This window comes from Maylandia zebra, linkage group LG10, assembly GCF_041146795.1.
Source record: "Maylandia zebra isolate NMK-2024a linkage group LG10, Mzebra_GT3a, whole genome shotgun sequence".
Taxonomy (NCBI): domain Eukaryota; kingdom Metazoa; phylum Chordata; class Actinopteri; order Cichliformes; family Cichlidae; genus Maylandia; species Maylandia zebra.
Window position 1 is genome coordinate 16,985,868 of NC_135176.1, and position 124,759 is coordinate 17,110,626.

The following is a 124,759-nucleotide window of genomic DNA, read 5'->3' on the forward strand; positions in this document are numbered from 1 at the left end:
TCTCAGTGGAATAGAGCTGTTTATTAGGCAGGGGTGCGGCCATGCGTTTTGTGTGCAATTCATAAACACGAATCTGTTAAAGAAAAGCCGGTACAGGCTGTTCGGTTGGAGTGCTGGGCCATACACGTTCTACTGCAGCCTGGGGGAGTAACAGTAAGAGCCCTCCTCCAGAAATGTGAACACACTGGTTCTCCTCTGTGGCGTTTCAAAGCACAAAGCTGGATGCCTATTTAAAAAATACAAAAAGACAAAATCACAAGTACAGTACACTCACTCATACAGACACTTAGGCATGCCAGTAAAGTGTCTGTCCCTCTGCTTAGCTTGCATAACTTAGTTAAAAAGAACTAACTGTGAGTCATCCCTATGTGAACACCAGAGGGAAGGCTTTACTATCACAAGTATGACTATGTAGATGTGGGTGTGTGGTATCAGTTAATAGGCTGACATCTCTTCCTTTCTTTTCTCATATGATGCACACGCAGATACATTTGTCACTGCAACTACTTTAGAAACAAATATTCCTGTAAGACTGGTATTTTGGGGAAGAACATACAAAGCCTCTGAATTCTAAGCACTACCTTTCAGTGAATGTGCTGACAGCCATTTCTTTATTTGACACTAAAAGATTTCGAAGAATGAGAAGCCGTATAGTGTAAAGGTGACAGTGACAAAAATAAACAAATAAATGAATAAAAATAAATCTTCCAATATGATCTTCAATCAGCAGCTGGTTAGAGTCTCTGTTGTTTTTCCATAAAGTTCTGTGTAGTTTTGTTGGATTCTCCGGCTGCCATGGCCTCCCTACCTCAATGCCAGCTGCACTGGTAGTGTCTATTATTCATCACCTCCACTCCCAGGCTATTTATACCAACTTTTACAGCCAGCCTGTCTTTCTGTTCGACTGGCTGCATCCATCTACTTGAATAGAGCTATCTCAGCTTACAATTTTAGGCTGCCTCAGAGTTCTTGGCCAGATACAAAATCACTTCAAGTTTAAATGCTTTCCCATTTAAAAGAATATTGCAATCTTAAACCCTGCAAATTCAAGTTCTTTTCATAAAATACTTGGTGCTTTCATTTTTTTTTAACATTTCTAGTACCTGAATGTGTTCACTAGCAATATATTAACTGTTAAGTAGCAAGCACAGCAACATAAATTTTGTTTCATGTGCCTTGTTAGAGTATATGATTATTCTACTCCACATCTTCATGTGCAATTTAAATTGCACACGCTGCAGCTTGCCATTGGATTGCTCCCTGAGGCATGGACTTCACTGAAAGAGCCTCCAATCTCCCATTTACCCACAAGAAGAGTACGGTCATGTCAACTCACATGGGAGCAACTTACATTCAAATGAAAATGCAATTTAAGCAGCCACGCACTTGTTATCGGTAGGCAGAGGTGTGCATACTGTCTGAGATAGAAACACTGTTTGCGTCTGTATGTATGTGTGTGTGTGTGTGTGCGTGCGTGCGTGCGTGCGTGCGTGCGTGTGTGTGTGTGTGTGTGGGTGGATGCTGGTCAGCATGGGTCACAGCTGTTCAGTCAGGTTTCTGGATGAATGGATAGCCCAAGATTTTTTAATTTCAGCCCAGCTTCCAACGTGATATTTCAGCAGTTTGACACTCATCGCCTGTGTGACATGTACGCCAGAAGTTTATATTTACAGGAAATAGCAATTAATAATTTAAAGTAAGGATTTTTTCCCTTATGTAGGTCCTGATCAGCACTAACACACTAACTTGTGGATGTTCGCCTCCACTGATACATACGTATTCTTTTAGTTTCTTTAAGTAAAAATGCACAAACTGTGTGACAGGATTTTTAATCTTAATAAAAAAGACAAAAGCTGTTTGGATTAATTTGTGTTGGAGAACAAAACCAACAGCTAATTGTTACAACTGATTCGCGAAGAGTAAGTGCCCCCTCTAGAGGAAGATTGGGGTATTACACAGTGCAGAATTTATATTCATCAGTTTTATTGTTGTTACCACTTTGCAGGAATTCCCTGCAGCAAAATGAAATTTCATTTAGAGCAAGGAAATCACTGTGACTTTCATTTGCAGTAACTTTATTGTAAATTAGATTTACAGCAAGATTTTTCATTTAAATTTGCAAAAAAAAGTTACTGTAAAATTACAGTAACCTGTTCATAGTGTTGTAAATGTGAGGTTAATTAATTTACAAAATATTAAAATGTCTTTTTAAAGTTGCCTGATTTTTTGTTTTGTACTGTATTGTAGTGAAACATCTAAAGCCAATATTAAGCCAGCTTTTCCCAACCTTTAAATACTTCTCATTGCCTTTGAGATATTTGGAGATAAATCACCTGCACGGATCCTACATCATCTTTTATTTTCCAACAAGACAATGACCCCAAACACACCTCCAGGTTGTGTAAGGGCTATCTGACCAAGAAGGAGCGTGATGGAGTGCCAGATGGCCTGGCCTCCACAGTAACCTGACCAAAACCAAGTCGAGATGGTTTCAGGATGAGATGAACTGCAGAGTTAAGGCAAAAGGGCCAACAAGTGCTCAGGATGGGAACTTCAAGACTGTTGGAAAACCATTTCAGGTAACAGGGTTCATACACTTCACCTGTTGCCTACTGGTGGTGGTCAGGGGGCCTGGTGGCGCCAGTGTCTGGCAGCCTCGCCTCTGTCAGTGCGCCCCAGGGTGGCTGTGGCTACAATGTAGCTTGCCATCGTGAATGTGTGTGGGTGGATGACTGGATATGTAAAGCACTTTGGGGTCCTTAGGGACTAGTAAAGCGCTTGATAAATACAGGCCATTGCTGTTTGTATTAATGTTGAAGTCCTAAATTATCATCTTTAAATATTTAATCTTTCTCACTGCTTTTCTTGAACAAGCTAACATAAGAAAAACTGGAAGATTTCAGCCATAAAATAGTCATTGAAAATGTCAGTGAAATCTATGGGGCCCTTTTCCAGTAACTGACTGGTGTTTCATCCTTACATGTTTTAGAGGATCCAAACAGGTTAAAAAGGGGCCACCTTCAACTACAAGATCAATCACACACACAAAAAGAAACAACTTAGATGAACTATTTATTTTTTTTCCTTAAGTATACAATTGTTCATCACTTGTGCGTTACCAATTCTTTGGGATGCTCACATGGAAACATAACCCCATTCATACAATTGTCATGAGGAACAAACAGGACAAAGCATAGCTCATCTACTTCACTGGTGACTAAAAGTCACAGAGAACTGAAAAGGACAAACTGTCACATCAAGTAGCTCTATTGGTCTTGTTAAGTGCTCTATGAAAAACAAAACTAAACTCAGTGCTTCATGTTCTGTTAAGTTGATTACTGGGTAATTCCAATGACTCCACAGGCCAGACGTCCACCAGCATTACCGGTCTTCAGGCTCTCTTCATTTCCTCCTTTTCCCAGGTCATCAGCCTTCTCGTGGATCTAATACAAAGGGCAAAAAAGGTTTTCATAAACAGTTCTCAAAGCTAAGCCACATACAGTAACTTGAGGCTCGCAATCTGGAATATATCACTTTCACATATAATGAGAATAAAAGGGAAATGAAAATAAGCAGAAAGGAAATGAACAAAGTGACAAAGGACTGTCATTTTTCACTTACCACCATAGTTCTTCCAATGATGGAGTCACGACCTGTGAGGGAGATAATTTTGTCCGTGATGTCAATCTTGGCAACATTATCTGCTCCTGCAGTCACATTCCCCAGGTCTCCAACATGCCTGTTTACAAAGGAAAAACAAAACAACCTTGCTTTTATCCAGGGGTGTCAATATGGAAAATATGAAGGAGAAAATATGGAATAGTAACTGTTTTCATACTTTTTACAGCTTTTCCTATTGATGCAGGTTTTCCCCATGATCATTTGTACTACAGCAAAGTAATTAAGTACCAGTCAAAAGACAGATAGTTAAAAAGTAAAATAAGTAAATAAATAAAACGTAATAGTTCAAAGAGTTTTTTTGTTAGTTTTTTTTGTTTTTGTTTTGTTTGTTTGTACCACCTACACTACCGCTCTGAGCCACATGTGTATAAATAATAAATATTTCATGGATGGAATATAACCTACAAAAATCTTAAGATTTACAAACATCACCTTAAGATTGCTTAAGTCTCTTTTATTGTGGTGAATTTTGTTTTAATGATACAACACTGCAGAGTGTGACGATGGCATATGCTGGCCTTACAGTTAGGATTCATTCCACATAATCTATCCAGTTTGAAATCAGCTGAGCATATTGTTTGTACGTTCCCTTCTCTGACTTTCCTGCATCACTTTTAATTATCACAGGTTGCCTAAACTGGTGACATTTAACCTTTGTTCCACATACATGCAAATCAAAGCTACAGTCAAACCTAGTGTAACGTGAAAGTATTAAGCATCATCACCTAACACAGACTGCATGCAAAATTCTGCAAACTCACCTGGGCCATTTCTATATGAGAATCAATCTATTCAAGCAAACAATTTGCAACTTTGAGTTAACTGAATGATAAGTAATCCAAGGCTATTTTTGGTCTTCCTTAAAATGACACAGCCATATCACAACAGGGCCCCTCTTGACATGATCTGAAGCTTATTTTTAAAGCACCCTACTGAATCTTTCAGTCCTTTGTAACCATTTATATTACCTCTTATTGTAGCCACTGCTGAGAAGTAGTGATGGTGCAATGAAGCCCCGTGAATGTGTTGAATCTTTCTGGCCAATTGCTTCGCCAGAAGGCAAATCACAAGAAGCTCATTTGAAAGTACTGACATTTACTGGTCATTCAATGTACAGCAGCTCTGTTGTGATAATACATGTGTGCTACATACCAGTGAATATGTAAATGTAATATATACCTCAGAGATTGATTTGAAAAGATATGTTATTACTGGGAGGTATCATGTTAAAATCCTCCCTAACTGCTGATATTTTTTTTGGCCTTTTTGTTGATCCATAATGTGCATAAAATCTCCTTGTAACTTCGTGATGATCCTCAGAATGACCTCAGATCCAGTTCATGAAAAAAAATTAACTCCCACGTCTTTTTAACAGCTCGAATCACATAACAAGGCAGTCAGGCAAGTGGCCACGTGATATTCTAAAGAATACAGGCCTAGACAAAGGTTTCATTTGGACACACCCACTTTGCTTAACACGGGCCTTGGGACTTCAGTGTCAGACGTAACATTACTACTGATATGCAATATATTAACTTTTTATACTGATACTTTTTCTTCAGACTCGACTCACCTTTCCGCATCATTAGGTCCAGCATGATTCTTGCTGTAGGGATTGAAGTGTGGACCTGCACTAATGCACCCTGGGAAAGAAAATATATATTAAACATATTGAACTATTGCAAATTTAGTCTAGATTACCTAACCTAGGTGATGCAGTAACATTATCAAATTCTGAAAATTAAGAAATCCAAGTCTCTTTGGATTTGAATCTCTCACACACAGAAACTTACCGTTTGTGTTATCTCCAAAAACATGGACATGGAAACCATGCTCACCAGGGGTAAGGCCTTTGATTTCTCCTGTCAGCTTCACAGGGGCTGAGTCATTCTAGCAGATCAAAAACACAAATACAAAAGAAGCTCTCTAAGCCAGGTGGCTAGAAGGACAGGAATATTGAATGAAGATTACTTCCACTCATGCTGTTGAACGGAAGTAATCATTTCTTATAATCAGGTAAGGAGAGGAAAAACAAAACCGGGCTGTAGGATTTGGTGCCAAAAAATTAACAGACCTTTCAGATATACTACAAAAGGCATACTCTCAAATATAAACCTAAAAGATCTTATTAAATCGAACTACAACAACAGTAATGTTCAATAAGTTTGTTTTAAGGCATGGTACGGTTAGTTTAAACTGCACAATCATGCTTTCTGAAAGTTATTACTGGAGGGTGCAATGCATTTTCTATGGAAAAGGACAGGTGATCATTCATCACGTCTACACAGCAGGAAATCTCTTAGAAAACCTCCAAGCACCTTAAGGCAACTGTTGTGATTTGGTGATCTAAAAATTTTAAAATGCACTGAACTGAAATCAAATGATTGGTTACAAATATTACTTATACACTGTAATTTACACACAAAGTCTTCTTTGATGTGAATGAGTCCGTCTCTTTGAGAGTGGACCATGTGTCTTTGACGGTTGCACCGTGCACTTTACCCTTATCAAGAAGGCCAAATAAACGAAAGGCAACGAAAACAAGGACAGGCAATGACTCGGCAAAAAATAACGAGCAAATTCGCGTTTGCTCGTTTTGACGGATCACAATAATATCGAAGCATTTTGCCGGCTGTTTCGGAGTTACAGCAAAAGCATTACATGCAGAAGTGCTTGCCTGGTTAATGAAACCACATCTGGCCGTCTGTTTTATACTGGCCCTGCAAACGTTAAATTTACGCAACAAGCGTCTTTCTTATACAAACAGCCTGGGCGGCCCTTAAAAAACACACCTTTAACCATTACCACTGCACAGGCTTTAGTGGTCAAAGGTTACTGCTATAGTGACAAGCCAGTGATTTCATATATCCTGCTAAATGCGTGGTTTACACAAGCAACCTACTTTGAAGTGCAGAGTAAACTGAGGTTAATTAGCAACGGGGTGGCGTTGAATATGAGACCAGACTGCAAGAAAACCCACGCAATTGTGCACGAGCTGTCATTCACAAGCTAACGCGTACCTGGCTAGCAAGCCAACAGCAAACTAACCATTAGACAAGCTAAAGAGAGCAGAACTTGGCTAGCTTAGCCGTCAGCGATAACGGTAGCGTTTCGCTTTTAAACGGCTAAATGCGTAGTTTGTGGGATGTTTTTTTTTCTCTCAACTTCAAAGAAGAATAGCCCGTCTTACCTCCTGTTCAAAATAAACTGTCCCACTAGTGTCGCTAGTTCCCTTCAAAACGCAAACAGCTTTCAGCACCATCTTTGCAGAAGTTTCAGACACTACACCCAGCCGTGGTCTTGCTTTTGACAAGCGATTACGCGATACTACATAACTAATAGGCGGGTGTATGCTACATCAACCAATCAGAATCAAATAAAATTAAAAAGGGCACATTTTGATTGGTCACCGCTAAGACAGTGTCTTATCAGACAGACGGAACAAAATCTCTATAACGACTTTATAAAAATAATTAAATATATAAAATACACAGATAAGTGAGAAATATAATTTTTTTCGAGAGTAGATCTGAGAAAGTTCCCTGTACTTAAAAAATGTCATATGCATCCTTGTGAGTAGGGGTGGGTTTTAATAATCGATTCATCGATTAAAATCGATTCTGGCTTGGATAACGTGATATCGATTCATTAAAATCCTGAATCGATTTTTTATATAAATGTATTTTGCCCAAAATTCCAGAATCTCAGCTCACAAAATTTTGACAACCACCAAACATTTAAAACAGTAAATGAGAGCAGGTACACGGCTTCTGCACAAAGAGGTAAACACAAAGCGCAGACCGCGGATCAGAATCAGTGAGATGTCGCCTTTCTCACCCGACGGCACGGACACGGTCGGGGCTGAAAGCCGACAGGCTCGCTGATTCTGATGTTTTGGCGGGTCCGCGCTTTGTGTTTACGCCCCTTTTGCCCTGATTCTAAAGCTGTTAGTTTTATCTCTCTCCGAACAATATTGACCGAACCAGCAGCAAAAGAAGATCCAAACTAAGCTTCACATAAACATCGTCAAGGACTCGCTCTTACTTTTGCCGTTTTGCTTCCACCACAATAAAAAAATAAAAAAAATAAAAAAAATCACACTTCATGAGTATGTTTACTGCTGCCATAGGAGTTGAGAGTAAAAAAAATCATAATCAAGCTGCTAATCAAATTAAATTGATTAGTGTGAACACTGCTACAAAAGCAGAAATTTTGACAATTTGTAGAAAGATATCAGCAATGATCTTAGAGGAGCATCTGTTGCTGCCCATCAATCTGAGAAGGCGTATAGGCCATTTCCAAACAAAACCAAAGCCAGCATATCAGCACGAGCACTACACTAACTGCCAAGCACTGTGATGGAAGAGTGATGATCTGGCACCTTATCACTGCGGGCACCAAGCAGACCATGTGGTGGTACTCCTCCGTGTACCACAGTCAAATGTGAGGCCATCTATGTTACAGCTAAACCTTGAACAAAACTGAGTCATGCAGGAAAACAATGGTCCCAATCACAGCAACAAATCTACAACAGAATGGCTGAAAATGAAAAGATTCGAGGTGCCACAATGGCTCAAAGTACACACCTCAACCTGCCTCAAGTGCTGTGGCAGGATCATAAGTAAACATCATACATCATACTACATAAGAAAAAAAAATTGAACACAAAAATAATTTGGTACAAAAATAGTTTATTAAAAACAATATCCTATGGTTGAAATATTGAAGATTTAATGTCCATGTCTTCTGCTTTTTTTTAACAAATCATAGAAACATCTGTCAATTTTCAAACCACTAGGAGTTAAAAACGTTAAAGCAAAGGGCCTCTGTTGTTCCTTCCAAGTCGACGCGTTTCTCTCAGATAAAGAAATCACAGATTATTAACAGAAATTACTGCGAGTCTTTCAAAATCGTCAGTGATACAAGCATATTTACAGCAGTGTCCCAAGCAATGTTCTTCATCTCATCGCGTTAGATATACCCTCTTTGTCTCTGTTTGTGTGAAATTGTTCGGGAACAAGTATTATGCTTGCTGAATCTGGGCTTGTGATTTTAACAATATCAGATACAGTATGTCTACAGTGATACGGAGACCTAGTTAGTAAGCTGTGTTTTATCAAAGAGCATAAAAGCAAATAGCCACAGGATTCATTCTGTATTTCCATGTAGTCAAAACTAATTTATGACTGTGATGGATGGACGAGAAAGATGGGAAATGCTTCCAAAACACAACAGGACTCTTGTGTGTGATCCAAAAATGGACTTCTACTAAGAGACAAACAACCACGTACACAGAAACTTGTATCTATCCTTGTGAGAAGTGCAAGAAACCCGGGACCCTATGTTATTAGTATTTGGCTTACAAAAATTGTTCTCCCATGTCTCAGCAATTAGGGGACAAAAAAAAACAAAAACCCTAAACATTCTAGCTCACAAGAATCTAAAGCTATTTACATTTTTCCTCCCCCTGAAATTTGTTAGGTTATTTTCCAGCAAAACATAGTGTTAGGAGTTATGAGTTATTTCTGATCCTCACAGGGTTAATCAAAATGCTCAATATCCACCTAAGCTTGGGCCTGAATATTTGCACATTCTGCATAGTTAACAATAAAATAAGATTTTTATCTGCTGAATCTGAGGAAGTCTTTCTTTAGCTGAGGAAATAAAAAACAAAATGCACACACACACACGCACATTAGGTACGAATGTCTTAGACCGGAGGGGGGGGGGGGGGGGGGGGGGGGGGGGGGGATAATGTTTTCAGTGGCATTTTACTTGCACAACTTTATGCTGCAAACATTGTTTTCAAAATTTGGCAGGCAGTATAATTCTTAACTTTACCAGTAGCGTCTTCTTTGTTTCTACTTTTGATGATCTGTTATTCAAGGTGACACGTTGATTTGCTTGCAAAGGACTTTTATTTAAGCAAGACAATTTCTGAATGTTCAGATCACTCTGACTACCAAAACAAAGCCAACCTCGGGCTTTTATTGACCTCATGTCAATATCAAGCTTAATCTACTTTACAGATTTTATTATAGATTTATACTGCCTCTGTTATAGTTTAGGTTCTTGGTTATGACCAGTTATACAGGTTTGTATCATATAATCAAATCCAAACACAATAAAAGATTCTGAGAGCTAACACACTGGGATCAGCGATGTTGTGACGATACAGTTCGATAACAACAAGTTTTATGTTTGTTTTTTTAAAGAAATCCTGTACTAGCGTGTCTTTAGAAGTACCGGTAATATTTAAAAAAAACTGTTATGCTATGACTTTTTAAGGATACGGTATATTTCACAAAATCATCAGTTATTGCACTAAAGCTCTGTTTTTATTCTTACTGATGTGATTCAAAGGCAGAAAGTGGGGACATAACTGAAAGAAGGGCTGTGTTATTATTCCAACGTCTAACTCAAAGTGTATATTACCCAAACATCAAGGAGTTTGTATTTTCCATTTGTCTTCTTTTTTTCCTTTTCCTTATTTTTAAATTGCAAGCCCTGCAAGTAACTGAATTAGATTTTAAGGCCACAACAACTCCTTTCAAACCTGTGCCTTCCTGGATGTGAAAATGCAATGAGAATTTAGAACACAAAAAAGCAACGAGATAATTAAAAAACAAACAAACAAACAAAAAAGCCTAGGTATAATGGAGTTGCTTGAAAAGTTATTCAGTGTTTGACATGATGACAATTTGGCAAATTTAAAAACAATCTAAAACAATACCATTTACATCTTTGAAAACATCCTTTTTTCCAGTAAATTAGGGCCGTGAAGTAAAAGAAATGTGTCATACAAATCAGTCGTTTCCTTCGTTGGCAAACCAACTACAGCAAAAACAAATAGAGCTACATGAGCATGCAAACACTGTCCGTTCTTATAACCTGCAGGAAGGAGAAAAACTACGGCCATTTATCCAAAGTGATTTTCACTTGTTTTGAAACACAGGCCTAATTTTGACACGTGAAGCCTGACGACATCAATTTTCATAAGCTTAACAACATTTGTGGGAGATCTTTTCGACTTACTGCCCAGAAACTGTCAGTCAGTGACGAACAAACTGATTAGTTTGAATCAGTCTGCCAAGAACAGACTGACTATCATGGCAGAGACACGTTCCTATCCATCAGTGGTTCGCAGCAGTCTATGCAGCCTCCTCGTTTGCTTCTGTGGGTTCACTTTGAGCCGGCTCAGAGGGTGCCTCTTCTCCTGTAGAAGCAGTTCCCTCTGGAGGCGGAGCTATAAGTTCTGATTCTGGCTTCTTTTCAGAAGCTTCCACACCTGGCTCCTTACTGGTTTCCTTGGTAACCTCAGGGGTCACGCAAGGTTGCTCTGTACTGTTAGGGGTCCGAAATCTGTCCATGTTTTCCAGTTCGGCTAAACGGTCATCTTTGTCCCAGCGTGTGGCCCTCTCACGCCGTTCTGACCGCCTTGGCCTGTCTCCTTTTGCCTCGGCTCCTCTGCCTCTCTCACGACTTCCTCGTTCTGTTCCCTCCCCCCTCGCTCGCTCTCTATCTCCATCATCGCCCCTGGCACGTTCCCTGTCGCTATCGAGGCTGCTTCGCCTCTCCCTCCAGTCCCGCCTGTCTCTGTCCCGATCTCGTTCTCGATCCCGGTCGCGATCCCTGTCACGATCTCGGTCTCTGTCTCTCTCCCATCCTCCACCCCGGTGATCGCCTCCATCTTCCTGCCATCCTCCAAGCCTGTCCCTACCATCCATTTTATCACCACCTGCTCCTCTCCCTCCATCGCCAAATGGACGCCTGCCACCTCCAAAACCTCTTTCCCTATCTCGATCCCAGTCTCTGTCCCTCTCTAGCTCTCTGTCCCTGAAACCAGGCCTGTCTCCCCTGAATGGTCTGCTATCCATTTCTTCTGGCCCCTCTAGACTCCGAGGACCGCCTGGTCGGGTAAAAGGAGGTGGACCCTGAGGAGGGGGGCCATGCCCATGAGGGAAAGGAGCCCTTAAATTGTGCGGCGGGGGCATCCCAAAGGCTCCTTTAGGCGGAGGTGGCTCATGGTGCTGCATCATTTGAGGGTGTGGCCCCCTGGGCATCATCTGTGGGGGCATGGGGGGCATGCCGGGGTGAGGTGGCCTTGAGCCATGGGGTGGTGGGAAACGCTGCATGTGTGTTGGTGGGGGAACAGGAGGACGCTGGAGGGGAATCAAACCAGGCCGTGCCCCTAGAAGACCACCTGAGGGGGGTGGAATGCTGCCGGGATGGCCGCCCTGGGGCCCCACCAGAGGAGCACCTGGAGGTCCACCTGAAGGTCCACCTGGAGGAACACCTAGATGTCCGCCTGGAGGAGCACCCAGAGGTCCACCTGGAGGCAAGCCTACCTGGTTAACTAAAGACGAAAACCAAAGTATAGCATTAATATAACTACAATGTACTTATGATTACAAATAAACAATATATTTAAACAAACACTAACTACAAAATCTTTGGTACTATATTGCAAAACAACTAAGTGACTTCTAGCACTTTTCTATGTTTATTTAGCAAGAAAATAACACTTTAATGGTCAAACATAAGTCTCTTTAGAATGGATAGAGGAGAAGGGAAACATCACTTTCTGTGATAGGTAAGAAAGGCAGACTGACCCATAGATCCCATCTGATTATTAAAGATGTTGGGAGCCTCGAGGGCCTCGTCATTTTTCCGGTTTCCCAGACCTGCTGGGTCTAGAGGGGGGTCCTCAACTCCAGTTTTAGAAGGAGGAGGGGGACCAAGAGGCATAGCACCAGGGAGAGGAAAACCTGAAGAAGAGTAATAAAAGGAGTTAGGGTCCTGTTTGATTCAATTAAAAATGACTTGGACTAAGCTGGATGGGTAAAATCTGAAAAGGTGCACTTGTGCAGTTTGTTGAAGTAAAACAGCAAAATCAAACTGCCAAAATCTCATTCATAACATGCACGCAAGTTAGCAAATGAATAAATGTATTTCTGATAAACGTAAATGTGAAAAGAGAGAAATAACACTAGTCAACATCCACTATCCCCCATAAATATTAAAATACAAGAAACATGGATTTTGTTCTGTTTTACCCTTTAAATCTTTATCATTACGAACTTTTTGATCTCCTTCTGACAACATGATGGGAACACAAAAAAATCATGTCCTGCATGATTTGCTTTCAGTCACAATTCACTCATGAAAGCAAAACGATTAAGAGCTTTTTAATGACTCAATAAATGGGTTAACTGTCATCATTACATACCTCAGTCCCCAGCTGCCATCATTATTAAATAAAATGAATCACAAGTTAAAACTGACTCTTGTCCTTTTCTTATTTCTATTACTGGCAGTGTCCAGTGCTGCCCCTCAGCCTCCTAGTTGATGGTATCAATTTCAAACACTTATGTCGCTTTATTCTCAAGTTATCACATTCACCAGATTTTTGTCAAGGTCACTGAGATTCAAACTTGTCCCAGATTTTAAGTAGTAATTTGAAAATCGCCTTGTTTTCCAGTTATCGCATTCACAAACTTGGGTGTCCAACAACAATACTCTATCAGCCTTTTACGGCTGAGGGGTATATAAAAGAAGAAAACAAAAACACAAACCTGAGAGCAGACACTGTATAAAAAAGACCACAAACCAAAGTATGATTAAACAATAGAAATTGTTACCTGGAGGCATTTGCATGGGGTTGAAGCCAGGTCTGATGAAAGGAGGCAGCGGGACACCTGGAGGGAAGGAAGGTGGAGGCATGCCTATAGGCCCAGGAAAGACAGGAGGTTGGAGAGAACCCACACCAACCATTGGCTGCTGCATTGGAGGGACCTGAGAACATTTAGAAGTTACAGTTGATTTTAAATGAGAGAAGTGTGAGACAGTGTTTCATGTTGTGTTTCTATCCAGGTATGCCTTTACTGCACTGACAGTGCATTTGGGATCATTGCAATCCTGAAAAATGGAACTGCTGCCAATCAGACACTTTCCAGATGGTGGACAAAAATCTGACAGTACTTTTGCATGTTGATAATTCAGTCTATTAGGACAAGCTCTCTAACACCTCTGGCCAAAATGCAGCCCTGAATTATGGCAAAGCCTCTACGAGGTTTGACAGATGGCTGTAGACACACTGCTGGTACCCCTCTCCTGCCCTCCTCTGTACATACATGTTTGAAAATATTTTTTTCTTTTCATCAGTCCGTAAGACCTGTTGCCATTCGGTCCCGTTCTTGTATAAAATTTGGCATTGGTCAAAAACAGTAGCAAAATTTGTTCCCCATTTCTTTAGGACTTGACTTTCTGTCAATCTCCAGGCCTGCCACTCCCTCTGTTCTCCACTTGTCTAATATCCTCAAATGTTTCATGGACACATCACAAAGCATGCAGCTAGCAGCTCTTTGGGAATCACCCATTTTGTACAAAAATACTATTTCATGTTTCTGCAACAGGCTGCTAGTAATAAAGTGTGTAAAGATACAACTTAATTAGCCATGTAGCATTACATGTAGTTTTAGCTTAGCAAAAACGCATTTCTGGAAAAACATTATGGTACAAGGACCAGACTGAAATAAAACCATGTGTGTATACTGATTACCTTTTATGTTATTTTTCGAACACCAATTCTCCAATTTTCTCATCAACATAGTCCACTCAGCATTTACATACCCACAACAATAGCAGTCAAACACAGCTGACTCCGTCAAGATTCAGAATCTGCTTCTTTTAAATTAGCAATAAGCAACACCTCTCAAAGTCTAGGATATGACGATACTGGTAACAGTTTATATGGCTTTTTTTTAACCTGTGTAGGAGGAGCATTTGGGGCAGGTACAGGTACAGCTTGTGTCTCCTCAGGCTGCTGTTGCTCTGAACGGCCGTTGTGAGTGAGTTCCTCTGGGTGGTCGAGAGCCTTCCTCGTGCCACTCCACTCTAGAAAAGACAGCATTTTTTTTTTAAATTAAAACAATATCTCTGAGGAACAGCATGATTCCTTAACCCCTACAAAATCGTACTGTATGTGTATAATAACTTTCATGAGGATTGGTTCAGCTTATAGTGCTTTACAGTTGACAAGCCAATAATAAGGCAGAGCAAATGTAATAAAACTGGTAAAAGCAACATGAGGTACACAGAAGACAGAATAAAACATAAGAACACTAAAAGTAATTTGATCTTTTAATTAAATAACAAAAATGAATTAAACTAAATAATTCAAAATAAAGTGTCTTCATTTTTTCTTTTTTTACCTGGTGATAAAGTGTCCACATCGAGCATTCCTCCTTCTTTAAGCTCCTCTAACTGGTCCTCTCTGACTTTAGACCAAGGTATGTAGGTGACACCCAGCTCCACATCCCAGTACTGCTTATAGTCAGCCTTTATGCCCTTGTTCAAAGCCCAAGCAATCTGATAAGTAAAAGCAACTTATTAGTTTTGCCCTTTCCTAACAAAACTAATACATGACAAAGCAACAATCAGTGTTGCTCATTCACCTTAATGGCTTTCTGGTTAACTTTGAATGTTCCCCTGCTGAGCTTCTGTAGAGCCCTGAAGGCGTCTTGCCTATGTATCATAACAATATAAGCACAGCCACGTGGAGGGATCATCTTAAAGAGAGAAGACAACAAAAAAACGAGTGTTTAAAAACAAAAAACAAGTCATACTCATCCACTTTATTGAGCCTGTAATTAGTGGGTTTGTTTTTTTTAAACATGTAGAGCCTTTGGTGCAAATTTGATGTCAGCATTTACTCCATTTTCATCACACTTATTAACACAAACTGTATCAAATACAAATAACAAAGTTAAGGCTTTGAGCTGTCTGTGTAACAAGTTCTATAAAAATCAAGAAAGTATATAAAGTCAAATTTACTACAAGCTGACTGAAAGATTTAATCAACAAAGTGTCGGTTGCAGGATGACCTCACAGTTAGATAAACTGAAAGCTGATCTCTGTGAGAGAACTTACATTGATGGACTCTATCTGCCCAAACTCCTCGAGTAAACAGGCGACATCTTGCTGCTGTGTTCTCTTGTCCAGCTGGCCTACCCAGAGAGTAGTGCTGCAAACTAAACAGGAGAAGAGAGCAAAGAGTTAGGAACTAAAGAATGTAACTGAAAGTCTTACGATAATAAACAGATGATGACTTACTGCTGACTGTCTCGCTCTTAATTGGTGGAAGACCTTTCTGCCGTCTCTCTCTCTCCTTCTCTCTCTCTCTGCGCTCCTGCGAGCGTGAGCGAGGTGAGTGATGACGCCGATCCCTTGAGCGTGAGCGGGATCGCCTGTGCCTGGATCGACGTGTACGAGAATTGGACCGTGATCTCCTTCGCTTTGGAGATCTGGGGAGCGGGGGGAGAAGACATTTCAACTCAAAGCATTATATTTAAACAGTGTATACTAAGAAGATTATCTACATATGGCAAAATAAACAGGAAATAAGATATAACAGTGTGAACAAGGAAACCTAGTTTGAAAAATTACATCCTGTTTTAGACGTTTACCTGGAGCCTGAGTGTGATCTTCGGCCATGTCTGCCATCTCTCATGGATGAATGGTCCACATCCATTGGCAAATCCTGACACAGTATAGAGAAGATACATTATAAGTAAAATCTGTTACAGCGACAGAACTACATCTCTGTGCAAGTCAAAGTTACAGAAGACCAAAAAACAAAACAATTTCAAAACATCAGAATTTAATTTTCTGACATTTTTCTCAATTTGCTACAATTTTATGCCCAACTACAATTTATTGTGACATCTTTATGCTACTGTTTGCCTACCTGTTGTTGCTGGGCTGCATTCTGGTGATGGTAAACCCCAGGGAAGCCTGGAGGCCCAGAAGAACCAGAGAGGGACATCCCTGACAGCATGTGGCCCATAGGAGGCATCACAGCAGGAAAGCTCTGTCCTGGTGGTAAACCGTGGACCTGGAGCTGCCCATTAGGAGGAAGAGGAACCTGAGGGGAAGAAAAACATATAACACGATCCCTCAAATCAGTTTCTCAGTAACAAACTCAGTTCTCCGTTTTATTTCAGATAGAGAGCATATACTGTAAACAGTTGTATGTGCATTTATAATAAGCCGTAGTATTATGTAATCCTATTGTTAAATCAAGCTACAAAATGAGATGTTAAGATTTGTCAATAAAGAAGAAGCTCTTTTTCATTTAAAAGTCTTGTTCTTTTTACCTGCTGTGAGATGTCCTGTGGTATATTAATCTGTGGTTTAAAGTGATCCATGTGCTGTGGAAAGGCTGGAGGCTGCTGCATACTGCGATGATAAAAATACACTATCAGCTCCACAGCTTTTATTTTGTTAAAAAAATACATTTTCATCAAAGCTTTCTGCTTTCTGGTATCACAGACTGCAGCATATAAAATAAATTAAGAAGCTTACAAGGGGGGCTGAGAGGAGATTTCATCCTTCTTTGTTTCTTCTCCAACTTCTGGTTCATCATCATAATCAAAACGGTCCAGCAATTTCTGCGAGAGAAACACACAAATAATGATGTTTTCTTCATGTGGCAACGCTTCTTCAGCCTTACTTTTCCTTTACTGTGCTATACCGTGTGATACCCTTCAGCCTTCTAGCAGATGCACCTATGATATAAATTTGAAAAGGTTTTAGGTGGGCATCTTTACCTTCTTGCCTGACGGTAAAGAAAATTAAATAAAATAAAGAACATCATGCAAATACAAGAATGCATTGTCACCTTGTCAAAGGCCGTCTTCTGCTGGGCAGGCTGGGTTAGTTGGGCGGGCTGGGAGGGAAGGGGAGGTTGTGGCGCGACCATGCCCAGTCCAGCAGAAACATTTGGGGCCTGTGGCTGAATAATCTGCGGTGAAGGCTGGGTGTTGGTCTCTGGCTTCACTGGGTGCTGCTGAAAGTTCTGCAGGATCTGTTGGAGCTAGATGCCCAAAACAGAGTGAAAGAAGAGTCAGTAATAAAGATGTGAAAGATGCTTAAGAAGTAACAAAAATACAAGAAAGTGAATAAGGCAACAATCTAATGCCAGTCCGCATTAGTAAAAACATACCTGCTGACCCTGTGAGGACTGGAAGAGCTGTGCCACGGCAGCAAAGGCATCAGAGTTGTGCAGCTGAGCAGCAGGTATCATGGTGGAGTTTGCCGTTACCACTGTAACTGGCTCTTTGGCTGGAGGTGGAGGAGAACCTGCCAGAAGAGAGAACGTTTGTTTTCAAATGCCAACATCATACATCAACATATTAATATTATATTAATAAAGCAATGCACAACCTCAAAAATTACCTGGCTCATCTGCGCCTGTGTTGGGTGCAGCACCACTGCCAGAGCCAGCTGCCATGTCCAAGAGGGGCTGAATAACTTCAATCTTGAACACCCCATTCTTCTGCCACAGGTTCAACACCCGCACAATTTTACTCTATAAATGAAAATATTTAGCACAGGACATTTATCATTACAATGCAGCGCTACCTATGAACAGATTTAACTTGGGCAGGCAGGTAATCCAAATATACTTACAACCCCCCTTCCCCCCCACCACCACCAAACTATAACTGGCAACTCATTTTATTATTAACATCTTTAGTCTTTTATCCTGCCAAGAGAACAATCACATCTCAAGATCAGTTATAGATTGAAGAAAAAAAAAAAAAAAAAAGGGCTTTCTAAGTCACAACTGTGGTAGTTCCAGTCATCATGGATAGGAAGATATACAGCCCTTTTCCACTTTAAGTACTCAGAGTGGCTCTCTACTAGAAGCCACAATCATGCAGTGCTTTAAATGCTTTCTATCTATCACACACAATCACAGTCTGATGGATATGTTACAGGCAATTTGGGGTTCGGTATCTTGCCCAAGGATGCTTCGACATATGAAGTGAAGGAGCTGTGGGTCAAACCATCAACCCTGGGATTGACGATAGACTCACACCATCATCATTCACTTGCCTCCTGGGCAAACTCCAGCTCCTATATCTCTAGCTGGGGACAGGATTCCTTAAACCAGAACCTGCAGCAGGGGTAGAACTGGTTGATGTGCTGCAATGCCAAGCTCACTGGGACTACTGCACAGGAGTAGTGTATACTGAATAATTTGTTTGGGAAAGTGTGCATATGCTACCAGTTTTTTGCTCCTGCACACACGCGCCCATATGCCTGCACCACCCACCACAAGGAGAACGTAAATCTGTGGGAAACACTGAGACGCGGCAAATACTCGGGTTAATTTGCAGTGCAATTAAATTGTCACCAGGTCTCTTCTCTTACCCTGTCTTCCACGGGGCAAAGGCAGAGGTTCTCAAAAGTTCCTGTAATGTTTTTGGTGAACCTTGGTCCAAACACATCCTTATCAGGTCCAAACTGGTGTCTGGACTGCCTAACAATGGAATCCACCACATATAAGCCTGCTACCTTATACTCAGGCTTACACTGGAGGGAAAAGAGGAAGAAAACAGCAGAGTTCATTGGTATTTAGTGAAGAGACACAGTCTGCAAACTTTAATGAAAACAGACTCGGCTCACCTTTTTTATAAACTTTTCCACAATCTGGACCACATGTTTGTAAAGCTGAGGAAGAGAGGAGCAAATGAGCATGCCGTTATATTATAGACCCCAAACATAACAAATTAAATAAATATACAAGAATCATTCTAATGTCGTATTCTTACTTTCATTGCTTTGATGGCAGATTTGGTGATGGAGATCATCTTTGCCCGAGATATTGGGGGTTTGGAGTCCATCAATGAGAATAACTAGACATAGAAGATAATCATTCTGTGAGATGGAGAGTCACGACGCTGGAGGAGTGTCCAGGGTGGTGCTGATCACTTCTATTTCATCACTACTCCTCATCCCATATCAAATAGCCACATTTGGGTCTTTACTGCATTCACGTTATAATTGCATTAAATGATAGATGCAGACCAGGTGGTATCCAAGCAATGAATATCCCAGTTTATACAGACTCATAAAGATTAATGAGGATCTTTTTTAACCCATCTGCTGTAACTGTTGATCGATGCTACAGCATGGCTCAGGGTAACTTGAGTTTATTTAGTCATACTGAAAAAGGAAACCGCATAAATAAATGGGTACGGTGAATTCACAAAACACCAGGACCACTATGATGAAAATGAATGGGCAAAAATCAGGCATATTTCCATTTTGTTTTCATAAATAAAAACACTTCAAAGAATCATGCAGTATTGTATTTCCCACTATAATTCACATCAAAACAAAATTTCAGCTGTTCCTCAACTCTGCCAAGGTGCAGTTGGCCTTTTTGAATGGTTTGCAACATAACTCACATTAGCTACAACATACAGCTTTGTGACAGTGTGTGCTTTTTAGCATGCGAAATGTTTATTCAGAATAAAATAGACAAGATGGAGAGGATCTGGAGAAAATGTAATTTAGACATCTATACACCTTTGACAACAAGGTTAAGATTGTATTCGAATATGAGTCACACGTGTGTGCGTATCTATATGTATCAAATAGTGATGTGCATTCATTGTCAGCCACTACTTTCTCTGCTTGGGTGTGAGACAGAAACTACAATTGAAACTGGACGATATCGCTCAAGAAGCATCGTGGGCTGTTCACAACCACGAGAGCTCAGATATGGTACAAGAAACATGATCTGAACAAGCGTGTTAAGATGCGACAAGAAATGTCTTTCTGCCCCTCAGTCTCTGTGGTGAGTCAAATTCGCGGGTGCAGGCAGAAACACCAAAACATGGCTTGACTAGTGTTTTGACTGGACTCCTAACAACATCAACCGCCTTTAGTCAGGCCTTGTAGTAACTTGGCCTAGCATCTTCTTACCGAGCACTGGTTTTAACATTAACGAGGCTGTAATGAACATTCAGTCTGTTTGTGTACAGTATGGTAACAAGCTATTGCTGTATTGATCTTTCTACCTGTGGTTGCGCGTTCTCATTTGCATTGTGTTGGTAACCACAACTTACTCCCACAAGCTAGCAAAGCGGCAGTCACTGGAAACGCTACTGACTGGATATTACTGTGTAAGCTTAGTGGGTGGCCGAAAATCCAACTATTCCTTCCAGTGGCATTCGTTTACTTCAGGGGTGCCAAACAAGCGCAACACTTAAGCCGAATAAGATGTCCAGTTAACTCACCGAGCAGGCCCACTGCTTCGACCAGCTAGGCTAACTCCAGTGCAACAGCAGCAGCTCCATGATCAGCAGCACCACACTAGGGGAGTTCAGACACTCAGCGAAGGCCACTTACCTCGTGGTTAAAGGCGTTGACGGCATCCATGATTGCCAGACGCTCCGAGCCTTCCCTTAAATTCCCGGTTCCCCGCTTACAGCGATGTTTATTAAAGAAAGGGTCGGTACAACATGTCCGCTCCCGGTAGCTAACGCCTGTTAGCTTCGCATTGGAGGTGTTCGGGTCGGCGGGTACGGCAAAGCATGATGGGATTCAATGTTGTTGTTCTAAGTTTTGTCCACAAGGGGGCAGCATGTTGCGTGGACAGTGTACATAGTGCCCTTTGAAGGAGACAAGCTATCGACACAAACATTTGTTTTGACTGGGTTGGGCAATGGATTTTCCCAAGTGGCCTTATGAGAAACTGGGATTGTTGTGGAGGGCCCAATCAATAAGCTGGACTTAGTTCTGGTCAACATTAGTTCTTTTTTAAAATCTGTTTATAACTACATTGGTGCTCTCGTGGCCCTTTGCGAAAATGAATTGGCAACTCCTGGGTTTGACCACTGTCATCTTTACTGCACTCCAAGCAGACTATAGAATCAAATCAAAAATGGCAGGTGTGCTTTGCTGTCATAATTTTGCAATAAAAGATTTTTTGCACTGATTACTCCTTAAATGTCTTATTCTACGATGATATACTAAAATCGTACTTTAATATATATATATATATATATATATATATAGTCACAAAATACATTCAGATTTATTATTAACAAGTGCACTTTTTCCTCAGTAGCATCAATATAATTCTAATAAGTAAATATCTTTAATGTGCACATCATTGTTTACACTTCTCTTAAGTTATATCACTAGTAGAATGTTCATATGCAATATTATGCATAATATTATGCATAACATGTTATGAAGTACAATAAGAACATTTTTTAAATCAAGATATTTCAATACATCAATATGTGTGTACACAAAAAAATCATCTAAATCCAGATGCATTTTTATTTTTCTAGTCAATTGAGCTTAATGCTTTTCAGTTAATGCAAATTTATTAAATTCCACATTTTAACTAAATTATTTGAGTAAAAATATACTTTAACTCATATATATTGTACTTAAATAAATATTTGGTTATATTGTTTAAGCAATTTTGTATTTTATCTATACCTCAGTTAAATGGTTTATTTATTCCACTCACCCGTTGTCTCCCACTAATCCAATTTGGGGTCACAGGAGGGCTGGAGCCTATCCAAGCTGTCATAGGGCGAGAGGCAGGGTGCACCCACAGAGGTCACCAGTCTGTCGCAGTGTTAATGGAGTGAGACAACCATTTACATCCATGGTCATTTTAGACTCACCAAGTAACCATCTCAGGCGGTTCCATAGTGTTCTGGTTTATACATGTGAAAGGTTACTGGTTCAATTCTGAACTCAAATCCAGTTTGGGTTTGTATCTATATCTAAATCTATATTGGAGGAAGTCAGAGGAGAACATACAATTTCAACCCCAGACTGGATTCAAACCTGCAGGATTATTTCTTACATGTGAAATTATGTTGCATTTGATTTGTCTTCATTGTTGTCTTAGTAGTACGATAAGAAAACCAGACAAAATATATTTAAACAATTTGGCCTTTAATATAACACATTTAACATTAACAGCTTTGACAAACTGCAGCTTCATTTACAATACTATTCCTTCAATAAGACAAGCATGTGTAAAATGTTACCACATAAATACACAGAAGGTTTTTAATGGTGCATTTATTCATCATGTGCTTTAAATATAAATTCAGTCTTAGTAGATTTTGATACAGTATTAACAAGTGCACTAGATTTTTAGAAATATGTCTCTTTTCTAGAGATTTTTAGAGTAGAAGTGCTGAATGAAGTACTAATTAAATTATTTCTATGCAAAATTAGTTTCCTTTAAAGAAATTAACCAGGAAGGTGTACTTTTTGTGTCTTTTTTAAACACAGTCATTACTCACAGTGGAGGCTTGAAGAATGGGTTATATCTCTAAAATCTGTCCACTGATGATCCACTGATGATGTTCCATTTAATGAGATGTGCCTGAAAGTGTGGTTTTGTGGCGATGTCCTTCCCTGTGCATAAAAGCATTAACTACAAACTCCAGTTACTAAATAAAATGCCTTTTTCAAGGAAAACAGATTTGTTTGAACCATGTTTCAGTCAACATGACTGAAGAATAGAAGGAATGTGACAGAGATTCCGCAAAATGTTACATTTCTATGAAGTCCTTGTTCACAACATAATGTTTCAAGCCAAAAAAATCAAAACAAAAACACTTACACTTACAAAACTTTAGGCAAGCTTTGAGCACAGTGGTGGTGGCACCATTGTTTGCTTAACTACCTAAGGACCTGGACACTCGGCAGTCACTGAAGAAACAACGCATCAGTCTGAAGTCAAAGTAAACTTTATTGTCATCACTAATGTAAACACAGTGTGCAGATATGAGACGACATGGCTTCAGCTACTGCAGCCATCCTGATGTTTAAAAGAGGCTAACGAATCAAGACAATGACCCCAAGTGCAAATCAACAACAGAATGGTTGAAAAAGAGGAAAAAATATGTTTCTAATGGCCAAGTCAGAGTGCTGAACTTCCACTCACCTAAAATGCTGTAGCTTGATGCATGTACAATCAAAACATTAAGGAAATTTAATAATCTGAAAGGCTTTGTGGGGAGGAACAGTCCAAATCCTCTCTACTGTTGTGGAAATCTTATAAGCAGCAAAAAGAAAAGTCAGATTGCTTACTGCTGTCAAAAAAATTCATTTACTTTTACCAGCCTGCTTTATGTGTGACTTTGTGTCATTAATCAGATAACATTTGTTTGTTTCAAATAACTCAGATCACTGTCTGATCACTGAGGGTTTGGATTCCATTAATGACAGACAGACTAGTAATGATCACACCACAAATCAGTAAATAAAATAGTTCCATGAAGCGTCTGTGATATCATATCACTGAGAAAACACCAGAGGTGTTTCAGCAGAGAGCAATATCAACCCCCCACCCCCAGAGTCCAAACCACGCTTATTTAACAAAATTAGCTGCAATGAATCATATCAAAATAATTAAACTATTAAATATTTTGTTAACTTTCATCTGTTCGCTTTGTGAAACATTCTAAAATAAAGCATGACATTTAAACAAGTAATGTAAGACATCAGACTTAAAATCTGACCACTGATGACCACCCTAACCCTAGAAGTACTTCCAAGTCTCAGTGTGTTATTTCAAAATAAATCTGTTTTGTGCAGAGTAACAAAAATGACCTACAGTACGTTTGTACTTAATACCTGTCACTACTTGTGCAGAAAAAAAAAACTGACCCGATGATCTCATTAAAGTTCTGCGGTCTTATTACTTTTAATGTATGGGATGTAGTGCTTGAGCTTGTAGTATAGAAATCTTCCAATAGATGGTGCACTCGTGCTATCAGTTCTTTGCCCCAATGTCTGGTTTAGTGTCTAGAAAGCATGGTCCAGTTGGCACTGTATATGCATATCTAGATATACTCCTCTCACTCCTTCTATGCGAGTGAAATGAGGAAAACAAAACACAGCAGAAACAGAGAAGTAACCCAAACTAAACCCGTGTAAGAAGCTAAACTGACACCTTCTCACACAAACTCAAAACATATGCTTCATGCTGGCAGGATTTTTTTTAAATATAAACTGAAAGGGACTATTTAACAATTTTGATTAGATAAATTTCCTTGTCAGGTGTTATATATATATATATATATATATATATATATATATATATATATATATATATATATATATATATATAATTATTATTATTATTATTTTATTTTATTTTATTCAGGGCTTGCAAGTTTACCGAGTAGGAAAACATACACTAGGTCAGGCAAACCTGAGCCGAAGACAAACGGAGTAGGAAAATCTCGCCCCTCCCTGCAGGTGTCCTCCTGTGAGTGATGAACACCAGCGTTAATTAGGCCAGAGACTACACCTCAGCCACCGAGGAGGAAAATTGTTCTTTGTCTGACTCTGGTTTACTGGAGTACAACTTTCTATTTTTGGCAGAGCTCCGGGTTCAACCACGAGAGAGGAGAGATAAAAATCCTCGAATATATGCTAGCTGGTCAGAGACATTGTTTAAACTGGATGATTTATTGCCAGTGGCATATGTGTCATTGTATATGTGCCACTGCAGCTAACTAAAGCGAATCCTCTTGGCGCACAGGCATGGGTGTGTTGGTTTAGAAGGCTACTTTACGCACAATTGTGCCTAAATTAATCACTCAGAAATAAAAGAGGACTAAAACAAATATATAAATATGTATAGTTATTCTGTTGCTGTCTCCCTCTCCTGACTACACGTGTATTCTTGTTCACACCTACAATCCGGGCGCACCACCAAGCGCATGCAGCAAAACGGCGAGGCGGTGGTACCGGGTGGAGCTGTACCCGTGCTCCGCCCACCTTCGCTGATTGGGTTGAAAATTACCCCGGCTACCAACAACATGTGCATTTTTTTCTTACCCTCTCGCACTAAGCAACGCCCACACGGAGGACCGGGAAAGTCGCTTCAAACTGCAAAACACGCTGCTTGTTCTCAGACTAATTAGGAGACGAACGTGTTTGGAGAAGAGAGGCAGAGCACACCTTCATTAGAGCCGATGCTTGTTGTTATGCTTTTTTTTAAAACCCACCAAGGTATTAAAATAGATCGTGGCAGTCAGGTTACTAACTTAAGTCACTGAGTCTGTTCCCCCTTTTTTCTACCGTTTTTTTTAATCTAAACTCATTCATTAACTTCACAGTGGTCTCGGAAACTGCTGAGTGAGCTCACTTGGTGCTTTGGGTGAACAGGTGGCGCAAGCTCCGGTACTCGTAATTTGTTATTACGCAGATAACGGAGTTAAGATACTTTACCGGACGTTAAGCATTTAATACCTGCATTGAAAGTGGGTGTAATTCGGACTGCGTATTATCCTCCCTTGTTAAAAGGGGACACTTGACAAGGGAGCTGTGATGCCTGTTGCAGACAGCGACATGGTAGTGGACAACGGGCACGGGTTTTACGAGGGTAAAATTCCAAACAGTGCCGGGAATGAGAGTATCCTCCCGGCCTCCCTATGCAGTCCTGTAACGGACATCCTCAAGAACTTTTACCACACCAAACGGGTCGGGAACTACATGATCGGGAGGAAGCTGGGAGAAGGGTCGTTCGCCAAAGTTAGAGAAGGTCTCCATGCGTTAACAGGAGAAAAGGTAAGCGGACCGCAACAGACTGTATATATATATATATATGTGTGTGTGTGTGTGTGTCATATATGTCATATATTTTATTTTTTAATCTATTTTGTGATGTCATGACATGTCATCTGGAATTAACAGTTAGCTTGACTCTTATAGTTCATTGCCTTTTTGTCATTTTAATGAATTTTCTTTTTAATTTTGACTGTGCCTCACCATTTATTGCGTCTGTAGTGGTTTTAAATTACATTTCAATGGACAGAATCAGATGCCATGCGTGCTTGGCAACGCATTCCTTTCGGCTGCATGTGAACAGTGGGAAAAGTTGTTTATATTGCGATGCAATCCGCCAATCCAGGACTTCCTAATTAGTGGTTCTCTCCTCAGAGAAAGTGATCAGCTCTTCTGATTGCGCTGCGCCTTTGTTAATTAGCGCATGCGGCGTCCCACCAGCAGCTGCTGAATGCCGAGTATAGGTTGTGCACAGCAGGAGCTCCTCTAGTGACAATATTTGCTAATTGTGCGTGAGAGAGACACAGTTATCTATGGGTGTTTGTCTCTTCTCCAACCCTGCGGATAACGCGTCAATCGCCCTGCGTTTCTGAACCTATGCTTTGTTTGCTGCTGCTGGTGATCTCACCGTATCCCCGCGGTGGGCGCGCTAGAGTGTGACAGGACCAGAGAAGAAAACTGCCGGGCCTATAAGAGAGCAGAGCTGCTACTTGAATATGAAATCTTGTCGTTGATAAATGGGCTTCAACCTCATTATGATTCCGCCATCGCAGGGGGGGTTTGATACGGGCTACCATTGGCCACTGGTTGCCTTTGTCTCTTCAGGCTTTTTTGAGAAGGAGCCAAAAAATTTGCATATTAGAAAAACAAGTACGTCTCCTTTTTTTTCTTTCTTTCTTTTTTACTGTTCGCTCCTGCATTAAATGCATACCATTTCTATAGGTAATGCACAGGCTATAATTTGTCACTGAAAATTCCTAAATTTGCATATTAAAAATATTTCGGATCACACCCAGCTCCTCCCTTGCTGTAAAGCAAACGTTCCTCTCACCCACCCACTCACACTGTCTTTGTTGAGGATGATGCAAACGCTGGCAATCGCACATCCAAACACTCTCCCTCACTCATTTGAATGCAGGCGTCCAACAGGCGCTTGCGGGGTACAGGAGGGTAGTGAGTTTATTCAAGTACATGGGGGTGAAAAGGAAATGCATGAGGATTCCCAGATCCCCCCACCCCCACTTTTGTTTGTTTTACATTACTAGAAAGTCAAAGTAAATGCATGGAATTTAAAAAGCAGAAAAGGGGTATGGGGGTGAGAAGAGGCGAGAGATGGGGCTGTCATGGGCAGGCAGCTCAGGAGGTCATATGTGTGGTTTTTTTTAATGTCTGTAACCCACTTTCCCCTCCATACCCCCCCCCCCCCCCCCCCCCCACACACACACACACACACACACACACACACCACCCCCTTTCTGTCTGAGGGGCGCCTGATGATAAACAACCGAATCCCTCAATAGCCCCCAGGCAAGAGTGCACACCCCTCCCCCTCTATATCCCACCCCCTCCTCATATAGAGTAGCCAACTGTAAATACAGTGCCCACCCCACCCCATACATACCCTGCACTCCTTATTAGGAGTGTGTAAACACAGGCCATCTATTATCGTGACAGAACACTGCACACACACACATGCATGCACATACAGGCAGGTTTAATTAGCAGTTGTAAAAAGGTTTTCAGCACTGAATCAATTACCAGTCCTGAAAGGATGAAAGTAAAAATGAAAGACAAGCTGAAGGTCAGAAGAAAGAAAAAACACACACATATGCACACACTACCACTTTGGCCCTCACCATTTCATTAATGGATATGGTGATTAGGTTCACTTGTCATGCCTTTCCATGTCTGTGGGCTCTCCTTGAGATGATTTGTTGTGCGTGGTAGCCATGCTCTTGAACTCAGTCTAGACGGGATACAAGGAGACATGGATGAAATAGAGTAGATGGGTATGTTATTGAATGTAATTATCAATAAAACTGAAGGAGAGTCATTGAGTTAAAGGACATGTTCTGGGGCGTTCGTGAGGAGATTCTGTGGCTTTCCATCTGTATTTGTCTCAGCTTTTTGTGTGTTTGGCTGCAACTAAACCTAGACAAATGGGGGAATGTTAACTGTCCATTTGGCCTTGGGGCCTTCTCAGCATATAGGGTAACATATCCCAGTTTATGATGGTTCATTAACCCCTCCATGTCCACACACACACACACACACACACACACACACACACACACACACACACACACACACACACACACACACACACACACACACACTTCCCCCTCAGCTGCAGGGCCTTGTAGCTCTCCCACTAGTAACAGCTGTGAGGGAGAGGTCAGTTTTGAGTTACATACTCTGAGCAGCTCTTCACCTGTTACGCCTAGGCGCTCTGAAATCAGCACTGTGCTCCCTTCTCCATGGATACTATTCACAATATTGCATGCTGCACAGTTTACAAGGCCAACAATCGCTGTTAACTTAGTACTTTGTAAAATATAAATATAACCTCGCCCTCCTCTCTCCTCCTGCATTTTCTTTTTCAGGTGGCGGTGAAGGTGATCGACAAGAGGAAGGCCAAGAAGGACTCATATGTTACCAAGAACCTGCGGAGAGAAGGTCACATCCAGCAGATGATCCGCCACCCCAACATCACTCAGCTGCTGGACATCTTGGAGACAGAGAACAGCTACTACCTGGTGATGGAGCTTTGTCCCGGTGGGAACCTCATGAACCACATCTACGACAAGAAACGCCTGGATGAGAGAGAAACGCAGAAGTACATCCGGCAGTTGGTGCTGGCTGTGGAGCACCTGCACAGGGCTGGTGTGGTTCACAGGTAACAAAACCAAAAACCCCAAAAACATTAGTATATAAGCATATAATTACTGTGCCATTCGATGTGGGTCAAAGTTAACTTTAAGACTTCTGGGTCAGACATGATCCTCTTTCCCAAAGTGTGGGTTAAGTCTTTCTTATGCACATGACTATTAATCCATGAAAGCAGATCTGTCTTCACAATAACTACATTGTAATAATTTAATGTTTTCCATTTAGGTGTGAAGAGCAAAAACATTACAGAAATGCAGTCACAGTATTGTTAATTCTAGGGTTTTCTCAAACATTTTATCAAAATCTATGTAAGATTTATGGAAAAAACATGCACTGTTTCCCAAGGCTCTTGTGAGGAATAGTTTTTGTTATTTAGAGCCTGGGAACTGAATTTCTATCACAGTGAGATGGCCTCTGTGGATAACAGGATTTCTGCTACTGAGGAGGGATCTGAAGATACACAATAGACTATGAAAATTAAGCAGCATGACCCAAATTAGGAGGGGTTATGTCACGGTTCAAGAAGCAGGGGGTAGATTGTGTGATACTAAAGGTTATCTAATCATCTAATATAAGGTTATCTAATATAAACATGGACCTTTGTTTTACAGGGACCTCAAAATAGAAAACCTCCTACTGGATGAGCAGGACAACATAAAGCTTATAGGTAAGCCCCGATGCTCTCAGTGTTTTTTATGTGCACAAAACGTTATACAGAAATTCTGTACATGTATTCAGACATAAAAGAATCCACATGGAAAAGAGTAATGTTCCCTAAGCTCTCACCTAAGTGCTAACACCCCTGTGTTTCTTTAATGGGCAAGTTAAAATAATAAACCCACTCTCCCCACCACTCCTTTCCTTCAGATTTTGGCCTAAGTAACTGTGCTGGCATCTTGGGATACTCTGATCCCTTCAGCACCCAGTGTGGAAGTCCAGCTTACGCCGCCCCTGAGCTACTCTCTAGGAAAAAGTATGGACCAAAAGTGGATGTCTGGTCCATGTGAGTTTAAAGTTGTTTTAAGACATTTGATAATAAACATCAGTTTTATTTAATGAGTGCACAGAGAGCTGAAGTGTGTATTTGGGTCTTCCAGTGGTGTTAACATGTACGCAATGTTGACTGGGACACTCCCGTTCACCGTGGAGCCGTTCAGTCTTCGGGCGCTGCACCAGAAGATGGTGGACAAGGAGATGAACCCGCTACCTCCCACGCTGTCAACAGGTAAGGAATGAAAACACGACGGCACAAACCTGCTGTGTGCAGATAAAACGTAAAAGTGGAGGGTGAAGGAAATCTGACTGGTTGGCCTTCAGAATTTCGAAAAATGATTTTAAAAGCTGCTTACTTAAAACTAGAAGCAAAAGGATAAATAACTTGAGGCTTAGTGCCTTTGACATATTTAAGATTCTTTATGACATCTTATTTTAAACCCTTCAAAAAGAAGTTTTGTTTTCATTTATTCTGCTTAAATGCAGTTAAAAACCGAAAAGCAAAAAAGCAGAAAAACAGGTGACGGGCGGAGGGATGTACATTCATGCACATCATTGCACGCGACAGCAAGAAATTCTCGGTGATTTCACTAGTAACCTTTCCATCAGAGGCGAAAACATGATAACCTTTTGTGCCTCTTTATCAGGGATTAGGTGGCTCTTCCAGTGAAGACGCTGGCACAGATTCAGATTTTTTCTACAGTTTTTTCTTTTTGTTTCTTAAAACAAATGATTCACTTCCTGAGAGGTTTGGTCAATGTTTTTGTAGACTTTAGGAAACTAAAATTGTTCATAGGCTTGACTTTGCCTTAGAGTCACTAATTATAGTGTAAATGTCCTACACATATATTTAGATATAATTACACAGATAAATTCAAAGGTAGTTCCTCAGAAGCTTGCGTGTGTTGTGGAAAGGGTGTGCATAGGTATGACGGTGTCAAATTCATTTCACAATCTCTGCACTCGTTCTGCAGTCACTCCTTCACGGCACGTCAGAACAGTCGTTTGCATTTCGCTTATATGCAAACTAAGGGGCGATACCATAACTCACTTTTATAAGCACCTATTATACTATAACGACATGTATCTGACTTCGCAACTGGGTTCGTTACGAAACAATTTACTTAATAATGATAACTTTATCAGTTTCATCTATTTTGTTGTTGCATAAGCAGTTTCACTTTGCAGCGTTGGTAATTCAAAGGAATCTTGAACCTTAAGGATGTGGAGGAAGAGAGCCAAGTTTGTGGCCTGGGAATAAACACAATGATAACACAATATGTCGTAACATGTTTCAGCACCGAGAAAGCTGCTCCTGTTTTATGTGTTGATGAGCGTGCAGAAAGAATAACAATACACATTTTGATTTTTCTCGTTTCTCAGCTGCCATCTGTCTTCTGAAGAAGCTACTTGAGCCAGACCCCAACAAGCGTCCCAATATCCACCAGGTGATGGCTGACTCCTGGCTTCAGCTGGCCAATAAGAACACAGGGGCACCATACCTCAACAGGTAGATGTACACAGATTTAAATTGCTCTGAGTTTGTGTTTGTTGTAGTTTGCATTTAAAAGCTTAATTTGTCAAGCATTGTTAAATATTCCTTTTTTTTTTTTTTTGCGTTAAGGATCCACATTGAAGAAATCAACCACACAGTGTTGCTGCATATGACGGAGAAGATGGGCTACAAGCACAGTGAAGTTCTGAGCGCCGTCCTCACCAATCGCGCCTGCCACACTTTGGCGGTCTACTTCCTCCTCAACAAGAAAATGAAGAGACTCTCCAAAGAATACAGGGTATGTATATTCATATACTTTCCGGTTTGACGTCAGTGAGTAAAGTGAGTTTAGAGAGAAAACAATATTTTAGTCACTTGCACATCCTTTTCCCAAGGAGTTTGTCATAGTACTATTTCAAAAGGACCAGGAGTGTTTTTCACACCAATAAACTGTTGTGACGGGATGACGCAAAGCATTTAGTCATCAACAACAAATGTTGCTTGTGTGTGTGTTAAGGAGATGCAGTTCCAAGAGAAAAAGAGAGGCGAAAAGCAGAAAAACGAATACTTCCAGACCCAGTGGAGGAAGCACGTCGATAAGCTGACCATACCCCCGAAACAGACGCCCGTCTACCTGGCTGTCAGCAAGGGGCCCAGCAAGGAGAAGAAGCACAGAACAGGTGAGGATTTGCACAGTTGAGTGCAAAAATAATGAAAACAACAATTAGGAAGCAGTTTTTTTTTAATGTTCACTTTATTTATTGTATCTATTTTATTTACTTTCATTCATACAGGGTAGGTTGACTGAGCATGCATGTTCTTGTACAGCGACCTGTTTCACACACACGTAGTTACCCAGTCATCCATCCATCCATCCATCCATCCACTGTTTGTCTGTTCGTCCATCCATCTAACCACCCACTCATCCATCTGAGAGGAAACATCCAGGACAACTTGCCAGTCACTCATGGGGCAAACACAAACACTAAAATCTTAATCAGAAATTACTTAAGAGAGCATAGTGCAGAAGTAAGTTCATGATATAGAAATAACTGAACTGACTCAAGCTTGCAAGAGAGAGTTTAGCACACACCTAAACTCCCTTCTCACTTACCTTTAAGTGGTATTGAGAAATTACAGATTTGTCTTCTGTACCTTTGGCTTTACGTCTGCTGTCAGATCATTGTGTCTGTCAGGATCTTGTTAATGGCATACAGACAATGGCTACTCAGGCAGAGGTTTAAGAAAAGATGGGGTTCTCACTTTTTTAATGAATTTATTTTAATTTTCATTAAATATTACAGTAAAAACAATGTTTCACAAAAGCTAAAGTGCTTCTAATTTCATCCTCAGGTTTACTGCGTGCCATAACTGGTGGGCATCGTAATTCACCTCTGGCACCTCCGGGCACAGTTGCTTCTTCCTCCATGGAGTACCTAGAGATCCACCCTCTATTCCCCAACACGCCACAGCAACGAAGGCGCCTGGCCACCCTTCCGCAAGTCAACACGAGCCCAGAACACAACATTCCCGCTCCTCCCGCGCCGTCGCCGATTGGCATGCATTCCTTCGGCTCGCTCGCCAAAGCTGAACAAATCGAAGACACCCCATCTTCGCCCTGGTACAAGCTGACTAACGGGACCCTATCCCCTCCCCGCCACGTCTCCGCCTTCCAGCCTGACTCCTCTTACTTGAAAAAAGCCACAATCCCCAGTCCGCCCGTCCTCATTGTCAATCCACAGCCCAAGAAGAGCACCTCGACAGATTGGTGTGGTTCTTCTGACACTAGTGGTAGCCCTCCCAGCACTATAGGAAGTCCCCCAGGGAGCTCAGCTTTTAGCCCTCCAAAGTCTGCTTTCAGTCCCCTCAATCCTACCTCAGCTTTTAGTCCTCCTTCCAGCAGCGGTAGCAGCGATCCCGAGAGCCCAACGCATCGCAGCAAATTCCCCTCGATGGGAATCGGACAGATCCTAAAGAAGAAGGTCCAGCTGCAGCCATTTACATTTCGGCCAGAACAAGTCATCGAGGAAGTCGTGTCCCCTCCTCCCTACCCCATGCAGACTCTCCTCTGTGCTTCAGGTGCACTAAAGACCCTCTGCTGAGTTATAAGATGATTTAAAAAAAAAAAAAAAAAGTTGGACTGAACTCGATGCCCCTTTCAACATTTTTATGTTGGGAGAGGTCTTCCAGAGTGGCCTTTTGAACTGTGAACTGTCCCTTTATTGCGACTGAGCCACTTTTCATGACAGACTTATTTAAAAAAAAAGAAAAAAAGAAAAAAAGAAAAGGTGGTGAGAATATAAAATGTATTACCTCTTGTTACAACACTTATTATGTAATGTGAGAAGTGACACTGAGGAGATAAGATCTGAACGGATCCATGAGCAATGACTAAATCTCTCTGTGTCCTAAATACGGAATGGACATGGGACATTGTGTAATATGAGCCTTGCCAATAACAATTGTACACACACACAAGCACACACATGAGTACACACTGAACGATGTATTATAGACCAACTTAGAGATACTCTCTTATGTAACATTGGTGTAACTGGTTACTAATTGAGCCGCAAACTGATTCACACCAGCTAACAGACCCCAACTTTTACCCTAACCCTGATTTTACATGTATAAATGTTTTGTCTCTGTGAAAACTCTGTATAATAGCCACTGACATCCAGTCAGCCGGCACTATGTCCTATGCTGACCGGATGAAGAAGCTCACTGCACTATTCTTGAAAACCAAAACGTATACTTAGAACGGTGTTTAACATCTTTTACCTCACTGCATTTATTCATGCATTAAATGTGGAACGGCAGTCGGTTGTGACATGCTTGTGTGGATCGTGTCACAGTGTAGCAGTGTGTAAGTGTTGCCATTAGAATCAACACACTAAAATAGCCGTAGGTTGCAAGAGCAGAAGCATATTCTCACTTTTATATAAACGTCCTCATAAACCTTCACTCAGCACTGAACTTTTTTATCCACAAGTGTTGCTTCACCTCTAAGACCCACAGGGAATCTGTAAAAGTCTTGACTTTCTCACAGCAGGATATGCCTGTTCCTAGTCAGTTTGTAATAAAAAATAAATAAAAGAAAAAAGAATAGAGCATCAAAAGCCTTATGAAACAGATCAACCTCACCACAGGTTGAGTGTATGAAAGTGGAAAGAACTGCTACTAGGATCATCTGCGGAAATAATTCACTTCCTTTTGTCTTAACGCTGTAGTTTGTGCAATAGTCTTAAGTGTTAACTGCAATGATGAGTATTTGCCAAGAGCTCTGAGACATGTGAAAAATGTTCCTGTAAATAACAGTGCAGCTCCTGTGTTCCTGTTGCTTACTCCGTTCTGTATGAACAGAAGTTTAAGACGTTTATCTGAGCCGACACTGTCACAAATTAGTTGCCTGTACAAAACAAAGGGGGGAAAAAACGAACAAAAAAAAAAAAAGGCTTCCACGGGCACACGAGGTTTCTCACTGTTAAAATACTGTAGAATCTCTTCATGTCCAAATGAAAAGTTGCATGAGTCAAACTTGTGTTGTCAGCATTTGAAATTATGTCTTTGTACCTTTTTTCTGGTTGATACTGAGATTGATACGGACTTGGGTGGGGGGTGTCTTTTTTTAAGATTTTGTAAAGGATGGTTTTGTTTGAGTGTCAAGAGATTTCTATGCTGTATAAAGTATTTTAAATATTTATAAGGAATCCTTTATGTGTCTGTCTAGTTCTTTAAACGCACCTGCATGCTGTCTGGCTTCATTCTTGCACGTCACATGTTCACATGGCTCATCTGAGACGTATTGAAAATATGCAAACTTTTAATTATGATCATTAAGTAATAATATGGTACTCAACAGAATCCAATATTCTTGCTAATTTATGTACACTTTACCTAAAGTCTGACATCTATACTTCATCCTTAAAGCTCTCATCTCCTGGAGGACTTGATGACGATGTGTGAAAGGATTTATGTTACTGAATGTGCCACTTATCTCACATACCATATGCATTTCCCACGAAACACCTATGAGAGGTTAAAAAAAAAAAAGCATGACACTCCCATGCAACAGCTGAATGATCCTTGGTTTGGCTACATGCACACACACACACACACACACTCACACATACACTACAAGCCCTTCCTTCTCACGAACACATACGTTATAGACACTAATCTACTCAGCTGTGCCTCCCTAAACCTCTCTGGGTGACGCTGCCCTGTCGAGACACAGAAGGGGGATCACCAGAGCTTTGAGACAAACAAGCACATGCACAGGACACCACAAACAGGGCTGTCCGATTAAATCAGCGTGGCTAAGCTGATAAAAGCAGAGGGGCAAGAGGAGCCCTCAAATATGTTAAAGCCAGAGCCTTTTGTTTATCGCCGACAGGCCAACGGTTACTCAAAATCCCTGGTTGATCTGGTGACATAAACAAGCTCTGACCAGGAATACTACGCATGAAGGATATTACTGCACACAGACAGATAATATCATAAAATATAGTTTAGTGTTGCTGCGGTAATTGTGTAATTTACCATTAACTGATAAAGTCAAGGACCCAAAAAGGCGCCGCTTTTGACTAAACACGTATTGTTTCCAGAAAGTGAGGTGAGAGATTGTGGTGGTGAAGGACATGTTGTAACAGTTTCTACCTCTTATTTCAGCAAAATCAATGAATCATGTTTACGGCAAAATAAACCGGGGCTGTAATCAAATGCATGAAAACTTTTGCCCATTTCCCGAATGCAAGCATTTTCTTTTTTCTGGTGTCAATATGAATCTCACACGTTGTTGGCTGAACAAAATACAGTCAAAACCATAAACATTTGATTGGCAATGCAATTTGCTTCACTTCAAATCCACTTTAAAGGATTGAAACCAATTAAGATATAACTGAAGTGTAGACCTGTAGCTTTAGTTCAAGGGGCTTAAATGATATTAACATTTAATATATTTATGAATTAGAGCAATTTTTCTTAACATAGTATCTGCATTTCCTGAGGCTCCAAAGTAATTAGATAAATGACCAGGTGGCCAGGTGTGGCCTTGTTATTTCATTAAAAATTCTACAAAGTAAAAGCTCTGGAGGGCAATTTTGTTTCGTTAACTGTTCACAGGAATTTAGGAAGTAAAGGACGCTTTCAGTGGGATGAAGAAAAGAAAACACACCTAGGGCAATTTAACTACATTGTAACTACCTAGAATAGCATGGAATTATTGGCATAGATAAAACCTCGTCACAGCATGTAGCAGAGTGTAAAACACTGTCACAGAGGTACATGTAACCTGGTCGAAGTCTACAATCAAGTGATGCTTTAATAAATTTAGCATTACCATCGTTAACAGTAGAAAGATAAAATTAGTAGTCGATGGGAGACCTCTAAAAAGACGCACAAACAGATGTTGTAACACTCATTATGGGGGATGGTTATTATGTGACTTTTAATGATTTATTTAAAATAGTTTTTTTTTCAGGGTGAAATAATTCACACTCCAATCCACAAAGGGTCAAGTGTATAAAGGCTAAAATATATACATACTTTTACTTACATCTTTTAATATATAGAGCTGAATGCATTTTAATTTGACAATCATTCCACCCTGGAAAAAGAACTGTTCAAAAAAATCATGAAAAAAAGCTCAAATTTAGGAGTGACATTCATACCTGCGATTGAATATAAAGGTCTAACCACAACAATCCTTTTTGTTTAATATACAATATAATATGCACCAAGAAGCCCTAATAGCTGCTGTAAAAAAATAATCGTTAAGTGGAGTAGAAACAGTTAGTCAACATTAACTCATCCAGACCAGCTCATTTGCAGTTTTCTCATCTGTTTTTCTGCTTGGAGATCTTACATCTGTTGATTCAAGTTCTGAAAAGTGAGCAACTCACATTACACTAACAGCTCTAACAGTCGCTAAGAAAACAATCCTGCTGAACTGGAAAGATGGACAGAAACCTTTCAGTATTTCAACGGCACCACTCTGAATACATTTGCAAGACAAAAGGCATTAAAAACAAATAACATAGCTTCTCTCAAATAGATATTGGATACTGTTTATCAAAGTCATTTTTCTTGCCTGACTACTTCTGCCATTACTGCACCAGTGACATAAATACCACCATTTCCCACATCCCCAGTGCCTGGGTGCACGCACCACCTCATAGCCTGTCATCTACCACTTGTATCATAGTAATCTGAATTGTGACACCCATTTTAAATGGTAAACGGTAAACGGCCTGTATTTGTATAGCGCTTTACTTAGTCCCTAAGAACCCCAAAGCGCTTTACACTACATTCAGTCATTCACCCATTCACACACAGGTGATGGCAAGCTACATTGTAGCCACAGCTGCCCTGGGGCGCACTGACATAACATACTGTGCAAACGTCTTTAGACAACACTTTCTTCTTTATATTTTGTAAGGAAAATAGGAAAAAGGAGCTGTGACTTATTGAAATGTGTGAACACACATGGAAATGCAGCATGTAAGGTGAAAACAGAGTTTGCAAAATTTTAACAAGCTTAAAATTCAAAATGACGATCTTTATTCTTCAACACTGAAATGCTGCCCCAAACCATGACAGAGCCTCCACACTGTTTCACAGGTAGCTGTAGACACTCACTGTTGTACCTCACTAGTGAACTACATGTTGATGAAAATTTAACCCTAAAATCTTACATTTGAATTCATCACTCCATAAGACCTTTTTGAAAGAATGCACACAGCTCAAATAAGTTATGGGAACATTTCAACCCTACATCTGATAGCAATGAACGAAATATTGAACTTGCTACCTCTGATCTCTTCATCAAGATAAAACTAGACTCAAACTTTCATACAATGTCTTATCTTTAAAACTGAACTTAAAATTTCTACTGCCTTTATTTGTATTGGCAACTTTTATACTGGAATATGAAAATTCTAAATATCAAATATTTATAGTTTCCCTCCAAATATCATGTCACATTTGACCTCTGACCTCACTTTAACTTTTCACACCTGCCTTTCTTTCAAGTTTACCTCAAAATCTTGTAAGAAAATCTTGTCAAGACAAAAAGAATTCTAGATAAATTAAAACCAATAAATAAATATGTTCAAAATTATTATTATAAGTATATTAAATTCAATTTTAAGAGGACAAATAACAAAATCTTGCACTTTCCACTTGTTTTTACTGCACTGCAAACTTAATGTTTAACAAGAAGGCAGAAAACAAAATAAATGTATTTAAACTACAATACTATTCCCTTAAAAGTAAACCCCGTCCTCTTGGAGTGCTTCTTGTTTTGGTTTTTTGTATTTTCCACACATTATCAACTGTTTCTAAGCTGACTGAGCTGAGCCAGTGATGTGACCCGATTAGACCTTTCTTTATCTACTGAAGACAAAACTCAGGGCGGGAAAACCCAGAAACAAACAGCAACTGAAGATAATGCATGGCAAGAAACTCAGCATTTGGTGTCCATCATTTTCAGACTGACCAGAGTTGTTTCTCAAATTACTGTTCAGTCTGCGAAAATGGCTGTAAAGTGTTATTGCAACATGTCCATTATTGTGGTGAACAGAGGCAAAAAACCCAGTATCATCCAAATATTGGAGGACCAGACTGTGAGTCCCTATGTAACTTTGAGGAAAATGATTTTTAACCTCTCACATTTTCAAGGTTGAACAATTTATGCAAAGAATAGCAGAGTTTTAATAAAAGTATTTGGTGAGTTGAAGCTTCAGACTGCGTTTTGTAAGAATCTGACTATAGAGCCATTAATCTATGTAGTCTCAGGAAGCATTATTGGAAAAACGGATTATTATTCAAATCAATCTGCGTATAAAAGGATCAAGTAGCAATAACAAGCTTGTGATAAACACCCCACCAACATATGAATGGAGCATAAGTGGATATTTTTATCACTTTAGAGGAATGCTAACATTGCAGCTTGTTACATATCATTACATTTATAAATATGAAGACATTGTAACACTTCTTCTTGTTGTCTGGTTACACAGCAGATACCGAAATTGAATTTAATAAAACCCTATCCTGCCAGATTTAGAACAGAAGTTGAACAATTGTGACTTTGCTGTCAATATTCAAAATTGTGCATGATTAATAATTCTCTTTGGAAAAAAAAGAATTCTGATTAGTCAGATGGCTGGCATCCTTTTAATGTGTGGCCAAACTGACCACTTACTGTCCAGCAGGAATTTAGTTTTGTCAGTCTGTTGAGGCTTAGGTCCTGATGACACTAATCCCTTTTTCAGCCCCCTGCTCGTCACATATACAGATAGACACACGCACACACTCTCACCAGGGTGTCACTGGCAAAGGGACGAGGCTTTGTGTCTGAGAAAAACAGACGATTAACCTGCTACACACACCAGGGATGTTTGCACATAGACAACCTGAACATCCAGGTCCAGCCACACAGACCAGTACAGCCTCCCTCAGCAGCGCTCACACCAGCAGAGGAGGAGGAGGAGGAAGAGGAGAGAGTGAGAGGCAGCTAGACTACCTGGCAGCCACGGTTGTACACAAAGACTTAGGGGGAAATAAACAAGCAGATGTTTCTAATGAAGTAGAAGGCTTTGTTTGAGCACTCAGAGGGGATTGGGGTTATTCCGTCAGACGAGTCACCGACTGGTCGGTTATATAGTTCCATCACAGACACAGAGGAAGGTCATCAACCTTGAGAGGGCAGAGACGTTTTATTAGTTAATCTGAACTGGGTGAAGTTGAACAAAGACCTAAGATCATCCTACATTTGGGAACCTCCCAGATGAAGACGTTTATTAACCGACCTTCCAACAAATCTGTGGGAAACAAAGACAAAGATGGCTCCAGACTGTCTCCATGACTTAAATGTAAAAAAAAAAAAAAAAAAAAAAAAAGATTCTGTTCAAGCATACTGTTGGTCAGTCCACCACGCTGGAAAAGTAGGGGCAATCAGCCACGGCAAAAGTCCAGTGGGATATTTAATTTATTTTTTAATAATTATCTGTTTATTACATCATCATTATTATTATTTATTAAACAATATTTTTAAAGCACTCAGTGTTAGGAGGCACAGTGAACATGCACAGTTTTGTGTAAAATGAAGGGTTAAACCAGGAAATGGTCCAAAACCAGCTGTGAGCAACTGGTGGGGTGTGGTCCCTTTGTCGGAGGAAAACCAAATACCAGGATAGGAAAAGGCAGAAACGAGGATTAAATAAAGTCATCTATTGCGCAGGTTGAAAAAAATAGTACAGATATAATGTTTTCAATGTTTTCCTTAACAAAACATCTGACACACAACCATCTCATTACCACTCTCACCCTCATCCCTCAAGTATTATCAGAACCAAATTACAAGAAGCATCATTTAATGCTCTCAAAACCAATAAAACTGAAACATTTGCCTTCTCACAAGATAATCCTTTTCTATCCATCGAAAAAAAACCAAACATATTTTCAAAGTTGGCACAGGTGGCACTCCCTGAGATATTTTTTCCTCTCCAAAAACAAGATCAGAAATTCAATCAAAGAGCAGAGCACAGCCAATCAGCTCGCAGAGTCCGTGGCAATAACAGCATCAGTCTGAGCAGCCATTGGTCCTCTGTTTCACACAGAAAAGGCTTCAATTGGCTGCTGCCGTGCCGAGGCTTCATTGCCTCCATGGCAACATTGCTTCCTTATTGCTTAGGGAAGGTGAAAACAGGGGAGAGAGGGGAGGCGACTTTCACTCAGACGCTACCTCTGCATTATTCATCCTTTGTCCCCGAGTGCTTGTAGAATGAGAGGTACTGACAGACGTGTGTTTCTATGTTGGTCCTGGTTTGGGTGGTAACGATTGGTTCAGAAGTAAGAGGTGAACGGGGTGAAATCGGTGCAATAATTGCACTCAGTAGTGCAACACATCCACCAACACCAAGTCTATATATAAAAACGGCCAGATGAGTTCAGAGGCGATCCACTGAGCCGTTCCCTGAGATGCAGACTTTAAACAGAGGTAACAGCCTTTAAGCTTCATTTCATTCTATGGGGAAAAAACAAAGCAAACTGGGAAATGTATTCCAAAACGAGCCTGCTACCCACCCTGTGTAACAGGGTGCAACAGCGCACATCTGGACTGGTCGGCTGGCTTGCATCATCCATCCGCAGGATGCGAACAGGCAACTCATCCTTAAGCGAGAGCTGGATAAAGACAACACTTCTGCTGCGACCACCGCTACCAGAAACAACAAAAACCATGCGGTTTGTTTGTTGTTGTTTTGACTTCGCCCCCACTACCAACAACAACAGTAGAGGGTGGGGAGAATTAGAGGGAGGGGGAGGGAGAAAGAACCAAGGGTGGAGTTACGAGAGAGAGAGAGAGAAAAACATCACACAGAGATTAAGGTTGGGGGGCTGGAGGGGTGAGCTCATTCACGACTCTTCCCTTGTGTGTGGTGTGTGGTTGAACACGAGTGGGGGGGGGGGGGGGGGGGCTAACGTCTGTTGACAGGCATGCTGGCCAGCGAGCTGGCTGGCTGTTCCTCCGGCGGTGAACACGATGACGAGATGGCAACAGGCAGTCAGCGTAGCACGTGCTCTCAGTTGCCATCGCAACCTGCCCTTGGATACAGCGTGCTGGTTGGCCGTTTCTCACTGTTGTTGTTGTGTGAGGCTGATGAAACCTCGTGGGTGAGGGAGGGCAAGCGGTACGGCGTGGAGCTGCTTTTTGGTAGAAAGTGTTGCTAGGCACATTAGAGGTCAGCTAACAAACAAACACTTTTTAATGCTCTAACATTTAATCAACCCACTGACCCCGACTTAAGCAACCTTCCCAGTTTTGATGGTCTTAAACTGGTTGTTTAACTCTTAAATCCAAGAAATACGTCTAATTAAAGACAAAGCAGGATAAGCCACTGATCCCCAAACAATTTAAGTGCAAAAGAAACATTTAAAAAGATTATCCTGACAGTTTAAAGTTGTCTCGCTTGGTTTAAACTGCAATGTGAAACTGACAATGCTGGAACATGTTTGAAACTTCAATGCTTTATTACGCAGATGAGAAAAACATGTAACTTTGAGAACAAAACGAACAATCCAACAATGAGTAAACGCACAGAGAAACAGATGGTAATTTCCACCCATTCTGGAAAATTCAGTCATCATTGGAACAGAATAATGCAAATACTCATCAGTTCCTGCGACGACTGGACGTTTAAAAGCATGTATCCGAGCCTGATTTCAAGGCTCCACACTTGAGGGAGAGAACAAAGAAAAAGTGTGTGTGGCCTTGAGTCGAGTGGCCAGATCAATACAGCATTGTGCTGAGTGAGCAGCCTGTTTGATGAGATCCCGAACAAATAAACATTCTGCTCGTAGCGCGCATTCATTCTGCACTACGACCTACAGGGAAGACGGTGCCATGAGCCGCGAGAGCTGGCAACGTGATTGATTACAAGTGCAGGGAGGCTTTGTTTCACCACTGGTAATCAGGACAAAGCAGAGTGGAAGCTTTGTGTGTGTGTGTGTGTGTGTGTTTTTAGGTGTTGCGGTCAGGACGACTCATATAACTCGAGGAATATGTCACAGATAAAAGCGTTAATGTAAAGGTACAGCTGAGGGGTGTGGATATTAAACATCGCTGTCAGGCGTCATCGCATCCCTCCTGAAGGCCAATCTCGATCTCCTCTAGCCTGTGTGCCATGGACATGACCAGCATTTTCATCTAGAAAAGATTAGGGGGGGGGGGGGGGTTCATGGAAAGAGAGAAAAGGATGGTTTAGAAATTGTGTTGCGTTTTGGGCAGGTAGAGGATAGAGAGAGGAGGGAGGGATTCAGAGCGGGGAAGAAACAAAGGGGGAAACGGAACAGGTGGGAAATGAAGGGAGCAGCGGGGAGCAGCAGTGAGGAAGAAAGTGGGGAGGAGGAGTAAAGATAATTGGTACAGGGAGACAGTGAAGAAGAATGAGGTAACCCAGAGAGGAAGTGGTCAGGGGCAGACGGGTGTGAGGGGCAGTGAGAGAGTGGGAGGGGTGGGGGAGACAGGTCACTGAGGGTAGAAGATTAAAAACCCAAACAAGTGTCTGCAAGTCACAGACAGACAGACGGAGGGACAGGGAGGCAGACAGACAGAATACATTAAGCATGGCATCAGGAGCCACGAGCATCATCAGATAGCTGAGAACAAAGACCAAGAGCAAAAGGGTTCGGAGAGAGAGCACGAATGCCACCTGTGTTTACCAAAACTGCTGCACGATTTTTGTTTGTCGTTTTACATTTTGCAAAGAGAATAAAAACTATCCTCCTATCACACCTTCCTTTCATTTAACAAAATGGGCGCACGCAACAATTTTTTGTTTTGTTTTTTTTAATCTCATAGTCAGTGTACGAGAACTGGTAAAACAGAAACAGACGCCAAATTATTCACTCCGTGCTGCAAACACAGGGACGTGTTTTTCTGTTTTTCTAACTGAGTGGAAGACAATGATGTCAAACTCGTTAAGCATGGAGCTTTTGCACACCTGAGTTACCTGCCAGCCGTTTTTTCCTACGCTTTCTGTTTCTTTGTTTGTTTGTGGTTTTTGTTTGTTGGAAAGCTATGGGATGCTTGACGCAGAAAACTATTTAGGACTCGATAAAGGCTAGGCTCTATGAGCAGAATCGATAACGGCACATGTATCTAGAAAATCTGAGTTACCGTTCTGTCATTTATTTCCCCAAATAATGAGGCAATCCTGATATAAAATGCCAGAAAACAGTAAAACTTGACCTGTACTTTAACTTGGTTAGCAATAAATGTCATAAACATAAACCAAAATTCAGTTAACAGACTAAAATGACACTTTTCAAACTCAAAAACATTAACAACTGATGAAAGTTCAGACCTGTTACTATCAAAACATTTTACTGAGCAATAAAACGTTTAACTTTATACCTACATGAGCCTTGGATTTAAAAAACACCCAGCTAGATATCTTAAAAATTGAAGCCTTAAAGTTGAAACTGGGTTTTTGAAGTGTATCATCTTGATGTAGGGTTTTGTCTGCAAACAAGTATTAATAGAAAGCAGCGATGTTAATATCTGAGCTGATCAAAAAACCTTTATAATCTTGTTACAATGCACCAATAGCTAACAAGACAACCTGCCTATAACCAGAAATTAATATAACTGTTGTGTAGTTATAGTCTGATTAATCTGTAATCTATATAGACAAGCACTAAACACTCAAAGCAAGATGGATTTAAGAAGTAAATCCAACCCAAATATTAACCAAAGCCAGTATGAGGTAAATATCTTCACTTCATTATGCACTTTCCTGGGGTATCCCTTTGTCTGCGTCACACACAGTGTAGTAATATTCTCACAGCAGTGACACTGGTTTAATTTAATCAGATGAACTGGGGGGGGTTTTCACGTATATCTTTTGGTGGATCACAAAAATGGAAAAGGAAGAGGGAAGGCAATTATACACAAATACTCAGGTCACGGGCAAAAAAATTTAACAAAGCATTTAACGAACTTTAGACACACCTACAAGTCTTTCTAGATATTTAAAAAGACATACGCTGCTCGTGCTTTGTTTTTCTTGTCCCATAATCAGCATAACCTGTTCCTAATATACTGCTGCACAGATAGCATCTCAAAATGCAATGGTTCACATGGTCTGTGATGAAAACTCACAGGTTGGTGCAAAGTGAAAGCAGAGCACCGCGCACACACACCAAGCTACCGTGACAAAAACACTCCATGACCAAAACATGTTTTTCTCCAGCGAAGATTCCTCAGCATGGTCTGTATCACATCTATTGTCCCCGGTGCAAGAGAGTGTGGAAGGGCTGGCAGGCGCTCCTGCGCGCTATCGCCGCCTACTGGCCAATTAGTGCTTTTGTGGGATATTTTAAACAAAGGGTGATTTAGACTTCAACTTTGGGAGTCATTCCACGATTCCCGTGAAAAATCTGACTAGAATTCCTGAGCAGTGATAATGAGAATTATAAGATGACACTAAATTAGGGTAAGGAAATTAAAATTGAGATATTGGATAACTGCAAACAGGAGATTTGGATGTCAACACTGAACCCTAAACATATTAACATCACTGCTATTATTCCAGAGAAAATGGTATAGTGCTTGCATAAGACGAGACGGATAGATGAGGTAATGTCTGATATTAGTGTCTGCCTGCCAGTTACAGCACAAAGGGTTTCCCAAAAGTAAGCTGATGTCACCGTTAGTACAACCTATGCATTGGGCATCAACGAAAGCGCTGCTTGTTGCTAATGAGAAAGTACTATGTCAGAGACAGGTCAATAAAGAAAAACTATTTCAGAGTTTAGACCTGCTGACCAGATTTTGATTTTTTAACATTAATACTTTTTGCAAAGCAACAATACAATTTTAAGGACTAATGTCAACCTGCGTTTGGAGATATAATCAGTTTACAGTGAGCTTTAGAGCAGAAAATCTGCTCATTACGTGAAACATTTTGTTTTTCCCAAAGCAAGACATCATCAGGGAAAGCAGACAAAGAGAAGCAGCAGTAGTAATTTACCTCTGTCAGCTGTTGTTCAACAATGCCTCTGTACTCCAGTGTTACTGGCTGCTCTTTGGGGCCCTCTGCTGCCAACATCTGGCCTCCAGAGCCGAGCACGTAGCTGAAAAAGATTTCCACTGTCAATAAAGTTGTAAAAGGAGGATTCACACCATGAACACATTACGATTAATGGTATTAAATACAATATCATGACCAGAGACAGTACAGCTTATTGCAAAATAACTAAAATATTAATAAAAATTTGTTCTAAAATAACAATATACAACATGTCTCATCTCTTCTGTTTGATATGTAAAATGTCAAAGCTTTGTGTCTCAGTTATTAATCTACTTTAACAAATCACCAAAATATTTTATTCTTTAAATCTTTGTGAAAAGTTGCACGGGAGATTTTACTTCTTCCTCTTCTATTTCATCGTGAGTATATACTAAAGATCCATGTTTTAAGTGGGGGTACACTGCTGGGTACACTGGGTTAGACAACCTTTTTGCCTTCAAGGTTCAAAAAGAGCCACAAGATTTGCTGTAGATTCAAAAAGGTGCTGAAAACACTCCTCAGATATTTTGGTCCATATTTACATGATGGCATCACACAGTTGCTGCAGAATTGTTGGCACATCAATGTTAATTTTCCGTTCCTCCACATCCCAAATTTTCTCTGTTATAGCTTCTCTATAATGCACTGAGCTCATTGTCAGGTTCAACAAACCAACTTGATTGAGATGATTTGAGCTTTGCAATGTGATGCATTATCCGCATGGAGTCATCAGAAAAGTAGTGAATTCATGAACCATGTTTTGTTGTTGTTTAAACTAAAGTCTGTCCCAAAAACGCACCTGTCGATGTCAGCGACACTGAAACAGAAGGTAAACCTCTTGTGGTCCAGGTTCTTAGGGGTGGATGTGTACACCATGCCAAGCACAGAATGGCAGCCTCGACAGATGAGATCCACAACCAAACTGTAGAGAAATTAAAGGAGGAAAAAACACAACAAACAGAGAAACAGATTTACTCCAACAAGGACACACATACATATATATAAAAAATGCCAAAAGAATGGCTTACCCTGCTCCTGCCCCGATGGACGTTGTGGAATCAGGCATGCACATGTGGTATTACTGCTCTACCTGTACTAAAACTGCAACGCTTCAGAGATAGATCTATCTCAGAGTCCACTGCAGTTATCTGACAACTATCAACACTTTTCATAGCTGAAAAGGCTGTTCACAGAGTACTGAATATTAATGGAAAGTTTGCATGAAGAGGAAAAGTGTGGTAGGAAAAAGTGAACTAGCAGGAGGGATCATTGCAGACTTGATTGTCAAGAAAGGTTGATTCAAGAACTTGGGAGATCTTCACAGTGCTCTGAGGTTGCTGTCACCACACACAGACATCCTCGGCGAAGGACTGGCAACTGTTGTACTCCACATATCAAGCCTTTCCTTGGCTAGAGACAACTGAAGCATCTACAGCACATTCTTCCATCTGCTGATCACCTGATGTTATTGCTGTGCTCGATGGGTCAGCTAACTCCCCTGACTTGAATCAGAGAGAGAATCGGTGGGGATTTGTCAACAGGAAGATGACAAACACCCCATAACACAGACCAGCTGAAAGCCACCATCAAAGCAACCTTTGCTTCAAGAACACCTCAGCAGTGCAAGAAGATGATCACCTGCTACCTATGCATCAAGCTTTTCAAGGGCCACAGAACTGAGTGAGGAGTGTGAGAGGTCCATCCAGGTGATGTGACTGAAACAAAAACACTATCTGTTCAACCTGATTCCACAATCCTCTCAGGAAGTTTTTATGAGTAATTTCAGACTTCTAAAGTCAACTCCCACATGGTTGGATGTGTAGAATTTGACACTAGCATCAATCAAAAAAGGGAAATCCAAGTCCTTACTGAAATTAGAGACCATCTTGAGTTTTCAAGGTTCAAGGTTCTTTATTTGTCACATGTATAGTTATACAAGTATAACACACAGTGGGGGGGGGGGGGGGGGGGGGGGTAAGAGGAAGAACATATATATATATATATATATATAGTATATACATTGGGTGAATGTGCAGTGGTAGCAGCAAGCAGGTGAATTCTGTACATTAATATCAGAATCAGAATCAGAATACTTTATTGATCCCTGGGGGAAATTATTATTATAGACATCTGACTATTTTACAGAATAGACAATATAAACATATTTAAAATTAAAGGAATTTGAAATGTACATTGTTCCTTGGTTAAGTGTCTGGAAGAGAGTCCTGTCTCAGTCAATTATAGATGATGTGAGAGGGCGGGTGTGTGTGTTTAGGGCACGGATGGCTTGGGGATAGAAGCTCCTCTTGAGTCTCTCTGTCCTTGCCCTAATGGACTTGATTAAATAAGAAATCATAAAAGACTCCTATGTGCAAGTTCTGGTGCTTTCATCCACTTGTGAACATTGTAAGTTTTGTGCTACACTAGTATTAACTAGTAGTAAACTAGGTGGTAGTAAAGGACTGGAATACATATTTTACTGCTGGGCATCATCTTACCAGAGAGACTTTTTACTTGCTTCGTACAGTCGGTTCTCCTTTCCAATCATGACATTGTCAGTGACCCCTAAGGATAAAAAATAGGTCAGCTGAACGCAGCTCAAAAATCTGTAAATTCACATCCTGTAAATAAGCACACCAGGCCATCAGTCTTTTCATTCATTTTAACATGTATCTCCTTTTAAAGTAATAAATATGAAAGGTAAAATGCATGTCAGAAGGGCACTTTCATTAGTTGAGGCACAAAGTTACAGATATATTAACACCGACTTTAAGTAGAGGGTGTTTTTACTCAAATACTTATTTAATCTATTAACTTTTTTCATTTTTTACATTTGAAGTTCACATAAGAAAATAATATTTACATTTCTGTTAAATTCTTTATGATTGTTTTGCCCTTTTGAAAATTTCAGAAGCAGTTTAAATAGTTAACTTTGTAAAATGGGTACAATGCACAAACAATCAAGCATTGATAACATATAGTTAATATTGCTGGTGCTGGGGTGGGTGGTAGGCGTTGAGCCTACAAGGGGGCCCCAAATCAAACTCTGGACCCATAACAACTTGGGCCGGCTCTGGGCTAAAAGGGCAAACAATCTCCCAAGCCAAACTTACGCTTCAGTCTGATTTGGTTTAGATCATCTTCACTTCCATCCCAGGACAATGAATCGCCGACAGGCAGCTTGCATTTCGCGCAGATGAAGACCACAGGTCCGTCATCGCCGTTCTCCTCCTCGTTCTCGGTGGGGCGGAAAAGCTTTTCCCCGACCGTGGTGGAGTCTATGCTGGACGCGTCAAACGTGGAGTTATTTACACTTTTACTATAAGATTTTTCCAACTGTTTCCTCGTCGCCATTTCTACTCGCTTTTTCAAACAAGCTATTTTGAACTTCGGCGGGTTGTTGACGGTGAAGTAACCATCCGAGAGGTATCCGACGATACGAAACGTTAACCTGCACGCACTTCCGCTTTCGTCCTTCCACTCGGATGCATTTTTTTAAAATAATAATTTTAAATATGAATATTTGTTAGCTTGTTGTTGTTTGTTGGCCGTTAACGTATTTATTTATTAGCTTGTGGCACTCAGCCCGGTGAGAACAAAGCGTATATCAGTGGCGATTCTGTTGGGTCTCTGGGCAAATAAATAAATGAAAAATAAAAACAAATCACAGGGGCCACCTCTAACCAACATTCATCATTCACTGTGTTATAATTAATCTGACACCAACAATAAAAACAGCAGGTCAGGTAAAACGTTACTAAAAGTAGTGAAACTCCAAAGAGTAATTAAATTCTGTTTTATTTATACAGCACCAAATCACAAAACCTGTTGTCTCAACGCACACAGAGATGAGTAGAGATGGTGAAGGTGAATGAGAATAAATACCTAGGATCAGTCATCCAAAGCAACAAACAATACACATGAGATGTGAAGAACACAGTGCAAGCATGGTGGATATGAATGTAAAGACAGAAGGATAGCAGCGAGCGTGAAAGAGAAGCTTTGGAAGATTCTAGTGAGATGTGCCATGATATTTGGTTTGGAGGCAGTGGCACTCCCAAAAAGACCAGAGGTGGCTAAACTGAAGATACTAAAGTCTTCATAGGAATAGTTCAGGTTGAACATTTTGGAGACAAAGTTAGAGAAGCACAGCTGAGATGATTTGGACATAGGAGGAATGGTGGACACAGTGGGGAAAGGATGATGAATATGAAACTACCAGGGAGAAGGGAAAGAGGAAGACCAAAGAGAATATTCAGCGATGTAGTGAAGGAAGACATGCAGAAGGTTGTTGTGACAGAAGAGGATGCTAGGGATAGGATGAGATGGAAGCATATGGTCTGTTGTAATGACCCCTAAAGTAAGGAGTTGAAAGAAGAAGAAAATGTCAGAGTGTGAGACTGAATCCAGACTGATTCAGAACAATAATACAACAAAAGAGCCAATATCACTTGTGAAAAATGTGATCAAATTGGAAAAGTTAAAAATTTAAGACATTCCCTCCACATTTTTATTTAGGTAGGTTCATGTTGTTTTGTTAATTTGTTGAAATTGTAATTTTTAGTTTTATTTCAAGAGTTGTAGCTTTGAGTTTAGCTTTGGTTAGCTCTAACAATCCAAGTCTACAAGTCTCTTTAGTTCCGTCGAACTGAACGGAAATGGAGGCGATCTATTTTAAGTTTTTCTTCATCTTTGTTTGCCCACAGGAAACGTGAACCGGAAACAGTGTTTTGGAAAAAGTTTTTTTTAATATATATTTTTATTTAACTTACCAACTGTGATTGATTACGCCTGTTTATCTTTTATTTAATTTTGTATTATGAAATATCTTAGAAAATATAGAAAAAACATATGTCTCTCGTTTGTTACTTGACGTGGTTTTGCCCTGTGTTCTCATTGGCCGGTAACCAGGAAGTTTTTGGGATGATTTCGGGGGCGCGAAAACATTTGCAGTTTTCGAGAAGACGTTTGTTTTGGTTTGTGACGACCTTTCAGTAGTCATGTGTGAGAAGATTAAGAAGGTATTTTTCTGTTTCGGGAGCATATCCCGCTGACTGCTTTTGCTGCCCCGTGTTTATATGTTCCTGCTTGTTGTGGCATCCTCAGGTGAACAGCTGGCTCGGCGCCGTGTTTGGTGAGCAGGTTGTGCCACAGTTTGAAGTCAACACACGGACAGTGGACATCCTGTACCAGCTCGCCCAGTCCAGCGAAGCCCGCTGCAGTGACACAGCCCTCCTTATAGAGGACCTCAAACAGAAAGCTGCAGAGTACCAGGCTGAGGGTGAGTAATTTACAGGCAGTTATACAAAGTTCATTTAATCTAGGGAGGGGAGATAAATATGCTGTGGGTTTAAGACAGCATCCAAGTGCACTTGCACTAATTTTAAAGGCATTTAGCAGGTCACAGTGTAATAGAAGGACAGTTAAAGTTCAGGGATATCAGTCTGTCCGAGCAGGAGGCAGAAACTGCTGATAGGGTAGATGCAGGTCATTCACAGGCAGCAGAGAGTGTGCGACTTCTCCAGGATGGTACATCACTACGGTTTGCTGTATCTTCCATCGTGGTCTCAAAACAGTGGTGACACAAGGAGAGCTGGACAGGGTTGAAGGGCATCGACCGAGCAGTGAGATCAGTATCGGCCCCTTTGTGTGAGGAGGGACAAAAGGAGTGCTGCCAGAGCCCTGCAAAATTACCTCCAGTGGGCTAATCATGTGCATGTTTTGTTACCAAACCTAAACACACAAACTATGACGGTGGCATTAAGGTCCTTTAGTGGGACCTGTGCTCACAACCGAACACCATGCAGATTAACTGGCATTCGCCTGAGAACACCAGAACTGGCAGGTCCTCCCACCAGCGTCCCGTTTTCCTCACAGATGATGTTGCAGGCAATGAAACGTTCACCATGGTTACTCCAAACTCTTTCAGGACTGACTTTTGCACATGGCTATTATGTGATGGATGAGAAATTAAAAATTCAAAGTGCCTACAACCTTTACACTGTAACGTGTGGTGTATTATAAAGTGTGTTTACATTATACTTGGAATACAGAAACACATTTGTCTAGACTTAAACTAGTGAACAGATACTGATAGTGAAGTAATAAACAGTATACAATGATTTCTACATTAAAACCATTTAACTGTTCATCTTAGTTTTCTCTTTGTATGTTTGCCTGATGCCTCATCTGTTTTACTTTTGCACTGTGGTACTCTTCCTCTGATGCATATCGGCCAAAAGTATTTAAAAAAAATCCAAGTTGTTACAAATAATATTAATAAGCCTTTATTTATAATGATTTACTTTTCTCTGTGCTGTTTATGTGAGACATTAACTTCCACCTTAAAGTTTTCAGTGTTTTCTCCACTCAGGTGCTCATCTCCAGGATGTTCTTCTACAAAGTGTTGGCCTGTCCTCTGCCAGTTTGTCAAAGCCAGTTGCTGACTGCTTATCTGCTTTAGTAGACAATGCTATGGTGCTTGGAGTGAGAGACACTTCACTGGGCAGGTCTGTTTTGTTTTTTTTTCTTCAATGAAGTTGGCCAGGTTAAAAAAACAGGGTGAGATAAACTGGCTCGTGTCTCGTCATCTTGTGTGCAGCTTTATGCCAGCCGTAAACAACCTCACTAGTGAACTTCTGGAAGCGGAGAAGTCAAATAGAAGACTTGAGAGAGAGCTCCGGGCCCTCAGAAAGAGACTCGGGGCAACTCTGGTGCTCCGGGGAAGTTTACAAGAGTAGGTAACTCACCTGTTCTTATATGGATGATATGTAGCATATTTTGTAATACTGGCAATCTTAATTTTCAGGGATATCAACAAAACTGTCAAAGCTCAGGCAGTGGAGAGCGCTAAAGCTGAGGAGAAGCTGCTCAAAATGGATTTTGTGACAGCAAAGGCGAACGAGCTCAGTAACAGACGGGAGCGGTGGGAGGTATGTTGTTTGTGTTTCATTAGGTATACCTTGTTAGTGCAGGGTTGGACCCCTTTTTTCTCATGAGACCAGGCTTTTTTTTTCATATCATTTTTCATATCTTTTTTTAGAAATCCAATTTTTTCTTAGCCCAGGCAAATTGTCGCCTCAGTTTCCTGATCTTAGCTGACAGGAGTGGCACCCAGTGTAGTCTTCTTCTGCTGTAGCTCATCTGCTGCAAGCTTAGTTGTATTATATTCAGAGAGGTTCTTCTGAATACCTTGGTTGTAATGGGTGGTTATTTGAGTTACTTCCTGTCAGCTCAATGCAGTCTGGTCCTTCCCGTCTGGCATCAATGAGGCGTTTTCAGCCAGAAGCTAGAATAATACAGTACTCCTGTCTGCACCTCCAACCATCAACCATGTTCAAAGTCACTTTAATCCCATTTCTTGCTCATTCTGATGCTGTGTTTGAACTTCAGCAGATGGTCTTGATGCTCTGAGTTGTGATTGGCTACTTGTACTTGCATTACCAGTACTCCAGTAGGCAGACTGAATAATGTGTATATTGCAGTGATATCTGAGGCAGTTTGAAAAAGAAAGAAGAGCTAATGATAATAATGCCTGTAACATTTTTGCAGAACTCATCAAGATATTTAAAAGTGCTCTGTGTTTCTTTGTGTTGACTCAATTAATTGGAGGTTTGCTTTGGATGAGAAACTATAACAAAATGTACAAATAAGTTTTTGCCCTGCAGCTTTAGAGGTACAGTTACCCTCCAGTTACAGTAAAAATATCCATCATCAGAAGCCAAAAAGATCAATTTTATGTATATAAAACTCTAAGAATGGTCATAGTAAAGGAGAAAAGATGCAGAAGAAAAAGTATTTTTTAAAAACGTTTGGGATGGTATGAAGTGTTGACGACACTACCACAAAAAAGAGATAGTTTTCAAAAAATATAAGAAAAGGTGTAGAAAAATGCACTGTTTTCCTCATTGGGATGACCAGTTTTCCAGTTTTTTTGTTATGCATCAGTGTTTGATCTCCCAGATATAATGTGTGCACCACGTTACAGTTTAGAGAACAGAGATGTTTCTGCAGAACAGGTCCAAGAGTTCCTGTTAATGTCAGGAGGGAGCAGATATTCTAAAGAGCACTGATTTTATTCTGCTCTTTCTGTCCTGCAGGCTCAGCTTGTATCCAGGAACATGGACAAGTCTATCACCCACCAGGCTCTTGTGCAGCTGTCAGAGGTATTTCAGCTTTTCCACATGCGCCCCCATTCATTGCCATGGAAATGAAAATGTAATACCGTCTGCTTAGAGGGTCTGAAAGTGTCATCTTATTTTTCTCTCTACAGGAAGTCACCGAGCTGAAAAAAGAAATAATCCCCTTAAAGAAGAAACTGGAGCCCTACATGGACCTGAGCCCGGTATGTTTGTTTTCACTCTGTTACTGACTTTTAAATACTCCACGACCAAACCCCTTAATCTGTTTTTATCCTTTTGGATAATGTTTTTTGTGCACAAATGACTTTATTAAAACCAACCTGAAGGAAAGGGTTGAACCGTGTTCAGACGTGTGGAAACAAACTTCCTGAATTTGGGTTTCTGAATTTTGTTTTTCCTCCTCTAAACAGAGCCCGTCTCTGGCTCAAGTGAAGATAGAAGAGGCAAAAAGAGAGCTGGTAAGCATCCTAAAAACTCGCTCAATAATGGATGAGATGTGGTGGCTGATTTATTGAATTTGATCCTATTTCTTTTTTTTTGTTTTCAGGCTGCACTTGATTCCCAGCTTGAGATGAATGTGGATTTTAAATGAAGATTTGTCTAATGTTACTGTATTATTTACTGTGTTTGTTAAATAATAAAAGTCACTTAAATTTCTTTGCTTTGACACCCACCTTCTGGCTTCTTTTTATGCAACCCAACAGATCTGTGCAGAGACAAGTCTCCTTGTGCTCTAAAAGTAAGAGCTGCTTAGAGGCACTTTTTTCAAAACTTCCAGCTTTAAAGTCTTGTCAATATTATTCTTTATATTTCTCTTTATTTCACAGTTACCTATTAGAGTATTTATTAGAGAACAAAAACATTTGGCTTCATCTGTTTTCTGTTCCTCCACCTCTTCCTGTTTGTTACAGACATCATTAACACTAATCAAGAGCGTTGTCTTTATTTTCTGTTCACTGCAGTCTAATTGAGGGGTTGTTTCCCCTCCGAAGAAGTACTAACAACATGTCGTGAGAGTCTGATCTTTCTCCCCAAATACAGAGACGGTAGATGGCATTAAATGAATAGCTTTGTTGTGATGGCAACATATTTAAAAAAACAGGATTTGGTAACCACGCAAAAGATGTTTGTCTCCCAAACACTTTTAGCAGGAATGTCAAACTCCTCTTGCATCATGGGCTACATACAGCCCACCTTGATCTTTAGTGGGCTGGACCAGAGAAGCTTCTCAAATCTGCCAACACAACTAAATTGTAAGAAGTAAATGTGTGAAAATAACAGGAAAGGTTGTGGTATTTCACTGCCCAAAAAAGTGAAACTTTATATTATTTCATTATTTTTCTATTGCTTATTTACTTTGGTGTAGTATAAATGGCCATGGTGGAGGTCTTTATCTGTAGAAGAAGCTGTAAAACATGTAAATATACAGTTAAAAATCCAAAGATTTCCTTGAAATTTTCCAAAGCTGCCCAGTGGGGTCAGATTTGAGCTTTTTTTCAGCCAATTCTGGGTCCCAGGTCTATGTTTGACACCCCTGATTTATAGTCTGTGTTATTACTGATGGGTCTCCTGTGGTGAATGTTGACATAGTTGTCTTGAACAAAAGAAATTGTAATAAAAAGCATTATTTCTATACTTTTAAAAAAGACTGCATCATCAACACATTTCAGAAGCCTTTCCACTACCTCATTACATGAATTTCTTGTTTACCCATGTGCCACTGTTATTTTACTGACTGGCCTAGATGGCTATGTTACCTCTTAAAAACAAAGTGCAGGAAACCTTTTGTGATAGACAGCAGACTTCCACAGGCTTTGGAAGGATAATGGCACGTAAAAGTGGTTTTGGGGCCACTGCCTGAGCACCCGGAGCCAAAATACGGAGAATGCAACAAACTTGTCCAGTTTATATGCAAAATACCCCCCTTGTGATCCAAACCCACCCTTGCCTCTCTCCCACTTATGTGGAGCTGAGCGTGGAGACCCCAACTGTCTCTGTCAGTTTGACTGTTGTACGTCTGCTGTGCAGTCTGACACGGAGACTGACTGGTTACCATGGAGTGGGTCATGGATGTGGGCTGGGGAGCAGTTTACCCAGTAGGCCCCCAGCTTCACTGAAAGGCGCCATGGTTAGGGTGTCAGATTATGAGAAGAAACTGAATCAAAATGTCACTTAAAACCTCAAAATTTGGCACTTCTAATTCTAAGAGGTTTTCTACTGATTAAACCTTTGCACAATGTCCTATGAGAGTATTTCTATTACTTTTGTGAAGATGTAAGATTAATATGCGAAGAAAGCCGAAATATTCCGCCAAATATAATACACTGGTCTAAAGCTATGATGTGGAAAAATAAAATAAAGCTTAGGAGTTGTAGAGAAAGGCGAAGGAAACGGGCAGAATAAAACAGCAAGTTCCAAAAAGTAAACATGTGCCTCGCGGAGGGGGAGGGAGCCAGTGCGTCATTACCAGCGAGCGTGTCGCCCCTCTTCCCTTTAAAATAGTTTTATGCGCCACGCCCACATTATGATTCCCGCTCAGCTGTTACTGTGGGTCGTCTTCAGTTTCCACATGGATCCATTCACGGATCTGCGGGCTTGAGCGTTTGGGAAGTCGCCGTGGGAGACTCGCCACTCCACGCGTCGCTCGGATCCGTCACCTCGTCTGTCAGTTTTGAACAACTTGTTGCGCAGCTGCTATTCCCAACCTCCTCTGTGGTCCATTGCTGCTGCTGCTGCACACAGCGGCTGATCTTACTCAACCCCAAACGGCCGCTGTTTTTCTCTCTCTCCTGTGCTGCAGGTGAAGACGGATGAAGAAGTGATTTGATCTCAGCTCAGGCGACACAGAGATGAAGCTCGGTATCGCGGCCTCTTTGAGCGCCTTCACCATCTGGCGTGGGTTCTTGTGAAGTCTGGGAAGTCCTACGGTGGGTTTTTTTTTTAAGCGTCCCAGCTTTTAATATGATCAGTGAGACGGGGGATGCGAGTCATGAGCTGGACCCGTTGTCGCGGACTGGACTGGAGCCACAGCCTCCTCTGTCTGACTTTACTCCTGTGGACCAGAAGCATGAGTGGACTGGCTGACTTCTCAGGTAAGATGATGGTGATGTGGGTGGGTGGGGGATTACGGGGTGGTGGTGGTGGTCGTGCAGACAATGAGAACACGAAGTATTTCTGTTACAGCAGGTTGGGTATGAGCCCCACTGTTATATGGTGTGTAATAACAGCTGCCAGTGGGGTTGGGTGGCTGGGGTGTGTGTGTGGGGGGTGAACCTTCTGTTTGCCATTTTTATGTATGGTGTTATAGATAATGTGGCTGTACTCTTTCTCATTGCTAGTGTTCATGATACAGCAAGAAAGTCTGGATGGTATAATGTAACACATCTTAATTCTCTATTTTGTGTCTTCTTGCTGTATTGGTAAAGCTGACAAAATGACTGCGCAGCATTTCTTCTCATATTCTTGTGTTTTATCTGAACCATCTCCCCAGTGTTGGATTTATAAATGTATTTATCTTTGGATACACTGTGCACAGCTTCAGCTCAACACCTTGGAATCAGTAGTAATGTAATGTATAACCGTACAGCACAGGGCGGTTATGTTTGTTGAATGCCGGTTCGCCGAATATGCCACTTTGAAAAAAAAAAAAGACCGTGAGTGAGGCAAGACCACAGTGATTTTTTTTTTTTAAAGCAACCTGAGACACCTGCAAGAGCGCCAAAGAGGCCACGCAACCTGCTCCGCAGCTACTGATGCAGTAGATCCAAGAAAAAGAGTGTTTTATTTATGTAGCTAATAAATTACTACAGTTTAGTTTTTTTTAATTCAGTATGATTAGGTGAAATTCTGAATGTAATGTGTAAAATTAGCAAAGTCTCCCTTCTGTGCATGCATACATGTCTTCTGTCTAACAGACTACCTGTCCAGGATCATTACCAGCCACTCTGCCCACGCGTGTGATGGGCAACCTCTGCGGCTCCACTGTCCACGCCACTCCACCATCTCCATCCAGTCTGCCTTCTACGGGAGCAGCGAGATGCAGCTTTGCGGAGTAGCTCCACACCCTCCACTCGGGGCACACAATCACAGCTGCTCAGCTTTCACAGCCCTACAGGTGCATTTTATATGTGGGGTAAAGAGCTGTTTTCACTCTCACTGGGTCAGCTGTTACTTAGTGGCTGCTCATCACTTTCACGCAGTCTGAAAATCGTCATGTCAACCAGTCGGTGCATAAGCTTGGCTCTTTGCATCTGATTTGGTTGTCCTTCCTTCACTGTGGATGGTGTTTGCTGACTGTCGTCCATGTTTATTGTGCAGAAGCTTTTGTCGGAGTGTCAGAGCCACAGAGACTGCCAGATGCCTGTCAATCACCTGCTATTTGGGAAGGACCCCTGCCCCGGCACTACCAAATACCTCCATGTGGACTACAAGTGTAAACCTAGTGAGTTCATCGGGTCAAATTTTGTTTCAGCACAAGTTTCCTCACACATTCTTAAGCGAATAGCTACACAGCCACACATAAAAATCCTCCCCACACCCAATTTCAGCCATCAGTTTCCTACCACCATCAGACCCTCCTCCAAGTCGTCTTTACTCCTTTTTTCCCCCCCTCACTCAGCTGAACACAAAAGACATGTGGTGTGTGAAGGAGAAACCATGGTCCTGCGCTGTAAGCCCCCCAGGGCGCTGAACATCTATGCAGCTGTCTACGGGCGAAGGCTGGGTCACACCGACACCTGCCCCTCACACCTGACAAGACCACCCCCGTTTGGTGAGTTTCTAGCAGACGATTCCAGCAATGAAAGGTCTCAAGATGCACGAATAAGTTAAAGAGGACACAGTTTGTTTTACATTTAGAGTACAGCACTGTGAAAGTTTAAAAAGGGCGACATATTGCTTCTCAATAGAATTAAATAATTCATTGTATAATCTTGTGAAACTTCTGTGTGTGAGACCGTGATAAGGTGGCAGTTTGTGGAGGGATACTTATTTAATTGCTGCTGTTCCCAGACCTGGTTAAGCAGAAGAAAATGTTCTGATGTTATCATAAACAAATATCTATTCACATTTGTCTTGACATTTCCCATAGCATGAAAAAGCAGGTGCAGATAATAACATGAATAATGGAATAATACATTTACTCATTGGAGTGTGTCCCAGCCATTGTTATCATTTCGTTCTGGGAACATTTCCTGGTGTGACATTCAAACTGTACATGACTGATTTCACATTGTACAATGACAGGATACAGTTAGGTCTCTGGATGCTTTTGATTTTATTCAAATTTAACCACAACTATGTTAGTCCTGTGTCACATTGGTGACCTGTCCAGGGTGCACCCCGCCTCTTGCCCTACAATAGCTGAGATAGGCTCAAGCCCCTCCCACGACCCTGATATGGATAAGCGGAAGCCAATAGATGGATTAACTACAGTTAATCCATGTTTCTTATTCAGTAACTCTTTTTGCAATTGACTCTTTCCCTGCAGAGTGTCTGAACCATGAGGCCGTACACTTGGTCTCCAAGTCCTGCTACAGCAAACAGAAGTGTGCTGTTCCCGTCAGCAACCAGACCTTTAGGGACCCATGCTTTCCAGGAACCAGGAAGTACCTCAGTGTGATCTATTCTTGTGGTAGGACCCTCTCTGTTTCCTCATTCACCTTAATTGCAATCCCTGTGATGAATTGAACATAGCTGTTTTAAAGTAGGAGCACGTACACAAAGGAAGGTTTTTGTTTTGGCCTCGTTCATTACGCGGTAGCTCCATCGGTGAACATTTCTAACTTCCTACTCTGGATTCTTATCAGCTGATCCCAGCCATCAGCTGTTCTTATCCCATCACACCCAAGAGCGCAATAGCAGGGGAAGATTGGACTGTGAGCAACTGATTTGTGAGTTGGAGTTGACATCCTGATAAACTTCCTGTGATTGGCACAAATGCCATCGAGGTCACATTCATGCATCGTAATTTGGAGCCTGGTGTTGAAAGAATTCTTCTGACTGGATGTGTTGGCTCCATATAGAGCAAAACAATGTGTGTTAGCCTTGAAGGGCGCTTATTATTAATACAATAGTAGGGAAAGTATTTTCGATCTGAATGTGTAACTCCATTGTTGGCTCAGTTTGGATGTGAGAAGTAGCTTGTTTAAAACGGTCTACTGAGCCACTGAGTCATTTTGTTCACAGCGATACAAAGACTTCTTCTGTCCTTTTCCCAATAGTACCGCAGAGTTTACTAAGGGTGGCAGACCCCAACATAGTAAGCCTCACCTCATCTCCTAGCGTGGGCACAGAAAAAGGTACAACAGCGTCATGCCGTCCACGCAGTTCCAAGATTTTATTGTGACTTCTTCACATCGTACTTGTAATCTTCACAATCTTCTCCTGCAGATCTGGAGGAGCCCTTTCCTAAAGGCTCAAGAAGGCCTGACAACTCAGGAGCGATGATGAGCAACTCTCTCCTGACATATGCTTACATCAAAGGTATTGACACACATGCGCTCATGAACTAACTCCCAATCCATGCTTTATCGCAACTCCCCCTCTTTGTTTCCTACACAGAGCATCCTGAAATGGCAGCTCTGCTGTTTACCTCCAGCGTGTGCGTTGGTCTCCTGCTCACCCTGCTGGCTGTATCTGTTCGAGTGACCTGCAGGGCACGCTGGGTCAGAGATCACAGACTTGCACCCAAGCCGGGAAGCCCTACTGTTAAGTATCAGGAAGATGACGAGGATGAGGATGACACAGATGAAGAAGAAGATGACCACGAGGGAACGGGAAGATCTTTGCTCTCAGCCACGGAAAGGAAGGCGATATACGGTTGGGAGGAAGTGACTTATGTGAGCGAAGCGGCCGAGCGGGCGGAGAGGATTGAGCGCAGAGAGATGATCATGCAGGAGATCTGGATGAACGCCTATCTGAATGGCAGCTCGTGTTAAATAACTCATGACCTGTGGATGCTACTCAGCATCTGGTGTTTTTTTCCCATCAGGTATACTGATCACCACCGCAAGAAGCTCCTTTTTTAACATTGCAGTTTGTTGTGTTTTGCCATTTTTGCGAACAATATGCGAAGAAAAAGTTTTCAAAAGTTTCCATGATCAACAAAGTTTTATGTCTTTTGTATTTATACAGACTCACCACTAAATATAGCTTTAACATTTCAGGCTGAAACATTATTTATAAAAAAAAAACAACCCCAGCAAACAAACAAACAAAAAAGCATTCACCAACAACTTTATCAGGTTCACAGGCTAGTACCAGGTTGGTCCCCTTTTTGCATTTAAAACGTCATTAATTCTTCAGCACAGATGCTGACATTTTGATCCATATTTGGTTCATATTGACATGATAGCATCACACAGTCACTACAGATTTGTCAGCTCCATATCCATGTGGAATCTTCGTTCCACGACATCTATTGGACTAATATCCCGTGACTAGGGAGGTCATTTGAGTGCTGTAAACTCACTGTCAAGTTCAAGATCCAGTGTGAGATGACTTGAGCTTTGTGGCACGGCTCGTTAAGCAGCCATGGGAAGATGGGTACACTGTGGTCATACAGGGACGGACATGGTCAGCTACAATATTTGCACCAGCCGTGCCAAGGAAATATTCCTCACATCATTACACCATCACTGTTAATACAATGCATGATGGATTTATACTTTAAAGATGTTTACACCAAATTCTCACCTTCAATCCAAACGTCACAGCTGACCGTGATTTTACAGTCTTTACAGTCCAATTTCGGTGACCCTGTGTGAATTGTAACCTCAGTTTCGTGCTCGTAGCTGACAGGAGCAGCAGTGTGGCCCTCTCCTTCAAAGATGCTTATTTGAGCTACTGTTTCCTATCAGCTGGAAGAAGTCTGGCTATTCATTACTTGCTGTCATGTGAGTGACTGATTAGATATTTGCATCTCTTGAACAGGTGTAGCTAATTAAGCGGCCAGAGGGTGTATTACTGCACTAATTCCTGATCAAGCAGTCTCATAGCGGCTGTGTTTGTGATATAAACCGAAGAACATGTCAGGGAACAGATCCTGTAATCTAAAGAGATCACTAAACTAAGAAATACAAATGCATGTAAAGACCATTTGATGTATTACAAAAACAAGAATCAGGAGGGGGATAACATTCCAAGGAAAAATAACTAATGTTCAAGTGTAAGGTATTCCCTGAGACTAGTGATAATTTTATGACAGATATTTCCTTATCGCCTCCTATTAGATATTCTTTGATTGGATCATCCACTGCGGACTTAATACAAAGCAAGTGACAGCACCTTTGGTGATGAGGTTTATATAATCTTCTAGAGTAAAGCTTTGACCAATCAAAAAAGAAAAAACTTTAAGAGAATTTCAGACTTTTTGGAGGCATTTTGTGAAACTTGATAGAACTCTCTGGATAACTGCTTCGTCTCCGTCAAAAGTTCAAGGGGATGACAACTCAGTCTGAACTCTACACCTTTCTCAGTCCTGCTGGGATGACCTGAACTGTGTGGAAACTTCCTGACTGCGAGCAACTTTCACAGGCGTTTGTTTGTCTCATTACCGAGAAGACAAAGAGAGGAAAGGTGTAGCATCCTTGTCCTTGCACTCCCAGGGATGTAAAACTACTGATATTGATCAATTTTTGTGTTCACGTGATCAAAATATAAAACACAGAATAAACTTTATTTTTTTCGTACAGACTCAATAAAAAACAACATGGTGAAACTGATAAAGGAACACTGGGAGCAAATTTATATTTAAATAAATCAAACACCAGCCTCAGTTTCACATTATGTCAGGATCTGAACTTCAGGACGGTTACAGAGGAGGAGAAACTCCAAGATATAAGAGCACACAGGCTGAATCATTAGTACTATCTGGATGATGTCACATGAGACCAAGAGGAAGCTCATTTTAAGATTTTGAAAAGGCAACTTGTCCAGCTGAATACAGAGCTGTTGAACTCCAGATCACAGAAGTGGCTCCGAGTTGGGTTTGTAGAGTGTTGCTGGTCTTCATCTCGGCCCCCATTTGATATTAGTGAGACCCTGAAACTGTCTTTTGAGGGCCTGCCTGTCTGACCACTCTGAGTCCAGGTAGCGATCATCATCCGCCTCCTCCAGTTTCTAAAAATGTGACAAAGAAAAGATTAGAATGTTTGTTCAAAGCCAAATGTTTATAACATGTGACACATTTCCTCACCTTGAGCTCTTCCTGCCTTCTGTAATAGTGCATCATCATCTGTTTCTGCTGGTCATCGGTGATTACAGGTTCTCTCGCTGGCGCCCCCTGTCCTTTCTAAAGTGAATAGTAAAAGGGTTTAAAAAAAACCCTCAAAAACATATGATGAAGGTCACGGGCCTCAAACATACTTTAGATTGAAATGGCTCTCACCTTTTGGATTTTAACCACTAGCTTTGTCTTTTCATTTCTGCCAATGTAGTCCTGCAGTTTTTTGCCCCTCTGCATCTCTTTGGCAGCCCACCACAGCTGGCATTCGTCGTCTGTGATCACCTGCAGAGACGCCTGAGATGAAGAGAAAAGTAGCAGAAACAGGTGAGAGAGGGCGAAGGCAATTTCATGAGCTTCAAATTAATTTAAAAATAAGACACCTTTTTAAAATAACACCTCCAATGATCATACCATAAATGGAAGATAAAAATTCCTAATTTTATGTGGCCATCAGCCTCCATTTCAGCTGTTTCACCTGTGTTTCTGAAAGATCTTCCTTGTCCTCTAATTCCATCCTGATTGGGTCGTGAGGAGGCAGCCCCATGGGGTACACGATCATGACCGCCCCCCTTAGCTGATCCAGTGCTTCCTTTATCATTTCCACAGTGACACAAACATTGGCTTGAACTTGTTTCTGCATGATAAAGAGAATGACGTAATTTGTTTGTGACGCCCTTTTTGAACAAAGCAAAAAGTAACGATCAACCGTTAAAGCAAATAACTCACTTTGGAGATGAGCGCCGTTGCAGCCTCCACCGTTCTCATCAGCACCTCTTTCATTTTATCATTAGGCGCTAGTAGAAGGCAAAGGGATGGTTTAAACATGCATTCTTGCAAATAAAAAGGATTGCTTGCAAAATTGTCATCTTTGTAAAGGAAATTTGTGTAGTATTATCTACAGCTGTTACGTGCTATCAGATATCATTTCATATAATTGCACAAAGTCAGGAAACCAGGCTTTAACTACAGAGCTATATTAAATCATGCAAACCCAAACGGATGTTACAGTCTCACCTTGTCCATTCCTCCTCCCAATCTCATCCTTTCTAAACACAGAGCCTCCACTGGGGATGCACTTTTCTCCCCATTCATCCCTCAGGTTTAGCTCCTCAATCTGCTCCTCTGTCAGCCCCTGCATGTTGGGTGGCAGTGAGATGCCATGGTCTGCAAGCTCGGGAATCTCTGAGGGCACACAGAGGAACAAGCAGATCTTTGTCAGAGGCCCACTTACAGGGTTGAATTATGCTATTTGGGGAACTCAGAGACACGAAACTGGTCAAAATAGAGTGCACCAGCACTGATGTTAAGTTTCAACAGTAGTGAGGTGCAGGTTTGAGTCGTGGCAGCACCGAGGGTGTGTTTTCACCTGAACATAGTCTCTCCACTTTGAGCCTTCCGTTGTAAATGGCAGTAATTTGCTGGATCAGAGTTTCCAGAGGGGTGTCCACGGTGGTGTTAAAAAGAAAAAGGCTTTCGTCTCCACGCTTCACGTGAAGTTGCACCATTTCGCTAAGCAACACCTGCTTACCCCACCTTCCTGAAAGATAGGTTTGAAAGAGAAGAAAGTTGGGGCCTGAATGAAACTTGAACACCACCAACCACTTTCCCTCAGTAGGACAACAGTGCGTAACCATAGCGACAGCCGTGCCTGTCGCGGATGCTTCCAGAACACACGTAGCTAACGTTAGCTCTATGGAAGCTAACTGTTATGGCTGCTCACAGTGATACTGTCTGTTGTTATTTTCTCACAGTGACCTACAGCGGTGACACGTACCTATGCAGTAAAACGTGAAGCACTGTGTTCGGTCCCTCCAGTTTAACTTGCGCTCACACTAAACAGCTCACACTGTTTACAACCGGTGGCATTACTTCCCAATTACGATTGGTCAGCCCGGCTGCTTTCTTCGACTGTAATTTGGAGGACACTTCGTGCTATAAAAGCTGTGACACTGCCCCCTAATGGAGCACAGCGGCAACACTGTGCTCCATTTTCACTGTGCAAAGAGAAACCGGCTAGAAGCGCTCACCTTGTTTGCCATGCTCGTCACGTTAAAATCCTTTAATTTCCTCGTTACTCATGATGGCATCTTAAGGAAATAATTAGGATCTTTTAAAAGTCCTTAATTTAAAATAAATATTATGGCATAACAATGTACTGTATGTTTCTAAAATTTCAAAAGACTATCCAGGAATAAGGGGCATTTTTATGCAGTCAAAAACCAACAAGTACTCATGTCAACATACATTTATTTATTTTTTGCATACATACAACATAAACTGCTTCATACATAAATGTGCTGTCTGCTGTGCACATAAATTATGGAACATTGGATATTAATGTGAATTACAGCTCTAGGTTTTCACTTTAATACATACAGAATATGTTCCACAACACAGACTCTTAGTTACTATGGATTATAGCCATAAAAAGGGACACCAACCTCACAAAAGGAGCATTTTATTTCCTATAAAATGTCATCTCGAACTGTGACATGACACAAAGCGCTGGCTAGTCACCTACTGTTAATGCAGATACAGTATCTACTGCACACTTTGAATAACACAGATGCATTTTAGAGATGACACTTACATGTAAGCAGAGGCAGCCGATACACTTGCTTACATAGAGAGCTACTGCCTTCATTGCAGTGAATGAAGATTATCTTTGCGTATTTTACAAGTGTTTAAACAGAAAGCAGAAGCATTAGTTAGGTGGCGCGTTCTTAAATCTGATGTTCATCTTTCATGAACCACTGTAATGCTTTTCAAATAACATAATTCCTGAAGGCTGGGGGAAATGGCATGTGTCGAGGCATGGTATCTGTTGCTCATCCTTCTGCAAATCTATTGCTTATCATCACCGTCAACGTTAACGCTGACTAACAGCAGTGAAAAAGTGAAGTAGGTAGTACAGGACAAAATACTGACACATCACCTCTGACAACACACACACACACACACACACCTGAAGAATGGTTACGATATCAGTGAGGCTCAGTCATAAAACACCCTCAAACAACCAAGGGATAGATATCACATGTGGATCAGAAAAAGCTGAGATTTTGACACCCAACACTCAAATCAAACTTCTGTCTGGAATGTGGGCCACACTGGAAATGTGTTCTGCTGACGCATCTGGGTCTGAGCAGAGTGTGTAGTTCAGTCTAATGAAGTCAGTCAAGATGGTACTCAGAGTACTCAATTGTACAGAGGCATTCTTATTTAGATGGAGAGTGGCATGAGACCCCCCCCACGAAACAGTCCTGTCTTGTATTGTCAACATTGCTGCGTAACAGCCTGGGTGTAGCCTCTGGCAGGCTGAGGGAATACATACACAGCTGCAGCCAGGAAAAAGTGAATACAGTAGCTGTTAGTGCAGAGCCTGTAAGGAAATACACCGCTTATACTCAAAAGGGAAAAGCTCCGGTATTCCACTCTTAAGTCTGTACACGCACTCACATCCAAATACAAACACTGTCAAACACGATAAGAGACGATTATGCACTTCAAACACATCACTTCTCACCACAGTAACATTACGATTATTCAGAATAAGTTCTATTAGAAATAAGAAGCATTTTAAACAAAGACTAAAGTGGGAAAAAAAAGTGCCCTCTTGTTGATGCATGGCATGTGCTTGCTGCCATGAACACAGATCACATCCTCTTTGTACTGTAACACACACACACACCACATTCTTTAATAGTTTAGTGTGATGCTTTGGATGAATCAAGAAGGATCAAAATAACAAAAAAAAAAAAAAAAAAAAGCCCTCTTATGCTCACTCAGTCTTCAGGCTCAACAGCCAGGAGCGCACACGCAGTGCATTTCAGTTACTCTATGCAAACCACTGACACTGGTCAACACACACACACACACACACACACACACACACACACACACACACACACACACACACACACACACACACACACACACACACACACACACACACCCACACACACACACACACACACACACACACCCCCAATTATTTTCCATACTGGAAACACACATTTATACATAACTTCTATGTATAGGTTTTGATAGAGGGCTACAGAATATGTTCAGCTAAGCGTAAGAAACCTGAATGAACAGAGAGAAAACAAAATGCATTTCTATCCGCTGGATGAGATGATATTAAAGAGCATGGCTCCCTGGGTGAGCAGTCACATTAACTGACCTGTGCTGTCTTTTTCCACACTGTGGCTTTAGCAAGGAGGTGATGACAACCTCCAGTGCAAAATAAAGTACATTCATGATAAAAGCAAGCATACCATGTAATGCTATAATTTTTTATCTCACATACAAAAGAACAGAAATAAAACGTACAATTAACTATATTTGCAAATCAAAGAAAACTGCTGCGGACAGCAGCAAACATCGGGGCAAATGTAAACCTGCAGTGCATAACCTTCTGTGACGATACTGTGAAAAGTAGATTAGCATCAACTCCGGCGAGGAGCTCATTCAAAATGAAGGATGTGAACCGTGGTGTGCAATTTTAAAAGTTACACAGATTTAGGTAAAACTTCGCAGGCAAGTGCAGCGTGGTGCACGGCCAAGGAATATTTTGATATTGCACAAGTGAATACACAAATGATTTGTGCGTATAGATATACTTTGATTAACATACTGTAGACACAGGCACATGTTTGCTGCCATGAATAAAAAATAATGGTCAGAATGATTCTTAGTAAAATAAGTGTTAATATCCGGGAACGTAAAGTCAACAACACACTTTTGGGCTCATACTCTTCTCATCGTACTGCTTGAGATACAAAGCCTTTCCTGTAATTCAGAAGGGAATTGGTCTATACTTCTTAAATACTGTCTCTTTTGTACATACACACATATACACATTTATCATAGATCTATACATATCTGGATATGCCCTTTACATATGAACTGTGATTCTATCTTTCCATTGAATCCCTGGGGAATAAGCCGTTGTCAGTGGGTCCCTCTGGGAGCTTTGGGTTACTGGTTGCAGTTCTATTTGGGATGGGAGGAGAGAGGGTCGGGATTGCTGCAGGCATGGAAGATAACCACTCTGGTTCTAAATTAAACACAGAGCTGGAAGGCTGCATCTGAGTTTGGGGCACGAGGGAACTGGAAGGAAAGACTGGGTTTTGTGAAGTTTTGCTTGGAGGTTGAAAATCATCATCGAAAGTGACCCATTGCTTAGCTTGCTTTGCTACTGGGCCAGGTGGCTGGTGTCGAGGCGCAACGGCAGGTGGAAGAGATGAGGGTGCCACCATGGGTAAAGTGGGAGGAGGAGATGGGTTAAGGGCAAGAGGGAGTAAAGAAGCAGGAGCAGGATTAAGACTGGATGATGGTCCAAACAGAGACATGGTCTTTTGGAGTTGGGTGGTGGGTACAGCTGCAGGAGCTCCTGTTTGAGCTGGGGTGGGTATCAGTGGTGGAGTAAGAGACACAGTTCTCTGAAGGTTTGCTGTTGGAGGCGAAAGCTGAAAAGTGAAGTCAGGTGTGAGCGGGCGCCGCTGCTGCTGCTGCACCAGTGGGCCAGTGAAGGGGTTGGTGCTGCTGGGTCGGGCAGGAAGTGGGTCAGCTGAGAAAGGGTTGGGGGAGGCGCGTAGCGTCTCCTGAGAGCGACTGCGAGACGGGACCGGAGGAGGAGGGAGCAGCGTCGAGGCAAATGGTGACGGGGTGGAGAGTGAAGAAGAAGAGGATGAATCAAAGGCTTGCAAATCTGCTAGAGTGGAGGACTGGTGGGAGAAGGATGATGGGAGAGTGGTGGAGGAAAAGACAGTTGGCGTACGCCGGGAGGATCCTCTGGTCAGTGACTGGGTGGTGTGCCAAGAGGATGAGGAGGGCAAGAAATCAGATGTAAGTGTGTCAAAGGGGTCGGGCTTCCATTGTGCTTCTCCTTGAATCCCATTCAGTCCGTTTGTCTAAGAAAGGACAAAACAAAGAAAATGCTTCAACAACAAATGCACTGTGAAGATATGAACCACGCACAATTATGACTGGAGTACTTAACTATCAAATGAACCATATATTTTGAAACAAATGTTGACCCCTTGGTTATTCCTTGTAAACAAACTTGACTTGAATGACATTCATAACACAACATTGCCAAAGCTTTTTTTCCCCCTCCAACTTGTTTCCCCACCCATAAATGGTGTGACACGCACGCACGCACGACTACAAAAAATGGTTAAAATAAAACAAATCAAAGGAAATGTCAAAATAAATTCTGATGTCATTGGATATGAGCTCACTCAACATCTGCAGCACAGTGAACCCATATGAAAGGACAAGTGACAGGAAATGGATAACAGCAAGCATCACATTTTCATCTGTTTTTCTTATTTTCCCATCCTTCTCAAATCTTTTATGGTTTGATATGTTGACGGACAAAAGAAGTAAAAACAAATGACGCTCCGCTTTATGAGCCTAACACACAAACACAAAAAAATATGCAAGGCCTTATAGGAGAGCAAAACATTCAGGTTTGGCATTAAAGATAAAATCGATTACAAAATAAGAAAAAGGGAAGTTACTGGGTTTAATGTATGAAAGGTTTTAACATCAGGACTGTGCTATGGAGGATGAGACAAAAAGGTGGTTTAATATCAAGTACCTTTCACCCTGAGGGCTTCTCCAGCTTGTGAAAAAGAGACAAATGTATCAGAAAGAGTAAAGCAGAAAGAAAGACAAAGAACACTCAGCTCATCTGACAGAAAAGGAAGCAGAAAAAGATCTTTTTCTATTTTTGTAGTCTTTAACCCACAGCAGTTTCATAAGTAGGTGTACAACATCTTATTTAATTAACCGGAGTTCAAAATCTGTCAAAGCGAACCCAAACAGCAATCTGGAAAAATAATCTCACTGTACTAATTAAATAAGTGTGTGTTCACTACTTCCAATAATTAAATGAAAAGAAAGTTGGCAACTACCTGTGCAGCTGGGGCAGTCTCAGACTTGGCAGCGTCAGGCGGCAGAGCATGAGAGGAGCGGGAACGTGGTGGGGGTTTAGGAGAGGCTAAACTCGGCTGAGGCCCGGCGGGGGCGGCAGCAGCAGGTGCAGCAGAAGGACCTGCTGCTTTAGGGGCTGGCGCTGGCTGTGGCTGGAGAGGAGCTGGAAGTGTGGGCTGCATTGGAGGTGGAAGCTGAGACTGAGCTGGAGGGGCAGCTGGCTGAGGCTGCATGGGAGGCTGCATGGGTGATGAAACCTGGGGCTTCACTGCAGGTGGAGCTGCAGGAGGTGCTCCTGAGGGTTGAGGACCTGAAGAAGTGAGGCAAGAGTGAGGAAACAGAAAACAGTTAAGGGTTAAAGTTGCTGTGTGACAACAAAAGACTTATTAATCAAATTTCCAGGTTTATTTTTTTCTGTGTATAATTAAATTAACTGGCCATTTGAACCCCTCTAAATGTAGCCTCTGTCTGAGATGGGCTGTTTTAGCTCCCGTCTCTTTTAGCTGTCCTTCCTTTGAGCCTAACATGTCCTGACTGGCTCGCAAAAGGAACCTGCCCCTCTAAGACTTTTGATCCTTACAGAAACAAACAGTGGTAGGTGGATTTCACCAATTCATCTTGTTCTTTAATCAAAATGGCAATTTATTAAACACACCAGAAGCTGTTTTAGTTTGAAGAACGATTTTGGCGACAGTTTTCACATTGGAATATCTCAGCAATGCCCCACTATCGATAATACAATTCATTAACCTCTATGAAAACGTATTTCTTTACCCAGAGGCAGGTCAGCTGGTTTGGTCTGGGCACTGGGCACAGGTCGTGGGGCTCCAGGGTGGGTATCTGAAATAGGGTGAGGGGCCCCGGGATGCACCTCTGGAATGGGCCTTGGTGCTCCAGGGTGAGATGGAGGTGGTGGGCGAGACTGAGGTGTCACACTGATTACCCCAGCTCGAGGAGGGATATTCTGAAGGGTGAAGAAAGAAAAGTGAATAGAAATTAGGAGGTGGGCAAAATTTAAAAAAGAAGAAAAAAAGAAAGAATGATGATAAATCTTAAGTATTAAACTCACTGGTCTGGAAGCACCTCCTGGTCCAGGTGCTCCTGCTGCTGTCTGCCCTCGACCTGAGAGACAAACAAACTGTAAGATAATTTGTTCCAAACAATACTGACCATGCAGGGTGTGCCCTGTAGGTTGAGATTCACAGAACAGGGACTTTTAAGATTAATAAGTTCAAGTTAAAGAAAATTTTAAAGCGGCACTAAATATCATTCGAACAGACTGCAAACTGACCTGAACCTATGACAGACCAAATTCCCTGTGGCTGACTTCATAATTAATGATGACTCAGTCATTCCTGAGCTGCAGGAGGTCTGGGAGAGAGGCAGGCCTTGTTCTGTGAGCCAACTGCTTACCACAGAGAAAGCATACTCCTCATCTTTCACTATTCTCTTCTTGAGCTCCTCTCAGAGCCTGCAAACATTTTCTCACGCCACTTGGATGTCTGTCTCTGTCTAACTAACTCCGTTAACTATACAGTCACCCCTGCCAACCACACGCACCCTTAATGTAACAGAGAGATTTAGCTAACCAGAGTCACCATACAAATGAGTCAGGTCACCAATAGGCTATTAATCCAAACCCTATCCTCCAGCCCAGGACAGGCGTATTTTGTATCAGGGTATTAACACATACCCAAGTAAAACACAACACAAAGATAAGCTCCCTTGTCTTTAATAGTATATGGATGCTCAGTGAAGCTTTGCATGCTATCAGGCACTCACCTGCAGCATCTGGCCGAGGAAGAGCAGGGCTTTTTTGTCCTTTGCAGCACAAAGGAAACCAAACCACATTTTGTTATACACAAACTGGAATAGTACTGATGGGATATACGTGCCCCCAAGGATAGTACGGTATAAAAAGCAGTAGCAAAAGCATATGCTGGCAATAATGCAGCAGTGCAGTGAAGCATGGGATGCTGTGAACACCCACCTGCCACCTCCAACTAATCAAAAGGGATTAGCCAAACTGAATTAAAGACCACCTCAAAGACCAAGAGATTTCCCTTCAACTCACATCATCTCCCCAGGTTTGACGACAACAATCAGACAACTACTCGTTTAGTCCGTAATGACAAAAGACACACTTGTCAGGTATCCTTTTCATCAGTATGTGCAAATGGTTTTTAACAAAGTATGGAACTCATGACCCCTGATTTATTTTCATTGTCCAACTTTTTATACAGTTGTAAAATATATTTCTAGAACCCAATGACCTCTGGTGGATGTCGTGTACTGCCAGTGAATATTAAATGGGAAGGAAGAAATATAACCTAACCTGCAACACATCTCTCTTTCTCAAACACGCACACACAAGATTAAAAAGAAGACTCAGAGTAAAACATCTGTAAATCATCAATGTCATAAAAAAGTCTAATTCACATTGATGACCGGGCGCAAAAATACAGGGATCTAAAAACAACTCCTCTCTGGTTACCTTGACTGGCCCTCCTACCAAGCCGTGGTTTGGGAAACTGGACACAGTCTTAAAGTCAAAGAGGGAAAACGATGTTTTGAAAATAAAGCACAGAAGGACACATGATAACCAATTTATTAAAACCAAAATTACTAAGTTTTGGTGTTGTTGAAACATCATGACAATGTCTACTATGTATATATATGTATATTACATACTACTCAGAAATCGAATAAATACAAGAAAGAGTAACCAATGTCTAAAACACTAAGAATACTGCAGGACTCACAGAGGGAGTACAGAGGGGGAGACACTAATGACTATATAAGAATTTATATCAGAGGTATCAAACATAAGGTCTTGGGGCCATAACTGGCCTGCCAAGACTCTAACCTGTGAAGGACGTCATACATTTTTATCTTTTAACCACGTTTTAAAAAGTTTCACTGCTTTTCTTACTGATGAAGACCGCCACCATGGCCATTCACAACACATCAACATAATAAATTATAATTAGTAATGTTACACATTTACTTTTCAGAATTTACGCCCAAAGATTCATACGGACAGATTTCTTTCACTTACCACACCAGCATTTCATTATAACGTAGCAAAACTGAGACAAAATGTTGAAAATAAAACTTCTTTATGCTGACATAAATCACTGGTTTCACCGGTCTGACCCATATCGGATCTAAATAGGTTGTATGTGGACTGCAATGTAAAATGAGCTTGACATCCCTGATTTGTATCAACTACAAAGAACAAACCAATAAAACACACACACACACACACACACACACACACACACACACACACACACACACACACACACACACACACACACACACACACACACACACACACACAATGGAGAGTACTGGGAGGATGCACATTTAAACTTGACCTAAGTGGTCTTCAGCACATTTCAACTGACAAACTTCATAAACACAGTTAATTTTGTAGCTGCTCCCTGTAAACCAAACAGATCCAAATATCTCATTTCAAGTTTTCATGACACCCCAGCTGAAAAGCTCCAGCTAAATCCACAGTCCATCCAGATGTGTGTGCATTCATTAAGGTTCAGGTATATGTTGCATTAGTGTTTCAGCAAAAAAAAAAAAAAACATACATTTGGGAGAAAAATATTGTGTGTAAATTAAACTTAACTATAAGCCAATTTAAAAAAAAATGCATTTAAGTCTGAGCAGCTCTCAGTTAGCAAAATTAAAAAAAATTCAGACTATATAATGTTAAGTTATATATCTGGTGTTATTTGCTCAAGAGCATCTCTATGACAGCTGAGCATGTATGGCCAGTAATTATTAATAAGCTTTTTGTAATATGTTATTCCTACAAAGCTTGTTTGTAATTAAACTCTAGAAGCAAAATGATGACAATATTCAATATTTACATTAATCTGAAATCTCATAGCATATTCTTGTTTTACAGCACACACACAGACTAAATGTTCCCAAATCAGCACCGATTCATTGCTCCTGTCTGCGTGCAATTCAAATGAAAAACAGCATCTGCTACATCCAGTGCTTACACACATCAACTGCACAGCAATCACTTTACCTCCAGAGTGCCTTCTAATTGGCTCAGGGCTCACGCCTCCTTTAGAAATAAGGCAAAGCATGCGGGAAAGTGAAAATGTTAGCATCTGCCTACATGCCATACAATACCGGGGAAAAAAAATTAAACTACAAATCCAAATTCAAATTAAAGATTTATTTAACAAATTTTCTCCGCATAGCTCTAATGGAAAACAGCACTTGCTAAAAGCAAACGCTTACGTAATGTAAGCATTTAACTACATAGCAATCACTTTACCTCCAGAGCTCCTTCTATCTGGCAGAGGGCTCATGCCTCCTTCAGATATCAGGCAAAGCATGGAAAAAAGGTGAAAATGTTATTATCTGCCTATATGTCACAAAACCAGGCAGAATAATTTAAAAAAATATATCCAAACTTCTAATTAATGTTAATTTTTAGCTGCTTATCGATGTATAGCTGGCATATAAAACAGTGCCTACTGCATGGAATGCTTAAGCAACCTAAGCATTTAACTGCACAGCAATCACTTTACCTCCAGAGTGCCTTCTAACTGGCAGAGGGCTCATGCCTCCTTCAGAAATAAGGCAAAGCGTGGGAGAGAGTGAAAATGTTAAACTCCACAATGCAATACCAGCCAGAAAAATCAAATCTACAAACTTCCACTTAAAAGTGACATCTATTTTCTCTAAGGTTGCCTGCTTATCTGTTCTTAAAAATCAGGCTTCAATGAAATGTATGCATGACTCCAGAATTTACTCTACCTGAAGGTGGTGGTGGGCGTTGTGGAGGTGCTGGTCTGGCAGGGGGGGCGTTGGGGCGAGGAGGAGGTGGACGTTTGGGCTCCAGGCCTTGAGCTGTGGGGGCACCAGGCTGGAAGTCAACAGGAGGCCCTGTGAGGAAAAGATATATATGTAAGAGGTAAATTTATTTATTTAAAAAAAGTAAGTAGATTAAGTGACATTTTTCCACATTTCCAAATGGGTCGAGAAAATGTATTCCTGCCCAGTTTAGAGACATTGTGAAAACATGCACATTTTCCCCAACGGTTTTTATACAATTTCTTGATCTAACAAAGCATCTGTTTAGTTTGGACTTAAGAAAAGATTATGTTAAAAATGTCACTTAAACATCTCTCAAAAAGAAAACAAGTAGTTTACTGTAATATACACATCATCTGCCAACACTAAACATAAATTACATCATCACGTATAACATTCCCTGATATTCCTTCCTCAGTTACAATGGACTTCAATCTACTCCCACACATTACAAACAACAAAATTACAGTTTACATTCCAGCAGACACAGACCGCCATGAAAGCACTTCTTTACTAAGTGCCGTATTTACCTTGCGATGGTCGGGAGGGCTGTGCTCCACGGCTAGGTCTGCTGGGTGCAGCAGGTTCTCCATGGGTGGGGGAGGGACAGGGGCTACTTCTGGGAGAAGGGAGAGGGGAAGATCCAGGGCCAGTCCCTGCTCCAGGCTGCAGGTGCTGAGGAAGGATCTCCTCAACCTCCTCGTCCACATCACCTGGTACGGGACACAAGAGGGCATGAATTAATAACTGGAAACAGTGCCCTACAGCCATCATTTATAGTGCACATTTTTCAGGGTAAGGACTGGGATTGCTTGGCAGCCATTCTTCACCTTCCATGTCGTAATCATCATCACCCACGTCTGTATCTTCAGCAAGCAGGGTGGAGCTGGCAGATGTGGGAATGCTTCCACAGATCCTCTCCACACTCATCTCTTCCTCCAGACTCTTGATCCAGCCTGGACTCTTCAGACGGATATCGATCACCTTGCCAAGGACCTTAAATGTAAACCAGGTGATACAGGCAAGGCAGAATAAAGAGAGTAGTTACCACATACGCCACCGACAAAAAAGGGTTGATAGACATTTATATGAGAGTTTAATAGTGATTTTAAATGTTTTGTCTTTTAGCTTTGGAATAATTTTATACTCGTGAAGACTTACAGTGGAAGCACTGAGAGACAGAGCAGCTAGAGCAGAGTACCCTTCCAAGAAAGTCACCCACATCTTCTCCTCAACGAACCTGTCCAAACAAGGCCACTGTCAATACACACTAACCATCTGAAGGTGATATGCCTGCCTCTTTGTATTAAGATATCAGGCTCACCTAATGAGGATAACTTCTCCAAAATTAGCAAACTTTTCCAGCAGCTCGTCTATGAGTGCATCATCAAAGTAGTCGTCAGGCCCGGAGGAGCAGAGTGACACCAGAATGGTCCCATCTGGAGGCCCCTGCCGGGCAATGACATCCTTGTAGACCTGATGCCGAGCCTCTGGGTCCACTTCTAGGATGTCCACATCTATCACTGCCACCACAGGCCTACAGATAGATACAAGGGAACGCAGGTCACTCCAATGATAGCGGCACTTGATTTACAAAAAAATGCCACATTTTAACCACTTCTGTTTCTAATCTATGTGATGAGATAGTTTAACTTTACAAAGTTTAATCTAAACCTTCACACTTCTATGCATGCTGTGAGTTACCTGTGGTCTGAGGTCTTCAGCTCAGCCCTTCCATAGTACTTTAAAGTGCCAGGGCTCCAGGTTTGTTCTACATCATCATCACTATCTCTAGATGAAGAAGCTGCTGCTACTATATTCATCTCCTGGGCTGTAAAAAATACACAAACACAAATATATATCAATGCAAGCATATCCTGAGCTCCTATTTCTATTTTTCCTGTGTTGCTTTAGAGATCTGTAATAAAAGGGAAAAATAATTTGGTTTAGATAGGTTATACACACTGACTTTGCATCTAACCTGTTTTGTCAAAGTTCCACTTTCTCCTCTTCCAAAGTATACGGTCAGTCCAGGCGGGCGTGCGGCACTTCTCACTGGTGTCATAGTCTTCTGAGAAGAGGTCATACTTATAGGTGGGGGCAAAATCTAATTTTCCCTCAATAAAACCTCGAAAGACCTGTGGAAGACATTTTTAGATTAATATCTTCATCACAGGATCTTTTTTGTAATCCAAAGTACATTTACATGAAGTAAGAGACCATACTATACAGTCATTTCATATAATTAACATTACAACACAGAACACTCAATTTTTATTTTTTTTTTTACAAACCAAAAGTTTGATATCATAAAAATCACAACATAAATTATTTATGTAAATCTGACATATTGCAATATATATTGAAACAGTGAAAAATACTGCTCTGCTGGTATCATCACATTGTTAGCAGATGTCCAGGCTCAGTCCCACAAATTAGCAGACACTCAAACATGGATGCGTAAAGTATAACATCTGCATAATTATGCATGTGTGCTGTAGGCTTTACCAAACCGGCATTCTTCTGGTCCAACAACTGGTCCCCTGCTGTCAAGGCATCCCAGTTCTGCTGCTTGATGAGATCTTTTACTTCCTCATTAGGCAGACTTATACGATAGTTAAAGTCTCCACACCAGAACACATAATCATGTGAATACAGCAGACGGCCCTGGAGGGTAAGATTTCTGTTATTAAGCATTTAACTTAGACAACAGGGTGTTTTCTTGACTTAATAATGTTATGGTTATTACCATGGGGAAACTGAGTCTGCGTGTGATCTCATTGTAGTCGTCATTCCTCTCTTTGACCTGTGATTGGCCGGCAGCAAAGTGGGAGCAGACGAAGCAGATGCTGGTGGTATGGAACAACAGGCGGATTGCCACACCTCCTTTATTACCTGTGGCGCCACCCATTCCAGTTTTTACAGTATCAACAGCTACATCCCTGGAACACAACGAATATCAGATTACATCTACTACCATACACCCCTAATTATATAACTACTAATGTGGTTTCTGTGCAGCTTATACCTGATAAATGGTGCATGCTGTGGGCGGATGAAAACAAAAAGACACACTCCCACCAGCTGCTCTGAGGCAAGCAGCACATACTTGTGGTCCCGTGAGATATTTTTTTGGAGCTCAGCAGCCCACAGCTTCTGGTTGGTAGTACTGAGACAGGAACAAAATGAGGCATTACAGTGCAGATGATAAAGTTAACCAAATTATCATGTTAACTGTCTAACTGTTAGAAAACCCTCAAAGCAGTTCATGTCATAGTTCTGGCATTGTCTAATGACCTGAGCAAGTTTTAGCAAACTCAAAACTGTAAATCCGCAGCCATTGCTGGAAACAACTTTTTTTTCTACTTTATTTTTCACTTTTAAAGCAATCAGTGTATCGTTGAAGCTTATATTTCTTATCTTCAGTTTTTTAAAGGAAAAAAAAGAAGCTCTAGTGTTGTTGTAATAACTACGAGACAAAGTTCTTTAATCTTAGATCACGATCTTGCACACATACCTGGCACTGACAATGTTTCCCGCATTCAGTTCAACCATTTCCTCGAAACCGATGGCAAAGATATCTATGGGGTTTGTTCTGCTGTCTGTAAAAAGGACAAAAATCTAATTAATGATCCATAAGTGTAAACATTCTAATACCTTGATATAGTCCATCATAAGAATATGGAGGTAGTTTCTAGATTTCAATAAATGTCTTTTAACTACACGTGCATTATTTCAATTTTAACTAATAAAAATTATGTTGGCATAGTATTGCATAATTACTGTAGGAACAGCAAAAGTGATTAACTATACTGTACCTACAGGGTTCGGATAAAGGACAGCAAGCAAGTATATAACTGTACAAGTTAGTCAGAAAATATCAGCATCTTAACATTTATACCATTAAGTACCAGAAAAGGAGCATGAAAATGTATTCATAACAATCCACCTTTTCTAGAAGCATTAATTACAATTTATTGTACTTTCTAAACGTTAAATGATCAGATTTAGATGTGACATCAAACTTATTTTGCCATTCCAATTGGTATCTCAGTTTCGTGAACTTATATAAGCAGTAACTTTTCTTCCCATCTAAGGGAAAAAATGTGCAAACTGTCAGAAAACAAACAAACAAACAAACAAAAAAAAACCCCCACCCAAATATTTCTCTTACCCAATAAATCAAAAGATATATAAATATATATCTGTAGATTATATATACAAAAAGTCCAAAACACTGACATACCCTGGAACTCAGGATGTCCTGCATTCTTTGGAGCATCCAGCAGCCAGTCGTTGAGTGTCTGGTTGCGGAAAGCAATGCTTCGAAACTGTTTACCCCCATTGACATTCCAGGTACCGATGCAAACACGAATCTGCTTGGGCCTTGTGTATTTATGGTAGTTCTGACACATTCCCAACAATACTCTTGGAGATGCTGCAGAAGGGAAAGGATTTGAATTAAAATGTAATTCTACAGTTAGTTTAGTAAGTTTATGTATATATGGACGGCTGCACTCAGGGTAACAAAACTAGAATGGGAAACGCTAACCAAAAGCAACAAAACCAATGGAAAGGTGGTATTCATATACTATGAATGAAAACCACAACAATGTCATAAAACATGGGGCATGGGAGAAAAGGATGCAAATCAGAGCTTGTGCTGAAATACAACAAAAGGTTCACATAATCAACCTTGGTAATGGTTCACTGCTGTCTGTAAAATTCCACTTAAAGGCGTGTTACATTTCAATGCAAAACTAAAAACATCTTTTTTAAAAATTACAGTTTAAGAAGCCTGATGATATGCAACAGATAGTCAATTAAACCACTACCAACACTGGTTTTCAAACAAATGAAAAATAAAAAGTAAAACAAATTATAGGACGAGGTTATGACAGGGTAGAAAAAGATCCATCCACTGGTAGCAGTCTGCCAGTTACTATACCTGATTGTAAGACAGGTTCAGTGACTACAATTGTGTGCGAAAGCAGAGAGGGAGAGAAGGGAAAGAAGTGTGGGTTAACCAGCGCTGTAACAGTTAATACCGGCAAAGCAGTCAGTCAGGCCGGAAGAACGTTAATATTAAGCTTCCCACTTTAGTGACACAGTAGCTTTTGGCTAACAGGGCTATAACATACAGGAGCATACAGAAAACATATCTAAGCAAATAATTTTCTCTTGATGGCAGATAAATAAAATTATATTATGAACATTAAAATGTAACTATTCACCCCAAATTTTAGGCAAGATACATCCACTAATCCAATGAACCCCCCCTAGCATTTACCATAAAGACTGGAAGTGGTGAGCAAAGCCCGAGCTTTGTCTGCCAAATCACTGTTGAGTGTGGAGCCTAGCCTCAGGATGTCTATAGCCTCCTGCTTTGAACTGTCAAAGAAGTTGTTCTGGATGGTCCGAGTCACAGAACGAGCTCCATCTTTCAGCTTCCCCGCCTACAATAACGACAGGTATTCACACACAGTGCAAAAAACAATTACATAAAGCCACCTTAATTTTTAACAATGCTCTCATTTGGTGTGAAGAGCCTGTACTTTCCGTTCCAGCAACGGAGAGAACAAAAGAGGACCACTTCAGAGAGATCAAATGAATACAGATTGTGACAGAAGAACTTTAAAATGTCACTGACTGATGCGCAAGACCGTTTGATTTACAGACACTGATAATCTAGACTGATTCCTTCAGGTTCCAAGAAGATATCAGACAGTGCCCGATGATCATTCATTTTTTTCTTTTCATATTTATGTAAATCAGTGATGAGATCTCCATGGAGTGTCCACAGCAGGTTTTTCTAGGACAGGGAACCCTCAATGGCAATACAACAAAGAAATAAACAGAGGTCTGAACTAACCCTCAATCATCATCACCATCCTCATTTGACCCAGACATGGAAATCAATAATTCACCACGACGGCTCAAAACAAAACATCAACTATCTTGTTAACTTACCACACAGGTAGAGAGGTCCAGAGGACAGCCGAAAGAGACAGCACACAAGAGTTAAGAAACAGAAGCACACAGTTCTACACACAGAAGATCAGCTGTCCATGCAGAACTGTCACTGCAGGTACTACATGCCCATTATTTATATTACTTACTAAGTCCATACTTGTATTATAAACTGTAATTTATGCTTTAATATCCAAGTTAAAACTAACATTTTAAAATTGGATCGTTCCTATTTTTAATTACAGCTTTTTATGCTTCCCCCTCTGTTTATATACTAGAATAAACCCATCTTTGGTTCGGTGCATGTCTATCCAGTAACATGACTGCAGTTCAGACATATCAAATGTAGATTTTTAATATTTAAAAAGGTCACACGCTTTAAATATTAAAAGTTGTGACCTATGTAGTAGCAGTAGTAGTAATAAAAATAATAATAATCATCATCATCATCATCATCATCATCATATATCCAGAAGCAACAATTAAAGATTGCTGGAATATGCTGTGCTTTATCAGGTAGGCCATAATCTGGCTGCTGGCAGGGAAATTGAAAAATTATTTGAAGTGCTTCAATTGTGAATTACTGCTAACCTGCGTATCGTGTGCATTTTTACTGCAGTAAAAGTCTGTACCTTGGCCTTGCCATCCAGGGCCCCGGTGCCTGCATAGATCTTACTGACGGAGTCACCATTAGCGGACCACATGGTCCTAAAAACCTCTTGAAACCTGGCCACCAGCTGTGGTTTCTCTGTCAAACCCATTTGTTCCAACTGCTTAGGCAGCATCTGAGGAAAGGAGGGTGACAGGGGTCAAACTAAAATCCTCTTTAAAGACTACAGGAGCAGACAAGCTCAGCAGTACTCTTACCTCGAGAGCAAAAAAAGCTTGGACACTGTTGGTTCTATCCAAACAATCCAGGCAGTTGGTCCTCATAGTCCCTCCCTGAGTCCTAAAACCACACAATAAAGAGTTATTGCAGCTTTTTTTCCTCCCATCATGTACACTTAAAACTTTCACTGGTGACAATGGCATAATAAAACACCTGTCTACACAGGGTATCATTAAAGGCATTTAACTTATTAGTTTACATAGTGCTAAAATTGCTGCATGACTTGTGAACATATCATGAACAGAAGCTTCAACTCAAATAATAATCAGATGCAACTAAAAAAAACAAAAAAAAAATTAAAAGGTACAACGGAATGTTTTGGGTTTGATTTTTTGCATAAATAAAAGTGATTCTGTGTTTTAACAGTAACAAGAATTTTTTTTTTTTTTTAAATCCATCCTCTTCCGCTTATCCACTTCAATGTTATACAGTAGATTACAGATCGCTCATGGGGTAAGAGGTCAGGTACGCAGGCATGCAAGCACCAATTTCTCACCTTAATATCCCAGTTTCTCCAGAATAGTAGAAGAAACCACACTCTTCTATGAATTTGTTGAGCTGGGGCTTGAGGACACTGTGAAGTTTGTCTGCCTTTCCACCTTTCACATTCTGATGGTAGTCAAAGTTCACCATTTTCACTGCTGAAGCATGTTCTGATGCTTTCAGGTGACTCTAAAATGGTGAGACAGGTAGACTTCCTCAAAATCAAATCTATTGCAAAACTATTTTGCATGTAAGGTGTGTTGCCTTAACTGAAGGGCAAATTAATTTGCATTGCAAATCATTGACCTGAATTCTTGAAGCATGTCATAGTAATGTGTGAACATCCCGGTCGCATAGTCAGAAACCATTTTATATATTTTAAACACAAACTCAGCTCACTGATGACATCAACAGCATTTATGGCAATTAACCCTAACATATGACACCTTAAGTCCCAACATTTCTAGCTGCTGCAAAACATGTAACATCTTTTGCATTTGCAGCTATATGGGGCTTTATACTTCATTAGGTAAACTTCCTGTGTGGTTTGAGGGCAACTACAAGACCACAGAAAAAGACAGGGTTCGAGATCTTATGATAAAGGGTAAAAATAGAGGATGCTATGGTGTGCAAATATGTAAAATAGAAACAAATGAATAATGCTCTTTACTGACTCATTCACCAGAAAATACAGTAAGAAACTGAGGTAGTCTTTCTTGAGCAGCAGTACCCACCCACTTGAAATATTTTTCCCTGCCTTTATGGCGTGGGCTTACGTGGACACAACAGAGAGAATCTGTTTGAACACACATAGCTTACTGCTAGTGTATTTTGGAATGTCATCCTCAGATAAATATCTCACAGCACATCACTGTTAACAGACAATGTATTGACCTCTCACCTGAAACGCTTTGCTGAGCATGTGTTCCCCTTCTTTACTTCCAAGCAGGTTGATTATCACCTGCTTACCATACAACCGCCTCAGTGCAGTAAAGTGTCTGCAAAACACACAATCTGATATAGTAAGCACTTTATAAAAATGACATTAAGCACATTTATCTTATCCTTTACAAATTTCACTTAAAATAAAATAAAAAATTCATACTTTGTAACAATAATTAGGACAGACAAATACAAATGACTCATCTATGATTAAACACCAACAGCCTAGTTTGCATCAAAAGTCCTGTCACTGTAGCAACCTTAACACACAACTCTGTGGCGTACTGTTGTGTTAAACGATGCAAACGCGAGCGCTTCACCCACATTTGCAACTTAAATGGGACCTGTAATAAAAACTTATTTAGAAGCAGCGTATGAATAAATAGTCTGACAACATTAAACTCGTGCAGCCCTCAGTTCTTAACAACAACACTGATAATACAACAGCAGCAGCAATGATGAGCCTCTTTGCACACTGTGAAGTGCAAAGTGGCAGAGTCGTTACTGAGATTGTGAAAGAAAACGTGTTCCTAGTGTCCAAAACGGCAGCACTGTTCCTGTAAACACTAGAAAAGCCTTTATTGAGAAAAAGCTCGTGGTAGTCCTTCATCAAAGCACCTGATCAACAAACTAACGTGAAGAAAAGCAAACTTTTTAGCTGCTCAATCCACCACAATCTGTTTTACACAGCGAAAAATTGAGGCTGTGACTGAAAACTGATGTGAGTAACTTGTTATAGCTTTGCAGATATTGACAGATCTGAATCCTACTGAACATCTATAGGAGACAAAGACAGTGCTCTTTATCACCACTAAACACCAAAAGAGGGATTCTTTTATAAGAATGGTGTTCAATCCCTCCAGTGATATTTGAAAGTTATGGAGAACTGCTGAGGTGCTGTTCTGGCAGCATCTGGTGGCCTAATACTTTCTAAGACACTTAATATTGTCTGTAGGCCTCTTATCTTAATGTTCCTCACAGCTTAAGATTTATATATCCACATGTGGCTCAAATGTTCTCAAGCTGTTCAAGCAAATGTTCAAAGCTGTTCTGAGCTGCACTCTCTTGTTCCATTGTCACTTGTAAGGCCTGTTCCTACCTTTTAATCTACCTTGCCCCTCTTATGAGATTTCCTCTACAAATGAATGCGGGTAGAATCCAGAAAAAGGACATTTCTATCCATGTCAACCAAAAGCCTGCACAGGACCTTAAAGCCTGCCTGGAATTCTCTTCTGGTTATTTCTTACAAGGGGGTTATAATCTTACTATAGCTTGTCTGTTAACACCACTGTTAAGATATGTGCTGAATTAAAAGTGATATGTAAAAGCTTTGACTGCAGTCATATTACCGGTAATGGAATAGAATACATGTGTAAAAGCAAAGCTTTTACAATGACATTCTTGGCTGCAAACAAAAACTACTGGTAACCAGATATCACAAAGGATGACTCATCATCCCTTAGCTGAATAGATATTAGAAAGATTAGCAGCCCTGACAACTACTTAGAGGGAAAAAACAAATAATGTGTTACACAGTACTAATGATTTAAAGTCTAATATACATTCATATTCATAACTCCATTAAAATGCTCCACAAAAAATGAGTAGAATCCAAAAGATCTGGAAATCAAAGAAGTGCTGACAGAACTCTGTAAGACATATCTGCTGGAATGCACAGTGAATGACATGGCTACTTTGAGACTGGTTGGGTAGCTGCTGTGGGCTGATAAGAATGGAGTTCATACTAGCAAGGTGTAACCCACAGATTCGGGTCATCATTTTTGTTCTTGATGACCTGAGTGTATGCTTCAGCAACAATGCATTGAGCTTAAAGCAAAGGAACTTGCAGCTCTGTTCTGTTGTTAACCCTACAGCTGTAACAAGCCAGTTCACAGCGTAATTCTAGAAAAAAGAAAAAAAAGTTTCATTTTATAAAGACTAAAGTCAAATTGTTCTTACTGGGAAAAATCTTAACTTATTTAATGATTATTAAAACATTTGCGTATGTAAAGAAACATTTATTTTTAGCAGACGGACATTAAGACATTGAGAGCAGTTTAATTTTTCACTTTTTTGATATTTAAATTTAACCAAAAAATGTTTGAGGCACAAATAAAGATAGCTGTCAAGAACAGGCACACACACACTCATTAATTGAAATAATGACTTCCAAATTGAATGAACTACCTGTGATTAATGTAAACCACAGGTTATCAAGGCTGATGGCTAAATAAGGGCTACTAATAAACCAACCTCTGAGGACACACTGCAATTAATGTCTTCTTCACAGACCTTAATAGTTTTTCCTCTACTGTGACGAGTACATGAGATATACAGGAATAATATAGCATTTCCTCTGTGGTTCAGAGGAGTGGCTATCTGTGGTAGGCCAGATAAAGCTGCAGGAAACTGCTACACACAAAAAGAGCTGTGCACACAAAACAATTTAATTACCTTTCAAATGCCGGCGCATTTGCCTCAAATCCCCTTGAGAGTTTGACACGATGAGAACCAACCTGGAGAGACACAAGTCACAGTGTCCTTCTTTGGTGAAAGATACCAAAAAAGTCTGTTTTCTAAACACACACACATTGCAGATGACCAGAAAACCCTATGATGACAAATGGATTTCGGAAAGAAAGTGTAGACATCTGAAATGAGGAAACGAGCTCTTAATAGGGCCCAAAAAGAGAATTGCTTAGGAAAAGAGCAACATAGGTGCAAAACGGGGAGATTTGTTCCAACAAAGACACTGAGCAGCAGATAAATGATACATTGTAATTGATCAGCATTTTCCCACATTTAGCCTCTTTTTCTCATATTAATTCTCATTTTGAAAGTATGCTGATACTGAGCAAATCATCAGTCTCATAGGCAAACATGACCACACGAGTAGACCTGGATAGGCTTTGCAAGACATTGGCATTGTGACTGTACTACGCAAGTCTCTTGACTCTGCAGAGCATGTCTCTACTTGTTCCTTTGTTATCCCTACCAATTTCTGCCTCACTCTGAGTTTACATCTTCTCTTCTCATTTGTGCATGGTGGCTCAGTGGTTAGCACAGCAAGTAGTCCTGGGTTTAAACCCAGGAAGGGCCCTTGCTGTGTTGAGTTAACATGTTTTCTCTGCTTATGTTGGTTTTCTGTGGTTTCTCCCACCATCAAATAACATGGCATCTTAAGGCTGGCTATCTGGGCCCAGGACACTCTTGCAAAAGAGACTCTTAGTCAGCAGAGTTTTACTTCCTGTATAAACAAAAGTTGATTCTCTCTGTGTTCAAATATTTCTCTTACTGTCTGTGACAGCTTGTTAAAACAAGAAAAAAATACAGCAACACTCCCTCATATTTCAGCTAGTGACTCAGGATGCTTTCTGTGTCTAAAAAAACTGTAGTTTCTCTGGAGATAGTACTCGGTAATAGACCTCAGTATTGACTTTCATTGTGTTGTGGAAGGTTTTTACTTCCCTAAGAATCTTATATTTCCCTTTATTCTGCAGTGTGTGTTGAGCTTAGAATTAATCTGCTTTGTTTGCTTCTATGCACCAATGTGGCCGAGCCTGGGCATGTGTGGAAGGGCTAACATTTTTGCTCCATGCTGTTGTCATTTGTCACTCCTCTCTTTCTCTACTGTTGAGCAGGTCTATGCTTTGCATATTTTATAACTTCCTGAGATGGCATCTGAAACTATTCAGGTTACAGCTGTACAACTCAGACCTGCAGAATAACTGCAGTCAAATCAGTTTTCTTACTTGCTCTGAATTCAAAAGCATCTACTGTTCTATGCAACGTTAACTAAATAAGCTTTGTCACCAACTACAGGAAGAGTTTTTTCACATTTCGTCTACTAATCTATAAAGCAGTAACTTATTAAGTAAACATTTTCAAAATTATTTAGAATTAACTAAGAGGGATCAACCAATCATTTGAATGATTTACAGCCTTAATACTACACTACAAATATGATTTGTAGACTAATTAATATCTATGTCTAATGTGCACTAACTGAGAAAAAAAATAAATCAGTAAATTTTACCATTGATAAACCAAATGTACAAAACCTGCTCAGGAGATATTAGAGAGTATGAGGAGGAGAGCTTAAAAGCCACAACTGGTGGGGATGAAGATCTAAGGCAGTGCTTTAAAGCAGGAGGACTACAGTTTTGTCTGAAAACAACCCCAAGCCCAATACCCAGTGTTTTGACCAAACCAATGACTTTGTGGACTGAATAGGTGATTAATTTGGTCTTAGCTTTTTTTAAGAGCTCCTGCAAAATTGAAAAGCTCTGTCCATATTATCAAATTAAATACTCATCCAGTTGCCTGGTGAATATCAGCGGACACAATGAAGGGAAGTGCTTCGGGAATGTTTTCAGATCAGGTTCTCTCACCTGACCAAAGATGTCTGGGAGCTGAGGAAAACAGAAGAATGCCCTTTACCAAACACTATCACTGTCATTAACCTCCCCCACATCTGATCTAATATTCCAGACTGTGCAATGTCAGGATAAAGGGAAGAAAATCCCACTTGTGTTCTTTGTGATGCAAATTAAATATGTGATTCCACTTCCTGATCAAAATATCAAAAATATTTTTACTCTGTACAGATACTGAGTATAGGAAGAAAATTCCATCAAGGGATTCCCTGATTTCCACAGATATCCTTTGTCATTGCACAGGGGAACACCTATCTGCAGTCTGAAAGCACCAGCACCAGCAAAGCCAAAAAAACACAACACAAACAAAAAGGTTATACCAGGTGGAGGTTCTCAGCCAGTCTATTAGGGTGCCGATTCTCATTCAGTTGCAACAAAACACCCTTAATGGACTTTTTCTGAACACAGCAACAAAATGTGTTAAAAAGTGTGTGATAAATATATGCACTCCATTCCCTTCACACTGTCTTAGACAGACACATCTGCCATTTTTAAACAGTAAAACTTTTTTTGGCTTGTTCTGCAAATGACCAGTGCCAGTTTCATCAGTTCTTTAATTCACGCACACTGTTCCAGCAAGCCAAACTGAGCCTCATCTATAACTACAGCATCAATGATAATAATGACCAGCTTTTTAAAAAACAAACAAACAAAACAACCCCCCCCCCCCCCCAAAGATCAGGCCTACTTTCATTTTTTTTTTAACTGTGTGGCTTAATATAGGAAAACCACAATCAACAGTTGTATGGGATACATTTAGCTTTCATTACCTGGATTCCCGGCTGTTCCCAGAAAAGAGAAATGGACCCACGGATCTGTATGAAGGATGAGACTTTATCATCCAGGAAAATAACCTGTTCAAAACAAGATTACAAATTTGGTTTAGTGTATAATGTAACATTTTATGAAAAGAAATTAAATCCTAAAATAAGTAAGATGGGAAAAAAACTAAACAAAAAATACACATTGTATAAAACATCCATCTGCATAGGTGTATACTCGTGTGTGGTTTGTAGCTGAATTTTCAGGAAGCAAACGTAATGTAAAGCAGAAATCATAAAACAGACTATGTGTCGTTATAGGGCATGAGCACAACCTGTCAACACATGTTTGATCCTCAGCTTTTTACGGTGTCATTTTTATGGCAAGTATAAGGTTCCAAAAACTTTAACAGATTTCACCTGCTCAGTTTCCACAAAGTTGGCCACTTGTCCATCATCATTTGTTCCTCGGACATTGAATCGCGTGCCAGCACGCTCTGAGCTTAAGCGTGAGAAGATGCATGCCTTGGCTTGTTTGTGCCCTGCATAGATGGTCCTGATCTCCACACCCCCACACATCAGCCTCAGCAGCCAGTCGTCACAGTTTACACCGTAATGTTTTAGGTGCAGATGCAGAGATTGATTCCTAGTGATTCACAAAGTCAGATGTAACCGTAAACACAGAGAGCAGTTTTGCAAATCACAAAAGTTCCCCATATCACAAAATGAGAAAAACCATAAATTATAGCATATCTATAATGTTGGAACAGTAATGCTTTTAAGTTCCTACCAAAAGAAGCGGTTATCTGTAGTGTCTTCTATGATTCTGCGATGTGCATTAAGACTCAAGTCCATGCTGACTCCAGTGGAAGACCAGGCAAAGTAGAAATGTCCTGAGTTTAGGACCTTTCGCACCTCAGCAATTCGTTCCTCATCTCCTGGATCATTCTTCAGTGATATAAAGTCTGTCTGCGTGACCCTGAAAACTTCTGAATCCTGCACCTTGCCCACAGAGCTACAGCCTGTCACAACTACAAGACTGTGGAGCATGGAGTCACCTGTGAAAAAAAATGTGAATATGAAAAAAAAAATTACCATATTTAGTGCACACCCTTCTCTTATTTCCAGTTTTCATATTGGTTTTTTTTTTTTTTTTTTATTCTTTGACACTACTAAGATATCTTTCCAAGTTCAAAATAATTCTTTATCTTATACTGGGTATGGGTGAAGCTCCTCAGTTCATTCACTATCTGAAGCAAGCCATTTCAGCTACTCTCCTTTAAAAGGACAAATTCCCTTTAAGTCAACTATCATTTGATGGGCTAGCAAACAAACAGACTGAACAGCAGGTGGGTGGGGCTGCTATGCTCACAGCCAGAGTTGTGTGCCTGATATCACAATATGAAGGATATTCTCTCTTTCTGACATCATGAAGATGCAAGAGTAGAAAACAAATTCCTGGATATCAAATGTTTAGAACTTGATAATCTGACCTCACTGTTTAAAACACAATTTTAATATTAGCATCCACAACTGTAACATTATATATATATGACAGAAAAAAAAGTATTTTACATCCACTATAAAGAAAAGAAGGAGAAGCAGTGCTGGAGTGTTAAGAAAAGAAATACAGAAACATTACAAAATTAAATTCTGGACAAAAAATGGTTAAAATCGCAAGCCACTCAAATCACAGCTTTAATTGCTTACAGTGCTTTTTTATTGTTGTGATAACAAGAGCCTTGAAGGGCACATGGAGGACATGAGAAAGCAGCTTAGAAGAAAGCAGCAATGGTGAAAATAATCAGAGCAAGTTCACAGTCAATCAGGAATGGACCCATCTAGGAGCAACAAGCAAAACACATTCTCGCGTCTTACCAAGGTTTAGGCGAAGAACACCCAGAATTCCATAGGCATCTACTATCTTGGTATATGTGTTTTTAATAGCATCCTTCTCTGCTGCCGCTAGAAGACAAACAATGGCAACAAAATTTAAGGAAAATATTGCACCACCTTCCTTTGAAAATCATAGCAATATATCACATCCACCACTACACAATAAGGGATACTCATCTTTTAGTTGCATTGCTTTTACAGCTTCCTTATTTGGTGCAATGGCTTAAAAAGAATGTAAATCATATCTTATTATAGTATAATCAAACAAGATGCCTTACACAGAACAGCAACAGCTGCTGATTCAAACATGAGGCATTCCTCCCTGGCCCTAGTTTCCACTATGACACTGTAAGGTGGTGGGTCCAGCTTGTGGTAAATACGATATCCCTTGCTGAAGGCCATAATTGATCCAAGCTGGAAAAAAACCCTATGTTATTACCTGGAAAACAAGAGAAATTAAAAAAAGAATGACAATAGATCAGAAAAGAAATATTCTCACATAAAACACCTGCAATTTAATGACGATGAAAGCATCAGAAAGGTGACCTCAAATCTGATCACTTTTTTTAAAAAGATGTCTGGCTCAATATCAAAGTTATTACAGTTTGTATAGCTAACAGACTAAACCAAAGGTAAAGACATAAACGTTTCCATAATTTTGCAACACTCTTATTGTGAATTTAACGATTTCGGGGTTTCTTTTATTTATTTTTTTCAAATTTCTATTTAAACTCATAATTAGGCAATAATTAAATTCCCTAATCCGGAAAGGGGGTAAACTTGCATTGCGAAATCCGAAGCTTAACGTGAGATCAAGTGCAGATGCAGCTCAGGCCCACGCCTATAATTAACTAATATAAAAAATTAGTACTGCAGGTAACTCAAGATTGCGAGTATCAGGAGCACTGCGACTGATAACGGTACTTGACAGTTAGGCCGGGGGGGGGCTTAAATACCATCCATTGGACAGTCACGACTCCGTAATGCAACGGCAGAACAAACGCTAACGTTCACCAGCGAGGTAGCTCAAATGCTAGGTTTTGTGCAATCCTAGACCGACAAGTAAAACGACAGATGACAGTATAAAACGAAAGTAGTAGTAGTAGTAGCTGCCTTTAACCTCTGCAAAGCTAACTGGTAACGCTAGCCAAGTTAGCTGGATGAATCACAGGGATAGCTATGATTCGCTAGCCTACAATATTTTGATGGTGGCACTTATCTGCATGTCCGGGGTGACAAACTGTTACTATTATATACATTTAACAAAGTCGGCCATGTAAAACATTTACACGCAAACATAATTTACATTTCTGCAATTCTTACTACCGACCGGTTTTTAAAGAAATTATGTAGAAGTAACACAATTTATCTGGTCTTACCGTCTCCCCCGCCGGGTTGTAAGTCCGCTGTCACAACATAATCCTTCCCGGTGTGTTGGCAAAATGGTACATTCCGACGCAAACGTCCGCCTACCTCACGTTACCGTAATAGCCAAGGAAACGTAAAGCGCATGCCTTAGTACAAGAAAGGCATTGGAGTATGTAAATTAAACGTTTTGCAAGCGTGCAATATTTTAAATTCGTGCTAATATGCAGTTATGAACTACCCGACTTAAAAAAAGAACCCATGAAATGTTTTGAGCAATTCCACCTATGATTGACAGCTGCTTTAATCCAATGAGTCCAACAGAGAACACTGCCGTCCAATCGTGTGTGCCTAGAGGTGGGACGTCGGCATTTCATAACCTCTGACATTTCTGTATAAAACAAGCGCTCCGACCTTCCTCATATAAACAACATTAGCCGGGGCATAAGTAATTGTGATGTATGTGACCCTGACGATTTTTTAAACAGGTAGGCGTCAAACAGAGGTAGCACTGTCTTGTTTTTCACAACATGCTAGAGAAGGTTAATGCTCATCTGCTATCTTCCGGTGGGATCTCCTCCAGCTTGTCAAGCAGGAACGTCGTTAGATTGTCTACTATTCTATGTAATGTTTCAGCCTGTCAGGATATGTTGTTTATCGACGTTGTAGTTCAATGTCTCTAAAACAACCAAACAAATAAAGTATGTTTGCTTCCATGCAGATCCTTTCTTATTATTTAAATCGACTCTCTGTTACCAGACTCTGTTTTGTTTGTTTGTCTGTTTGTTTTTTTTGTTTGGTTGTTTTTTTGGAGGTGCCTGTTTACTTGTTTTCACGACTGTTAAAGATCCAAAAGTTTCAGCAAAATAAAATGTGCTTAGAAGTTTGGGTTTGATATTCTCATTTGAATTTTTACCACAACAATAGCTGTGTATTATGCTGTATTTGATTGTTTTAAATATCTGACAGTGCAGTGTATTGTTAATTTTTGTGACCTGTGTTCAGGCTTAAATCTAACTATCAACTGTCTTTCATATCTTCTCACGGGATACTTTTTAGCCCTTAAATATGAAGAGGCTTTTCCTCGTGGAGCCGGTGGTGGCCCTGTATGCTTTTGCCACTTTCCTCTACTATCCGCTTGTGCAACAGTATGCATACAGGAGAATCTGGCTGCAGGTGACAAACACCACTTACCTGAGCTCTGACAACACTTCCAGATGTGTGGCAAACAGCAACAGCAGCAACCAGTCTCACTATAATGAGGTTAGTCTTTAATCACTAAAGGCGTATTATCCATTCCTGAAATTTGGAGTATCTTATTTTCTTTCTTTTTTCCCACCACACTGAAAACTAAAAACATTTTGAATATAGCAAGGATTGTTTAAGAATGAATGCCATGAAAAAAAATCAATATTTGGTGCAAACATTTACCTTTAAACCAAGACACAGATTCTTTTAGGTCAACAGCTTTTCATGGTATTGGGTGGCACGTTGTTTCAATCATCTAAAAAAAAAAACTGTCTGGAGCTTCTATGTGAGTTTCTTACATATTAATTCCAGACTGACATGTTATGACTATGACTCTGGATTATTTGCACGTTTTTATCAATATGAAGGTAGTTCCTAATGACTCCGTATGTTTATGTTAATTTGCATGACTTGTACACTAATCAGATGCCTCCGATGGTCTTGTGTGAGACATTTTAACTGCTTAAAACTTTCGCACAGTACTCTAGTAATAATAACTAGTACATGTACGTAGGGCTGTGCGATATGACCAAAATCTCATATCCCGATATTAAGACATCTCTCATCTGATAACGATATAAATCACAAAAAATGTAACATTTTGTGTAAATTCTGTGAATCTCGGGCAGCTCGACTTGCGTGAAGTGTTTCCAGCTGGACGTCGCCTACCTGGAGTCGAGTGTTTTAACTGATGCATGAAACTATACATTTTTAGACATAAGTTGTAACTGGCGCTGTTTTCTTTCTGAATATTTATTACACAGCGTGCTGCGGGGAAAAGCCTGTTCTAACGTTTGAGTCTAAGGTTTATTTTTTAGCACCTGACGGCTCTTTTTTGCTTCTTACCCGTAAACACTCGGCATCTTTCACGTAATTCAGTTTATTTTGAAAAATCTCAACAGGATCTTGAGCTTTATTGTAAAAGGTTTATGTGGAACAAGCGGACACGCGGTGGTTTTACCTTCGTTGTTGCTAAGGACAAGGCAAAAAAACCCCCCACAAAGGCTTGTCTGTCTGTAGTGTGATTATATTAAATGTAAGAGAAAGAGAGAACTTTAAGAAATTAATATAGCCACTACAGTGACCATCAAAATAATGAAAAAATATTGCCATAAACAGTTTATTACACCACGAAACAAACAATAGCGTAAAATGAAACATAGACATTTTTATATCGCCATCCGATATATATCTTATATCGAACAGCCCTACATGTACGGTATAACAAGTTGCCTACTTAGAACTTGTAATAGCATTACTAGTTCCATGTCTATTTTCAACGTTTTTATTCATACATTTTTCCCATAAACTTTTAACTTCCTCTCTTTCACAGTTTGGGTTACAAAGATTTCTTTAGCGCAATAAGGTGACGTGCAAAGAATTTCTTATGACTACAGGTCTGTGCTCATGCAGATACCCACATACTGTGGTAGCTACACTATAGCTAAAAAGTGATAATCTTACAGAATACAGATATGATGGTACAATCTTTTTATTTGTAGGATGTTTGCAATAAGCAAACAATTTTGTAACAAGGATGTAAAAGAGTATTGTTCTATGAGCCCCAAAAGGTTGATTGTGTTCATCTGGACATAGTCCTTTCAGTGGGAGGATGATTAAGCATGCATCAAGACATTGTTCTATGAGGAACAATGTCATTTTACTTTAACATGCATGTATAGAATGAGAATTACACATAAAAGAGAAGTGAAAACCACAACAGGACAAAACTTGTGTTATCTGTAAATGGCCACAACAGCACCTGTGGTATTATAAAAAGCTTTTTTCCCCCCCACCTCCCCTTTTAGTCCTGAACATTAAAGTTCTTATGAAATGTCTGAAAATAATTAGTTTTTACATTTTTTTTTTTAATTCTTCCACTGTTTAAGGTATGATCAAGATATTTTGATCTGGCTCCAAAAAAAAAATCTTCTCCTTCAACATCCTCTATTTGTGCACCCCTGCACTGCTTCCAGGACTCCTGTTAACATTAAATTTAGGTTCAAGAGTTGCTGTTGAGGAGAGCTGAGGACATCTAGCATTCCTCATAAATGCAAGCTGACAGAATTTAAAGGGCTTTACAATTAACCACATTTTCTCTCTCTCTCTTTTTTTGCTTTTGCAGGAGGTACAGAGGCAGACATCTCTCTTCTCCGTTTACACAAACATCCTATCCACAGTCCCATCTTTGGTGGTCACTCTCATACTGGTGACCTACAGTGATCAAGGAGGACGCAAGATAGCCATCATCATGCCTATGATTGGCACATTGATCTACACATTGTCTTTGCTGACTGTGTCCTACTTTGAACTCAGCATTTACTTGCTCTTTGGCTCCTCAATTCTTAGTGCTCTGTGTGGTGGTATGGGCACATTTCTGGGTGGCTGTTTTGCCTACATAGCAGACTTGTGCGAGGATGATCGTCAGAAGACATATCGCATGGCTGGATTGGAAATGATGATTGGCCTGTTGTCTGGACTGGCTGCATTATCGTCAGGCTACTTTCTGAGAACTGTGGGATTCAACTGGCCTTTCCTAACCTCTTCACTGATGCTCGTTTTGATCCTGCTCTATGCCATCTTTGTCCTTGAGGAGACTGTGAAGAAGGCTCCAACTAGTGCCGTTACTTTAGATGGATCTCCTTGGTATTTAGGCATGAAACAGATGCTCCGTGGGGTCTGCCAGATGCTTGCAGGGGCCAGCTGCAGGTGGAAAACTGTTCTGGCCCTTCTCATTATTATCTTCACTTGCGTTTCCTTTGTATATGTAGGAGGGATGTCCGTGATAACACTGTACGAGCTCAGTGAGCCGCTGTGCTGGACTGAGATTTTGATTGGCTACGGCTCAGCTCTGACCACCACTGTGTTCCTGACCAGCTTTGCAGGAGTGTCCCTGTTTACATACTGTGGTGTGCCCCAGCTGCTCATTGTCCTGTTGGGGATCCTGTCTGTTGTATCAGCCATGCTCACTGCGGCATTTGCTAAAACAACCTTGTTGATGTTTATAGGTGAGGAGGAAAATGCAACTATTGGAATGTACAGTAGTTTTGACTCGTACATAAAATGAAGAGATAATACTTTTTAACCCATGTTTGTTTAAATAAAAAAAATAATTATATAATTATTTTTATTTATTTATTTTTTAACAAGGTGTGCCATGAACTAAGTCCATAGTTTAGTTGTATCTGTTTTTAACACCCTGAATTAGGAAATTGCTTATATATAGTTTCTGACACAAATTTAGTTTTTAGTGTTTTGCATTGATCTATTGTAGAATTTGTCTTAATATGCGGTATGAAAAGAGGAAAAATGCATCAACCAAAGCCCGTTTCAGTGTTCATTGTGGGCACGATATTAAATGGTTGGGTGTAAAAACGCAGAATGTGTCATATTAAAAAGCATAAGGACAATTTTAGCTGCAGGAAGTAGAAATGCCTTGTGTGCTCTTTTTTATTATTATTTTTTTATTTTTTTGCAGAAAAAGCACATAAGGCATTATAAACAGAGAAATGGCACCCCCAAAATACATTGCATGCTAGTGACTTGGATTACTAATTGACAGAATAGGACTTTTTATGGTGGCTTTAAGGTGCACAACTACTACTAGAGACTCCTAATTTTTTTAGTGCATTGTAAACTTATAAACGGTGTAATTATGTTATCGCTCATTTGCTTACTTTAATTATCTTATTGCAACAATCTACGTAATTGAAAACACACATCTGTTACATTTATAGATGCAACATACTTTTTTCATAAGTAACTAAACAATTTTGCAAATATTAATTTCCTCATGTATAGTTTTATGCAGTTACATTAAAACTACAGTGTGATGCATTATATAATGCTGATCTTCTGTTTTTCATTTGCCACAGTGAGGATACCAATGCTACTGTCTATCATGCCTTTCCCTGTACTGCGCTCCATGATGTCAAAGATTGTCCCAAAGTCTGAGCAGGGTGAGTGACTTTTCAGAGCTTTACATGAACCACAGAACCATGTCTGAGTGTGTTTGTAGAGCCAGAGTCCATTGAAGGATTGCCTGTTCCAGCAGCTTTGGCTCTCCAAGTTTCTGTTGAATTTAGCAGAGGGTTATCTTAAAACTATACACCAGAAGTTCTTAGTAACCCTATGACCTGCAGATTTATTTATTTTTTTCTGTTTTTCTGATTTTTTTTTCTCTATTGCAGGAGCCCTGTTTGCCTGTCTTTCCTTTATGGAAAGTTTGTCCAATAATGTATCGTCCATAGTGTTCTACAGTATTTATGCTGCTACGGTAGCGTGGTGCCCAGCCTTCGTCTTTCTGTTATCTGCAGGACTCTGTGTGATTCCTTTGACTGCCTTGGGGTAAGTCAATAAGTAGGCCAATGGATTTCCCACAACTTTAAAATAGCCAGGCCAGCATTTTTGCATCTTTTACTGCAAATTGCAATCTTACTAATAATTTGGGAAAACTGTCCTACTTTTCAGCCAGTTAGCCTTACTCAAGCCCATTCATCTGATCCACTTCAAACTGTAGTTATAGATAGATAGATAGATAGATAGATAGATAGATAGATAGATAGATAGATAGATAGATAGATAGATAGATAGATAAAACTTTATTAATCGCTCGGGTGGGTTCCTCCAGGAAATTCGGTTTCTAATAGCGCAGCACTGACAGAAGTTACAGAATGTGAGCAGAAATATACCATATATACACAGATAGAATTACAGAGACATATATAAATACAGAATATACAAAGGGATAAATAAGAATACAAGGGAATTGCACATTGTGCCGATGGTGAAGAAAATTAGTGCAATGTCCAATTTGAGACATTGCAGATAAGCAGTTGTCATTTTAGTTCAAAGTTGTTCAGTCACCAGTGTTTAACCTTGAGGAGAAGGGCTGCACACACAGGCATGTTGTTTGGGCTTTGTGATGACAATCATTGACAGTACAACACGCCTCAGACTCCTAAGTTTATCCATTGCAACTAAAATTACCCAACTGTAATTTTAGTCGGGAGGGAATAAAGGTCTCCAGCTATAAAAGTATAACCTTAGTCATTGTGCCTTTCATAACCGTTTTATTTTTGAAACAGAAACTTACTTAATGGCTGTGATGCAATTAGCTGTAGAATTGTAGCTATAAAAGTAACCAGGGTTACGCTCTCTGAGCTGGTAGTTATAATTGATGTGTAGAGTAATACATTTCCAAACTAATTTCCTGCTGTACCTCCCAGACATTATTAGTTTCCATTCATTTTACTATGTCATAAATATCAGTCACATGACATAGTTTAAGGTTACTCACCTCAGGTCTTGCTACTTTTGTTCATGTTACCGTGTATTTTTAATGCATTGCTCACAGAAGCCATTATCTACCACCAAAACTCACTGTCCTGTATGTTGTTTGTCCTGGATTATGTTAATGTTCAGTTTGACTGAAGGCATGTGAGGTTTTTTTTTTGGTGATCTGTGATCAGATTTCTAGTGAGATCAGACTTCACAACTCTGCACTGTGTGGATGGAGTTGCAAGTTACAAGCTGCCAAGTCACTGTTTATCAGTTATTTAGAAAAGGGAAGTGGTTCTGCTTAAGCAGGAAGAATTAGTTCCTCATTCGTTATCCAACTCCTTTTACAAAAGAAGTCCTCCCTTATAACTCATGACATGCATAGTATCCCTTCGATTTGATTTTTGGGCTGTTACAGCCTTGGCTTTGCTTTTAATTCAACTGAAGTTTAGTTGAATTTCTTTCCTGTTGAACTTTATTGCACTGGGGTGTAGTGAAAAACTCCTTCAGTGAATAAAGCTGTTGTCACATTTCCTTCCTATTACTTAGCGGCTATTCATAGAATAACAAAAGCACTGGTTTAGCAATTTTGTCTAACAACAGAACAACTAATTGAATTCAACAAGAGACTATATTTTTCCTTTTGAGTGCATAGAGTGGTAGCATTTTCAAGCCACGTCAGCACTGAAATGAAACTGATGTGGTTTGGTTGTTGTTGTGCTTATTTGCTAAAAAGAAGCCGATGAGTCTTGTATGTAGCAGATGGTACAAAATGGGATTTTTTTTCCCCCCCTTAAATATACATATCCACCACGTTGGTAGTTGTAGAAAGTGTATGGATGTAATCTTAAGAAGGGCTACTAGAGATGTAATGGAAGAAACGGACACAGAAACAGTTGGCCAGTTTATGTTGAGCTTTAGCAGACATGTATCTCCCTTTTCTATTTTGCTCTTATATCATCCCCCTTTTCTCCGCCTCATTTCAGCATGGTGAGCGTGATAGGAGTGGATGTTGCCACAGAGGTCCAAAGGCCAAAGCGTTTCAATTCAGAGGAGGAGAATCCTGTCCAAGATCAGAGTGACCACAGCCCTCTTCTTACCTGAGACGCCAGGACTACCAAACACTAACAGCACCTTGCTTGTTAAGATTTGTTTTGTTTTTTTTTTGTTTTTTTGTGTGTGTGTGTGATTTATTTTATGTGGTGTTTAATATAGGTTACATTTTCTTCCTTTGTTGCTGTGCTTATTGGAGTTATGGGTAAACAGATTTCTCTACCTCTCAGGTTTAACAACCCCAGTTAAAATTGATAGAAATCTCGAAGGTCTGAAGGTAGAAGTCTGACCATGACAATGACATTTTCAAAAACATTTTGAATGGATACATTTTAAATGTATATTATTTCTTTTTTTTTAATGTAGCAAATAAAATTTGACCTTGACATCACATTTTTGCTCAGGGAAAAGGTAAAAGACCAAGCCACAAATGGTAAAGGGGACTAAGAGTTATGGTAATCATTTCAAAGTATGAGGACTAAAGTTCTTTCTGGAAACAACCCACCACTCTGTATTATGACCAAACCGAAGACCTTGTGGACTGAATTGGTCACTTATTAGGTCTCTGCTTGCCTCGGGGTACGACCAGGTTGAAAAGCTCAGTTTTCCATACTATCAATTAAAACCTTTCCAATTATCTGGAGAATATCAACAAACTAAATAAAGGAAAGTGTTGTGGGATTTTCTTTCACACTTTGGTTTTTGAGAAAAACAGAAGAAGAAAGCACCAGCACAATTATGCCACTACATACCTGAAGTTTGTAAGATTCAACCTCTGTTCAGGTTTTGTTGTAGCTAAGTTACTACATTTTGGGTGTAATAGTCTTAATTATTGTGTCAACACAATATTCGCAACAGTCTAATAAAAATAAAAAATGTTTACCACTGTGGGCCAAGCTTCTGTATTTTAATACAGACTGAAAATTCACAACTAAATATCAGCACGACATCATTATCTTCTTAAAACTGTATCAAACAAGGTGATGTTTAATAAATATGTAGGATTTTTTTTCTGATGGAGATGAAATGCTAAGAACATTTTTAAATGCAATACTGTTTTCTATACCCAGTGACCTTCATAACAAACATAAAAAAATCGTTTCTAATTTTCTAGCTAAATCCCAGCACAATGTGATTCTGCAGAAAAAAAAAATCATTTCATTCATTCAACATTCCTGTCACTTTTTTTGGGGGGGGGAGAGGTTACTTTTACACATCCTTTATTTATCCAGGTAAAAAGTGTCATTGACATTAAAAATGTCTTTTTCAAGAGAGATCTGTAATATATAACATCACAGTTTTAAAAATATATTGTATATATTGGCCAAAAAGGACCGGATTAATTATAATGTAGGTAAAATAACACAGAGTACTTGTAAAACAGGCCATTTCTGTATTTTATAGCTCCTCCATAATTCGTATTGACTACAGTCTATTTACCAATCTAAATCAAGATATTAGACACTTAAAAACCATAGAAGCATTACTAATTGCTTTGGCAGTTCATCACTTTTTCCTGCTTACTGAATGTCTGTAAATTATATGATAGCCAATATGTACACCACTATTGCAAGTGTACTGTTTTCTAACATAGTCCCATTTAGGTCACCTGATGTTAGGTTTTTTCTATATGAAATTAGTACATGGAAAAAAAAAACTCATCAGAGAGCTTCAGACAGCCAGCCGGCCTCACAGGTGAACTGAATTGGGACTTTAATTTCCAGAAACTCTGGCTGGCCAATCAACCTGCCTGGTTCACTTTTACTTTTACTGTCAGGCAGGAGGCCCACTGGCAGTGTCCATTTTCCAACGTCCTAAAAAAAGGTAAGGCCGCACTTGGTAAAATTCTGGTCGTGTTTTATTCAATCGGTGTGGTACTTCACCATAGATTTATCACATATTAAACCTCATGATACCTAACGCCACGGATTTACCACCATTCTCTGTGCTTCGGTGCCATATTTACTAGAAGTTAGACAAGGTGAGTTTCCGCGTGCTTTAGTTACTCCATGTTTAATTCATATCGTTGACCTCAGGGTAAGGTCAAAAGCTCTAATTCAAAAGCAGAATCTATCAAGTATACCAAAAGTAACCTGAATTTTGCAGCACTTGGCTTGACGGTCTTTAGATAAAGTAAGCCAGACAAATCACTCCGCTCACCGCTAAATATCTGCAAGTACACTGACGTCAGCTGCTATGATGTCCCCGTGACAACAACCCCGTGACAATAGCGTGTGAATGAGTGTTTAAGTTTTTTTAGTCATATTGGAAAATCTATCCAAGGCTAGAACTCCCGACCTTTTATTGATGGTGTTAACAATATTAGTTTGACCTTTATTCTTTTCTTCAGTCCGAGCAAACGGAACAACTTCTATTGACTTTATTGATCGTTGACTTCGTCCAAAAAGCCTGTTTAGCGTACAAGTCTGAGTATGTTCATACTGAGATGAGGGGAAATGAGCGTTGTACTCCAGAGAAGGGCCATCTTAAACTGAGTCACTTATCGGGGCAGCAGACTATACACCCAATGCGCTCCCAGGCTGGTGCCTACCTGCTCACTATTGCCACTCCTGAGAGTTCTCTCAGTTCATGAAATTTAGTCAATGTGTCACATACTTGATGAACTGATATGAAGCAGCTGCCTCAAATGCTGTTTCATTTCCTAATTCATGCATTTTCTTTCAAAGTGCCCTCTGTATGTCCTCCTTCACAACCTCTATTGTTTTCATATTTACTGTTAAACTGGTCTCCTTCTCATTCGTTCACGCACATTCTGACTTGGTTTGAGAGACATTGATTCCTCTTCTCTCCAGAGCATAGTTCCACCTCTGCAGGCTCTCATCTAGCTGCTCCCCCACTCTCACTATAAATGTCCAAACATGTGAAGACTGAACCTCAACTGCAAAGCACCCGAAGCAAATTTATGTCCATAATTAAACTGCCTCATCTGCACTTACTGTGTGAGTTTTATCCCTTCAGGTTATAGTGGAATGATTAGATTTAAAAATCAAGTGGATCTCACTAATTAAAATCACTCTCTCCTCCCATCCTGGTCTTTTTGAGATAAATGTCATGATCTACTGGTATGTATTATTATTTCTCTGTAGACTGGATTGAAGTAGAAGCTCTGCCCTTTATTTTCTTGTTGCCATGGTGAATCCTCGTATTGGAGCTCCACTGATGACTACTTTGTTTCATTACTCATGCACACTCTGAGCACAAACTAAACATACTCAGGGCAGACTGAAGAAACTCAGATTTTCTGGAAAATGAGTTTCTCATGTTGGATTGAAGTTTGACTCAGGTTCTTAAACCTGTGTTCTGGATCTACTTTATTTACTTATTTTGTGCTTCCCTCTGTCTGATTGAACACCTGTGAAATCAACGAATGAAGCGATTTAGAGCTTTCTTCCTCTTTCACAAACTATTAGTGTCATTTTTGGGATGATCACTAGCCCAAATGTCATGTTGGAAAACTGGCTTTCTTTATGTGTAAATGCAAACTCCTACTAGGAGGGGAAAAAAAACTCGTATAAATCTGTCTTGTTTTACAGAAGGAAAAAATAGTTGTCTGTCTTTTCCTCAGTAATATCTTTCATTGCTTTTAACATTGCAGATAATACATAGTACAAATTGTTAATGTTTGACCTTGTTTAGTTTTATATCCCGCTTGTATTTCATGAAGGACTAGTTTGAGGTTGTGTTATACATACGATTGAATTTTTGCACATTCCAGTCCTCTTAGTCTCTAAAGTCTGGTTGTTTAACATCAAACCAGTCAGTTCTGGGGATTAGCTGGTGGCAACTGCACACTGGGGTACTCCTCCAAGAACACAATGTTAAGGCTGCTTTGTTTGCATTCACGCTGCTTATAGGAAGCCAGCATTGGGTAAGTTCACAACCTTTTGTTGTGAACTTTTACTTTCTTGTGGTGCTGTTTCAGCTTCTTCAGTTTCCCTGATATGGCACTGGTGCATGGTGTGTGTGGTGTATGCCTTGTCACAAGTTGAGGGGAAAAGCTGAGTCAAAACGGCATTCTATGATTAGGGGAAAAATGTATTTAACTGTTTTAGTTCTGTGTTTTGTACTGAAAAAGTCAAGAACTGTTTTTACACTCTGTGTGTGTGTGTGTGTGTGTGTGTGGCAAGATAAGCAGTCATGTTGTGCTTATCTTGCTAAGTACCTTTTTTTATTTTTTAAACAGAGCAATAATTTAAAGATTTCTATATTTAATCAGTATTTTTCTACCATGTTGGTATATTACTCCAGGCTCTCTGGTTAGATATTATACCAGTGAGTCTGTGACAGTCTTTTTGATATAATCTCCAAATATCGCACAAACCTGAATGCTGGCTATATACACTAAAGTAGCACAGTTGGAGTAGAATACCACAGAATGTTTGATACAGTATACAATTGATCCGTAATGTAATGCAGTTTTCTTGAATAAATAAAATACAAACTCAATCAAACAAATATTGCCCATGCAGACAGTTTCTTATACATTGAATCAGAACTGTAGTTTTTAGTGGAGTAGAGTAACTGTTGTGGGGGGTTTTTTTTTTTTTTTGTTTGTTTTTTTTTTTTTAATCCTATGTCTTGTACAGTTGCAACACTATAAAATCACTGACCAACTGGTTTCACCTGTTTTAGATTGCTTTCTTTTCTTAAACTATAGTACAAGAATGGCCATGCCTTCTTCAGGCATGTGGAGTGATCAAGTTTTAGTTGTCACTTGAGTTCAAATCTAATCATTGTCCTTGTTTCTTGTTCAGGACATTTTCCAGCCCTCCTCAGAATGAAGCGTCTCTTGCTTCTGGAGCCTGTGATGGCCCTGTGCACTTTTTCCTATTTTCTCAATGCTCCACTTATGCAGCAGTATGTTTACCGGAGACTCTGGGCGCAGATGACAAACACCACCTATCCCATCTCTGACACATCCAGATGTACAACAAGCAACAGCTCAAGCAGTTATGAGGTTTGTCATTAATCTCTGGCTCCAAGGTAGGATTCATGGGTACCAAAAATGGAAGGACCTACTATAAAATGAGGGCATGCACAGTTACAGCCATCAGTTAAGTGGCGTAAAACACAAATCAGCATTAGCTGCATTTGCATTATACTTTTCTTAAAACTGTTGCACTGAATACTGTCATTGATACTGTAGCAGGAAAATTCATATTTAATGCTCATTTCAGATAAGATCTAGCATTACTTAGAAATTTACAAGTGCATGTGAAAGTTTCTTCAACTGAATTTGCTTTTGGCTTTAATTTAATGTTGTTTTTTTTGCATGAACGATTTAGGAATTACAACCATTTCTATACAGAGTCCTCCATTTCAGAGACTTTGAAATAACTGAACAATAACAATTTTAAATAAGGATTATTCCTAATACTTCTCTGAGAATAATATGATGAATGACAGAACTGTAGAGCACAGAGTGCCAAATACAGTTTCTTCTCACGTTGGGATGCTCTTCTAGCCCCTTACTGCAGCCACCTTCAATTGTTGCTTGTTTTTGGGTCTCTGACCTCAGGGATCAGGTGACTGAAGAATATCTCAAGACAGTATTTCTTGGTATTAAGAAACTCTTGGGTTGCTTTTGCAGTATGCTTTATCCATATGGATGGCTTTGAAACACTTGGAATCAACTGCAGGGAGCATCCCTTCGAATACTGGCTGTGAAGCTGCTTTTCAGTCAGCTTCTGACCCTCTGTTAATGGGGCAATATATAAAAATGGCTGTAATTTCAAAACAGTTGAATTTTGTATTGTTATTAAATTAAGTTCTAAGATGATTTGAATCTTAAAAGTTGGACTTACCAATCTTTGTGTTTTATTTTTAAAATCCACTCTGGGGTTATACAGAGGAAAAACTTGAAAAATGTCTGTGTCCAAAAACACAGTTACCAAGCTGTATTTTGGTGAGTTTGCTTTTGCAGTTAAAATTAAGTCTGTTTTGTGTCTCTCTGCATTTCTAGGGCGTACAGAAGCAGGCATCTCTCTTCTCCCTTTACACAGATGTCCTCTGCACAATCCCATCTTTGTTGGTCATTCTCTTGCTGGTGACCTACAGCGACAGAGCAGGGCGCAAAATCACAATCATCATACCTGTGATTGGCATGTTGATCAATACCTTGGCCTACCTGACTGTATCCTATTTTGAGCTCAACATTTACCTTCTCATTGGCTCCTCAATCCTCAGCGCTTTGTGTGGCGGCTTGGGCACATTTCTGGGTGGCTGTTTTGCCTACATAGCAGACCTGTGTGACACCCGTCGCAAGAAGACTCTGCGCATGGCTGGAGTAGACATGATGATTGGCGTGTTGGCTGGCGGGGCTTCAATATCAACAGGCTACTTCCTGAAAACTGCAGGATTTAACTGGCCTTTCCTAACATCTGCGTTGATACTGTGTTTGAGCCTAATCTATGCAGTCTTTGTCCTTGAGGAGACAATAAAGCCTCCATCAGATGTCGTTATTATGGATTTGGCACCTCAGCGCTCAGCCATAAAACAGATGGTCTGTGGGGTCTACCAGATGCTTGCAGGGGCTAGTCGTAGTTGTAAAATTGCTTTGGCCCTCCTCATTGTCATCTTTATCAGCTTTTCCTTTGCATATATTGGTGGGGTCTCTATGATAACGCTGTATGAGCTCAATAAGCCCCTGTGCTGGACTGAGATTTTGATTGGCTACGGCTCAGCACTGACCACCACTGTGTTCCTGACTAGCTTCGTGGGAGTGTCCTTATTTACATGCTGTGGTGTGCCCCAGCTGTTCATTGTCCTGTTTGGGATCCTGTCTCTGGTGATGAGCATGGTGATGACAGCGTTTGCTGAGACCACCTTATTTATGTTTGTAGGTGAGGGGGAGCGGCTTTACATTTTAGCACTCTTAACTAGGCAATCAGAATACTGGAACTCTGCAAATTGCTTAAGTAATTTATATCCATAAAACCCTGCCATATTGAGCAAGATGTGTTTGTGCTGCTCTGCCATGATGAGTAAAAGTAAGCTGATCATGCTAGACTCGCAGGCTGGTTTGAAGACTCTGCCATCTTGGGTTTTTAGTAAAACTGTTCAAAATCTATTAGCTCTCAAGTCGACACATTTTGTCAGAGCTACAAAAAGAGGAAAACTGCATTAATGTCAACACCAGTAGAATATTGTTCTATTTGCACAATCAGTGAGGTAGATGCGATTACAACTGCAGACGCATCATAGCTGCAAAGTTCTGAATTGTCTTTGCCTACAGTATAGATTTATAGACTCAATCAAACACTATAAATCTGCATTACTAACTGGAAGTAACCAATGGGTTTTTGTCCAATTTAATCCTCAGTTACCACTGTTTTGCATAATCCTCTTGTATCTAATGCTGTCTAAGAGATGTGCATCTTTATCAATGAACAGGAAATTAACATTAAACAAATCTAAAATGTTCATTGGCCCAGATTTCAATGTAATTATATTATAATGCTGAAGTATTTTGCATAATAAAAAAGTAATTGTCTGTTATGCATTTTCCCCTCCAGCAATTGGATCAATGATTCTGTCTAAAATGCCTTTCCCTGTTCTGCGCGCCATGATGTCAGAGATCATCTCAAAGTCTGAGCAGGGTGAGTGAGTTTAGTGCTTTACAAGAACCACAAAACCATGTCTGAGAGTGTTTGTGGAGTCAGTCCATTGAAGGATGGCACATTCCAGAAGCTTGTGGGTGCACTTAAAAACGAAGCACTTTAAGTTTCTGTTGGATTTGACAGAATTAAACTCTTAATCTTTAGGGTTTGTGTAACCCTTTCACCTTCTGAGCATGGTGGTGTTGTTACTGTTATGATTGTTATTTATTTTACAGGAGCCCTGTTTGCCTTCTTGTACTTTCTGGAGATAATAAGCAACAAGGTATCGACTGGAGTCTTTAACAGTATTTATGCTGCTACGGTGTCATGGTGCCCTGGCTTTGTGTTCCTGTTGTCTGCAGGACTCTGTGGGATCCCTTTGTCTGTTATTGGGTAAGCTAATAATTATGCCTTAAGTGTAACAAAGTTTCAAAGGATCATACCACTGCCTTTGCAAGTTTGACTAAAAACCAGAGATGATGTACATGAGTTGTGACAAAATGATTTATTATTATAAGACAATAACAGTAACTGAGTGAACTAATTAAATAATACAATATATTTCAAAGTTCAAAATATAAGAAATAGCTCAATTTTAAATATCAAGAATATTACAGAGGTGAAATGTATACGATTGACATCTAAAAACAGGCTGTAATCACCGTAAACTTTAAACGGTATGTCTGTGCCACTGTATGTTTTAGCATTTTACATACATGTAGCATCCTCAAAACTCGGTGGTACATTCAAGGCTGCTTTCATGTGACATTATTTGTCAATAGAAGTATGTCATTGAGGTAAAGTACCTGAAGGTGTTTGCTGAATTTTAACCACGGTGTATTTATTCAGTAAACCAAAAAAGGGGCAGTTTCCTTGTTAAGAGCGACTTGGCAGAAATGTTTTAAGCTTTCTAACTTGACTAGAAAAGCATTTCTGCTTGACTGGGCACTTGGAAATTAGAGGACTCAGTTCCTCTTACTAATCCAACTTTTTCTCACCGGTCAAGTTCCTCTTTTGCATGTTAATATACATCTCTAGTATCCTCATAATGTCTATTTTATTTAACAAAAGTTTTGAGCTTTGTTGAACCAATTGCTTTATTTAATATAACTTAAATCAAATGAAAAACACACGCTTTTATTGCGTCTTTTAAGAAAAAGACAAACTGCTTTATATAAAAGGCATCAACCAGAGCAAGTGCCACAAAAAAAATCTGCCAAATCAAACATGTGGAACTGTCTGCTGTAGTTCCCTGTGAACTGTGTACAGCACTGTGTATATACCAGATGTTCTCTTTCGTATGTATGTCTTACTGTAACATTGGAAAAATGGCCGTACTTTGGTAGTTTCTTGGAGCTATGTTGGGCATGTGCCTGTCAGAAGGGTAATGAACATATGTATTAAGAAAGCATGATGATATGGAAAAATGGATGCACAGTTGGATGGAACTGCTAATATAGTACCATATCCTTTTTCTGCTTAACACCTGTTTGTTCTCATTTCAGGGCGGTGGTTCTGATGAAAGTAGATGTTACCCAAGAAGCCCAAATGACAAATCCTTTGATCTTAGAGGAGGAGAACCCTCTTGAAGGTCCTAGTCAGAGTCCTCCTTAACTGAGACTCTTGGTCTAAGATTTTTCTTGGATTCGTCTTTGTTGTTTTCTGGCTTCATGTGTTGCTAATGTAGATTGCCGTTGAGTTAACTTAAGTTACAATGAACTTGTGTTAATATTAATGTGCACCATAAAATATATTTGAACTAGGTGAAGACCGAGACAAACTCACAAAAATGCATAAAATTCATCAGATTTAATGTTAATACTGTTTTGATACATGTTAAATAAAAATCTTGACTATCAAGTTTGTGTTTATCTAGAACTCAATCATTTATGTAATCCACCAGATGCGCATTGTTGATGTATTATGTTTATCAAAGCTGTCAGCAGAATTTACAGTATACATGAAAACACCTGGAAACAAGTGGAGCAAGTTCAGCTCATAAGCCAGAAGGGATTTTTGAGGAAATCCTTATTTTCTCTTAAAATATTTTTTAAAAGTTCATGGTTCTTCTTTAGTGTTAATATTCTAAGGAATAACTATAAGGAAGGAAAGCCCTTAATAGCATTTTAACAGACTTGAATAAAAGAGTAACATGTTCTTGGCCTTCCTAAAATCTCTAGTATATTCAACAGCCTCCCATTGAAACTAATCTGATCTAATTTACCTGCATGTGCAATTTTTGGACAAAAGCTGAATGATCTTTGGTAATGATTTTGGGTGTGCATTTAAAGCGCAATCCTTGCTCTTGTCAGGGGTATCCAGAGCCCAGGAAGTAGCAGAAGTCCAGTAAACGTCACTATCAAATCAGCCCCTTCTCATCACAGAAGTTACTGCAACACCTCACTCATTTGGAAAAATATTCTGGGCCACAACAGAAGAATGGTGAAGTGGTGTCATGTCTTTTGTATATCAACCACTAGATGCCACTCTTGGTCCAGGCTTGAAACTTGGAGTATTAATCTCAGTACTACTGTGTGGTTCCTTTGTTTTCTTTTTCCTTTTTCCATGCATTGTCTTCGAAAATGAAAAACTCTTTTGAACGTCTCATACATTTAAACTTTTCATTTACGGTATATATGCTGAATGTATTACTATGGACTTCATTACCTTGTTAGTCCAGCCAAGGTTTAACTGAATGATCTGATAACCTGTTAAGAGCCACATCATGTCTTGGGATACATTTAATGCAATCAATGCTCCCAAAGTGATGTGGAGAATATTCTAATAAGTGTGATGTTAATAACAAACATTACGCAGTATTTCCATCCCTCTTTGTCTTCTGTACAGAAAGAACTTCACTCAGTGGACATGCATATGAAACAGTTTGTCTTACACTTGAATCTCAATTCAATTATCAGAGTTTTTCATGTAAATCTAATTAACCTACACATGATGCTTCACATACATAGTTTAGGTAAAGTTTAAACTGGACCTTTGTGCTGTTGGGGTGTTTTGATTGCAGCTGTGTTGAGAGATGGGACTTACACATGAGAGCAGGAAATGTTACAACTGAGGTTCATGTTCAGTGTGGTGACCAGGCTATTTCTGCCTTTAATATAGAGGACCACCTTGCACTTAAGAGAAACACAATCTTGTTGCTTTTTAAAATTGCAGACGTAAAACATGACAGTTAAAGTGCGCTCAATATACTTTTCCCTTCTTTTTTTCAATATCTTCACTATTGGTCTACAGGGCACGTCGGTTTAAATTGGCTTGATTCGTGGAAACCCAAATGACGTCTGACCTTAATGCGCAGTTATTTGATTTCCATCCTCAAGACTTGAGGCCCGTGACTGCAGCTTGATTGTACGGTAATGTTGACACTGCGTATGAATTAGGTCTGTGTCGGAGGTTACAAAGGGAATCTTCTGAGGCAGGGCTTTCTTGGCACCAAACATGAGGTTTCTGGTTAAATTAGAGACGGAGGTGTGGTGAGGAGTAACACTGGTTTGCGCAGAATTCCCAGGGGTAAGCGGCTCAAGGGGAGACAGTCGTGGTAGTGGCTCGACCCTGTCTGGCATGCATGGGGTCGCTGACGATTAAAGGGAAGTTTGACAGAGTCTGGTTGAGATTGGAAACAGGGAATCGGGGTCTTTGGTTTCTGGTTTCTAAAGTAGCTTAGTCAGCAGTTACGCTCATGTGCAGCGCACCACATCACATCAGATCAAGAGCCTAATCTCAGATGTTGATCCAGAAAGTTGCAAGCAGACCTCTCTTTATCTCAACCTTCTGTCCCCCGAAGGAGATAATTGACAATAATATGAAAACCCATTTGAGGTGGTTTGCGTGATTTAAACGAAGAGGTGGCGGGACAGCCTGGCTTCTCAGTCGAGATCAATTTGATGATCTGAGAATGATTTGTTCACACCATGATCCACTGCATATGCTCAGTATAGCACTGAAAAGTCAGTGTAAAGAAGAATAACTACACATTGAATCCCAGAGATATCCTAAAATAAGAAAAGTACAATTTCTATAATGAGAGAAGGCTATCAGGACAACTTTTTAGACTTAAATTGTAAGAAATAAATGTGTAAAATTAATTATTAACTTCTGTAATAGACAAAAACAGAAATTTTCTTGTATGTTGGTTAAGCACTTTGATGTTGTATAAATGGACACGGTGGAGATCTTTATCATTAGGAAAAGTTATAAAACTTATGAAGACAATTCATTTTTTCCAAAGCTGTCCAGTGGGATAGATTGGTGTCTTTGCCAGGCCGATTCTGGAACCTGGGGCCTTATGTTAGACACCCCTGCCCAATGAGCAAGCACTTGGCGACAGTGGGATGGAAAAACTCCCTTCTAACAGAAAGAAACTCCTGGCAGTACTGGGCTCAGGGAGGGGCAGACATCTGCTCCGACCACCTGGGGGTGAGGGGAGGGAGACAAAGCATGTTGATAGCTCAATATTTGCAGTCTCGGTTTATTCCTTTGATGAAGGTGACAGCAGAAGTTATACCAGCACATCTTTTTCACTATTGTTATCTAAACCCTCAGCTGGTATGACGTTTATCTTTTGTTTTCTTCCAACCCCTTTTCTCTCTACAAAGGTCACTCAGCTGTGTTGGTTTCCTCCTGCCACGAGCTGTGGATGATGTGTGGTGGTGATTTTTTTTCCCCCCTCATTGCTGCGGCCATTCAATGCTCAACACATGTTATCTGTGTGTGTGTTTAGATGGATGTTTGTTTGAGTTCTGTGCCTCTGCAGTAATTACTCCTTTTTCTGTGAGGCTTCTAGTCCCTTGAAGCTAAACCGATATCCACATCAAGTTCTGGATTTTTGGCTCCCCCAATTTTTAGTATTGCATTGTTGTTTGTTCTCTGATTCATCTCGTATTGCTGAGATAATCACATTTGCCCACCTTTTTCTGTCGCATCTGGATCCCACGGCTTCATGTGGTTGCCACTGCTTCCACAGATGTCTTCCGTCTTAGCTGCCAATAATGACTATTTCCTGTATTCCCCTCCCTCCCTTCTCATCAATCTTATTTGCTCTACACTACTTCACATAAGAGAATTAAGTTGTTGTTGTTTTTTTAAAGAGGTTTCAAAAATAGATCTTTAACCACTATTACTGACACATGCTTTAACCACAGACCCCTCATCTCCCCTTTGCCTTTCCTAGCTTCTATCTTTGACTCTAGACTTGTTTAAGGTCCAATTTACAGTGGATATCTTGTATGTCTGTTTCATATCCCTTTCACACAAAATTCAAATGCAAGCTACTTGTTTCGTATTAAGGTGCTATGATATAAAAAATAGGCTCAATGATCAAATAGGGTCATATTTAATCGTTGAAGATAATGATTAGCATAAATATTTCTGTAAATGTTCATTCTTATGTGTCCTTTTCAAAGTATCACTTTAAAAACCTGCAGTTTAGGGGTTTCCTGTCAGGTTTTAATATTTATTGCTGGAGTAAGATTAGAAAAACAAAATTAAGTTGATGGATATAAAATGTCAGACGAAGAAAATTCCAATTTTCACAATTATCCCAATAAACTTATTGCAGCCACACTGTTAAAGCTCCAGTTGAGGCCCTGTGCAGGAGGACCAGCCTGAAGACCGTTGATTGGCTGTGTCATCCTGCTGAGAGCACAGTGATTACCATCCAGTGTCTTGGAAGCCATGAATGTCATTTGTGCAGAACAAGGTTCCTGTCTTTAGCCATGTAGTCTTAGAGAATGCAACCCCCCACATCTCTAGAAGAGTGGCAAAGGAAAGGTCACTGTGACAATCAATACTCTGCCCGGTTCTGCTTCAGTGCATCAGACTAATCAGCCTGCTACCCAAGGTGGGGGAGATCTCAGGACCTGATAAATGGAAAGATGGAGGAAGAAGAAGAAAGCTACCAGTGATAGACTGGGCACACACTTAATATATTGTGAAGGGATTACCATCAGCATTGCAGACCCTCCTGAAATTCCCATAAATTCTTATAATTATCCTAGCCATGAGAAGAAAAAAAAAATCACATTTAGTGAATCCAGACCTTTGTCTGGTCTCAGTTTTCCTTGTGAAGATTTTATTATCTCTTTGGGTTTATTAATGTGCACATGGGTCTTAAGTGTGCTCACATTCACTGCAGTTGGTTAGACTGTGCTCTTAAAGACACAAAGACATTAGCACACAAACTGAGAGGTATCTCTGGTCAAAACAGAAGCTCTTCAGTTTCACTCTAACATTACAGAAACCACAGCCTGTAAACCCTCTGTTTAGCTGTATATACAGTCTCTGGTTTAGCCACACGGGCAAAACAATTAACCGGCATGCTATGTGTGGAGTGATGTGAGAGCACACAGTCACATCTGTATTTATCAGATTTTCTCTCAGCCAGCCTCTGCTCCTGTTCTTTGCAGCAGATTCATTTTTACAGCCTCCATTTGGCCTCATTGGCTTTTTGCTGGTCTATTAACAGAGTGTTTCTCATTTTAACTTTGCATTACAGTTTCCACAGGACTATCAGTGTTATGGCCTCAGTGTGGAAAGTTCAGAATCAGTTGATACATAATGCTACTTTGTTCTGTCTTAGCAGTATTTTAGTTGGCCTTTGCGTTTGGTCTCAGAACAGAAACGAATAAAACCAAATGTACAAGTCATAGTTTTTTATAACTGACCAATTTCATTCAAAATACCAAAACCAGTTATTGAGGCTAAATGCTTTTTAAAAATCTAAATGCTTTTTAAAAACTAACTGTATTCAAAATAAACATGCTTGAAAAAACTGAAGAGCTAAGGGCTATAAATACCTTGGAGTACACAGACAATAAAGTACTATCCTTATGCTGGGGCATGCTGGGGCAGCAGGTCGAGGGTTGCTGATGCTAACAGACTTAATGAACTGATCCAAGGCCAGTAATTTTGTGGGTATGGAGCTGGACTCTCCTAAGGTGGTGTCGGAGAGGCGAATGTTGTCCAAGATAAAGACAATGTTGGATAATACCTCCCACCCACTCCATGACATACTGGCTAGCCACAGGAGCACGTTCAGTGAGAGACTGAGATTACCAAAAAGCACCACTGAATGACACAGGAAATCATTCCTGCCTGTGGCCATCTCCCTGTACTACAACTCCATCTAATACACCGTAAAGACTGCAATAGTTACATCCTTTTTGCACACACTCTTTTCTTAGTAATGGTGCTGGCAATTTTCTTGATATTTATTTATAATTACATCTATCAATCTTGTACATATTTATTATTTGGTGATTTGTATATATTGTGCTATTCCTTATGTCTTAACATATTGTATTGTTAAATAGTCTGTTTTTGTTAATGTTACTGTACTGGAGCAAGTGTAAGCCACATAATTTCCCTAGAGATTAATAAAGTATACTGATTCTGAAAGTTTATTAATCTTATATTTTGACTAAAAATCTAGTCAGCTATCTTCATGCTGGATTGCCCGACAGCTAGTTTAGGCAGCCAACCCGACCACCTTGTGTACCAAACATAAGGTGGTATTTCAGCCAACATATTTCCCACTGCTTTCCTACATCGATGCCTGACCTCCACAACCCTGAATTCCACCTATAGACCCTGGTGGATCTTTTTACATTATTCTCACGTTTCAATCGTTTTTTGATAAACTGATGACCTTAGAGGTTAGATGCCAAACTTTATTTCTTCTACAGCAATAAAGCAACCATTTTAAACATGAATTGTATGACTGGGGTGCCTTATCTAGTTCTTTGAAACATTAGATTTTTTCATTTTATTAGGGTAAATGTCGATATATTTTCATTGATAGAGAACTTGTTGACTGCTCATTTCTTTTGTTTTAAATTTCAGGTGACTGTGGTTTAGAAAAATTAGATAAAAAGCAAAAAATTGCTTTAAATCAAATCTAATCCATACAATGAGCAGAGCAGTGGTAGCTTGTGCCTCAATCACACTAGAGTAAAAATAGGCTGGCACCTCCATGCAACCAGGAGAAACCAATGGTTGGCAATTGACCGCACTGATTATTAAATGAGATTCAATTAAGGAAATAATTTATTTTTGGCTTGCTGGCGTCCATTGCAAGACAACTGTTCAGGTCACCTGGTCTGACTCGGACAGGCCGCAATCACGCTCAAACAGAATGGTTGAGGTTTGCAATTAACCACAATCTCATTTGTAATTGCAGACAAATTGCCAACATGTTGTAATCAGTCGGAGTCTGTCTGCACCGATGAGCGCCTGCTCTTAAAATAATGAAAAACACAAACCCAATTTACAGAGGTTTGTGGCAGGCGGTTTCCTATAAATTGCACTAAACTCGCACCGAAAAGCATGACTCGTTTTGCACCAAATATGTGTGTGAAAGTTGCCACTAGAAGTGTTCGTGTAATTGGAACGAGAGAGGGAGATGTGATCAGAACGAGTGTACAATTGGCACGGCTCGATGGCTCAAAGCTGTGAGCGCAGTGCCAGAACTTTGGCTCTATCCTGTAACTCTTTAAAAAACACAGAGTGAGCACTGAGCAGAGCTGAGCCCCACATATTCCTGCTCCACAATAATACTGGTATTTTACTGAAGAAAGAGACCAGAACTGAACTGAACTTAATGGAGCGTTGGAGGGAGGGAGTCCGCCCCTGGCTCCGGGACAGCACTTCAGGTCTGAGGTAGACGGTAGTAGATTTGAGATTTACCACAGTTGTGATCGCAAACAGATTTCAGGTCATTTCCAAATGGACTCTGTCCAATAGAAAACTGATTGCACACCGACTATGATTGCTATTTTACCGCTGTCTTAGCCCACTAAAGTTGTAGCAAGATGGCAGTTGGCTGCAACCGGACTCGGACTTGGTCCACGTCTGAAGCGACCATTTCAAAGGCAAGAGATCACATTTTGATTGCTCAGTGTCGCAATACTTTCACTGGAGCAGCGCCTCCAGCCACTGTTTTCCCCAGTGTGACTGTAACCTCAGGTGGTTGGCAGTCAATCAATTGCTGGGTTGCTGCTTTCATCCCCATCTGAGGCTTCAGTGCTCCACTATGCTCAGTGTTCACTGAGCAATAGCAAACATTGTAAAGAACTTTGCTGTGCTCCTGCAAAAATGGATCTCAGTAGCTCCTCTTTATATAGTCTTTTTAGTCGAGAGAAAAACGTAAACAAAGAAGTGACAAAGTACTTTTGAGTTTATTTGACTTAATACAATGTCTTTATTACTATTTATAGAACTATCTGCGTGAACGATCATTATGGGTAGAGTAAAGCACATGCTCTAGTGGGGTTTTTTCAAATGTGGGATTGTGTTTGAGGGGGTTAGACACAATAAACTAAAATGGCTGTGTTAATGGTAATGAGAAAACATGCCACTCTGTGGAACTTGTGGCTTATTTTAATGGCATTTAGACAGCGACTGAGCTTTATGGCACTGAAGAACAAATAATATGAAATTTTGGCTAAGCAGACAAATAAATTCACTGTTGACAGTGTCCTTTTATACATGGAAATCCAATTCATAAAAAGCATGCTAAGAGAGTTTCTGTAAGTGGTGTATTCACCATAAAACCAACATTGTTGGATCAACCTTGTCACTGACCCTTAAAATATTACTGTTTTGTTTTCATCTGTTTGACTTAGCAAATCCCTCGATGTTTAACAGCAGAGTCAAATGATCCATCTGGACAGTTTTAATGAAGGCAGTTATTTGAGATGGCTTTTATTTTGTCTATTAGGCCTCTGTTGTGAACCCAAACATAAGTGAGAGGAAGTCTCAGTCATCATCGGTTCAGTGGTAGATGACAGTGTCTGTTGGAGTTTAGATGAAGGGAAAAGCAGGATATAATTACAAATTTATTGTCCATGCAACCCCGATGGTGTCCTCCCTTTGTCCTCTCTTCCTCTCCAACAATGAGAGATTTCTCACAGCCGGAGTGAAACCTCTGAGATGTCCTTGAGGCTTTCTTTGTTCTGAGTGTCATCACCAGTAGAGAATGACTGTGACATAAACCTCCTGGAGTGTGTGTGTGAGGCCATGTAGCTGAAGTATTTGCAGATGCAGATACTCTTCCAACTAGCATGGAAAGTCTCAGGATACAGATAATGCCCCAGAGGCCGTTTTGCCTTTATCTTGGTTTCAGAGGTTTCTTCTGCCAGCTGTTATTCCAGAATTATTTGAGTCTACTGGAACACTGCTAACATCTGCGCTCACATGTCAGCCATGTGACTGGTGTCAGCATCTCACACACACACACAAACACATATGAACATGAACATATGCATTTACAGTACAGAAAACACATCCGCCTATGCACACGCAGACAACCAAACATGTGTGCATGATAACTTTATTGGCTGCAGCCATTTAAGTCATCTTGCACATCTGTATTTGTACATCATTAGTAGGACTAAAATGACAAGACAAAGGATTTTGTCCGATGCTGTGTAGACCACAGGTCAAATATAAGACTGCAGCTGGTAAACTGAGAATGAATTATACGATATTGTATATATTTTTCTAATATTTTTTCACTTTACTCAAAATCGAAAGCCAAGACTCTCAAATTTCAAATTATTTCAAATTATTTTTATTGTTTTACTTGCCCAAACAAGGGAGTGACCTCACCCCTAACCTTAAATAAAGCTCTTCAAGTTGTCTAATCAAAATTTGCCTCAAAGTTATTTTGCTTGCTGAAATGTAATCATAAGCTAGCCTTACACCACCCTTTACACTATCACCACTGTGGACTTTTCCCAAAGATTGAGAAAAGGTTTGATTTTCCTTTGAGTCTGAACATCTGCTGTGACAAACGTGGATCCATTCGACTCTGTATCAGTGATTCAGGCTGCTGTAATGGTGTAGAGGATATACTATTGGCAAACTTCGAGGCCCTCGGTACCAGTTGAGGATCATTTATACACCACGGCCAAGATGCGTATAGTTGCCGACCATGTCCATCCTTTTTGGATCATTGTGTCTTCTGATGACTGTTTTCAGCAGGATAACAAGCCATCTGCATCATGGATGTGCAGCTGACAAATCTGCAACAGCTGTGTGATGCTATCATGTAAATATGGACCAGAATCTCTGAGAAATGTTTCCAGCACCTTGTTAAATCAATGCCATGAAGAAGTAAAGACGAGGGGATTCAACCTGGTGCTCGAAAGGTGTACCTAATGAAGTGGCCAATAAGTGCATGTATTCATGCGGTTGCTGCTTAATGCTAGCTGTTCTAGTGCTTCAGCTTCATGTATAAATAGCATTAAGTTTGCCTTGTGCCAAGCTAAACAGATGCAGCCGACATTTCACTAAGAGGAAAGCGCCGGTTAAATACCAATTTGTGTCAGTCTTCAAGCATGGCCAGACAAAAGTTCCAAGTATACTCACAGACCATAAACACACACACAGCCTCACGCACAAGAGAACCAAGATGGATATATAAAAGCTTGCATGCAAACACATTTACACTCCATCGTTTTCACAGTCTGCCTCACTTACTCTTGTAACCTTTAATGTTGCATTTGAAGACAGTGTGTTTCTTTCCCTGCAAGACTTTGTCTTACCACTTCCACGCCACTGGAAATGTGCAGCCTCTGCCAAGTTGCGGTTTTATGGTAACTGCCATGCTAGCGAGCATAAGCAAAGACAATTTGATAATTTTCTTTTTAACCAATCTTGCTGATAAAGTCGAAACTACGACACTGGATTAAGTTAAGAGACACGAATCAAAAACTATACCTAAGAAGTCCTAAAACAATACATTACATGCATAAGAAATGTCCAGTAGTAGCATATGTATTTGTTAATTTTAAAAAAAAAGGGAAAAAGAAGAAACAACTGTTTTTTTTCCTCCATTCGCCATGAAATATTTTGCTTGACAAAAAGCTGGCAGCTTGTCAGCTTTAGACTTTACACGTGGTGCCATTTTGAAATGTGAACTTGTGTGACCCATATTATCTGGCTGTGGGCTCAATCATCTTACCAGTACCAGATGCAGTATTTGTGATACAGCTTGCGTGGTGCTGACTGTGATGTTTAGTAAATGAGGCAGAGAGGGATGGTTAACCATCATTTGACCTTATTGATTATCTCTTTACAAGACTGGCTTCCTCATGTCTATTGTTTAGTTTTAGTTTGCAATGGAGAATTGCAGTAAAATGAATGCTGACATTTCAGCAAAGCGTAAATTTAAGAGAGGAGGAATTTCTGAAGGGAGAAAAAATGCTATTAAATGCCATGTGAAACACACTGACCAGCCCGTTTTAATCACTTGATCTCTTTGTCGTGCCAAAACCTTTATAAGGGAAGGGAAGTTCAGTTTTGCAATAGAAAAGAAAAGTGTTTTATGCTACTGGTTTTTCCATTCCCTCTTCTCCACAATGGTTACGGTTTCCTAAAATCAGCACTCCTAATCTTTGCAAAGAAAAACCCATGAAATATTTGGAGCCAAGTACCTTCTGGTCTCCAATCCAGATCTACCAAGGGTCCTCTATGCTATTGTTCTGTCTGATTTATGGACAAAATGTCAACAGAAATATTTCCTTCCACTTAGTGACCGGGCTCAAGTGACCTCTCTCACTGGGGCTGAACTTTTATTAATCGGCGTTAGACATCTTTAGCATAACTGAGCAAATTTCTTTCTTAACATGTTGAAAATATGTTTATTTGCCTAAAGTTAAATGGGAAGATCCATACTGTTAAATTTGTGCTTTAACCAAAAGTTGTATGTGACCTTTGAAATACTTTAGCAGGCAGCAAGAGTTTTAAACAGTAGACCAGCTTTGATGAGGTCTGCTACGTCCCTCTGTATTTTAGGAGGGGGAAAAAAAGCCCAGTGTGCCAAACAGTCTACCAGCACATGCACAGAGCCAGCTTCAAGCACACATCCTAAACACAGATTTTGCAAATTACAGCCTGTGCTTAGAGCGCTTTAAAAAGCTAACACTTTCTCTGATGCAGTGTAATGGATAGCAGGCGCACACAGCTCTGTCCACTGCCACACACACACACACACACACACACACACACACACACACGTAGGCTACATATGAAGTGCACTGAGGTTTGTTGAGATCATCAGTGTTGGTATATAATATCCTGCTGATATCATTCAAACGATGATGGTGGTGTTTAAAGAGGGCAGAGACATCTGGAGCAGCTAAACACTACTGTGATCCTGATGTGTTGGTAATCAGTGGCATCAGAAAAGCTGCAAATTAAAATGCCTTACACATTACATTTTAAAGGAAAGTTTGACTCTGGGACACAGAGTTGAAAAAGACCCACGCCCATCACTTGGTAGATTTCCTCAGTGTTCTCTCAGCTGTTTTCACCAAAAGTGTCTAATCCGTGCAGATGTAAAAACCACTGAAAAACCACTAAAATCTCCTCGTTATCTGGTTTAAAAGTGAAGCTCTGCATGAGATAAGAGGTCCTTGAACCAATAACGAAGACGTTTTATGTGGCTGACTTCGCAAACTGCCTTCCTGCTATAATCATTCTCTTCCATACACTGATGTTAGAGATGATCATATTCGTTTTATTTACTATACAAATTGTAATCTCTATGCATGTATTGCACCTGGACAGAGTTGGTGCCTTTTAACATCCCTTTGAATCAAAAGAAGGAAATAATAAAGGTAAAGGAGCGTGCTAGGAAAAAACTGGGAACAAAGCTTTTTAGTTGCTCACAGTTTTTATTTTATTTATTTATTTAGATTAGATTAGAGGCAGCACGGTGGCACGGTGGTTAGCACTGTTGCCGCACAGCAAGAAGGTCCTGAGTTCAATTCCACCATCAGGCCGGGGTCTTTCTGTGTGGAGTTTGCATGTTCTCCCCGTGTTTGCGTGGGTTCTCTCCGGGTACTCCGGCTTCCTCCCACCGTCCAAAGACATGCAACTTGTGGGGATAGGTTAATTGGATAATCCAAATTGCCACTAGGTGTGAATGTGCGAGTGAATGTGAGTGCGAATGGTTGTCTGTCCCTGTGTGTTAGCCCTGTGACAGACTGGCGACCTGTCCAGGGTGTACCCTGCCTCTCGCCCTATGACAGCTGGGATAGGCTCCAGCGCCCCCCGCGACCCTGAAAAGGATAAGCGGAAGCGAATGGATGGATGGATATTTAGATTAGTTCTGAAAATTTGCACTCCCAGGACAGGCTGAGGATTAGCAAGCAAATTCACATTCAGTGGCCTGATATATACTGCCAGTGTCTCAGCAGCAAGACTAAAGTAATTATGCTTTATTTCTAATTGCTGTAATTATAAAAAGCATTTAAAAAAATAATCTTGTGTAAAAATGCTACATTTGGCATCAATTAGGTGATAAAGCGTTTGAATGTGTTTTTATTTGGGATGACTCACGACTGCCTTCTAAAGAGTGCTGTCTTCTTTTACTGCCGTGCCAGAGACTTAGGAAGAGACTTGCAAAAATGGATAAAAAAACAAACAAAACAAAACAAAAAAGAAAAAAAAGAAGTTTGGTGAGGTCAAGTCGGGACACAAGAGTTAAGGCACATGGAAAAAGAGGGTGGGGCCATGTGAAGAGAACTTAAGGATAAGAATCTAAAGATGATACTGTCACTTAAATGAAAACCACCTGCAAATAAGGATCACTGAAGCAACCCCCAAATCTTCGCTGTAGCCTGGGACTGATCACAGTGTCCCCGGGTGGCTCATGTTTACTCTAGGGAATCGGCTTCAAATTAGGCTCTCTCACACTAACCGATAGCTACACAGCAGAGAAGGGGAACTGTGCAAAACTAAAACTGCTGTATATTAACATTCACACGACAGCAGCACATGCAAAGAACACAGGAATTACTCCGGGTCTTAGTGTACATTTCTGATAAAATCCCTTAAAGTCACTGTTTACTTTCCTCCTACCGAGAACAATCAGAAATCGTACTTGTTCCCCCAGTCCAGATCTCGTCACACAACTCCCACATCAGTGGGCGCCAGCCTTTACTGTAATCCAGAACTGAACAATGCTGGCATATACAGCATGTTGAAAGATGGATGGAATGAAAGAAAGAACAAGAAGAGCCACAAGCCATGTGAAGGCTCTCATAAAAATCTCAGCTCCCTGAAATGCAATCATCATAGCAACTGTGAAAATAAATAGTAGCCTGGTAAATCTTCACAGGAAATCTGTGGGACTAATTGAAATATTGCAAAATGAAATATTTTTGAGATATTCTCATGGTGTGAACAAGCACTACTGTGTTCACTGTCTTTTTATGGTCACACCCTGAACACCTGGAACTCGCTGTGAAGTTCACAAACAGTCATCAAAGCAGCATGTGCCAGCGGATCTAATGAGAAGGACTGCTAGGCTTCCTCTTACACCTTCAACCCCACATGGCACCCATATTTCACATACACGCACACACAGAAAGAGTGCTTAGCAAAGCACAATAACCTCGTAACTATCAAAGCCCCCCAGTTTTTCAGACTCTTTCCTGTCTTTGTTGCCAACTTTCTCTGATGTTCAGGAAATTAACCATTTGGAGTGCAGGTGAGAGCGTGCGCTGCTTAGGCTTTAGAAGTGTTTCGAAGCCAAGCTGGCTGTTGGGAAATGTGATCAAAAACTAAAAGAAACACTCATCACTCATCTAAGGCAGCGGTCATAATTATTAACATGTACAATGACGTGCAAAAGTCTTGAGCCACGCCTCATTTATTTTTTGTATTTTTCTAGGAAAATGGGACATGGTGCAATCTTTTTTTTCATGTGTGAACAGAGTTTGTATTATTCTAACGAGCTTGAAAGACAATATTTGGTATTTGAAGCTTTCTTCTAAAAATGATCCCTGGCTACTTAAATAAAATTGAGGTCCGGGCGCTGGGGAGGCCAAACCATGATAGATTTTGTGTTTGTCTATCCATGTATGCTTTTATTCCATGCATTCCATACGTTTGGGATGTGTGCAGTTGATCAGATGCTTTCCTGATAGTATTGCATGGTGGATCAAGATCTGATGGTACTTGTCCGATTCCCAATACCACTGGCTGAAATGCAACGCAGTCCCAAATCTTTACAGAGCCGCTGCTGTGTTTTACAGGTGGAGGCACTCACTGTTGTACCTTTCTCTTGGCTGCCTCTCTATATGGAGTGATGTATACAAAATTTCACGTTGCCATTTATTTTCAGTCCAGTTCTTGTGTAATTTGGTGTACCTCAGTCTTTTCTCTCAGTTTCCCACCCAGCTGTCCACTGAGACAATTCCTGATGAGGCTACATTTAAGGATTCTGCTTCTGGGGGCGACCGTGGTTGGGAAGCTCATCTGTAACCAGAAGGTTTCCGGTTCGATCCCCCAGCTCTCTCTGTCCTGGTCATTATGTCCTTGGGCAAGACACTTTACCCTATCGCCTACTGGTGTTGGCCAGAGGGGCCGATGGCACGATATGGCAGCCTCGCTTCTGTCAGTCTGCTCCAGGGCAGCTGTGACTACAACTGTGGTTTGCCTGCACCAGTGTGTGAGAGTGAATGAATAGTGGAATTGTAAAGCACTTTGGGTGCCTAGAAAAGCGCTATATAAATGCAATCCATTATTATTCTTTTGTCCTCCACTTATCCAGTTTCCTCAAATTTTTTTCAAGGTACACCATTCCAATGTGTCCCGTGAGAGAGATGCCTTTTTGTGCTTGAATGATTCATAGGTCAGTGTTAAATGGCTAAACAAACAACAAAACCTTCCTCTGAAAATGGACTGGGCTAAAAAAAAGTGAAAAAACAGACAATGTCCAAAGAAAAACTTTGAAAGACCTTCAGAAAGCCCGGAGAACTATTTCTCAAGACCACTTTTAAAAAATTACAAGAAAGCCTGGCTCCTTGCAAGCATAATGCATGTAGAGCAACTCAAGACTTTTGTACAGCATCGCTGCTTCATGACCAGTTTAAGTGAACTATAAAAAGATGGATGGGGGGATTTGGGGTTTAGTAAGTGTCAGTGTTCTACTTTAGTTTCCAACACTTAATAAAGGAGGAATGAACTCTTGCATTTCATTTGATAAAACTGTTTCTTTGTGTGTGTGCGTGTTTTTTGGGACACTGATGAGTAACAAAAACAAACTCTCTGAATGACCTCATGAGAGAAACGTAACATATTGGCTTTTTCAGCACTGCTGCTGACATGAATTATTGTACAGTGATGTTATAACTTTAGTGATTTACACCACTATCACTGATAGAGCCAGTGCAGATTTGTCCTCTTTGGCAAGATTTACATACCATCTGCATACGTGCTTTTCACACATTTTCTACAAGTGCTCTGGATGCTTTGTCTTGAAAATGAGCTCTGACATGCCTTTATATAAATTTGAGAGCAAAATAGCACCAAATTTCATCACCACTTTAGAAAAAATTCTACTTAAAAATAGAAAAAGATGTGCGTCTTCTTCAATTGTTCCCGCTGAAACATGTTGATGTGATTTGTGAGAGAGGAGTCTTTTTAGTCAATAGGAAACAACTGTGAGGACATACTGCAATGTCCAAAGAAACCATGCTTCTAGTTCAGAATGCTTCTTTTTTGTCTAACCGGGATATATAGTTTATTTTCATGATGTTCCGATGCCATCTATAGCTGTTGTGTTTGCATGTGTGGCTG

At 40.3% G+C, this 124,759-nt stretch overlaps 10 protein-coding genes across 17 annotated transcripts; 5 read left to right on the top strand and 5 right to left on the bottom strand.

Moving 5' to 3' along the window:
- Nucleotides 1-3,059: 3,059 nt before the first annotated feature.
- sod1 (superoxide dismutase 1, soluble) lies at nucleotides 3,060-7,029 on the bottom strand. The gene is made up of 5 exons (XM_004550060.2): nucleotides 6,872-7,029; nucleotides 5,475-5,571; nucleotides 5,255-5,324; nucleotides 3,622-3,739; nucleotides 3,060-3,443 (listed from the first exon to the last, which is right to left on the bottom strand). Exons 1-5 carry the CDS (start codon nucleotides 6,941-6,943, stop codon nucleotides 3,336-3,338), a joined length of 465 nt encoding a protein of 154 aa, XP_004550117.1. The 5' UTR covers nucleotides 6,944-7,029; the 3' UTR covers nucleotides 3,060-3,335.
- Nucleotides 7,030-8,352: 1,323 nt separating this feature from the next.
- scaf4a (SR-related CTD-associated factor 4a) lies at nucleotides 8,353-21,080 on the bottom strand. Its single transcript, XM_012918922.3, has 19 exons — nucleotides 20,887-21,080; nucleotides 19,302-19,385; nucleotides 19,156-19,200; nucleotides 18,901-19,062; nucleotides 17,920-18,052; nucleotides 17,687-17,823; nucleotides 17,363-17,557; nucleotides 17,047-17,132; nucleotides 16,839-16,920; nucleotides 16,430-16,606; nucleotides 16,149-16,222; nucleotides 15,796-15,986; nucleotides 15,613-15,713; nucleotides 15,138-15,251; nucleotides 14,895-15,051; nucleotides 14,450-14,577; nucleotides 13,323-13,476; nucleotides 12,294-12,449; nucleotides 8,353-12,037 (listed from the first exon to the last, which is right to left on the bottom strand). The coding sequence occupies exons 1-19, from the start codon at nucleotides 20,914-20,916 to the stop codon at nucleotides 10,833-10,835; spliced, it is 3,411 nt and encodes a 1,136-aa protein (XP_012774376.3). The 5' UTR covers nucleotides 20,917-21,080; the 3' UTR covers nucleotides 8,353-10,832.
- Nucleotides 21,081-25,365: 4,285 nt separating this feature from the next.
- Nucleotides 25,366-35,184, top strand: hunk (hormonally up-regulated Neu-associated kinase). Its single transcript, XM_004550061.4, has 9 exons — nucleotides 25,366-26,097; nucleotides 28,698-28,990; nucleotides 29,595-29,650; nucleotides 29,851-29,986; nucleotides 30,081-30,208; nucleotides 31,360-31,486; nucleotides 31,601-31,769; nucleotides 31,989-32,151; nucleotides 32,825-35,184. The coding sequence occupies exons 1-9, from the start codon at nucleotides 25,858-25,860 to the stop codon at nucleotides 33,571-33,573; spliced, it is 2,061 nt and encodes a 686-aa protein (XP_004550118.2). The 5' UTR covers nucleotides 25,366-25,857; the 3' UTR covers nucleotides 33,574-35,184.
- A 7,305-nt stretch (nucleotides 35,185-42,489) lies between these two features.
- mis18a (MIS18 kinetochore protein A) lies at nucleotides 42,490-49,504 on the bottom strand. Its single transcript, XM_004550063.3, has 5 exons — nucleotides 49,164-49,504; nucleotides 48,549-48,615; nucleotides 46,850-46,972; nucleotides 46,012-46,114; nucleotides 42,490-43,184 (listed from the first exon to the last, which is right to left on the bottom strand). Exons 1-5 carry the CDS (start codon nucleotides 49,402-49,404, stop codon nucleotides 43,104-43,106), a joined length of 615 nt encoding a protein of 204 aa, XP_004550120.1. The 5' UTR covers nucleotides 49,405-49,504; the 3' UTR covers nucleotides 42,490-43,103.
- A 1,443-nt stretch (nucleotides 49,505-50,947) lies between these two features.
- Nucleotides 50,948-54,858, top strand: haus1 (HAUS augmin-like complex, subunit 1). Its single transcript, XM_004550064.3, has 9 exons — nucleotides 50,948-51,071; nucleotides 51,157-51,331; nucleotides 52,424-52,559; nucleotides 52,652-52,786; nucleotides 52,859-52,982; nucleotides 54,150-54,215; nucleotides 54,323-54,394; nucleotides 54,602-54,649; nucleotides 54,739-54,858. The coding sequence occupies exons 1-9, from the start codon at nucleotides 51,051-51,053 to the stop codon at nucleotides 54,781-54,783; spliced, it is 822 nt and encodes a 273-aa protein (XP_004550121.1). The 5' UTR covers nucleotides 50,948-51,050; the 3' UTR covers nucleotides 54,784-54,858.
- A 54-nt stretch (nucleotides 54,859-54,912) lies between these two features.
- Nucleotides 54,913-61,284, top strand: eva1c (eva-1 homolog C (C. elegans)). 2 transcript variants are annotated; one of them, XM_076889200.1, is made up of 9 exons: nucleotides 54,913-54,930; nucleotides 56,992-57,283; nucleotides 58,106-58,305; nucleotides 58,509-58,632; nucleotides 58,810-58,962; nucleotides 59,680-59,823; nucleotides 60,413-60,490; nucleotides 60,582-60,674; nucleotides 60,753-61,284. In XM_076889200.1, the coding sequence occupies exons 2-9, from the start codon at nucleotides 57,172-57,174 to the stop codon at nucleotides 61,127-61,129; spliced, it is 1,281 nt and encodes a 426-aa protein (XP_076745315.1). In that variant the 5' UTR covers nucleotides 54,913-54,930; nucleotides 56,992-57,171; the 3' UTR covers nucleotides 61,130-61,284. The 2 variants fall into 2 exon arrangements, with proteins under 2 accessions (XP_076745315.1, XP_004550123.3); XM_004550066.6 differs by lacking the exon at nucleotides 54,913-54,930 and adding an exon at nucleotides 56,680-56,855.
- Nucleotides 61,285-62,841: 1,557 nt separating this feature from the next.
- cfap298 (cilia and flagella associated protein 298) lies at nucleotides 62,842-65,350 on the bottom strand. Its single transcript, XM_004550068.4, has 8 exons — nucleotides 65,192-65,350; nucleotides 64,784-64,954; nucleotides 64,432-64,599; nucleotides 64,144-64,211; nucleotides 63,893-64,051; nucleotides 63,580-63,711; nucleotides 63,388-63,483; nucleotides 62,842-63,311 (listed from the first exon to the last, which is right to left on the bottom strand). Exons 2-8 carry the CDS (start codon nucleotides 64,920-64,922, stop codon nucleotides 63,201-63,203), a joined length of 873 nt encoding a protein of 290 aa, XP_004550125.1. The 5' UTR covers nucleotides 64,923-64,954; nucleotides 65,192-65,350; the 3' UTR covers nucleotides 62,842-63,200.
- A 297-nt stretch (nucleotides 65,351-65,647) lies between these two features.
- synj1 (synaptojanin 1) lies at nucleotides 65,648-92,183 on the bottom strand. 7 transcript variants are annotated; one of them, XM_076889202.1, is made up of 35 exons: nucleotides 91,967-92,183; nucleotides 90,866-91,026; nucleotides 90,570-90,656; nucleotides 89,482-89,749; nucleotides 89,112-89,337; nucleotides 88,701-88,784; nucleotides 87,886-87,906; nucleotides 85,949-86,010; nucleotides 83,454-83,550; nucleotides 82,566-82,741; nucleotides 82,048-82,129; nucleotides 81,813-81,965; nucleotides 80,501-80,666; nucleotides 80,159-80,182; nucleotides 79,457-79,648; nucleotides 78,728-78,812; nucleotides 78,239-78,379; nucleotides 77,960-78,152; nucleotides 77,719-77,877; nucleotides 77,192-77,348; nucleotides 76,915-77,041; nucleotides 76,535-76,747; nucleotides 76,372-76,450; nucleotides 76,041-76,206; nucleotides 75,741-75,923; nucleotides 75,154-75,282; nucleotides 74,925-74,963; nucleotides 74,669-74,707; nucleotides 74,414-74,452; nucleotides 72,854-72,901; nucleotides 72,142-72,180; nucleotides 71,429-71,481; nucleotides 71,134-71,323; nucleotides 70,341-70,669; nucleotides 65,648-69,332 (listed from the first exon to the last, which is right to left on the bottom strand). In XM_076889202.1, exons 2-35 carry the CDS (start codon nucleotides 90,987-90,989, stop codon nucleotides 68,334-68,336), a joined length of 5,169 nt encoding a protein of 1,722 aa, XP_076745317.1. In that variant the 5' UTR covers nucleotides 90,990-91,026; nucleotides 91,967-92,183; the 3' UTR covers nucleotides 65,648-68,333. The 7 variants fall into 7 exon arrangements, with proteins under 7 accessions (XP_076745317.1, XP_076745319.1, XP_076745318.1 ...); XM_076889204.1 differs by lacking the exon at nucleotides 87,886-87,906 and having other exon boundaries at nucleotides 80,501-80,657; XM_076889203.1 differs by lacking the exon at nucleotides 87,886-87,906.
- Nucleotides 92,184-92,296: 113 nt separating this feature from the next.
- slc46a3 (lysosomal proton-coupled steroid conjugate and bile acid symporter SLC46A3) lies at nucleotides 92,297-100,423 on the top strand. The gene is made up of 6 exons (XM_004550081.3): nucleotides 92,297-92,440; nucleotides 93,012-93,215; nucleotides 95,326-96,208; nucleotides 97,076-97,159; nucleotides 97,391-97,547; nucleotides 99,467-100,423. The coding sequence occupies exons 2-6, from the start codon at nucleotides 93,021-93,023 to the stop codon at nucleotides 99,582-99,584; spliced, it is 1,437 nt and encodes a 478-aa protein (XP_004550138.3). The 5' UTR covers nucleotides 92,297-92,440; nucleotides 93,012-93,020; the 3' UTR covers nucleotides 99,585-100,423.
- Nucleotides 100,424-101,194: 771 nt separating this feature from the next.
- LOC101463722 (lysosomal proton-coupled steroid conjugate and bile acid symporter SLC46A3) lies at nucleotides 101,195-109,012 on the top strand. Its single transcript, XM_076889209.1, has 6 exons — nucleotides 101,195-101,357; nucleotides 104,309-104,511; nucleotides 105,517-106,396; nucleotides 107,069-107,152; nucleotides 107,389-107,545; nucleotides 108,658-109,012. The coding sequence occupies exons 2-6, from the start codon at nucleotides 104,332-104,334 to the stop codon at nucleotides 108,764-108,766; spliced, it is 1,410 nt and encodes a 469-aa protein (XP_076745324.1). The 5' UTR covers nucleotides 101,195-101,357; nucleotides 104,309-104,331; the 3' UTR covers nucleotides 108,767-109,012.
- Nucleotides 109,013-124,759: the final 15,747 nt, after the last annotated feature.

Coding starts and splice junctions, on each gene's coding strand:
- sod1 (XM_004550060.2), bottom strand. CDS start 6,943: ATGGTGCTGAAAGCTGTTTGCGTTTTGAAGGGAACTAGCGACACTAGT. Junction 5,325..5,474: donor TTTTGGAGATAACACAAACG/GTAAGTTTCTGT, acceptor TTTCTTTCCCAG/GGTGCATTAGTGCAGGTCCA. Junction 3,740..5,254: donor GGACCTAATGATGCGGAAAG/GTGAGTCGAGTC, acceptor CTTTGTAAACAG/GCATGTTGGAGACCTGGGGA.
- scaf4a (XM_012918922.3), bottom strand. CDS start 20,916: ATGGATGCCGTCAACGCCTTTAACCACGAG. Junction 17,558..17,686: donor AGTCCTCACAGGGTCAGCAG/GTATGTTTTTAC, acceptor TTGGGCATCTAG/CTCCAACAGATCCTGCAGAA. Junction 17,133..17,362: donor AGAAGACGGCCTTTGACAAG/GTGACAATGCAT, acceptor TTTCTCTCGCAG/AAATTGCTGGACCGTTTTGA.
- hunk (XM_004550061.4), top strand. CDS start 25,858: ATGCCTGTTGCAGACAGCGACATGGTAGTGGACAACGGGCACGGGTTT. Junction 30,209..31,359: donor ACCTCCCACGCTGTCAACAG/GTAAGGAATGAA, acceptor CTCGTTTCTCAG/CTGCCATCTGTCTTCTGAAG. Junction 31,487..31,600: donor GGGGCACCATACCTCAACAG/GTAGATGTACAC, acceptor TTTTGCGTTAAG/GATCCACATTGAAGAAATCA.
- mis18a (XM_004550063.3), bottom strand. CDS start 49,404: ATGGCGACGAGGAAACAGTTGGAAAAATCTTATAGTAAAAGTGTAAAT. Junction 48,616..49,163: donor AAACCAAATCAGACTGAAGC/GTAAGTTTGGCT, acceptor TTTTATCCTTAG/GGGTCACTGACAATGTCATG. Junction 46,115..46,849: donor AGTGTCGCTGACATCGACAG/GTGCGTTTTTGG, acceptor AATCTTTTTCAG/CTACGTGCTCGGCTCTGGAG.
- haus1 (XM_004550064.3), top strand. CDS start 51,051: ATGTGTGAGAAGATTAAGAAG. Junction 52,560..52,651: donor AGAGACACTTCACTGGGCAG/GTCTGTTTTGTT, acceptor TCTTGTGTGCAG/CTTTATGCCAGCCGTAAACA. Junction 54,216..54,322: donor CTCTTGTGCAGCTGTCAGAG/GTATTTCAGCTT, acceptor TTCTCTCTACAG/GAAGTCACCGAGCTGAAAAA.
- eva1c (XM_076889200.1), top strand. CDS start 57,172: ATGCGAGTCATGAGCTGGACCCGTTGTCGCGGACTGGACTGGAGCCAC. Junction 57,284..58,105: donor TGGACTGGCTGACTTCTCAG/GTAAGATGATGG, acceptor TCTGTCTAACAG/ACTACCTGTCCAGGATCATT. Junction 58,306..58,508: donor CAGCTTTCACAGCCCTACAG/GTGCATTTTATA, acceptor TTTATTGTGCAG/AAGCTTTTGTCGGAGTGTCA.
- cfap298 (XM_004550068.4), bottom strand. CDS start 64,922: ATGGTGCAACTTCACGTGAAGCGTGGAGACGAAAGCCTTTTTCTTTTT. Junction 63,484..63,579: donor TAGTGGTTAAAATCCAAAAG/GTGAGAGCCATT, acceptor TATTCACTTTAG/AAAGGACAGGGGGCGCCAGC. Junction 63,312..63,387: donor GAAGGCAGGAAGAGCTCAAG/GTGAGGAAATGT, acceptor TCACATTTTTAG/AAACTGGAGGAGGCGGATGA.
- synj1 (XM_076889202.1), bottom strand. CDS start 90,989: ATGGCCTTCAGCAAGGGATATCGTATTTACCACAAGCTGGACCCACCA. Junction 88,785..89,111: donor ACTTTGTGGAAACTGAGCAG/GTGAAATCTGTT, acceptor TGTTTTGAACAG/GTTATTTTCCTGGATGATAA. Junction 75,924..76,040: donor TGATGATTACGACATGGAAG/GTGAAGAATGGC, acceptor GTCCCGTACCAG/GTGATGTGGACGAGGAGGTT.
- slc46a3 (XM_004550081.3), top strand. CDS start 93,021: ATGAAGAGGCTTTTCCTCGTGGAGCCGGTGGTGGCCCTGTATGCTTTT. Junction 96,209..97,075: donor AACCTTGTTGATGTTTATAG/GTGAGGAGGAAA, acceptor CATTTGCCACAG/TGAGGATACCAATGCTACTG. Junction 97,160..97,390: donor TGTCCCAAAGTCTGAGCAGG/GTGAGTGACTTT, acceptor TCTCTATTGCAG/GAGCCCTGTTTGCCTGTCTT.
- LOC101463722 (XM_076889209.1), top strand. CDS start 104,332: ATGAAGCGTCTCTTGCTTCTGGAGCCTGTGATGGCCCTGTGCACTTTT. Junction 106,397..107,068: donor CACCTTATTTATGTTTGTAG/GTGAGGGGGAGC, acceptor TTTCCCCTCCAG/CAATTGGATCAATGATTCTG. Junction 107,153..107,388: donor CATCTCAAAGTCTGAGCAGG/GTGAGTGAGTTT, acceptor TTTATTTTACAG/GAGCCCTGTTTGCCTTCTTG.